At 35.7% G+C, this 144,179-nt stretch overlaps 8 protein-coding genes and 1 pseudogene across 8 annotated transcripts; 4 read left to right on the plus strand and 5 right to left on the minus strand.

Moving 5' to 3' along the window:
* Nucleotides 1-25,201: 25,201 nt before the first annotated feature.
* LOC116105767 (transcription repressor OFP13) lies at nt 25,202-26,314 on the plus strand. Its single transcript, XM_031392184.1, has one exon. The coding sequence runs from the start codon at nt 25,312-25,314 to the stop codon at nt 26,041-26,043; it is 732 nt and encodes a 243-aa protein (XP_031248044.1). The 5' UTR covers nt 25,202-25,311; the 3' UTR covers nt 26,044-26,314.
* Nucleotides 26,315-26,853: 539 nt separating this feature from the next.
* On the minus strand, nt 26,854-29,763 carry LOC116105766 (annotated as a pseudogene).
* A 7,374-nt stretch (nt 29,764-37,137) lies between these two features.
* On the plus strand, nt 37,138-41,434 carry LOC116105703 (protein SMAX1-LIKE 3-like). The gene is given in 5 exon segments (XM_031392114.1): nt 37,138-38,075; nt 38,422-39,671; nt 39,778-39,997; nt 40,087-40,669; nt 40,672-41,434. Coding segments are annotated over 5 exon segments (3,144 nt in total). The 5' UTR covers nt 37,138-37,199; the 3' UTR covers nt 40,887-41,434.
* A 4,459-nt stretch (nt 41,435-45,893) lies between these two features.
* LOC116105737 lies at nt 45,894-49,056 on the minus strand. Its single transcript, XM_031392149.1, has 7 exons — nt 48,885-49,056; nt 48,686-48,794; nt 48,328-48,411; nt 47,823-47,862; nt 46,972-47,040; nt 46,765-46,874; nt 45,894-46,366 (listed from the first exon to the last, which is right to left on the minus strand). Exons 1-7 carry the CDS (start codon nt 49,006-49,008, stop codon nt 46,231-46,233), a joined length of 672 nt encoding a protein of 223 aa, XP_031248009.1. The 5' UTR covers nt 49,009-49,056; the 3' UTR covers nt 45,894-46,230.
* Nucleotides 49,057-50,558: 1,502 nt separating this feature from the next.
* On the minus strand, nt 50,559-74,894 carry LOC116105743 (exocyst complex component EXO70A1-like). Its single transcript, XM_031392156.1, has 12 exons — nt 74,534-74,894; nt 74,188-74,283; nt 57,973-58,178; nt 57,078-57,329; nt 55,935-56,073; nt 55,650-55,862; nt 54,297-54,502; nt 53,173-53,373; nt 52,978-53,077; nt 52,146-52,258; nt 51,114-51,260; nt 50,559-50,715 (listed from the first exon to the last, which is right to left on the minus strand). The coding sequence occupies exons 1-12, from the start codon at nt 74,702-74,704 to the stop codon at nt 50,598-50,600; spliced, it is 1,962 nt and encodes a 653-aa protein (XP_031248016.1). The 5' UTR covers nt 74,705-74,894; the 3' UTR covers nt 50,559-50,597.
* Nucleotides 74,895-84,772: 9,878 nt separating this feature from the next.
* Nucleotides 84,773-86,905, plus strand: LOC116105704 (nudix hydrolase 26, chloroplastic-like). Its single transcript, XM_031392115.1, has 6 exons — nt 84,773-85,053; nt 85,167-85,217; nt 85,651-85,743; nt 85,866-85,957; nt 86,526-86,640; nt 86,840-86,905. Exons 1-6 carry the CDS (start codon nt 84,838-84,840, stop codon nt 86,903-86,905), a joined length of 633 nt encoding a protein of 210 aa, XP_031247975.1. The 5' UTR covers nt 84,773-84,837.
* A 4,135-nt stretch (nt 86,906-91,040) lies between these two features.
* Nucleotides 91,041-95,413, plus strand: LOC116105738 (nudix hydrolase 26, chloroplastic-like). The gene is made up of 6 exons (XM_031392150.1): nt 91,041-91,277; nt 91,383-91,433; nt 92,543-92,635; nt 93,980-94,074; nt 94,995-95,109; nt 95,200-95,413. Exons 1-6 carry the CDS (start codon nt 91,059-91,061, stop codon nt 95,263-95,265), a joined length of 639 nt encoding a protein of 212 aa, XP_031248010.1. The 5' UTR covers nt 91,041-91,058; the 3' UTR covers nt 95,266-95,413.
* An 844-nt stretch (nt 95,414-96,257) lies between these two features.
* LOC116105740 lies at nt 96,258-98,177 on the minus strand. The gene has a single exon (XM_031392153.1). It carries the CDS (start codon nt 97,962-97,964, stop codon nt 96,483-96,485), a length of 1,482 nt encoding a protein of 493 aa, XP_031248013.1. The 5' UTR covers nt 97,965-98,177; the 3' UTR covers nt 96,258-96,482.
* Nucleotides 98,178-109,893: 11,716 nt separating this feature from the next.
* Nucleotides 109,894-112,720, minus strand: LOC116105727 (uricase-2 isozyme 2-like). The gene is made up of 8 exons (XM_031392138.1): nt 112,415-112,720; nt 111,935-112,027; nt 111,587-111,662; nt 111,330-111,439; nt 111,006-111,097; nt 110,671-110,844; nt 110,427-110,520; nt 109,894-110,233 (listed from the first exon to the last, which is right to left on the minus strand). Exons 1-8 carry the CDS (start codon nt 112,622-112,624, stop codon nt 110,150-110,152), a joined length of 933 nt encoding a protein of 310 aa, XP_031247998.1. The 5' UTR covers nt 112,625-112,720; the 3' UTR covers nt 109,894-110,149.
* Nucleotides 112,721-144,179: the final 31,459 nt, after the last annotated feature.

Here is a 144,179-nt window from a genome sequence, read left to right on the forward strand (position 1 = left end):
TCGATCTTCTACCGAATTGTCGATCAATATGTCCGGAACTTGTCATCACAAACTTACTTTTGTATGACTAATAATAGACTCTGGCCAGAGATTCAGTTTTCCGACATTTATCGATGTTCGTCTAGGAACTCGAATCCGGATGGAGTCAGCGGTACTCCCGATCCTATATTTTCGAGTCAATGGATCCCCTCTTGACCATCGTTCGTTTCCGCATATGAACAACGCATGACCAAATAGGCTTTATTGTACGAAACATGATTAGTCTCGTACTTATACACCGTATGAACCATACGCATCCATATCGGATCCGACTACAATGTCTCAGGTCAAAGGACTACATCGTGCACTGATATAACCAAACGATAAATCATTGACTACATGCTTTTCCAAGTGATTTGTCGTTATTCGGTCACATTCGAAAAACAGTTCACCAACCGTTAATCCATACCAATGCCCCAGTGACATGACTATCATCGTCATCCGTACTTATATCAACTCATGATATCTTTCGGAAGCATCCGGTATGCCTACTGTGCAATATAGTTGCCCAAATTTATATTGCTTCCGTAGGGAACCCTTTTCGATAATTCATTTACCTATTAAATGAATCATCTGGACAATTCATATACATACTTTATTTTAAATGCATGACTGAATAAATGAAGCAATTTACATATATAAATTGAAGAACTCTTTCTTCTATTATTTATGATATATATAGATACAAGACAAAATGCTTTGAAACCAACAACACGAATGGTTTCTAGGGCATACACTAATATACACTAACATATATGTGTGCCTATCTTGACACTTGTGTGTGTAATCAACCATGTTATTTGTATTAATTTGTGCTAATGATGAATGAGACTTTATTTACTGTAATTCCACCTTGATCAAGTATTTGGGAGACTTGGTACCAGACCTACTACTATTGCACAAACCAAACGTCCCAATTGATTATGTTAATTTCATGATGGTAGTGGCGGTGTAATAATTTGGTTCTTCTCCTACCAATTACATCATTGATGTCACTGGGAAACAGCCAGTCCATTTATCTTATTGTTAATACTCCACATTCTTATTAAAATCAACAGGTCCTGCCATCTTCGCAAGGCCAACAAAATTGCCCACTTGTATTGACCAATGTTATGCCTGGGAACTTAGGGCTGACGTGGCGCCCTGGTAAGTGCACAAGGTCAGGCCTCGGGAAGAGCCTACTGCCATCCTGACGTAGCTGCTTCGTGTGATCACGGTGGCACCCACAGCTTCCTTCTGTCAGAGTAATGGGTGCACGTCAGGCCAGTAAAGAGATGTGGTGATCCCGCGTGTCCAACCCCTGCGGCAAATAACGTGAATTACTCTAAATAAAGGATTTGCACAGATCATCTCACCAACTTGCAGATTCAGTGATGATTGCCTCAAGACATCCCACAATAAAATGGGAGTTCCTCTTTCATTAAGGGGATTCGCACATTTTACTCTTGAAAAAAAAACATCTCTCTCTAGAAAAGACAATCTTCGATACCTTGTATCATCAGTGTAAAGTCAGCCGTCTGAAGCGACCTGACCATCATCATAAATAAAAATATCAGTGGACGTAGGATTTGCTTCCTTAGCATCCGAACCACTTTAAAACTCTTTTCTCACTGCATTTACTTTCATTTTTCTAAAAACCTTTCACGTGTGTCTTTTGGGGCCAACTCAATATTTCACGCGTGCTTTAGTTGGTGTCAAAATCGTGCATCAACAGTTTGGCGCTAGAAGGAGAGCTGATTTAGTGTTCATCCTTCATCAGGAGAATCTCCAACCTATTGGTCCTACAGCAACAAATGGCCCGCCAACCAAAACCTGAGCTGACCAACAGGGCGCTGAGGGGCTCCCCCAAGTTCAGGGGGACACCTCTTCCAGGAAACCTCGAGCCCCGCAAAATGCTGTAGGAGATATCCCGTCAAGTTCACAGCTTGACCCTGCTATTAGAAGCTACCTAGAGAGGTTTGACAATACTCTCCAGACAGTCAACCGAAGGCTAGACCGTTTGGACCGTTTGGACCGTTTGGACCAAGGCTTGCTATCCACGTTAGCTATGGCGGTGCAACCGCAAAAACGTCTGCAGGTCACACGAAAGCACGGCAAAGGGAAATAGCCCGTGCCGTGAGCACTGCAGCGCATAGATGAAAGGGAAAACAAGCGGTAAAAAGCAAGCCCACGGGCTCCAAAGGGCCAGCAAACTCTGACTGCGTCCCAAGCAGAATACCAGTCTCGCTAAGACTCAGTGAAAGGACGTAGCCTGAGCTGTCCCATGCCATATCGCAAGAGCACGCCCCTAAAAATGCTGGTTGGGGTGATTCCTATCAGCACCAGTAAAACGATCCTAATCGTCACCGTGCGAGAGGGTCCCACACTTCGCTGGGCGGTTCTTACCACCACGAAGGTCATGAAAATACCCCGCACCCCTCATCACCATCACACACCTCTAGCTGACATGTGTCAAGAGTGGCCGGAACAGCTGGACGAGGCGAAGAAGAACCCAACCTCTGAACATTCCTCAACTGTAATCGCGAGGGTTGAACTTGCATGGGTGAAAGCAATCCCCAAGCGGCTCAATTGTTGCAAATTGAGGAGCTACAGCGAGCTCTAGATAGACTACGAGCTCAGCAAAACGAGCAGGGTCAAGTCGCATCTGCGTCCCCCTTCTTTACCGAAGTGTTAGCAGCTTCACTCCCACCAGGATTTAGGATGCCCGATATGCGGGCGTTTGATGGGAACTCCGACCCACAGGATCATTTGTATGAATTTAACGACCTGATAGAGCTTCACCAGGTCTCAGATCCAGCCAAATGCCGTTGTTTGGCAGTGACCTTGACCTCTCATGTCAAACAGTGGTTCAGGTCGCTCCTAGTAGGGTTGATCAGTTCGTAGCCTCAAATGAGCGCGATGTTCCTGAGGCATTTTTAGGCAAATCGGAAGTTCTCGATGCCTTTGAGCTACCTTAGCAATATAAGGCAAGAAAGGGATGAATCCCTTCAGTCCTACATTGATCGTTTCCACAGAGAGCTCAATAAGGTGGCTCATACTCCTGAAGAGTCTGTTCGGACTCTTATCATAGCTGGAGTCCGTCCACAGACCGACCTGTGGAAAGAATTGTAGGTTGAGGACGAGGTCTCCCTCACTGGATTCTATAATCTTGCGGAGAAGTACCTCCGAATAGAAAATTCAATGGCAGCACTCCGCTGCCGCTACCACGGCGCTTCGGGCAGTGCACCTAGTCAATGAGATAATAGAAGAGCTGATCGCAGGGGGGACGTAGACGATCAGCGAAGAGGGAAGAAGCCTCGTTACGAGCCCAAAAAGTCTTACGCCCCCGTCCCTTGTCGCGATCGCGCAGAGACCAATATACTCCACTGAACGCATTTGTATAGGCTATTCTCGATAAATCCGAGGAGGCTAGCCTGCTCGGAGAGCCTGAGCCCATGAAAACTCCAACGACAGCCAAAAATAATAAAAAATATTGTTGCTATCATCGGGAAAATGGGCACCATATCGATGAATGCCAAGCTCTCAAGCAGGCGATTGAAAACCTAATCAAGCAGGGACATTTCAAGGAGTATATTGATGACTCTGCTCCCTCGCAAGAGAAGAATCAGGGGGAGTCAAGTAAGAAGCGCCACTATCAGAAAGGTGTGTGCACACTCAATTTAATTTTCGGGGGACCGCACTTTGCGGGAAACTCGCGAGGCACCCAAGAAAGGTACACTTGCGAGGCATACCACGAGCCCATAAGAGCGATGAGCATGGCGCAGTGACCACAGAAGGTTCGCCAGGAAGAAGAAATTTCCTTCTCCGAAAAAGATGCGGCCTGGCTGCATCATCCTTACGAAGACGCCTTTGTGATAACGCCCCTCATAGGACGCTATAATGTTCAGAGAATGTTAGTGGACAACGGGAGTGCTGTAAACATCCTGTTCGCTTTGACTTTCAAGAGAATGAATTTGGATGACTTTCAAGACCTGAAGCCTGCCTCGTTCCCCCTATATGGGTTCACAGGGGACCACTTGCTCCCAAGGGCACGATCTCGCTCCCGATCACGTTGAGTGACTTCGACGAAGTGACTAGAGTAATCGAGTTCTTGGTGGTAGATTACCCATCTGCCTTTAATGGAATTCTGGGGCGACCTCTGCTGAGACACTTCAAGACAGTCACTTCAGTATACCATTTGAAAATGAAGTTCCCCACCCCGACGGGGATCGGGGAAGTTAGTGGGTCTCAGCGCGCGGCCCGGGCCTGCTGTATGAAAGCAGTTCAAATGGCGTGCAAAGGCAAAGGTACTTCATGCAGCGATCACAACCAGACAATGGCGATCAGCCGGATAGAGCCACAGCCTGGCCCAACCGAGGATAATATAGATCCTCACATTCAGGACTGCCCTTCCAGTAGGCCGGTTGAGGACTTGGTGGAAGTACTGGTCGACCACACAGAACCGAGCAGGGTGCTAAGGATCGATAAAAATCTCAATGCCCAGCTCGCTACCGAATTGACCAGCTTCCTCAAGGAGAACATCGATGTGTTTGCATGGTCACACGCAGACATGGTCGAGATCAGCCCGAATGTTATTTGCCATGCCTTAAACATCGACAGTGAAGCCAAGCCAGTTCGCCAAAAGAGCAGAGCGATGGACCCGGAACGATATGTTGCCTTAAAGCTTGAGGTAAATAACCTCCTTCGAAATGGGTCCATCCGAAAAGCACTCTACCCGGCCTGGGTTGCTAACCCAGTTCTAGTAAAGAAGCCCAACGGCAAATGGCAGACCTGCATCGATTTCACCGACCTCAACAAGGCGTGTCTAAAGGATAGTTTCCCACTGCCAAGAATTGACCAGCTCGTGGACACCACCTCGGGGCACGAGCTGCTCAATTTTATGGATGTATACTTGGGATATAATCAAATTCTGATGTACGGGCCAGATGAAGGGCATACATCATTTATTACAGATCGGGGACTGTACTACTACAAAGTTATGCCCTTCAGCCTCAGGAACGCTGGTGCAACTTACCAGCGACTGGTTAACCGAATGTTCTCCAAATAGATAGGCAGATCGATGGAGGTCTACGTAGACGATATGCTGGTAAAATCCCACGTCGCCTCAGATCATGTAGCGCATCTTGCTGAGATGTTCGGCATCCTCCGGTAGTACCGAATGAAGTTGAACCCCCTCAAATGTTTATTCGGAGTATCCTCAGACAAGTTTCTAGGGTACATGGTTAACCAACGGGGTATTGAGATCAACCCCGAAAAAATCCAAGCTCTCCTCGATATGAAGAGCCTGACCAACAAAAAACAAGTTATGAGCTTGAACAGGCGTATAGCGGCGCTAAGTCGCTTCATATCAAGGCTAACAGATCGCTGCTTGCCATTTTTCAATGTACTCAGGGCCAATAAGAAGTTTGAATGGACTCCTAAGTGTGAACAGGCCTCCAGAGAATAAAGGAACACCTCGAGAAGCCACCACTCTTATCCAAACCTCTCCCACAAGAGATCCTCCTTTGTACCTGTCCATCTCGCAGTTCGCGGTCAGTGCAGCTCTTGTTCGGGAAGAGAGAGGAACGCAATAGCCGGTGTATTATACGAGCAAGGGTCTGTTGGATGCCAAGATGCGGTATCCAGAGATGGAGTGATTAGTCTATGCCTTGCTGATCGCATCCAGAAAGCTACAACCTTACTTTCATGCCCATACAGTCCATGTATTGACTAATTACCCACTCGGGCAGGTCCTCCAAAAACCAGAAGTGTCGAGAAAATTGCTCAAATGGGCCATGGAACTCAGCCAGTTCGATCTCCATTACAAACCAAGAGCAGCTATTAAAAGGTAAGTTGTTGCCGACTTCATCTCAGAGTTCTCGTATCATCCTACGAACAAGTCGGTAAAAGATAGATGCATGGAGAATCAAGCATATCATACTATAACAAGTATAGTCATAGTTTAAAAAATAAATTTCAATCAAATTGAAATAAGTAAGGTAGAACATGTTACCTTAAGCCCTTAGCAACCTTGGAGCCTCTTAATTTCAAGAGAAATTAAGCAAAAGAGTATCCACACCAAGGGAAGAAGAAATTTGGCCAAGAGAGAGATTTAGGGTTCTTAGAGATTTGATCTCTACTCAAAAATTGATATCATTTTCTTATATAGGAATCCTTGTAAAAAATTCAATAATTGTTTTGGACTTCCTTAAACAATTTTATATTATATGAAGTTGTTAAACTTCTTTAAATTATAACATTGGATTAACATTTAATCGCAATTAACAATTTAACTCTTAAATTGTTTACATAAAATACAATATTTAGAGTTAATTGTTATATGTTTACAATAAACCCCTTGTAAAATCCAATTTAATTAAAGAAAATGATTAATATAAGTAACTTCATTACCCTCGGTAGGTGCTAGCCAACCTTGGATAATCAACTCCTTGGCTATTTCCCATTCTCCTTAGTTTTTATATGTGACCTCTTAGGTTCACTGTGGCCTAGCCGTGGGCCTAATATCACAGACTATTTTGATATATTTTGTCATAACTCTTTATGAACAAAACTCCCACTGATTATGATAGGCATCTAGCAATGCTCCATAACCCCTAAGTCACAATGAGATAAACTCCAACGAACTTTTACAATCATACACATTGTATAATCAAATCCTTCCGTTATCTAATCCCAATTAAGAATGAATTCATGGTATGTCAAAATCCTTATCTTAATTTTAATTCAATACATATGGAACGTGTCACTATGAAACAACCTTTCATGTAACATTTTATATACCCGGCCGGAGATTTCCCTTTTCCAATGATCTAAACATTGTCTAGAAACTTGCTATCAATCTATACCAGTCAACGGATCCCATCTTGACTATCACTTGCCTCCACACATAAACAACACATGGCCAAATCGGCTTATTACAACATGACTTGATTAGCCTCATGTTTATAACACCATATGAACCATATGCGTTTATGCAGAATCCAACTGTGATATCTCAGGTCTAAGGATATAATACACTAGCACGATCTTATGATAATCATTGACTACATTTTAAATGTCCATATGATTCATCATAAATGGCATATTCGATAAACAGTTCACTAACTGCATATCCATGCTAATGCCCGTGATATGACTTTTATAATCACCCACACTAATACCATCACATGATATTCACGGAGGCCATAGCATGCCTACTATGTAATATTATTGCCCAATTAATATTACCTATGTAGGGAATACTTTGATGATTTTGATCTTCTAAAGATTTGTATCATCCGGACATTTCACACGTAATACATATATATAAATGAAGCAATAAACCACATGTGAAATAAGAACACTTTCTTCTATTGATAAGATAAAATGTATATACAAACTATATACATTCACATATATATACAAAACATAATGCCTCGGAACCGATGACACGATTGGTTCCTAGGGCATACACTAACAGTCGGAACACCCAACGAAGTCATCCAAGAAACTGTTTAAAATCTCTCGACATGGACCCTCTACGTCGATGGATCATCAAACAGAAAGAGGGCTGGAGCAGGCCTTCTCTTGTTGAGTCCCGAAGGGACCCGTATTCACGGCATTCTCCGGTTCGGTTTCAAAGCAACTAATAATGAGGCCGAGTACGAAGTTCTTCTCACTGATCTTAGGTTGGCCAGGGAAATGGGCGCAACCGCGATTAGCGTCCACAGTGACTCCATGCTGGTCGTAAACCAGATTTTGGGAGAGTACCAAGCCAAGGAAGATAACATGATCAATTATCTGAAGAAAGCAAAGGCCACACTCGAGCCGTTTGAGCACTTCGCAATCACTCAGATCCCCAGAGAAAACAATTCTATGGCAGACGCCTTGGCAAGAATAGCCTCATCATTAGACTTAGATGCACCGGAGAGCAATCCAGTTCGATTCATCGAAATCCCAAGTACCAGCTCGAACGAACAAGCCGTGAATGTAACGGGTTCAGACTCATGGATGACCCCCATTTTCAATATCTCAAAGATGGAATCTTGCCTGATGATAAGGTCGAAGCAAGGGTTCTACGAACGAGATCTACTTGCTACACCCTCATCGAAGACCAGCTGTACATGCGAGGATTTAGTGCCCCTCTCCTCCAATGTGTGACCAACGAAGAAGTAAATTATATCATGCGAGAGATACATGAAGGGATCTACGGTAACCACACCGTTGCGCGATCTCTTGGAAACAAGGTTGTTCGTCAGGGGTACTATTGGCCCCGAATCTAAGATGACGCTTACAACTTTGTCAAAAGGCGTGGTAAGTGCCAGCGGTTTGCGAATATACCGCGAGCTCCATCCCACGAGCTGGTAACCATGACTAGCCCTTGGCCTTTCTCTATGTGGGGGATCGATCTCATCGGTCCCATGCCAGTCGGTAAAGGGGGAGTCAAATATGTCATGGTCGCAGTAGATTACTTTACCAAATGGGTTGAAGCTGAACCACTAGCCGCGATCATGACCAGAAAGCTAAAGGACTTCGTTTTCAAGAATATTGTGTGTCACTACGGAATTCTTCATACCCTCATCTCGGATAACGGGAAACAGTTCGACAACGAGGAATTCAAACAGTTTTGTGACAAGTTGGGCATCCATAAAAAATTTGCCTCAGTAGCAAGGCCACAGGCAAATGACCAAGTTGAAGCTGTCAACAAAACCATCAAGCACACTCTGAAAGCCAAACTTGGTGCAGACAAAGGAAATTGGGCCGAGGACCTCCTTGAAGTCCTATGGGCGTACAAAACTACTCCAAGAACCTCTACCTCAGAAACACATTTTTCGCTAGCATACGGATGCGAAGTGATGATCCTTGTAGAAGTGGGAACTAGTTCACTTCGGAGGGACTTGTATAATGAAGCCGACAATGAAGCACTTATGAGAGCAAGCCTAGACCTTGTTGAAGAACATTGCGGCAAGGCATCACTAAGGATAGCAGCCTAACAGCAACGCGCGAAGAGGTTATTCGATTCAAAGGTTAGGTGAAGAGACTTCAAAGTCGGCGACCTTGTGCTAAAGGAAGTTCTTCTCGGTACCAGAGAACCGAGTGCAGGAGTGTTAGGACCAACTGGGAAGGTCCATACCGCATCGACAAAGTGATAAGACCGGGGACTTATCATCTCAAAAGGCTGAACGGTTCCAAGGTACCCCGAGCTTGGAATGCTGAGCACCTTCGACCATACTATCAGTAATTCCGAACTCACCTTTCCTTGTAAAGTTAACTTGCGATTTTTGTAAATAATTTTCTTATAAAGTGTCATTTTGTTCGCGTGTAATCTTGTTCGTGTGAATGTATTATGCCATCACACTTGTTTCAATAAATGTAAGCAATCAGGGAGTACACATGTATAATAAAACGAACAGAAAATTAACTATCAGTAATTCTGAACTCACCTTTCCTTGTAAAGTTAAGTTGCGATTTTTGTAAATAATTTTCTTATAAAGTTTCATTTTGTTCGCGTGTAATCTTGTTCATGTGAATGTATTATGCCATCACACTTGTTTCAATAAATGTAAGCAATCAGGGAGTACACATGTATAATAAAACAAACAGAAAATTGTAAAGGCAAAAAATGTATTTCATTACTGTAGAGTACAGCAGGCAAAAAGACATGATTACAAGACCTAATCCGACCCCTAGGGGGCCAACCTCCTTGCCATAAGGCTGGTCGGATGAGGGTTTGTCCGTGGCATGTCGTGAATCTTCTGCTCAGGAGGCCGCTGCTTCATCATCCTCCCGCGCCATGGACATAAGCGTGTCTTGCTAGTCTTCTGGGAGGTCGAACATGTCAAATCATGGATTCTTCGGTCACAAGGCATAAATAGAATTAATTGCCCATTCGACAGCCTTCTCCTCGACCTTTGCCGCCTGATCTTGCATCTCTTGCGTCAAGGAGACAACTCTTTCCTGACTTTCCTGAAGTTTAACTTCAAGAGCTTGCCTTTCCTTCTCGGAAGCCTCCCTCTCTTGCTCTGTTCGTAAGACCTGCAGAGAGGTCGCTCTGAGCTCCTGGTCATTCTCACCGACCTCCTTGGAGAGTCTAGCTATGGTCCTTTGCAGCTCTTTTACTTCCTCTCCTTGCTTCTCGAGCTACGCTTTCTGGAAGTCCACTGTGCGAAGAGCCGCATCTCTTTCGTTCAGATACCTGTTCGCCGACTCAGAAGACAGGTTTCTCTCTGTTTCGGCAGCTTCTAAGCTTCGCTTGAGCACTGTGTTCTCTTCCTTCAGAGCAACACCTCCCTTCACGGCTCCCAATTGGATCTTTTCCATGGACATTCGCATGGAAAGAAGAGCCTGCGAACAAAGAAAGAAAAAGTTAGCTAATAAAAAAAAGCTAAAGGAAATCCTCGCCGAGGACAGTTCGCTCACCTTGCTTAAGTGTTGGACCGATATGGACATTAAGTCCACATCGCTGGAACTTGCAAACTGCTCGAAAGATTCCGAGAGTCTGCATTCCAGCAGGGCGTATACCACCGGCTGCAGATACTCCGGCAGGTTCCCCAGCGAGTCCAACATTGGGGTACCCTTCTTCGCGGCCTCAGCAGCCGTTGTGTCATCCATAGGCGCCTTGCCTGACTTACTTGAATCCGGCCGCGACCTCTTTGATTGGTCACCCTCAGACTCGGTGTCTGATTCTTCGACCTGAATCTGCTCTTCTTTCGCTGGGTCGTTGTCTTCAGCCTCGGTCGAGCAGGAGACTGCTCGGAAGCCTTTGTTTTTTCGTGTTGGTACGTCCTCTAACGATTGCACGTGAGGAGTCTTGAAAGGTCGCATCGGCAGGCTCGACGTCGCGCCTTCAACCAGTGGGACTGTTGAAGCAGCTTCTGCTGCTTTGGCTTTATTTGTCCGAGGGAAATTGACCTGCCTTCTTCGCGGTTGCTCTGACTCCTTCGGAGGCATGGTCGCTGTATGCAAAACATTATTAGCAAAAATATCTCATTTCACGACCAGAAAGGGGTCAGTTAGCAAGACTTACTCAATGGGGGCTCTAGCGACGCGTTTGCGTTAAAGAAACCATATTTCTGGAAGCTCGCGGTCGTCACGAATTTCTTCGTGTCGCGCTGATCCTCTGGTAGGGAGCCGAAATGCACGATCCTACGTCTATCGAAGAGCAGCCCTAGGTCGGTCGTCTTGTTAACTGTCAGAAGGAAACCAGGTCGTTAGAAAAAGCACATTACAATGGTAATGAATTTGTCAAAAAAGAAGAAAAGGGACCTACTCGGATCCTGGAAGCGGCAATGGCCATCATAACGAAAGAAGAAAAACTTCGTTTTGTAGGCACCCGCATTACTCATATAGTTATGTATCCCATCGGCGATAGTGGGTCGCCTGGACAAGTAGTAGGAATCCTTGTCCTTACTCTTCCTCAAATAATAAGAGCAGCCGACCTCCATCGCAGTCAGCTCGCCCAATTCGTTCTCTTGGCACACGATATACATTGCAACAGCAATGAAGTACGCATTCAGGGTCAACTGCATCGGCACAACCCCGAAGTGGTCCAAAAGCGACCTGATAAAAGGGTGGAAAGGGATCAGTCCCCCACTCTTGATAATCTCCTCGGAAACCGCAGCCAGACCACTTAGTGAGTACCATGATGAGTGCGTCACATCGAGGAAAACATCCACCTCGATAGCGTACTGCTTTACTACCCTCTCGAGCTCCTCCCTGGTGAGCACCGAGAAGACCTCGACAAGGATGTTTGGAGCATCCTGTGGGGACGAACTGATTCCCTGTTCAGATCTGGTTGTTGAGGGGTTCATCTTGCCGGTCTGTAAAAGCGACAAGCAGAAGGGTCATTTACCCATCGTACGTTATTTCATACGATGATGTGGGAGGAAACAAACTCCCAAAATCTCAAAGGAAACCCTAACGGCATGATTCGAGCCGCCATTCATGGCTCGAACTAGGCCTAAGCATCTCGGCTCTGATAGGCTACCGGAAGACAGACGCCACTCAACCATGGAAAATAACAAAACAGAAACAGGGAGAAGCTCTTACCGTACGGAGTGTGAGAGTGACTTCCGCTTCGAATGCTTGAAAACGCTGGTTTGAAAGACAGAAATTCCAAGTTTCCGCAAATCCTTTACTCTCTAAGAAAAAAAAAGGGGGCTCTGGTAACATTGCCTGAGAACAATTCGAGGTTTTTATAGCATATGAATCGGTGCTTGGGTTTCTCAGAATCGAAACGATGTTTGGGCGACAAAGGTTTCCCACCATTGATCGCAGCCACATGTCGTGCATCAGCGGAGATGAGTGAGGGTCACGACTGGTTAAAGTCAGACCTTCATCTCTTCCGTTGAAAAGCCCAAACGACGAACATTCTCTCTTTCTCAAAGCATTAATTGCGTTTCAAATCCACATTTAATGCTCTGGTAAAGGGCGTCGTTCCAACATACTGCGCATTTAATGTCCTGATTAGGTGTACTGTGTCAACGTACAACGCATTTAATACATCTGGCAGGCACTTATCACGCCTAGGGCACGTCTGCCAGCACAAGGACAACTTCATTAAATGCACCCATGGCAAAAGGACAACAAGTGACGTTTGATGAAACCAGGTCACTCGTCCCCTACAAACAATGGACATGTGAGGTCGTTCCCAAAAAAGTTCCATCCCGACCTACTTTCAGGCAGGTCGGGGTTTCCAGAATTTTCGGAATTTCCAGAATCTCCAAGAATCATCTAATTGCGGCATGACTAGTAGTTTCCAAGGTTCGGTTCTCGAACCTTAAAAACTATGGGACTTCTGTTATGCCTGGAAACTTAAGGCTGACGTGGTGCCCGGTAAGTGTGCAAGGTCAGGCCTCGGGAAGAACCTACTGCCATCCTGATGCAGCTGCTTCATGTGATCACGGTGGCACCCACAGCTTCCTTTCGTCATAGTAATGGGTGCACGTCAGGCCAGCAAAGAGATGTGGTGATCCCGCGTGTCCAACCCCTGCGGTAAATCACGTGAATTACTCTAAACAAAGGATTTGCACAGATCATCTCACCAACTTGCAGATTCAGTGATGATTGCCTCAAGACATATCACTATAAAATGGGAGTTCTTCTCTCATTAAGGGGATTCGCACATTTTACTCTTGAAAAAAAAAACATCTCTCTCTAGAAAAGACAATCTTCGATACCTTGTATCATCAGTGTAAAGTCAACCGTCTAAAGCGACCTGACCATTGTCATAAATAAAAATATCAATGGACGTAGGATTTGCTTCCTTAGCATCCGAGCCACTTTAAAACTCTTTTCTCACTGCATTTACTTTCATTTTTCTAAAAACCTTTCACGTGTGTCTTTTGGGGCCAACTCAACATTTCATACGTGCTTTTAGTTGGTGTCAAAATCGTGCATCAACAACCAAGAATAAAGAAACACAGGGCAGCCACCTGACTTTTGCTAAACCTCCTGGCTCCAAACACCCACTTTCTTCTCCAAAATCCACCAAACAACCAAGCAAAGAAATTAGAAAGTTTACCTTGGAAAAAGCGGCTGTAAAACTTCGTCAGAAAAACAGAAGAGAGGATGAATTTTTTTCACAAAATACGAAATCAGAAAGAAGATGGAATAGAAGAGGTAAGGAATTGCTTATTGCTCCATAAATGTTTGACATTTCAAAATGACATGTGTCAACTTCATGTTGCATCTTGAGAAAGAAAATATCATTTTTTCCGTCTATTGGATATTGAGTTTTTTTATTGAGACATTACCACCATGTGGGGGACCACGTGTAATGGGAAGTAAAACCATTTTAAGTGTGGTCCATGTGAATCCATTCTCGAGTAGAGGAGCAGAGCCGAGTCAGTTGCACTAATACATCGACCATTGCCATTTGCATCTGCATTAATTAAAATGCACAATATTTAATCAGCTCGGCTCTTTTGCCTTATTCTGTTACAATCAGTCGTTCGGCACAGCTCAATCAAACCACTCTGGCACATTTAGCGTGCACACCATTTTTCTCTGATTGACTCTCCAATCGGCTCTTTGCATAAAACATGCATACCATGCATGTCATTGCTCCAGCTTCAATCAAATATTTTCAGCTACAAAGTCGGTCATGTCGACTAGGCCACATAGCCCTTAAAGGTTTCAACTACTAGTCGGTCACGTCAACTCAACTGCAATCTCCACTTGGCATACACTTTCGGATCGACCCTGCTCAATCCACGGATTTACACCTTCGGATCAGCCCTGCCTGATCCACAGACTTACACCTTCGGATCGACCCTGCTCGATCCATGGATTTACACATTCGGATTGACCCTACTCGATCCATAGATTTACACCTTCAGATCGGCCCTACCTGATCCACGGATTCACACCTTTGGATCGACCATACTCGATCCACGGATTTACACCTTCGGATTTGCCCTACCCGATCCACGGATTTGCACCTTCAAATCGACCCTGCCCGATCCACGGATTTGCATCTTCAGATCGACCCTGCCCGATCCATGGATTCACACCTTCAGATCGACCCTACTCGATCCACGGATTTACACCTTCAGATCGGCCTTATCCGATCTACGGATTTACACCTTCGGATCGACCCTGCTCGATCCACAAATTCACACCTTCGGATCGGCCCTGCTCGATCCACGGATTTACACCTTCGAATCGGCCCTGCTCGATCCATGGATTTACACCTTCGGATCGGCCCTGCTCGATCCACGGATTTACACCTTCGAATCGGCCCTGCTCGATCCATGGATTTACATCTTCGGATCGGCCCTACTCGATCCACGGATTTACACCTTCAAATCGGCCCTGCTCGATCCACGGATTCACACCTTCACATCGACCCTACCCGATCCACGGATTCACACCTTCGGATCAACCCTGCTTGATCCACAAATTCACACCTTCGAATCAGCACATAGATTCACACTTTTGGATCGACCCTGCCCGATCCACGGATTCATACCTTCGAATTGACCCTGCTCGATCCATGGATTTACACCTTCGGATCGGCCTTGCTCGATCCACGGATTTACACCTTCGCATCAGCCTTTCCCGATCCACAGATTCACACCTTCGGATCAACCCTGCTCGATCCACAGATTCACACCTTCGAATCGGCCCTGCTCGATCCACAGATTCACACCTTCGGATCGGCCCTGATCGATCCACGGATTCACACCTTTAAATCGGCCCTGCCCGATCTCAGCCCTGCCTGATCCATGAATTTACACCTTCAGATCGACCCTGATCGATTCACGGATTTACACCTTCGGATCGACCTTGCTCGATCCACGGATTTACACCTTCGGATCGACCCTGCTCGATCCACAGATTTACACATTCGGATCGGCCATGCTTGATCCACGGATTTACACCTTCGGATCGACCCTGCTCGATCCAGGGATTTACACCTTCATATGGCCCTACTCAATCCACAAATTTACACCTTCGGATTGGCTCTACCCGATCCACGAGTTTACACCTTCGATCGTCCCAACCTGATTCATAAGTTTACACATTCGATTAAATCTACTCTCAAAGCTAAATACTCTTTAACTTAGGGAGTGGGGGGCTAACTGTTAAGGCCAAAAATCGTCTTGGGCTTGACGAGGCCCAATAACGAAATAAGCATGTCACGACCCAAGGCCTCAACCTAATCTCGATTGGGTATACGCTTAAAATCACCTTGTGAACTATCCACTCTATGAGTTGGGCTATCCTATAAGTTAAGCTAAACTGGGTTTCAGCCCATTAGCTTGCAACAGTCTATAAATAGGAAATCAAAATCCCATTCAATTTCCTCTTCTACTAAGATTCCAAATCTTACTCAAACTATTAAACTTGATCTGATAAGGTCAAGAAATCATATCTCTTTCGGGATAGAGATTATCTCCCAAAATAGGACTTAGTGTCCTAGTAAGATTCCAAATCTTATTTAAACTATTAAACTTAATCTAATAAGGTCAAGAAATCATATATCTTTCAGGATAGGGATTATCTCCCAAAATAGGACTTAATGTCCTACTAAGATTCCAAATCTTATTTAAACTATTAAACTTAATCTGATAAAGTCAAGAAATCATATCTGTTTTATGATAGGGATTATCTCCCAAAATAGGACTTAGTGTCCTACTAAGGTTCCAACTTCTTGGGTTCACTATAAAAACAGAGGTTTGCCCTCTTATTAGGCATGCAATCTCCCATAATCAATCAACACTACTCAAAACCATCTATTTGCTCCTAAAGTTCTTGCTCCCAAGAACCCGACACCTCCGCCGTAGTCCTAACCTCCGACAAGACTCCTGGTCTAGCGGATTGTCAGTAGCCTCAACTTCACTGGATCAGATCCTATTTTCATGACGATAGATTTTTTGCATCTACAAATTTCTATCATAAACTTCTCTTAAAATTATTAAAAAAAAAAAAATCTCCCTTAAAAAGACGAAATTCCCCTTAAATTTAAATTTTTTTTATGAAATATCTCTCCCGCACGGGAAACGTCTCTATACATTTTCCAAATCAAACCGAAAGTTACACCAATAATTAGGCTAATTAATTAAATCTTACAGAAAGTGAATGAAACTTATCATATCCCTCACATGAATGACTGTGGAGATTGTATTACTTCCGCTTTTGGCCCAAACAAAATACAAAACAGGTTTTACATAAATATAACTAGTGACAATCATCAAAATTATTTTTTCCTCAAACAAGGTAATTAATAATACATAATCATTATTTATTGAGATAATTATTCCAGCTTATCTATATAATAAATTTTACTCAAAATTGAAAAGGGATTCTATAATGTTGCCCAAACTCTGACCCTCATTGGCTTCACCTCTTATTGAATACTTATAATGAAATGTTCCAACAAACTTCTAAATCTATTGAAAGATTGCACATGTTTTTTGTCTTAACTAGAAATTTACATTACCTATTTATTTGCTAACACCCAACTTCCTGATTCTCCAAAATTGTTACTAAATTTTCTATTATATATTATGGGGATCCACCATGTTTCCTTTGGCACCAGGCTTCTATTTTTTTTTTTTTTTTTTTTTTATGATTAATTTCATAATTAGTTACTACCCTTAGGAGTTAGGACCACATATATTGTCTTTAATTTCCATTGAACAAATTAAAAAAAAAAAAAATTAATGATTTACCTGACAAAAATTGTGTTTCATAATGGAGTGGGTAAATCTAACTCTTCACAATAATTTTTCAATATTTCGGGGTAAATTTAAGAAATTACTCCTGGATTTAGAAAATTTATTGAGTGGGTACTAAACTTAGATGTATTCATCAAACACCACCCTTAAAGTTTGAGAATGTTGCTGAAAAGCACCCTTAAGAAATAAGACTTAACCACCCCTGGGTAGTCGAGTGATGCAATAGGGACTTTTGGGTATATTACTAAAAAAGTCTTGAATTCAATTCCCCTCAATTGCTAATAAGGATGGACACTGAAGGTTTACTCGGTCGTTAACTTCAAGGTCCCGGAGGACTAGTTAAGATGTATACAAGTTAGCTCGGACACCATCGGTTACCAAAAAAAAAAAATAATAATAAATAAGACTTACGGTGTTTTATTTCTCTAACAAAATTGTCTGAAAATACTATTTTGTCCTTACTTTTGTAAATGTGATAAGTCATTTTTAACAAAGAAACCGAAATTAATTATCTAAATACCCTTAACTGTTTGTTTATAAACACTATCAAAACACACAGATTTTTACAAGTATGTTAATTGTAGTCTATAAGCATTATCATTGTTGAGTGTAATTCATCACGTTTACAAAAATAGGGACAAAAGAGTCATTTCAAACAAATATGTAATGCCAAATGAAACGGTGTTAGCCACAAAAATGTTATTTTTACCCCTAATTTCAAAACCCCAAGGATGGTTTTAATGAACACCCCAAACCTAGCATTTGCTTGTAATTTATGGAAACTTAAGGGGTAATTTATGGAAACTTACCCATATTAAACCATATATTTAACAGAAGTAGACAATATTGTATTTATCCAAGAGGTCCCATTCACATGCATAATGTAAGAAGTGATCAGAAAAAAATAAACATCTTCGTTTACTCTCAATACCAATAAAACTGTAGGGCACCCAAAGTATACCAAGACAAACTGAGCTCAATCTCAAATAAATAATTGAATCATAGTCAACTGATTAGATTAACCTCGGCCGTCCATACATCACCTAATTGAAACCCGTAAAATGAATTGTGCCAGAAAATTAAAAAAACAAAACAAAAGTTAACGCTCAGGAACAGCTGAATCACACAGTTAAACAGTTTTATATCAACTTCGGTCGGTTTACTCAAGAAATTTGGTTATTAGTTTATGAAATCAATTTAATTTGATTAATTAATTTGGTTTTTATCATATACATATAGGCAAATATATGCTTAATTATAATTAAATGTTATAAATTAGAAATAAGAGATAAATTTATCGATTATATATCGAAACAAATACAAGATAAAAAGCTAGCAAGTATGAGGGTAATATATTCAACATATCTCTAAATTATAAATTAATATGGATTTTTTGTTTCATTTGTTTTTATTTTGACCCTAAAATTAATTAATGGGTTTTAAATTAGTGATTAGGAACTTGGCCGACTTGCAACTTAAAAGGATAGTGAAGTCATGGCATTTGACTTGTGCTATTAATTCATTAACATAAAATATTATGAAATTGTTAATTTAAGTATTGAGTGTAGCTTAAACCTCTACCTCAAGTGACGGGTAGGACATTATAAATTTTAATCCTTTTTATATTCTACGCATGTTTTATTTATATATTATGAAAGGTTGGTTTNTGAAATATCTCTCCCGCACGGGAAACGTCTCTTTACATTTTCCAAATCAAACCGACAGTTACACCAATAATTAGGCTAATTAATTAAATCTTACAGAAAGTGAATGAAACTTATCATATCCCTCACATGAATGACTGTGGAGATTGTATTACTTCCGCTTTTGGCCCAAACAAAATACAAAACGGGTTTTACATAAATATAACTAGTGACAATCATCAAAATTATTTTTTCCTCAAACAAGGTAATTAATAATACATAATCATTATTTATTGAGATAATTATTCCAGCTTATCTATATAATAAATTTTACTCAAAATTGAAAAGGGATTCTATAATGTTGCCCAAACCCTGACCCTCTTTGGCTTCACCTCTTATTGAATACTTATAATGAAATGTTCCAACAAACTTCTAAATCTATTGAAAGATTGCACATGTTTTTTGTCTTAACTAGAAATTTACATTACCTATTTATTTGCTAACACCCAACTTCCTGATTCTCCAAAATTGTTACTAAATTTTCTATTATATATTATGGGGATCCACCATGTTTCCTTTGGCACCAGGCTTCTATTTTTTTTTTTTTTTTTTTTTTATGATTAATTTCATAATTAGTTACTACCCTTAGGAGTTAGGACCACATATATTGTCTTTAATTTCCATTGAACAAATTAAAAAAAAAAAAAATTAATGATTTACCTGACAAAAATTGTGTTTCATAATGGAGTGGGTAAATCTAACTCTTCACAATAATTTTTCAATATTTCGGGGTAAATTTAAGAAATTACTCCTGGATTTAGAAAATTTATTGAGTGGGTACTAAACTTAGATGTATTCATCAAACACCACCCTTAAAGTTTGAGAATGTTGCTGAAAAGCACCCTTAAGAAATAAGACTTAACCACCCCTGGGTAGTCGAGTGATGCAATAGGGACTTTTGGGTATATTACTAAAAAAGTCTTGAATTCAATTCCCCTCAATTGCTAATAAGGATGGACACTGAAGGTTTACTCGGTCGTTAACTTCAAGGTCCCGGAGGACTAGTTAAGATGTATACAAGTTAGCTCGGACACCATCGGTTACCAAAAAAAAAAAATAATAATAAATAAGACTTACGGTGTTTTATTTCTCTAACAAAATTGTCTGAAAATACTATTTTGTCCTTACTTTTGTAAATGTGATAAGTCATTTTTAACAAAGAAACCGAAATTAATTATCTAAATACCCTTAACTGTTTGTTTATAAACACTATCAAAACACACAGATTTTTACAAGTATGTTAATTGTAGTCTATAAGCATTATCATTGTTGAGTGTAATTCATCACGTTTACAAAAATAGGGACAAAAGAGTCATTTCAAACAAATATGTAATGCCAAATGAAACGGTGTTAGCCACAAAAATGTTATTTTTACCCCTAATTTCAAAACCCCAAGGATGGTTTTAATGAACACCCCAAACCTAGCATTTGCTTGTAATTTATGGAAACTTAAGGGGTAATTTATGGAAACTTACCCATATTAAACCATATATTTAACAGAAGTAGACAATATTGTATTTATCCAAGAGGTCCCATTCACATGCATAATGTAAGAAGTGATCAGAAAAAAATAAACATCTTCGTTTACTCTCAATACCAATAAAACTGTAGGGCACCCAAAGTATACCAAGACAAACTGAGCTCAATCTCAAATAAATAATTGAATCATAGTCAACTGATTAGATTAACCTCGGCCGTCCATACATCACCTAATTGAAACCCGTAAAATGAATTGTGCCAGAAAATTAAAAAAACAAAACAAAAGTTAACGCTCAGGAACAGCTGAATCACACAGTTAAACAGTTTTATATCAACTTCGGTCGGTTTACTCAAGAAATTTGGTTATTAGTTTATGAAATCAATTTAATTTGATTAATTAATTTGGTTTTTATCATATACATATAGGCAAATATATGCTTAATTATAATTAAATGTTATAAATTAGAAATAAGAGATAAATTTATCGATTATATATCGAAACAAATACAAGATAAAAAGCTAGCAAGTATGAGGGTAATATATTCAACATATCTCTAAATTATAAATTAATATGGATTTTTTGTTTCATTTGTTTTTATTTTGACCCTAAAATTAATTAATGGGTTTTAAATTAGTGATTAGGAACTTGGCCGACTTGCAACTTAAAAGGATAGTGAAGTCATGGCATTTGACTTGTGCTATTAATTCATTAACATAAAATATTATGAAATTGTTAATTTAAGTATTGAGTGTAGCTTAAACCTCTACCTCAAGTGACGGGTAGGACATTATAAATTTTAATCCTTTTTATATTCTACGCATGTTTTATTTATATATTATGAAAGGTTGGAGGACAAACCATAGTTTAGAAAATTACTATCTCTTCAAGATTTTAAGAGACATGGGTGATCGAGCCAACTTACACGCACTTAAACTAATCTCTCGAGACCTAAAACTATTGATCATGTAAGAGTCTTAATAGCCATTTTTATTAGTGCCTAAAAATATTTGAGCTCAAGAGTTTATGAAATCTTTTTTTGCTCTTTTAGCATCAGACCACCCAATGATGGTTTACTTGAAGTGTTTTCTTACGTTATAAATCTTGATTCATGTTTAAAAAAAAAAAAAAAAAAAAATCAATACATTCATAAAAGAGATGTGATGAATCCACTAGAAAAAAAGATTTCAATCTTAATATTTTGATATATCCTTTATTTTTATTTTTTCAAAAAATAAGAGTGCCGCAACCGTCTAGAGGTCCATAAGGTTGTAATTTGAAAGAGAGAGGATCATTGTGGAATGTTAATGTCCTATTATAGATTTTCAAATATTAATTAAATTTAGTTGATGTAGAGGGAGAGTAGCCAAATATATAAAGAAAAAAAAAAAAAGGTAGCCCTATTAAATGTTAAGTCACCGTCTTCACTCTTTGCTTCATGGGCTAAGACAAGTCTATGCAACAACAACTCTTCCTTTCATTGAACATTCACATGAATTCTGCCTCTTTCATTATTCTTTTTCCTTTAAATATTTATTTTTCTTCTTTTGTTCTCATCATTTTTTTTCTTAAACAATTTAATGGTTCATTTTCAATTACTATAAGTATCCCAAACATGCCCCTAGGGCTGTCAATCGAGCCAAGCCGCTTGCGAGTCGACTCGGCTCAGCTTGTTAAATACTCAAACTCAGCTCGAATTCGACTCGAGTAAGTTATCGAGCCGAGTTCGAGTCTACCCTGACTCGGCTTGATTCAACTCGCGAGCCAATAGTGGCTCATTTAGGGTTTTTCTGCGCATAATACAAGTTTTTGGGTTTTCTTGTAATTTGACATGTAAAAGACTAAAAGGTTTAAAAAAATCACAAATTAACCCTTAACCAAATAACCCCAATTAACTCAAAATCAAATCGCGTAAATTCATTCTCCCCCAAATCAAAAACCCTAAAACAAGAAACCCCAAAAACAATTTTCCGATTATCACACCAAGCCACCCACAAACACAAGAACCATTGGAGATTCAACTTCCGAAAGTTTGAGTTATATGCCGTTTTGATCATAATTTTGATGTATTTTGATGGACATTTGTGTTTTTTTTTTTGTCTTAGATTGCATAATTTGTTGTGTAATACGTTGTTTATGTTGATTTGGATGTGATTTATGTTAATTTAGATGCAAATTTATCAAAAATTAGATATGATTTGTGTAAAACAAGATATGCAGGTTATATTAAAAAATGGTTAAACGAGCCATAATCGAGCCAATTCGAGCTCGCGTTAAACGAGTCGAATTTTCCTGACTCGGTCGACTCATGACTTGACTCGAACTTGTCTAATGCTTAACCGAGCCGGGCTCGTTTAGGGTGATACTCGGCTCGTTTACACCCCTACATGCCCCCCCACCACCAAAAGCCTTTTTTTATAGGCACAAAAATAATTTTTTAAATTGTTGTGACACTCGAGGCTCCTCTAGTTTTCACATTTTGAATTAATACATGTAAAAAAAAATTACCATTCTCTTTAACCCTCTTTTCGGCTTGACGGTAATAGAGATTGTTTTCAAAATTAGTCAAAAACCCTTTTCATAAATAAGTGATGTGAAGAAAAAAAAGTTTTTATATATAATTTATAGATACAAAAAATTCAATGATAAAGGGTAAGCTATAAATATTAGAAGAGGGTTATTATTTGTGTACTTTGAGTATATTCCTTATAAAAATTTTAAATCAGATTTTGATTTCAAATGTTTAAATTATATTAATATAAGATTAATTCTTAATTGAATAGAAAAAAATGAAAGAACAAAAAAACAATAGTTGAAAATTGATAAAATATTATGTCTAAGATTTTAATAATGTGTATTGTTAGCAAAATGGGAGTATAGAGTATTTTTATGAGTGCAAATAGTCCTACCCATATTAAAATTAATTTATATAATGCTAGGTATTGGGTCTATCTAAAAGTTTAATGAAAAGTTATGAGTCAATAAGGAATTATGATAAATTTTTTGGTAAATTTAAGAAATAAGGAATAATAAAGGTAGTGTTACACTGTTACATAAAAATCTGTAATTTCATGTGACCTTTCAATAGAATCACGAGTTACAACAGTAAGGTAGCTGCTGCAACAAAGGGTTCACTTATATAAATTATATTTTTCTTTTCTTTTATTTAATAAAAAATGAGATTACATTTCTACCACCGCCCCTGTAACATTACCTCATAAAAATGATTTTCTTATAAAGTAAGAATCAACAATTATAATAATAATATACCTCTTATACAACATACATATAAATTACACATTGATATGTACATATTATTACTTAATATGAAACTTGTAACATTTTAATTTGATTATTTATTTAATAGTTGTCAACTCATATTATTCCAAGTCTATCGATAGTATCATAAAATGCTATTTGTCTTTAAATAAAATTAACGTATGGGTTTATTTCATTTACTTTTCTTGAAGTCGTTTAATATGAAATACATAATATAATTCCGATGATGTGTTTTGATATCATTGAGGCAAATGAAATAAACCTTTAATCTAATAATCTTAGTATTACCTTTTTATTAATTTTTATATCATGATTTAAGAATTTAATCACTTTAAAAAACCCTAAGTCCGAAATCATAAGATTATTAGAACCAAAAGAGGGTATAACCAAGGATACCAAAAGAAATCAAATCATTTCTCAAAGTGTTGAGAAACATGTTGCATTTATATTTGAATACTTAAGTTGAAACTTTTAGTATTTGAATTTGAATATTTATTTTGCAATTGTCAACTCATATTATTCCAACTCCCATAGTTAGCAACGAACATTTTATTATTATTATTATTAGTATTAAATATAAAATAATCCTAAAAATGTGTTTTGATATCACAAAAGCAAACAATTATATAAAAAAATTCACTAATCTGATCGTTCATGTTGTTGGGGTTGGCAACCACTTCAACAATTGAGGTCGTAGCTAGATGTCAAAGCTCATCAACATGAGCTAGTCAGCTAAAGGTCACAACTCAATTGCCAAAAGCAAATGGGGAACAAAAAAAGAAAAAAAAAAGATTAGAACAAAAACAAAAAAAAACCGTTGGATCATTTTTCTAAATAATTAAATTCTTAATAGGGTTTAGGCTTAGGAATAAGGATCTAAGTAATATTAGGTTTTTCTCATTACACCTGGTATATAAGCATATAACTCTTTTGAATGAGTGGTAGAGCAAGTCATTAACAAATATATTCATTGTAACGAAAGAATTGAGAAGATATTTCAATAATATTGACTCTCTTGGACGTAACCATTTTTTTAGGTGAACTTGAGTAAATCGCGCGTATGCTTTTTCTTTACTGATTACATTATTTGCATATGATTGTTTATTTGTTTGGTTTCGGTTGCTCTATAGATTGTTTCACATGTTTCATTGTTACAGCAGAAATTGGCATAATTGTATCAGAAGAACAATGCAAAAAATTGCGCCAGCATCTTATCCCTCCATGCTCATTGTAACTCAAATTTTCCAACACTACAGACCGGCATCGTCATTCTACACTAATGAAATAAACCTTTAACCTAATAATCTTACTGTTACCTTATTATTAATCAACTTGAAAAACCCTAACCTAACATTATTAGAACCAAAAGAAGCTATAATAGAGGATGAAAAAAGAAAATAATGTCTCAAAAGTGTTGAGAAAACAACAAAAACAGTTGAATAAAATATGATTCCACTGTTGGAAGGGATCCCATTTAATAAGACATTGAATTTCATTTTCCCACTATTTAATACACGCCTCACAGGTGACAGGCCCTACCATTCCCATTTCTTTTCCATCTTCCTATCCCTTCTCCTCCTTTAAATATCTCTCTTTCTTCCTCAACTCTCACCTTCTCACATTTATAACTACCAATCCCCTCTTAACTCTCATGAAGATCTCTTCTTTCTTCAAGAATCACCACCACCAAGAAACCACCAGCACCAGGCTTCAATGGCCTTCATGCAAGCATCCCAAGACTCTTTCTTTCCGAGCTGCCGGAGACGACGACATTATCAAGACTGTCAACTCTATCTTCTTTGATCCTTTGGCTAATAACAATGAAGGAGTTGAAACTCCTGAAACATGGTTCACAAACTCATCCACTGCCGAGTCTGCCAGAAGCTTCTCTTCTGAATCCGCTCTCGTTGAAGAGTTTGATGGCGAGTCGTTGGAGATGGTGGTGCGAGGGGCGAGATCAGAACGGCTGTTCTTTGAGCCCGGCGACACTAGTTCGATCCTCGAGGAGGCGAAGACTGAAGGGTTTCCTTTTAAAGAGAGTGTACTTTTGGCTATGGAGTCTGAGGATCCTTACGTTGACTTCAGGAGATCAATGGAGGAGATGGTGGAGACTCATGGGTTGAAAGATTGGGAGTGTTTGGAAGAGTTGTTGGGATGGTATTTGAGAGTGAATGGGAAGAAGAACCATGGATTTATAGTTGATGCTTTTGTTGATCTCCTTGTTGCTCTTGCCTCTAATAATTCTTCTTCTTCAGCTCCTGTTGATTCAACTTCTTATTCTTCTGCTGTTTCTTCTTTTTCTTCATCTTCTTTAACTCCTTTGTGTCATGAGATTGAGATTAATGAGATTGATGAGGAAGAAAAAATGGTGGTATTGTCTTAGTTAGCTTTAGCTTCAATGTATCACGAATTTTTGTGTATATTAGTAGGTTAAAAATATAATATATAAACAAGAAATGAAGAGATTCTAGTGCATTATATATATTTTCTCTATCTTTTTTTAACAATAAGTTTTATTTTTTATTTAGTATTTTGATCCAAGTCTAGAAACCTGAGTCAGGCTGACGCAGATTTCTTGTTTAGGAAATTATATGGCTGAATATTTGAGATTTTATGCATGGCATATAATAGAGAGGGAGTTCTTTTTTGTTTTTTGTTTTTTGTTTTTGTGTTTTCGTGTTTTTTTCCCTGTGAAAGCCAGCTCATGTATTGGAACAGTTGCTCTCCTTCATTATACAGACTGGATTTCGGTGATAATTGTACTGCACCATATTGTGAATGCCTGTGTTGAATGGTTGACACATGTTCGGGCTTTATAATTTCCATTTGTCAACTTTCGGTGGTGGGTTCACATTTTACTTACCCAAACCCATATATAATTATTGTGAACATATGTTTACATTATTCAAGTACTGCAATTTTACTTAAGAAATTTACATGTTCAAATCAGCATTTTTTCCAATCCAATCTCGTGAGCGTAGCACAGAAAATTTGGCATCCATTGTGCATCGAAAAAGAAAAGTAGTGAAAGATCAGTTGGTCAGAAAATAAATCACATAAGTGAAGAATTTCTGGGTAGTTGTCAAATGGGTAAACATTGATTTGGTCATGAACTGAGTGCTTGGTGAAAGAAAAATCTTTTACTGTGTTTATGTGGAATGGCCATGAAAATTCTCTACTGATGCTCTGTCAAGTGAAACCTGAGGCTAATATCTCTGCAATTCACAAAATCATCTTTGAAATTTAGTTTCCGAAACGTAATAGCTATCATATAAGTCACCAAATATAAACGGCTCAAGTAGTTGAAATGCGTGATTGATATGAATTCATTTGATGAAGATGTTCCCAGCAATCTACTAAAACAAGTCAACAGGAATTTCATGGCTAAGATGCTATGACTTGTATGATGCACCCAATGACTTGATTTTTATACCAGAAGAACCGTCGATTGTATCAATAATTGTTCATCAAAATGGAACATCCACACAACAGAGCGAAAGGAACATCCACATCCATTCCTATTACCAGGCATATTTGAAGAGATCATCGAACTAGCCTAAAATATCAATATGAAGCATATATGGTTGAAATGGAAATTCAAAATACTACTTTAAAGCAAAGAACTTTAAACATTTGACACAGATTATAGTGTCTCACAAAGCAAATATCACAACTATTTACCTTCCACTATCAATCTTCTAGATCAGTTTGTCACCTACTAGTAGCAAATTTATCAACTTAACATAAACAAAAGAGCGAAATAAGCATTGGTTCCATGTAAGCAGGTAGCATATTGCAGCAGCACATTACAGTGAGGCACTTGACTGTAGCGGCTGCAGTAGTTCATCCCACAAAGGCACTATGCAGCAAGTCTTAGTTCTTACTCATTATCCTGAGCAGCTTCTCCATCATCAAAAGCTTCATCAAACGATCTTATATTTAACTGGTAGCGAAGGATTCCCCCAATGCCACCATATCCCCTGCAGAATTGAGATCCTTCTTGTGATTTGTTGGTGACAAACTCAAGTGAGCAGCTGAACTACTTATACTGATCAGCAAACCAATCTACAAGTGCCAATTTTTCCTGAACCTTCAATTCGGAACCAGTAGCTGAATCCTGGAATTTGGTGTCGTCGGTCTCTTGTTCCTTATTCAAGTACTTTATGACAATTTCATTAGTCACACTGTTTTTCAAGGCGTAACGACTTATATCCAGATCTTCCCAGATAATAAGTGTCTGGATGCTGCCCATTTCTAGAGCCATTATAGTGTCATCCACACCAAACAAATACTTTCCTGTATCCTGGCTGATTTCTTCAAAGAACTTACCGATCAAACGCTTCTCCTTTACAACATTAACATTAGATAGAACATCAAAGGACAGCTCTATGGCCTGATCGAAACCCTTTTTTCCGCCATATGAAATGTCTACCACTTTCAGTATTTTTGCCCTGAGGCATGAATCAAACATGTCAGACTGACTCAATTCTGTTTTAAATTCAGCAGATCCAGCAAGTATCAACCCATCAACATTAACCTTAACTGTTGCAGGATCTATAAAATACTTCGCAGCAAGCTCTGCAGCCTTCCTTAGGTAGTTGTGGCGTTTCTCTGCTCGAAGGCGTGAGAACCTCAATACTGATTGACCACCTCTTCCATGCTTCTTTGGAAGATCAACTGTAAATTTATGAAGTATCTCACGACTTCTGCCACTTGATGTTCCAATGAAAGTTCCATTCCCATCTATAACAATAAATCCGAACTTCTCATCAGACTGAAGGAGTCAATTCAAAGCTTCAGTATGGAATTTATTGTCACAAATGTATAGAGATACATTTATGGGCTTAAAAGGCACAAGATCATAAACAAACTTCTGTTGCTTCCCATCTTTGGTAACTCCTGTTCCGTATAAACAAAAGTCCGTTGCAGGGAACATTTCTGTAAAGCTTGAGCCTTGACTGTGCAGAAGTAATTGCACTCAACACAGATTGACGGTTTACTCTGTTTTTAATGTTTGAAGCAGTTCTATATTCCTCTGCCAGCATCTTCACAACTCTAGATATCTGATCGCGAGGATTGATGATCAGAGACACCATACTAGTGCCATTGCCTCTTACACCATCCAGTGTTTTGATCATCTTTTTCATTTTCCAAATCTCAATATTCACGTTAGAGTCTTGAGTGCCTGTCATTGCAATACACAAAGACTGCATATACAAGATGAGAGATGATTCAGAATATGATTAATGAAAAATCAACTTAAGCTTCAAACAACAAAAGGAGTATAAAGCACTGAAAATTAACCAAAAAACAAATTAGGAATAAGAAAATCGTACTAGAGAAAGAATTAAGAACAACCAACTCATACCCATTTGCAAACATGAACATATTACAAATATTGCATGGTGTAAATCAGCAGAAGCAATATTTTAATGCAATTACATAAAGTTTACATATTGTTCACAATTATTTAACCTAATAACCGCTATTATATTGGTGATTTGCAGAAAACCATTCAAGTTAGAGGGCTCTGCTCATTGTAGCATTTGTTGTAAGAAACTATTTTGGTGTTAAAAAAAAAAAAAAAGACAAAAACAAAAACATAACTAAAAATTGTAAGTTTCAGTGTACTTTCACAAAAAAACACTTTTACTCAAAAGACTTTGACATAAAAGGATCTAAATTTTAAACATTTTTCTTATTGAAATGGTTTTGTAGAATTTGATATCAGAAAGTATTTTGACTATTTCAACCAAACATATATTTCAAAAATGGAGATAAAATTATAAAAAGAGTTTTGATAGTACCAAAAGCACTCTCATAAACATCATAAACATAACAGGCACAGTCCTATACTACAGCAAATTCCACTCGTTATACAACTTAAAACACAACTATTCTATTTTAAACACAAATATGCATTAAAACCTGGCAACCCAAAATCATATTTTTAGTAAAGAAGATAATGTCACAACATTGACTTTTAAGATTAGTTATAGAATACATTAAAGTTACAACCTCAGTAATATTGTTAAATAATAAATAAATATCCAAAATGACTATAAGAATAAGAAGAAAACGCACCTGGCGAAATCTTGAGAAATAAATTTTGGCCAGAAAAGTAGGTGTTTCTGAGAAATATTTATAGCTAGGGTAAGGTGACCTTCATGCTTGGGCAGCACGCTTTATGTTCATATTTGTAAAAAATGAGTTTCACCAAAATTTGTACAATTTCTTGGGGCTCAAACTGGGATCAGGCCCAATTGGGCTTGGGCCAACCTCAAATTTTTATCATAGATCCCCAAGAAATTGAGTTACCCACCTAATCTTTTTTAACACCATTCAAATATAATGGGAAAGAAAAAACTTATATGAAAAACTGGATTTTTTAATCCTAATAACTAGAAAACCTTCTTTGTTTCTCAATGTTAGAATTTTTGTGTGTTCAAAACTTAATACTTAATAGTTGAAAGCGAAACATTTAATTAAGAAAAAATAATCTTGATCCTTTAATACCAAAACTTTCATGTGTCATTGGATTATTAAAATCTTAAGAAAAATTAGGAGCAGAGGGCATACAAATCCAAATAATATAACACTTACAAACTCATATTCTTGTTTATTGTCACATTATTCATCTATTAGGTTGTACAAAGAACTCTTATGATTGCGAATCCTCACTCATATTCTGTAATGAGAGGTTCAATCTAAGTTTAAAAGTTTGAAAATATATAAAATTAATAAAACTATCTCGTCATTCTTCCTAAACGATAATATACAATTTAATGTATTAATTATATAAATATGTTGCTAATTATGCTTGCATATTTTCTAACTGTAAACATGTTCTAAACAAAATATAATTTTACTAATATAAGCTATAAGTATTTTTGTCAACTTATGAAGATGTATGTGCACATTAAAACTGATGTTTGCACATTTATTTAGTTAAACACAATCATGTCTGTAGTTTACACATGTCACAACATCTTACATAAATGTGTGCACATTTTCTTAGTTTGAACTTATTGCAAATCATTTAAGTTAGTTGTGTAAACATTTTTCCAGTGAGACCTTTAGTATAGGTGTCGAGTTTTCATTGCTTGTTAGGATATTTTTTTCCAATTCTGAAATCTACGTGAAAGGTCTGTATACAAGGCCTAACATTTCAGAAGTGGTATTGGAAAGTTTGTTTTGCCTTTTTTAGATGTGATCCAACAAAGTTGTTGAGAACTTTCCTAAATTAGCCAAACATGTGTAAGCCTATTTCAGCTGGCGGTCTAAAGATTTGTTGAGCAAGGATTATATAATATCTTCTTCATCCTTGCATTTTCTCTTGAACCTGAATATTCCATTTTGCTCTCTAAAAGTTATAAAGAGTTTATTCTTTGGTCAGGTTCCTTATATGGTTTTATACCCAAAATACTTTGCTTATGTATTGTTGTTATTGAGTGTTTGTTAGAACATGGTTTATTTGATGCAAGCTTGAAGGGAGTTCAAGCCGTGGAGTTGAAAGTTGACTTCGACCTTGAAGCTTGAGTGAAGCTCGAGCTATCCAAGCAGGTTGTAGAAGAACATTGGAGCAACCAGAGGGTGGAGTTAGAGTGTTGTAAAACATGGAGTGTTTTACATTTGTTTACTTAACTTCAACTTTGTAATTGACTTGCAAGTGTTTGCTATAGTAGATTTGCTTCGTCTAGACTTGGTCCCACGGATGTAGGTTGTTAGCCGAACCATGTAAAAATTATTATATGCTTTAGTTAATGTCTTTGATAATTTGTATTATGTTGATGATGAATGGCTATTCCCACAAGCACTAATGAACTCAATCAACTTATTTCGCAAGAGTTTAATGAACCAGATTAGTTATAAACTCTCACATGCACTCTACATAAAATAAATGCTTTAACATTACAAAGATCAACTCTTTATCTGCCTAATTTTTTTATAATCTCTCTTGACATATAATAAGTTGTATTTATGTTAGTGAATGTGTTTGGAGTGAGAGTGTTTAAGTTAATGAAAGGTTTTTAGTGCATAGGGTGTGTTTGGTTCGGGGTCATATAAGATTACTTCGATAATCTTCGTTTAATTTTTAGGATTCCCTTGTTTGGTTTGCAAGTAATAAAATATTACAGTAATCTTTTGTTGTAAATAGTGTTTACTGTAGAAAATATAGAGAGTAATCATATTACCTTGCCAATGGATGTTATTAAAAAATTACCGAGGTAATGTGATTTTTATATCTATTTTACCCTTAATTAAATATCATTTCCGACACAATTGTCCTTAAATGTCTACCAAATAATCATTAGCCCAGACCCCTACATTTGAGAATTTAGCTAAAACAGCCCAGCCACAAAAAAATTTAAAAGTTAACAAAATATCTCGAGCCACCCAAGATCACCATCAACCGTCGACGGTAGTAGCCATTTTGGCATACGGTTGGCCAGACACGACTGGCAAGATCTGGCTAGTCGTGCACAGATCTAGCTGTTTTCGACCAAATCGAAGGCCGGAAATGATCAGATCCCCTGCCGTGATTTGGCTATTTTTGCCTTCGATCTGGTCGAAAACAGCTAGATTACTACTAGATCTGGCAGTTTTTTGCCATGGATCCGACCATGGAAACGACCTTATCGACGCACAACTAGTCAGATCTGACCGATCGTGTGCCATTTTGACGACTGTCGACAGTGTCAGCGGTGGCGGCTGACTACTAGCAGTGGCTTGGGGTGGGTGGGGGTGATTTTGCTATAAATTAAAGTTTTATATGGCTTGAGTATTTTAGCAAAATTTCAAATGTAGAGGTTTAAAAGAAATGATTAAAAAAATAATAATAATATTATTATATTAATATTTAAAAATGAGAGTAATTTAATAATATATATAACATACACATTCATTTATCTCCCAACCAAACATATCAATATAATATATCCATCAATTTATTCCAACCTAACCAAACACATTTTCCTAAACATTCTTAGTAATCTTCAAAGTAATCTATATTTCAATTAATATAATATTCCCAATAATACAATATTCTCTGAATCAAACGCACCTATAAGGGTAAGATTTTAAAACAATTCTCATTGAACTAAAAAAACTAGATAAAGATGATATTAGTGTGGGTTCTCCAAATTTTCTTTTGATCGTTNAGGGTGGAGTTAGAGTGTTGTAAAACATGGAGTGTTTTACATTTGTTTACTTAAATTCAACTTTGTAATTGACTTGCAAGTGTTTGATATAGTAGATTTGCTTCGTCTAGACTTGGTCCCACGGATGTAGGCTGTTAGCCGAACCATGTAAAAATTATTTTATGCTTTAGTTTATGTCTTTGATGATTTGTATTATGTTGATGATGAATGGCTATTCCCACAAGCACTAATGAACTCAATCAACTTATTTCACAAGAGTTTAATGAACCAGATTAGTTGTAAACTTTCACATGCACTCTACATAAAATAAATGCTTTAACATTACAAAGATCAACTCTTTATCTGCCTAAATTTTCTATAATCTCTCTTGACATATAATAAGTTTTATATATGTTAGTGAATGTGTTTGGACTGGGAGTGTTCAAGTTAATGAAAGGTTTTTAGTGCATAGGGTGCGTTTGGTTCGGGGTCATATAAGATTACTCTGGTAATCTTCATTTAATTTTTAGGATTCTCTTGTTTGGTTTGCAAGTAATAAAATATTACAATAATCTTTTGTTGTAAATAGTGTTTACTGTCGGAAATATAGAGAGTAATCATATTACCTTGCCAATGGATGTTATTAAAAGATTACTGAGGTAATGTGAATTTTATATCTATTTTGCCCTTACTTAAATATTATTTTCAACACAATTGTCCTTAAATGTCTACCAAATAACCATTAGCCCAGATCCCCTATATTTGAGAATTTAGCTAAAACACCCCAATTACAAAAAAATTTAAAAGTTAACAAAATATCCCCATCCACCCAAGATCACCGTCGACGGTAGTAGCCATTTTGGCATACGGCCGGCTTTTAGACACGATTAGCGAGATCTGGCTGATCGTACATAGATCTGGCTGTTTCCGGCCAAATCGAAGGCCGAAAAGGATCAGATCCTCTGCCTTGATTTGACTATTTTTGGCCTTCGATCTGGTCGAAAACAGCTAGATCACAACTAGATCTGGCCGTTTTTTGCCATGGATCCGACCATGGAAACAACCTTATCGACACACAACTAGCCAGATTCGACCAGTCGTGTGCTATTCTGATGACTGTCGATAGTGCCAACAGTGGTGGCTGGCTACTAATAGTGGTTTGGGGTGGGTGGGGGTGATTTTACTATAAATTAAAGTTTTATATGGCTTTAGTGTTTTAGCAAAATTTCAAATGTAGAAGTTTAAAAGAAATGATTATATATATATATATATATATTTAAAAAAGAGAGTAATTTAATAATCTATATAACATACACACTCATTTACCTCCCACCAAATATATTAATATAGCATACTCATCAATTTATTCTAACCTAACCAAACACATTTCCCTAAACATTCTTAGTAATCTTCAAGGTAATCTATCTTTCCATTAATATAATATTACCAGTAATACAATATTCTCTGAACCAAACGCACCCATAAGAGTAAGATTTTAAAACAATTCTCATTGAACTAAAAAAACTAGATAAAGATGATACTAGTGTGGGTTCTTCAAATTTTCTTTTGATCATTCCTCCAAAGAGGTTTTGCTACAAAAAGATAAAAGCATCAAGAGTGCTAATAGGAATTCGAAAATGATAGAGCCACCGAAGATTGTACACCGAATCTGTGCACCAAATGACGTGACAAAATCCTGACCGTTGATTAATATTAACTGATAATGAATCAACGGTCATGATTTTGTCACGTCATTCGGTGCACAGATTCAGTGCACAACCTTCGGTGGCTGTAGCATTACTCATATGAATTATTGATTACCGACAAAAATCTTCAAGTCAGTTTCTTGAACAAAATATATAATCAGAGAAGCTCTCGAACTAGGGAAAACACTTTAGTGAGAGAAGTTAAAGGTAATTTATGTCTTTAAAATATCAATTCATCGATATTGAACGGGTTATGAATTAATGCTGTAAAATTTAACTCAAAAACTAAAATTGATATAGTTTTACCCCATTAATTTTTGTTTGATCAAAATTTTTAATAAATCTGAAAACTTTTGCACAACTTGAGAATAAATCAAACTTGTTATGAAAGAAAAACAAAAATAGATGTGAATCATATTAAAAGTAGTTCACATGTTGCGTAAAGTCATTCAAAATTCACATCAAAATAGAGCACGAGACAGTGAAATTGGTAGAATGGGGCCAAAATATAGAAGAAAAAGAAGTAAATGATGATAGAAAAATAAAAAAGGCAAAAATAGAAAGAAATTTGAAGTAGAGGGAAGGGCTAGATAAAGCCAACTTTGGGGGCAAGAGAGACAGAATGATTTTATGATTTATAAATTTCATGCAACAGTGCTTCTCATTCTTATTTTTTCTGAATTACATGATTCACAGCCAATCATCAAAAGCATTATTATTCCTCTTCTTCGGTAAGAGAGAAATATATATATATATTTTTTTTTTTAAAAGAAAAAGCAAAACTACAGTTCCCAATTCCCTTCAAACAGACAGCCAGTCTTCTCTCTTTTCAGCTCTTTGTAACTTTATCTTTTTCATTTTTTTTTTTTTCTCTTTTCATCATCTGGTTTTTATCTTCTTTTTTCTCTCAAAACTCTATCCTACGGATTTGAGCTCTAAATTAACTCACTACTCACTACTTTCTTCAGTGTTATTAAAACCTAAGTATACATTTTATACGTGAAACTATTGAACAAAGAAGGAATTCACGACGCAACACAGTTATCACCTTATTTGTATATCTAACTAATAAATTTAATTATATTATATGTACATCGGGAGACTATGTTTTTTTTTTTTTGGATGATCCGAAGTGTTTGGACCAATTTACGCATACCTCAATTAATCTCTCGGGATCCTGAAGTGAATGATCGGGTAAATCTCCTCAATGGCCAATCTTACTAGCTAGTGCTTAGGAGGACTCGAACTCAAGAATTCATGTTGAACCCCTTCACTTTTGTACCATCAAGTTACCTAGTGATGGTTAGACCATGTTAAATTCTCATCTCTCTAAAGGACTCCTTATAAGACTCAAACTCTTTATTATAAAGAGTTTGTCTATAAAAACAAGAATCCAACAGACTTTTTATTCTTTAAATATAAATTAAAGATTGAATTTAACTCTCTACATCTAGAAAGTCAAATTTCACTCTCTATCCCAATTTTATTTAATAAATTACAAGTTTCTATACATTTTATTATTAATTCTCTCTCATATTAAGTCTCTCTTCTATTTATTACGTCTAATTTAAAGAGTCCATTAGATTTGAATACAAATTTTTATATTTACAAATTAATGAAGATGCTCTTTATTTATGTGAAATATGCTCATTAAAATAAAAGGTACCATTGGAGATGCTCTTACTCTTTTATCATAAAGGACTCGAATTTGAAAAAGCATGTTAGATCCTCCTCTATTCTTTCACCATCAAGTCACCCAATGGTGGTTTACAGTAATTTTTTTACTTGTTCATCCATTTTACCTTTCCAACTAATAGAATAGAGAGTACATTATCTTATTAACCAATAAAAAATTTATCATATTTACACATTAAAAGATGTATATATATATATATCTTTTTATGAATGAAATAATTTTTTTTTATGGTTTTTAGGATACATGTTAAGATAACTTTATAAATAGTTATTTTAAAAGTAAATTAACTTTAAAATTTGAAATAACTGTAGTCAAATAATTTAAGAGTTTTTGATGTGACAACACTCTCACACTATTGAATTGCCGTATATAAATGATCAATATTTAAGTTGAAATTTTAAGTTATTGTATCAAACCCATATCTATTATACAGATTGTTATATGGGTAACACAAATATCCCATTATATAATATAGTTTTTTTTTTTTTTCTCAATACAGAAAGACACTAACAATTTCTTGGATTATCTTTTGCGAGTGTGTACAATTCACGTTACCAATACGTACATAAAATACTATAGAGAAAAAAAGAAAGAAAAAGAAAAGTGATTATTCCGTTCATAGTGCTTAATGCTTGGAAGTGCTTTTGAAAATAAGTAATTTAAAAACTTCAAATATTGAGAGACACCAACTTTTAATCATCCACACACCTTTATATCAGATGATGCAAGAGACAGAATAGAAAGAAAAGAAAGAGAAAGCCAAAGCCAAAGCCAAAGTTAAAGCACATGCAAATCACTTTCTCTTTGCCATCACCCAACAATTTTTTTCTTCAATTCCTCTCTTAACAAGAAAAGCACAATTCCCCCACTTACATAAATCTCTCTTCACTCTTCACTCTTCTTCCTCACCAACTATTTCTTCATCTTCAGATGAAACCCTTCCACCTAAATTTCTAAGTATTTTCTACCAAGAAAAGAAAAAATTTTCCCTTCAATCATGAGAGCAGGGCTTTGCGCTGTGCCTCAGGCTCTAACCGCAGAGGCTGGTGGCATTGTGAAGCAAGCTGTGAGTCTCGCCAGGCGGCGAGGCCACGCTCAAGTCACGCCTCTTCATGTTGCTAGCGCGATGCTCGCTTCTCCTGCTGGTCTTCTTCGAAAAGCGTGTCTACAATCTCACTCTCACCCTCTTCAGTGCAAGGCATTAGAGCTTTGCTTTAATGTTGCACTCAATCGCCTCCCCGCCTCGACTTCCAGCCCTCTTTTGGGTCCTCACTCTCCTCGCCCTTCGCTTTCCAACGCCCTTGTGGCCGCCTTCAAGCGCGCACAGGCTCACCAGCGCCGGGGCTCTATCGAGAACCAGCAACAACCAATTTTAGCTTTGAAAATTGAGATAGAACAGCTCATTATCTCCATTTTAGACGATCCAAGTGTCAGTAGAGTCATGAGAGAAGCTGGTTTTTCCAGCAGTCAAGTCAAAACCAAGGTAGAAGAAGATGTTTCTTTAGATATTTGTTCTCCAAGTCCACCAGTCAGTAGCCTGCAGTCTAAGGAAAACACTAAACTTCCTCAAATTCTTGGTCCTAGCGTGTCTCAATCCTTATCTTTTTCTCAGTTTGGAGTCATGAAAACCATCAAAACTCTTCCGGATGAAGCTAGAAATGATGATGTGATGAGTGTTTTGTACACATTAGTTAACAAAAAAAGAAATACTCTGATTGTGGGGGGTTGTTTAGCTACTACCGAGGGAATAATTAGAGGGATTGTTGAGAAATTTGAGAGAGGACAAGTTCCTGGGGATTTGAGATATGCACAGTTTATTAGTCTTCCAGTTTTCTCTTTGAGGAATTCCTCNAAAAAAGAAAGAAAAAGAAAAGTGATTATTCCGTTCATAGTGCTTAATGCTTGGAAGTGCTTTTGAAAATAAGTAATTTAAAAACTTCAAATATTGAGAGACACCAACTTTTAATCATCCACACACCTTTATATCAGATGATGCAAGAGACAGAATAGAAAGAAAAGAAAGAGAAAGCCAAAGCCAAAGCCAAAGTTAAAGCACATGCAAATCACTTTCTCTTTGCCATCACCCAACAATTTTTTTCTTCAATTCCTCTCTTAACAAGAAAAGCACAATTCCCCCACTTACATAAATCTCTCTTCACTCTTCACTCTTCTTCCTCACCAACTATTTCTTCATCTTCTGATGAAACCCTTCCACCTAAATTTCTAAGTATTTTCTACCAAGAAAAGAAAAAATTTTCCCTTCAATCATGAGAGCAGGGCTTTGCGCTGTGCCTCAGGCTCTAACCGCAGAGGCTGGTGGCATTGTGAAGCAAGCTGTGAGTCTCGCCAGGCGGCGAGGCCACGCTCAAGTCACGCCTCTTCATGTTGCTAGCGCGATGCTCGCTTCTCCTGCTGGTCTTCTTCGAAAAGCGTGTCTACAATCTCACTCTCACCCTCTTCAGTGCAAGGCATTAGAGCTTTGCTTTAATGTTGCACTCAATCGCCTCCCCGCCTCGACTTCCAGCCCTCTTTTGGGTCCTCACTCTCCTCGCCCTTCGCTTTCCAACGCCCTTGTGGCCGCCTTCAAGCGCGCACAGGCTCACCAGCGCCGGGGCTCTATCGAGAACCAGCAACAACCAATTTTAGCTTTGAAAATTGAGATAGAACAGCTCATTATCTCCATTTTAGACGATCCAAGTGTCAGTAGAGTCATGAGAGAAGCTGGTTTTTCCAGCAGTCAAGTCAAAACCAAGGTAGAAGAAGATGTTTCTTTAGATATTTGTTCTCCAAGTCCACCAGTCAGTAGCCTGCAGTCTAAGGAAAACACTAAACTTCCTCAAATTCTTGGTCCTAGCATGTCTCAATCCTTATCTTTTTCTCAGTTTGGAGTCATGAAAACCATCAAAACTCTTCCGGATGAAGCTAGAAATGATGATGTGATGAGTGTTTTGTACACATTAGTTAACAAAAAAAGAAAAACTCTGATTGTGGGGGGTTGTTTAGCTACTAGCGAGGGAATAATTAGAGGGATTGTTGAGAAATTTGAGAGAGGGCAAGTTCCTGGGGACTTGAGATATGCACAGTTTATTAGTCTTCCAGTTTTCTCTTTGAGGAATTCCTCAAAGGAAGAGGTGGAACAGAAGCTGGTGGAGCTTAGGTGTCTTGTGAAAAGCTATATAGGTAGAGGGGTTGTTTTGTATTTAGGTGATCTCAAATGGGTGGCTGAGTTTTGGTCAACTTATGGTGAACAAAGAAGAAACTGCTATTCTTCTGTGGAGTTCATAATCATGGAGCTCAAAAGATTGGCGTGTGAAACCAGAGAAAGTGAAAGAGTTTGGCTTTTGGGGATAGCAACTTTTCAGACTTACATGAGATGCAAAACAGGCCATCCTTCTCTTGAAACCATGTGGGAATTTCATCCTTTAACTATTCCTGGTGGAAGCTTGAGTTTAAGCCTCAACCTTGAAAGGTAATTAAGATCAAAAGTACAATCATTTATATACTTTAGATGTTGATTTTTTTATTTTTTATTTTTTTGGCTTTTTATCTGATTACTTCTTTACTTAATTTCTCAGTGATTCGCCAAGAACAAAAGCACAGAGAGATGGATTTGCTTGGCCACTTTTTGAAGGTGGAGTTGATAATCATTTCTATTCAGGTTGCTCGCTCAGTTTCAACAGGGAAGCTCAAAAGAAAGACTCCGGCAACACCATCACTGTTGCCACTAACTCAACCTTGCCTTCATGGCTCCGGCAATACAAAGAAGAAAGCAGAAAAAACGCCATTACTGATCAGGTTTCTATCTCATCTCAACTATGCTAAACTAATAACTTCATCTCGTTTCTTTTCAAGCTGAAAACTAACTTTCTGTTCTTTTTTTTCAGGAATGTGTCGATAGTCCAGTCCAGAAACGCGCCAAGTATCCTGAGAAAGTCCTTGACTTTTCTTCCTCATCGCCTTCCTCCGTTTCAATCTCTTCGTGGCCACTCATTTCGGAGCCCAAACGGGTACCGAAAGAGCACCAGTTCTGGGTATCCGAAACCAGTGAAGAAGCGTACGAAAGTAGCTTGAGAAACCACCCCAAACCAGACCTTTTATCCAATCCCAACTCCAGCCCAAACTCAGCTTCTTCAAGCGAGCTTGCAGTAGAGGAAGACAACGATGGCCTCAACAGGTTCAAGGTTCTCAACGACGAGAACTTGAAGATCCTTTGTGACGCATTGGAGAGAAAAGTTCCATGGCAGATAGAAATAGTTCAAGAAATTGCAACTACCATTCTTCAATGCAGGTCGAAACAAAACAACTCGAAAGAGTGCTGCAGAGAGGGTAAAGAAGACACTTGGTTGTTGTTTTCAGGAGCTGATTCTCAGGCCAAAGAAAAGGTCGCCAGGGAGATAGCTAAAGTTGTTTTCGGCTCTCAAAATAACTTCACTTCAATCGGGCTGAGAAATTTCTCCTCTTCCAGGACCCAAACCAAAGGGCGAGAGATGATGGTGGCACGTATTTGGAGAGATTTGGGTTGGCGTTGAATGAGAATCCATCGCGTATTCTTCATGGAGATATCGAACAAGTAGATGATTTCTCTCAAAAGGGTCTTAAGCAAGCAATTGAAAGCGGGAACATAATTCTTCCTGGTTGTGAAATCGTTCCATTGAAAGACTCCAATCGTTTTCAGTTGCGATAACTTGAAGATCATGAGTACTTCAGTGTCGAAAGCAAGTTCCTCTCCAAGTAAAAAGCCAAAGGATGATCACCAAATTATGAGGACAGTGATAATAATAAGTTGAAGGAGAAAATCTCAAGTGTCTCACTGGACTTAAACATTGCCATTAACGTCGAAGATCATGATCACACTATGAAGAAACTGGTGACTAGTTAGACTTCTGAGTCTCTGATAGACTAATCGTTTCAAAATTCAAGAATTGTGATAGGGAGATCGACCAGCTCATGACATGAACTGCTTCATCATTTTCCATGGTCTTTTTTTTTTTTTTTTTTTTTTTTTGTGGGGATTTTTTGTTTTTGGATTAGAACAGTAGAAGTGTGGGGGAGGGGGTAAAGGAATTAATGCAAAACTAACAGGGGGCGGAAAAAAATTTGGTATACTTTAAAAAAAAAAAAATGCATGATTCATGGTGGGGGGTTACAGTAAATTTAGGTTTTTAGATGGATGTTCAGCAATGTGTATATTTAATCAGTGTAATCTTTGATGTTGCTGTTGCATTTGTAATATTAATTAATATTAGTTCTTTGCTTCTAATTATATTATTTATGCCTTATAATTAATTTCTTTCAGGTTTTTTAATTTATGATTTTGAAGAAAAGGTAACTGTACTCAACTAATTATTGCATGAAAATTAAGCAAAAATCTGTCATGTTCATCAGATCTTCTCCTTTTAAGACACAATCTTTCCTTTTCATTGCCTCAGTCTCAGTGATATTAATTCGAGAAAGATGAAGAAAAAGAATAAATTAAAGGGTTTATTTAGACCTTATTTACCATTTTGCATGTGCAAATATATGCTTTCCCATATAATTTTCAAGTTTAAAATCACATTCCTTATTTTTCTTATTTCATTTTAAATTCTAGAATATGAATATGAAGATAATTTTAATTAATAAATAACATATAATATCAACTTATGGTGACATACATATATTACACCGAAGATTTTCTCTTTGATTAGCATGAACATAATAGAGTTTCGGAGAAAAGTCTTTAATGGATGAGTATGTCACGTCATTTCGATCTATATTCAATTTAAAAAGTAGAATAATTAAAAAATAAAGAAGAAAAAATGATTTTCTTTTATTAGATAAAGTATGTAGAAGAAGATTTATATAGAGAGACATAATGATAATGTAATACGTCAATTTAATTGAAAAAAACTTTCTCAGATTTCAATGAAGGAATGGTAGCTCTTAGTTTCAACAAATTGGCCCACAAATGAATTCCACAATATAAACATCTTTTGTGAAAAATCAGTTTAAAACACTTAGAAAAACTTAGTGGACATCTAAAAAGTTGATGACGCTGAGGAGGTGAGTGTGAGATTCATAACGTAAGAGTTTTGCAAAGGAATAGATATTGGAATAATTAAAAACAAAAAAAAAACCCTTTGCTTTTGATGAATGAATACGTAAGTATAAAATTACTTAATTTTGGTATATATATTTATAATTTACAGCCTAACATTCTCATTCATCTTTGAAAAGTGCCGGCGGGGAAATGATGAAGAAGAATAAAAAAGAAAACAAGAAGAATATAATCTTTAGACTATATAAAGATGTTTGTTACTTTAGAATCACAAAAGGAACATCTTTAAAGCTTTAATATGGAACCATAACAATAATTAATTCAGATTATAGAATTTTTTAATGTGTTTACTTATCACCAATCTTAATCAGAGATCTTATGATTCTTCATCGAAATTCTCTTCTCAACTGACATATATTGTTCCATTACTTACTAAAATTATATAGATATGGGTCTTCAAACTAAAGAATTAATATAAATAAAAATTGTCTGAAGTAATACAATATTTTGCTATAGATCAATGTTATATTGTCATAGAGTTTTTCTTATGAGTGATTATCATTTTCTTTTATTTATTTATGGTTAGATATAGAGGTATACAAATGCTAAATAGGAGATGATGTGAGTGGTTCTAAAGACTCCAATACGAAAATATAAAAACTATTCATCTGCCGACCTAATTTTATTTAGAATTCAAGTCTTTACGTATAAAATAAAAGAATTGCTAAAATCAACAAACATGAGAGGAAGTTTTGTGCACAAAAAGTTTAGTAAATTTTTGTATTTTAGTAATTCTTTGTATAGAAAGTTTCAACTTCCAATATTTATATATAACAAGTGAACTAAAATTTCATTTTCAATTTAATCTAACATATAAAATATGTTCATTGCAATTTTCGGTTAACCAACCAATCCAACTAGAATATTCTTAGACCTAACTCATATTCTGCTCTTATTATAAAAAAAACAAATATAAAACAATCAAATTAAGCTAAAATTATATATATATATAATTCCCAAGAGATGAAAATGTTTGGGTTCGTCCTGTATATATTTTCAAATAATATATTGAAGTATTAACCATATATATTTTTGTGGGTTATATTTACTTACTGGCTTCATGCTATTTTTTATCAATCCGATTATTCATTTAATTTTTAGGTATCAATACTCTAGAATATGCTATAAAAACAATGAACTTGTAACATTCAAAAGTAACATTAAATAAAAAAATTTAATCATTATTACATGGCTATAATGTTGTATGTTACACGTAATTAATATTTTATTTTATAAGTCTATTAAATATTAAAAATAATTAATCAGTATAAGTATATTTTATTAATACTAGCCCTAACTATAGCCAAGTCCTAATTAAGAAGAGAAGGCCTCGAGCTTCGTTCCCATTAGAGAATGAAAAATGATTAGAAGAAAAATATTATAAACAGATAAATGTATGCATGGCTAATTAAGTTCTACTTTCCTTTTGCCAATTTTAAAAATAAAATATTCCAAAATGCTAAACTTAGTTGGTTTCGACTCCTAAAGCTAAGTTGCCTTTAATTTGATTAGGTTAATATTCTATAATCAAATAAATAATATTATGTTAATAATTAATTAGATGGATAAGCACAAACCCACCATTCGTTTTTGCTTTAGCCTCCGTCCGCCGCAAGTTATACAATAATTCCTGTTTAATAGCCTACAAGCATATTAGTTTCCTCATTCCAAGACACAAACTTTTCGTTCATTCCAACCTTAATTCATTTTTTTTTTCTTTAATTTATCCTAATCAACCACAATTAGGTGGCACTTATCATTGCTTTTATATTTTTATTTATCAATCTTAAAAGATAAAACATAGGACGAAATAAAATAATATTGGTAGCAACTTTTTTTTTTTTTTTTTTTTTTTTTTTTTTTTTTTTGTGGCCAGGGATATCCAGACCAGATTGTGCACACCTATTAGTGTTTAGGGAAACTTAAACTCAGAAACTTATGTTAGACCCTTTTACTCTTTTACCATCGAGTCATTTAGTGATGGTTAATGAAAACAACCTGAGTAACCGAAAACAAAAAATATTATAGTAGCATGTAATATAATACGGTAATATTTAATACTTTTACGATCTTACCTGTGAAATTATTGTTGCAACAATCAATCATTAGTTCTTTGTATGAGTTTTTGTAAGGATAGTATTTTTCAAAGAATAATGGGTATTTTTTTTTTCAAATTTAAATATTATAAATGAATGTCACACTAGCCGTTTTCCATGTGTGATCTTTGAATGAGATCTATAATTCATAAATAAATTTAAAAAAAGAAGAAAAGGGAAAGAGAGAAAGAGAAATACAAGTCCATAAATAAAAGTAGTAGTTGTATTCTTTTAAGGGGGGTGTGATTTATGCACTAAAGTATTCAAAATGTAGTAGTGACTTTACAAAGGCATTACAGCTTTTCTCTTTTAATGCAATGTAGACAGACAAGTTTCCATAACACAAAGCCTTTTCTAATAAAAGCCGATTGGCATGGAGACAAAGTTTCTATGAGATCACTTTCTCCTTTAACCCTCTCTTTTCTTTTCTTATCATTTCTCAATTTTTTTCCCATCAAAGTAAGGGACTTCTCGGATCTCTAACTCTCAATTATCACTCTATAATTGAATCCCTTCTAAAACATCGCCTTTGGATCCTTCAAAAACATCCCTTTCAATTTTCCCATTTAACTTTTCTGGGAATCGAAAACTTCATATCAACCATTGGATTAATACTTGTAAATGGTATCTACCAATTTGATAATATTATCAGATTGATATTACATAACATAATATGTGTTTGAAACAAAGAGAATAATTTGACATGATACAAACAATAAGACCAATACTTATAAATGTTGGTATAAGAAAGGACATCAAATAGTTTGGTAATATTATCATATTGATATTATATAACATAGTATGCGTTTGAAACAGAGAGAGAAAGGGAGATATGGTTTAAAGTTTAGGGTTTTTTTTTTTTTTTTTTTTTGGTTAACCCTCAATGATTTGATATGAACTGTTGGATTAATAATGGTAAATATCGATATCAACTGTTAAATTGTATATGAAACAACAATCGACAAGTTTAATAAGATTATCATATTAATATTATTTAGCGTTAATGTAATATAATATGGGTGTGAAAGAGAGAGAAAAGAGAGTAGGTATAGGTGTGAAATTGTATTTAAGAAAATAGAGAATTGGAAAGAGCAGTCAAAAAAGTGGAGCTGGGCATGAGAATAAATAAACTAGAATGTTTGGATGAGATTTTCTAAGTGATATGATGTTGCTTTCAATGATTGTTTGGTCATTGTCTTCAAGCATTTTGGTGATAACTTTATAATTTCAAGTGCCCACACCACTTTAAACCTTAAAACTCAGTGACTTGGTCAAGTTTTGTTAGAAACAATAACAGAATATACTTCTATTCTTTTAAATGGAATATGTATTAGTTTCCATTCTCAAGTTATTGAACTATAACCTATCAGTTAAATCTAGTTGTTTTGTATTAGTTTCTTTTCAAAAATAACGTCGTTGCTTTCTTTCTTCAAGAATAGTGTAGTTTTTCTGCAGCACCCACGCCGTTTGTTTCTTCAAGAATAATGAACATTTCAAATAACAAATCAAAAAGCTTCACGCTGCAATTGCAGTCATTATATTATCTCAGTCTGAAAGTATTTGCACAATTTAGAAGAAGGGAAAGCAGGTTCATTCTGCAAAATGGCCACCATGACATATTGCCCCAAAAAGAAAAAGTTAATTCATTTGGGAAGATTACAAACATATACACATGTAAAAACGAAGACTTGGCACTAAATGATTACACACCATATTGTATACTACCTTGAAATGCTAATTATTGTCCAAATTTCTGATACCAAGAGAATCCAGAGCCGAGCTCGATGGAAATCTGGAGGATATATAATATTTCTGTCTTAGTTTTTGAGAAGAACTTAGCTGGATGGATCTTTTCCGAACCCCATCATAGCATGAGTTGCTAGCATTGAACCTCTGCGAATCATTTCCAATATATGGCCAACCAACGGCAGCTTAAACGTTTCTCTATTTCGGAGAGGCTTCTTGTCCCACCTACAAAGATTTTATGCATAATGTTAATAAAGAAAGCAAGCCAATGATGTATGCAATGTAGGCCAATCAGTATAAAATAAATTTCTATAAATTGAACAGTTTCTAATCATGGGCAACTTGGCTTCATTGTTTCATGATTTATTTGAGTCCATCAGTAGATTAATGATTTAATATAGAGCTTCCAGAAACATAATATTTTATATTCATTCTGCACAGAACACAGGGGAAGTGAATTGAACTAAGATACCTGTTCCTTCACTAAATAAGATCACAGATGTATATTTAATTTGTAGTTAAAGAGATATTATAAGAAAATTGTGGTCCAGTCTTTTATCAAATCAATATATATTGAGGATCGAATGAAACAGAAAAAGCATTTGACAGCTTTGAGTGCATACCAATCTTCATGTCGAACGATTTTTCCATCCTCTACATGCAGCTTAATAAGTGAGATCATATCTATGTTTCTCCCCAAAAACTTGTAATGTTGCTTATTGTCGATTAGTATCTGAATAAAACATATAGCATTTCAAATTTCTACGTCAAGGACCGATGGAAACAGGAAAGAAGGAAAGTAAAATAATAGCAAAGCAAACATTTCAAACCTCTAGCTTCTGAGGTGAAATAACGTTTTCTTTGACACTGTATTCAGTAATTTTTGACTCACTAAAAACCTGAAAATGTTGCACAAAAGAAAGGTTAAAAAAAGGTTGTCATTACGTGGATTAGCAAAACTGTTAAAACATCACCAACTAATTTCCCAAATAAAGTGTTTCCACTGAAGATATATTTGTATTTTAACAAGTTAAGGAATTTAGACAAAAAAACATGGAATTATGCTCAGAAGTAAAGAGAAAACTAAGCTGGACAACTACAAGAAAATTATATAATTTAAGATCATTGAGATGTCATGTTGTGAATATTAATTTATTAAATAAATGGTGACAAAGCAACAGACCACATTGATTTTCACACTATTAGATGAATGATGACAGAGATACAGAGTCATAGACATGGACGCAATGTGAATTTCTTCCAAGAACCAATCTAAAACATACTTGGACTTCCAGAACCTATTTCAAGCAACCTATTATTCTAGCACCATATAAAAAAAAAAAAAGACACTGTGAAACACCATTGATGCTTTTTATCTGTTGTCAATAAATTACATGGAAATTTTAAGAAAAGCATAAAATCACCGATCACGTTGCATCTATGTCCTGGACTTGAGTACAAAATATGGAAAATTGGGGGGAAAAATTAGAAAGAAGCAATTGAGCCTGTTCCAAACCAAATTAGAGTAATCTTAACACGATTTCATTTCTTTCCAAGCTTTTTATAGATACAGAAAAAATTATTCCAGCCATTAGCATTGTTTCACAAGACTGATAGTGCCCTTAAAGTTTTAAATAAGGGCATCAAGCAATTGATTTATAAGATGAAAGAAAATTATAACCTTGGAAAGCGAATAGAATGCTGATTTGATCTGGGGCACCCTGCAGAGTTAATAAAAAAACTTGCATGAGACAAAACGAAAAAAAAAAAAAATCCGTTCTGACATTGATAAGGTAAAACAACATAACAGAGAAGAAGGAATGATCCTGGATTTTTTATGATCACATCCATGATTGTTGAGACCGCGCCCAAGGGTTTATTTATTGCTTAAAACTATTACAATGATCCTCTAAAAAATAACATAAAGCCTCTATCCAGAAAATGAATTGCATATTCCAACATATTTATCCCAAATTTTACAATCAATAGCTTCCCAAAATCTCCAGCAGAATGGGATGCAGCCTCATCAATTACCAAAGACTCATCTTCTTGATTTCAATTGCAAATGTAAAAACGATGTAATATATAAAAAAAAAAAAGAAGTAATATTTGAAACTGAGAATAAAAGGTATTAAATCATCCAGATTGAACAACAATGTAAAGTTTCTACTTCAGTACATACATACCCCTGAGCACACATAAGCGGGTCCTCAAAGGAAGCACCCGGAGCATAGATTTCAAAGTCACGAGCGGTGGCACAAGATCCATATCTGATTACAAAACAATCAACACAAAAATTGAACTATTCAAATGAAAAACAATATGACATGAAATCCTAACACTTCTAATCCCGCCTCTCCTTTTAAAACAACTGATTGTATTTACTCTATTTCTCCCGTTGTCACATTGCAGAACAACATATCCGCCATCATATTAGCTTGGTTCATTATCTATCAGAAGGATCAATGATCGAATATACAAATTATCCTGGAAAAACTCATATAGTTTATAAATTTGTTAAGTAAGAATAAGCAAGAAACTCACAACTTAAGAAGGTGAGGGATAATATGAGAAGCGTGCTTCACTGAAGTATAATCGCACGCTCCTTTGGCGCAACTTTCCCTCGTCTCATCCACTGTACTCTCCTTACTATCTACAATCACAAACACTCGCCACCATTACTTTTCAACGAACAACAATCAAATTATAACACAAACAAAAATTATACGCACGCATTGCAAACCTTGGGAATGGTTCCGTGAGTCCATGGCGAAGTTTCTTGTTGGGATGATTTGTTGGTAGAAGGCCTGATGAAGAAGAAGTCGACGAGAAGGAAATAAAGAACGAAGCTGGAGAGGGAAACTCATGGCTTCATGGCAAGCCACTTGGCATTTCGCTGTCCATTTGGTTTTGTTTTGTCTACGAGCCGCCTGCCAGCAGTTGAAAATTTCTTAAGCGTCCATTTCAGAGAAAGTTTAGGCTGCTGGAATTCAAACGGGCTTAACAGGCCCGATCCAGCATGGTTTCAAGGAGGATGTGTTTGGTTGTCCGTAATTGTGTGCACGGAAATTGGGCCAAACATGGGATTAAAAGAAATTATTCTATACACTTCATTTGTCCAACGAAACAAACGCGTCAGTATAACACATTTTAAGTGGCGAGGTTTGATCGTACTCACAGTATATTGAGAAATTGCATAAAATTGATAACCAAAATAAGAAATATTGAGATTTAATATTCAAATAGGTTGAAGGGAAAAATGCTGGAGAAAATTTGATGGAAATAAGGACTTCATCTATGGAGCAAGTGATTAGCTATAAAAGAAATGGTGTAACTACTATTAATATGAACAATATGAACTGCCCTCATATTGAAAAACCAGGCAGCTCATACAATTGTTTTCTCTACATACAGTAAAAATGGATGATGATGATGATGATGGTAAAGTTTGTACCAAAGTAAAAAACTATCTAAACCAAGGTATACAACGAATGTCACTTCTTGTTTCATCCAAAATTAGGGGAAACGAAGTAATCGGATCAATGAGACAAAGTAGTCAGCGAAGCAGTCAAATCGGTAGAGAGAATTAGGATCTAGGGTTTTTTTCTATTCGATTTTAGTGAAATGGGAATATGGGATGTGTTTGTCACTTTTACATGTTTTAGAATACAAAATGGTAAATTCATAGACCCTAATAGTTGCAAAACTTGTATATATCCCCTAACAAGTTCGAGTTATTGTGGGGCTCAAACTCGCCTCGACTCAACACGCGAGCCGCTCAAGCCAAGTCTGAGTAGGTCACGAGCCGCTCGACTCAACTAGCAGCCCTAAGTGAAACTAAGACCTAATTAAGTTTAAATTAGAGAAAAATAAACCTAATTAAGCTTAAAGGGCTACTTTCGGTATTAAATACGGTTTATAGAGAATTGTTTTTAATTATAGAAGTGTATACAAAAATAGGAAATACTACTTTGTAAATTGCATTATGGTTAACTTCTGGAATGACACTGAATTAAACATTAGTATTTTTTTTCTTTATTTTTTTGTAACGCAAATAAAACTCCTTTACACCTCTCCCAGTAATCAATCAATTGAAGTTCAATTATCAATAAATCTGATCAAATATTTACTACTAAAAATTATTCACACCATCAGAATAACCTTAAAAAAATACATGAATGAAACTGTAAAAACTCTACAAGGAAAAGCATTGATGTTCTTTCTTGTAAACCAACAACACACTGCAACTAAAATAAGATAATTGTGCAATTCTGTGGATGAGCAAAAATGACTCTTATTCATCATTCACCATAATATCCAATATACACCATCATATATTTTCTTTCCATTTTCCGTCTTTTTTATTTTCTTTCCATCGCCTTGCAAACTCAATGCCACCTAAGATTTGATATTGTACCGTTGTTTTCATCATCGAAAAATGAAAGGGCGGCCGAATCTACCTCCGGGGTTCATTCAAGGTCTTCCCTTCAAAAAATTCACCCAACATTCGTTCCAAATCCTCCGCCGAGTACCTAATGTACTTCTGTGGGTTCTTCCCATTCTCAACTAGAGTCCTGTACAAATGGAAATCCCAGATATAAGATTATCACATGTAGATGCTAGATTAGAAGATTTTGTTCATGCAGCCGCTAAAGTGAGTTTTCTATGAAATTCATATTTTCTCAGCCCAATGTTGGATCTTGTTTTTACTCTATAAAACCAAGCGCAAAACTTTTCGTGGATTGAATGACATGAGCTATCCAATCAATAAAACTCACTCTCTGTATATAAAAAAAGTTTTTAAGCTTGACTTGAAACAATACAATGAAATAACTCCAAAATCCCCAATTAATTTGAATTTTGGCATGCACAATGGGTGATGTATTTTTTTTTTTTTTGGATATGTTTGTGTGCCATCTGTTCATTTATGAGTTGTAAGAGAGCAAGTTACGAATAGGAAAAGGAAACACACCCAAAACGCTTAACAAAAGATCTGTAGGCAGGTAATAAGACTTCAGCAACTGCAAGCCGCAGAGATTCCCGCAACTCTGTGTCAGGAACAGTCCACTGAGATTGTTTTTGATGAAGCTCCTCGAATTGTATATTAAACGTCCTGAGCCTGTCAATCATTATCAGAAGAGTTATGACAAGTGTAATTGATGTAGGAAGAGTAGGATTAGTTCAAGTTTATTTTAGTTCTTCTGCTCCTCTATTAATCTATTTTACATCTATCTGATTCTCTTTCTCCTCCTCTATCAATTGGTATCAGAGCAAGTTCTGATGCAAATTCTGATCTAATTATAATTTGCTAAAAAATTCCGCTTCCGCATCAAAACCCGATACATAAAGAAATCCTGATCGTCATACAAAAAAAAACTTTTTCCATGAACCCAAATTGCCAGAAAAATCAGAAGATTAGGGTTTACGACAATTTGATTTTTTATGGATGAAAATTACAATTTCTTTTATGTGTTTAAGATTTAGATGTGGAAGCAGAAATTTGAAGCAAATTAAAAACATATCAAAACTTGCTTTGAGACCAATTCATAGAAGAAGCAGATAAGAATCAGATAGATTATAGAAAATTAGGGAGAAACTAGACGCACAGATTAGGAAGAATAGCAAGAATCTAGAAAAAATCAAACAATAAGAAAAACAAAAGACAATCCCTAGAGAGAAAAATCCTAAAATCTTATTGCATAAAAATGGACCACAGAACCCCTGATTTATAAGCTTAAGAAATAGAATACTAACCCCTTATTTATAAGCTTAAGAAATAGAATACTAAGCCTAATCAAACAAGAAATTGTAACTAAAACAACACATAAACGAAATAAAACTCTAAAAATACGTTGATAAATAAACCCTAAGAAAATTAAAATAAAGACTGAAATAAACTTAAAAGTAATCCGCCTATTCCTACATCAGTAATGAATGGATAAAAGACAGAATTATTATTAGAATTTAGAAGAAAAAGTGTTTCAAGAAGGATGCAGATATCAACCTGTCTTTAACCAATTGTCTTGAAACTCCACTACTATTTCCTGATACATCACCAGCCACTGAACTACCACCACCAGATGACGTCAACCCTTGAACAGAAAGACATTGCAGAATCTGCAGAGGAGAAAAGAATCCATATCTAATTAGAAAAAATGGGCTTCTTAGCAGGCTATTTATTCACTTTAAAGGGAAAGAACCGATAATGTCATTAAATAAACAGGAGGTTATCTCCACAAGGCTATTAACAGTTCTTGATATCATAATTTCCAAATGGTAAACTCAAATAGCCTGTTAGAAGAAAAGGAGGGAAATGGGAGAGGCTGAGCTGACAGCAACCAGTCAACAGAGTATCAGAATATGTCATAAGAGGATATTGCATGATAAACACAGTTTCTATATCATTACAAGCAATTCAGCACCATAGAGTAATTATTCAGTTCAGCTTTTCTTTTCCTCAAGTGTACCAATCTTTTCCTGGTTTTTAGTTACCATCTAGCTGGGTTAACAAAATGAATCACAAATAAAAACTTACATCTACAAATTCTGCTAATAATATCCTTGACCACCAATAATATTTGCTCAAGACTTTCCAACAAAAAAAATTAATTTTAATGCATATCCTCTTCTGATTATCACACCAAAACTTCCACTTAATGCATGTTTGCACAAGTAAATGCAGAGTGCAAGTCCTTTCATATAAAATTGATCATGCAACTCAAGAAAGAATCTCGTAAGACAGCACGAAACTAACCCATTCAACTACCCAAAGTAACAAAATAAGATTTTCCAGGATTCTCTACAGGAGGTGTCATTCAATTGGGTCAATAAATTACCTTTTGCCAAGCATTTCTTTTGTATTGATTTGCATGCTGCTGCACAATCCTCCTGTGTCTTTGCACCCAATCATCACCCAACAGATCCTTGGCTTCAGACCTTAAAATAGAATGTTCACACATTAAGCTACAGTACTCATGCAAGACAAACATTTTAAAGCTTAATAAAAGTAGAGAAAAATGAACATGACAAACCTGCGGACAGATCTGACCATATAGTGAATATTGTTCATCAGAAATAAGTGTGTCAAAGCAGGATCTCTATACTGCTTTGATTTCCCATCCAAATTAGTTTGAAGAGCCTGCATTATTCGCATTGTTACAGTAGCTAATTGTGAACCTGTCCCGTCGCCATTTTCAAATTCTTGGAAAAGTTGCTTCAAAGTCGATTGGTAGCTGTTAAAGTATAATGCAGAATTGCCAGTTCAATCAATGACAAATATGGAAAAAAAAATAAAAATAAAGCTACAAAACTGAAATATTTCACTTTTGTGTATAGAATTCTAGTGTAGGTGGAATCTCACAAACTTGTCCCTAAGGGAATACTAACCTGGTTGCTTATATTTCTTATAGTGGAACAAGAAGCATATGGATCAAATTCCAAATACTCCTCATAACAAGGAGAGGGATCCACTTAATTTGTATTGTGCATACGGAAGGGTGGGTAGTTAAAAATGTAAAAAGAAATCTCACTAACTTAAGTAATGACTTCATATGTGAATTCATAGATAAAACTCTTTTACCCCTTAACTGGCTATTTTTTTTTTTTAAAAAAAAAAAAAGGATTAACAGAAAGAAATCACACAAACTTAAATGAAGATTTAATATGTGAATTTTTGAATAATCATAGATAAAAGTCTTTTTCCCCTTAATTGGCTGCCTTTAAAAAACAAACAAAAAAGGGATTAAAACAAGATACATAGACTTGTACTAATGACAGTAGAAACAAGTAATCCCAAAGAGGGTTTGGTAAATTCAACTGACGCAATAAAGAAATTTTTGATATTGCAGTGTGAAACAGGCCAAGTTGACCCAAAATGTTTGTGACAAGTCCATTGATCAAAATTCGGCCTTTTATATGAGGCGCCTGTTAGAATTTAAATATTATGAAGTAGGGCCTTTCTTATAATCTTTTAGGATTTACTCAACATTTACTTTAGAACAGAAATTGGGTCACTGACATGTGCCACATATCATGAAGCAAAAGTCCATATTAGGATACTAAAAACTAATTAATATAATGTTTATATCGGTAAGCATTTGATAGCAGATTATGACTAAATAATAAAAAGAAAAAAAAAAAGTACAGTTGCACTTACTCAAACAAAAACTTCACATAGTTAATGACGTAGCTTGTCAAAGGATGTACAGTTCCATCCAACACAGCAGTTTTTGTCGCATCCTTTTCAACAGCTTCTTCAAAATCACCGAAGGTCTCTTGAGCTGTCTGGGCAAGCCGTTTTGTCAAACTAAATGCAGATTCTCTAATTTCAGTGCAAGCTTTACCTTTGAAAACCAACTCAATCTGGCAACAGAAAGACCATCTTTCAAGTTAATTACAAAAAAGTAGCACCATTTAATTATGATAACTATTTTCCAGAACATGCAGAACGAACCAATAGACTTGATGGTAACTCAGGCATCAGCCTAAGCATCTAAAAAGAAACCTAGGTCAAATGTCAGATACATTGTATTGCTTGTTACACATAATCTTGTAATGAAAATTTATAAGTATTGTCATCAGGCACGGATTAAATGACAGAAGACCCAAAAATAGTAAAAATTTAAAACTTAGTACAATTTTTTTTCTGAAATCGTCTGAAGAAACAATACTTTAGCACACAATTTGAAAGCTCATGAGTGAATAAAATTATGACCATAACAAATTTATATCAAAATCAATATTGCCATTAAAGGATCACTTAGCATCCTTGAACCATCACGAATGTCACCAAATGGTTTGTACCATAAACTCAATAATAGACTGAGTGATTTCATGAGCAATAGATTAGTTGTTTTATCTGATATTTAATTTCAATAAGAGCAAGAGAGAGAAAGAGAGAAATTTATAAACATTTAATTCCTATGTTAGCTAAAATACAGATTGATATGGTAAAAGGTGGGAACAGGAATGTGGTATGATGGGGTAAGGCTTTCTCATTTTAGAAAACTTAAAAACAAAAATCGCTTACAAATGTTTACACAGCACACACATTCCTTTCAGTTTCAAATTATGAGATTATAACATATCTAATTTGAAGTGTCATTATATTATGATAACCCAAACACAAGATCTCTAGTCAAATGGGCTATGCTACATGTTGAGAAACCATTGATCCAAATATATTTAAGCTAATATAAAATGATGTCACTATAACATTTAAACTTCTATGATAGTGGAATGTAAAAACAAGTTTTTCTAATGTTTTAAATCAGTAATTTGTCACAACAAACCAAAAAATCATAGACTATCAACCTGACATCTATCCATATATGCAAATAATAATACCATTATTAATATAAACATATAATAAGTGAAAAAAAGAAAAAAAAAAAATCAAAGATCTCAGCTGCTACTGATACCAAGATACCTAATTTTGGCATCTCCAAAGAAACCATTGTGTCAATAAGGTTTTCAGCTATTGCATGTCAAATAAACATGTTAGCCATACCTCTGAGTGAAGCTCTCGCATTATCTCATACATATCCAAAAGTACAAATAACTTTTCAGGTGATCTCTTGCTTTTGGCAATTGCCTCCCCAAAGCTAAGAAGAACTAACACACTACTTGTGGTAACTTCAGCAAAACATTGATCACTGACAGAATCAAAGCCTTCAAATATCTGATCACAAACTTTACGTTCTCCAGCAAACAGTAATTTGACCTGTTCAAACATGATTAGTTACTGGGACTAACAGACATACAAGTATTTGAGAATCTTCCATAAAGATCTTACAGCAATACGCATGTAATGGATCCAGTTCCCAATCTTTGCCTCCAGCACTTCCCATTGCATCTTCTGAACATCTTCTTTGCCAAGTCTTTCAACTCCTAACTTGCGGAGACTTTCTTCCAAAACTGAAGAACGGGTATCCCTGAAATATGTGTATGTATATATATGAATGATAAACTTGTTGAAATACATAATATACATGTGTGAGGGATATGGATGTATAAGAATATATCAAGTAGGTTGATGGTACACAGACAACTATAAAATAAAAGATCACCTAACATAACTCTTTCTTTTAACAATTAAGTCTCATAAATGATAGGTTAATCCTCTAAATGATCCAAAGAGAACAGAAAAATGCTGAAATTGGAAGTCGAGAGCAGATTTAATCCAAAAGATAACTACACTTCCAAATTCCATGAATGAAAATTTAATTCACCCGCATAAAAGTTTTTAGGAGAGCTTTATGGAACTACTAATAATTATAGAGCAAGAAATATCCCAATCTTTGCAATCACATCCTTGAACAGAACGACTGGTTTCCTTTCTAGATATTGGTTGTCTTTATTCTTTTTTAGGTATCATGCATCATTAACAGATGCTTCAATTTTTGGCATTGTAGTCTCTCCAGGAACACAAGGGGCAGCACATAATTGGTTCGGAAAAGGACAACAGCAAGGCAAGCTCTCCAGCTTGAACCCAACTCACAGCTGAATCCAGATGGCAAAACTTACTTTTCAGGCTCAATTCATTACTCTCTCCAGAAAATATTTTTGAATGCATTACCAAATAGATCAGAAAGCATCATCAGTAATACTTATCATGGAATAGTGCCTTTCCTGTCCAATAGGCCACATGGCACAATGATAGTTTGGCAGGTGATATTAGATGTTTGAGACCTTCAGGAATAGGTGGCCCTAAATTCAGAGGCCAATCAATATACAGACACAACACAACTCAGTACACCGAATACAATTCAATATTACAATTTTCTGCAGTTTGTAAACCTAAATTTATTGATAATTGCATGTAAGAAAAATAGCTAGTGTGTGTGTGTGTGTTGATTTGGGGGGGGAGATTGGGTGTTCCATTTGTTTCTTTAGAAACAGTCAAAGGGGTCTAAGGACTACGGATGAAGCCTCTTACCTGTAAATTTTGAGTAATTGCTGCTGATGGCCAGCTTGAACCATTTGCAGGGCTAAATCATGCAGTAGCGGCAGAATCCTCGGTGGTATGAGAGCGGGTGGTGTAAAAGTAGCAGTTTCTAAGTCACTGTTGTCAGAGTGATTATGTGAAGGACTCTTGTGATGAGCTTCACCATGGTGTCCAGGGGAACCTGATGAGGGTCGCATTGAATTTGGAAGGCATTCAAAAAGACGATCAGGCTCCAAAGGTTTGCTGAAATGCCAAAAGGAGAAAAGGAAAAGGGATTACAACGAAAGCATCTTTGAATATGGAAACAAGCTGCAGTATCAGTTCATTAGAAAACCTAAATATCTAATCCATCAAGATCACTGACTGAGACTATTTGACACACAATCATAATGCTTATGGAATGCAAATAAAATAGAAAAAAATCTATTCTCCAAATAACCAAGAAAAAGATTTCAGGAAACTGCTCTAGAAAAAGCTCGGTTTTATCCCAATTGTGGGAGAAAAGGTGAAACCTTATAATAATTACAAGGCATATTAAGCAATTAACAGGTAACACCTCCAAACAACTGTTAAGCAGAAGAAAGGCAGAAAAACTCAGTACTAAAACTACTAATTAGTGCTTTAAAAATAAAAAAATAAAAAACTCAACTGATTGCATTTTCTAATCATTGTTGGGGATATAACTAAATAAATGGTCTGCATATATTATAGAAATGGACATGTAAAACATAAGGATACTGTAAACCAAGGAAGCTTTTTCCCCATATGCATATTATAGTCTAGCAACTACTAATGACATATCTTGCAACTGCAATCAGCTCATTTCCAAACTTAAGAGCATAGGAGCATTAGATAGTTGTAAAGGATTGGTCCTACAGCCACAAACCTGTATGAAGCTAATAACTGTTTAAACTCATCTTCTAGCTTTGAAATGGCCTTAACAAGTAAAGTATTTGCATTGTTGACCACCCCTTCGCTACTTTTAAAGCTCTTTTTGCCACTAAAAAAACTAATGTTGCTTCTTAGCTGATCAATTGCTGCTAGATAACTTTCCAGGTCCTCATGTGGCCCCCTAAGTATTTTAGCTTCTGCCTATAAACCAGAACAACAAATTGTTAACAGCCATGAAAAAATCATACACATAGATAATGAGGATAAAAGACATAACATCAGGTAAAGGTCTTGATACCTTGAAACCTGAATGGAAAAGAACAGAGTTAAATAATTTTTGAGGAAATTTATGGATGCTGAATAATTAAGGAAACTGCAACTTAAAATAAGGTCATTTTTCATATTAACCCTTCTGGATAGAATTCTAAATAAAACCATAAGGGTCTTCAGGATTAAATAATTGTACCAACTATAGTATCTCTATAACTTTATAGAATTGTATTATAAATCTTACTTTGAAAAACTATATAATGACATGAAAGCTCCTGCTCCCCCTAAAATTGAAGTCTACAGTTTGAATTCTAGTTTTGGAAAGTTCAGTGGAGTAGAAGTTACTCAAATAAGGTAATCAGCAACAAATTTGTCCCATTCATAAGATTGACAGAAAGGATGAAGAGAAAGAAGGTCATCTCTCCCTCCAATGCACAATGACTTCATTCTTCTGGTTAAGAAGCTTGCAAAGAAGCCAACTTCCGGTGACTATTCCAAGATCTGATATTCCCTCTACCACAACATTTTTTGAGTGTTGGTAAAGGAAAGAAGGCCAAGAACCTTCAATGTAAGTCCTAGCTTTCTCGGCTCATTGGCATGAAAAAATATGCGATTCTTGAAGATGCAAAGCAAAATTCTAGAGTGATGAGGGACAAAGTGCCTTTTTTTTGCTTCAATGTGGGCCTTGGCTTCAAAGACCCCAAAGGCAATTCACTTTTCTTTATTCATCTCAACTAGAATGGGGTCTTGACCAATTTAGACTTAGTTTTGTTCAAGTTCATGAAATTATTTTCATTGTAATCTTCTGCCACACAATTTTTTTATAACTTTTTCTATTGTTTTTGTTCCTTCTCAAGAGATGATCTAACCATCTACTCGTTTTAGGGTTGTATGAACTCCAGTTCTCTTTATTCCTCCTCTCATATATTGTCAACCCCTCACATCTTCTATCAAACAGAGGTTTCTTTCATATTCCTTTTGAGATTTTTAATTTTTAAGGAATTGGAATAATATGGCGATTGCCAAATTTCCTTCCTATTATCTTTTGCTTTAAATATCTCACTGAATAGGGCACGGATTGTAGATTGTGAACTAGACTGTTCAGGGAGGTTTTCTTGTTTAAATAACTCGCATTCTCTTAATTTGCCAGCATGGGTGATATCGCAGGCCAAAGTCTTGATTATGTTCAGTTTTCTGCTGGGCAGTTATGGACACCATAACACTGGATATGGTAAAACTGACCTCAATCTAAAAGCCAAATTAACAACCATATAACTAATGTTCAGCCAAACATCAAACTACCATTATAAACAATCTAAGAGATCTAAGTTGAAATTAAAAATCACAGTAAGTTGAAACCAACCTGACGAGAAAGATCAAATTGAGCCAAAATAACCTCTGCAGCCTTCAAAGTCTTTCAATATTCATGAGCCTTTCTGATTGCATGTGTTCTAATCTGAAAATCAAAATAAAATAAAAAAAAAAGATCTAAACAACAAATCTTGTTCTACAAAATCAAGAAACCAAAAAACACTTCAACAAAACAAATCTCCCAAATGGACCTGACCCGATCCGATCCAAAAGTTAACTAAACCACATCAATAACAATTTTCCTTACTGGCAAACAACTCTAAACTTCAAAAACAAAAATAGATCGTTCATTTCCTCAAAACTTTCCCGTGAACCAAACACAAAAAAAAAATAATAATAATAATATAAAATAACTGAGTGGGACGCATGGCGGTTTCAAGAGGGAGAGGCGGTGGTCAAAAGAGCCAAGAATGGAGACAACGTTATCAGTAATCATTTGGGATTTCTGCAAAGACTCTCTCATTCTGGCGGCTTTTTCATCAAGAAAGAGACTCCATGCGGTAACTCACCCACCACCATTTTCTTCGTTGTTTCTGCTTCTGCGATGGGAAATGGGTGGTTTGATTATTGGATTATTTGAAAAGGAAGAGGATTGGTGAAGATGGGGGTAAGTGAAAGAGTTTTGACAATTTGCAGAGATATAGGGGGTGTCTTTTGAATTGATTTGACAATGCTTCGTTGAGTTAGGAGTCCTCCAAACTGTTTCTCTTTTGGTCAATTCAATTTTTTTTTTCTTTTCTTTTCTTTCTACTTTACCTTTTAGGAAATGTTATGTAATTGTAATTAATTAAAGTTTTAACTAATTTTAGAATTTAGATTAATATGTTTCTATTATTAAGATATATTTTAATTTGGTCATATTTAAGTGTTAACATATATAACTTATAAATATTATTATTCTTGATAATAGCATCAGAAATGCTAACACTGACATCAAAACTCTGTTATATAAGATTTACAACTAAACACAATAAAAATATTTAAGAGTAAAGACGTATTCCCACCGAGGTTAGCGGAATCCTACGTGAAACCTGGTTTCAAAAATTCTAATTCCACCTATAAATGGACACCGTTACTTTTCTTTTTAACAATTAAAGACTAAAATGTCATTTTGCCAATCTGCATTTTTGCGAACTTCATTTTCTCGACCAGTTTTGGACGTTTTTGTCATTAGAAATCAAGCGCCACCACCATTCGATCCTCATATCTCCTCTTTAAAACCATATCAATCGCTGCCTGATCATCACTGTTGTCAAAAAAGCCCATTTTTTTCCGCAAACAACCACTTTACAACCACTTTTCCAACCGTTTGTCAACCAAAATCTTCACACCACCACCATTAAACCCCTTCTATCTGCTTAAATGGTCTTTTTGCCAACCTACATTTTTGCTGACTTCCATCTTCTCGACCAGTTTCGAGCATTTATGTCATCAGAAATCTAAGCCGCCCCCACCATTCAACCCTCATCATCTCCTCTAAAACCCATACATCTGTCACCTGATCAGCACCGTTTGTCGGAAAGCCCATTGCTTTTTCTCGCAAACAACCACTTTGCAACACTTTTTCGACCGTTTTGTCAACCGAGAATCTTCATCGCCACCACCATTTAAACCCCTTCTATTACTTTATAAAACCTTGCCTTTGCCCACTTGCTCATCTATTGTCAATTACGACTGCCCTTTCTGCTAAGGACGGTTGCTTTTTGCGACTTTTTGATCGATTTTTTCGCAACCACGGTTCAACCAGTTTGGCATTCCAGCACCGTTGTTTTGATTAGTTGTTTTGGTGAGGACGGTCGCGGTTACAAAGGTGATCTTAGTAATTGGGTGTTCGTTGAGGCAAAATTTCAAAACACCTGGTGTGCACAGAAAGAGGGATGGTAAGTTACCGCAGGGAAATCGCAGAAAAAAACATCTAAACATAAACACTCAAAACAATCACCAACTCCAAAGACAAACAATACACCCAATCAACTCTATAAAAACCTCCAATTTAAACCCAAATTCACAAAAAAAAAAATAACAAAAAAAAACCCGCAAGAAACCCTAGAGGAGGTTACCGGTGATCGAGAGCTAACACTATCTGGGTTATTCGGGCTTTTGAAGAGGACAAGCTAGTGAGTCTACGGGTGGTGAGAGGGTAGATTTTGGAGTAAAAAAACTACTAGAATTAGGCCTGATAGTTTGTGACTACGCAAACAAAAAAATTGCGGTGGTCAATGAACGGTAGCAGTATGCGGTTGGAGATGAGAGGGGTTTTGGAGAGGTAAATGAGAGGATCCTGATGCTAGTGTTGGATTGGCAATTGGTGTCGAAATCAGGCCAATCCGGGCCTTAATGGCAGTCGAGTGGGCTTGGTGGGTGGTGTTTGGATGGTAATGGCGATGGTGATGATGGTTGGGTGGGGTGAATTCAGAAGTCAAGGGCAGTGTGGTAATAGCACAAGTCAAAATTCGTTAACAGTGTTAGTTTAAAGGTGGCAATTTGTAATAAATGCAACCAAGGGTATGAACTTTGGATTTCGCTAAACCTAGGATGGGAACATGTCGTTTGCCCTTTATTTAATTTTGTGGAAGCCACTTGGTCTCGGTTATGATATTCAATAATATGAATATATTTATACGAAGGTCCATAATTAATTATATTATTATCGTTTGGAGAAGAACTTAATTTGACTTTAGCAAATTATTTTTATTAAATCATTTCCTACTTAGAGCATCTCCAAATGACTCTTTATATGACTTAAACTCTTTATTATAAAGAGTTTATCCATAGAAACAAGAGTCCAATAAACTCTTTATTCTTTAAATATAAATTAAAGAGTGAGATTGACTCTCTCATTTAGAGAGTTAAATTTCACTCTCTATCCTAATTTTAAATAATAAATTGTAAGTTTCTATGCATTTTATTTATGATTTATCTTTCCTATTAAGTTTCTTTTTTTTAAAAACATATTTTCCTCCTAAAATTTAAAGAGTCTATTGGATTTGAATAAAAAATTTGTTTTTTATATTTAAAAATCAATGAAGATGCTATTTATTTATATAAAATATGCTTTTTAAAATAAAGAACACCATTGGAGATGCTCTTAGTCCAACAAATCATTTCCCTACAATTCCTACAGGTTTCTCTTATTGAAAACTTATTATGGGTTATGTTGCTCTACTTTGTAAATAAATAAATAAATAAATGAATTAAATTGAAAAAGTCGACTTGATTTCTAATTCAAGTATATTAGTTCGGTTCTAGATCCATGTCATCAAACCTATTACAATTCTACAAATGCAATATTCAAAATGATCGTGGTTCAATAAAAACTCCTGGGAGTATTACTCGAGAGGTTTTGAGTTCGAGTATTTCTTTTGGTCTTAATAGAGATAGTTATTGGAGCTTTTACTCAGCTGATAGTTTCAAGGTTCAAAGGGATTAGTTGAGTTGCGTATAAATTGACTTGAAACTCCGTTGTAAACAAAAAAAAAAAAATTTATTTATTAATTTATTTCATATTCTCCTATAACGGAGAAGTTAATTCAGGAACAAGGGTCTGGTTTTTTAGTAAGTCCAATCCTGAGGCAAACAAATCCCAGGAGGAAGTGGAGAGTACTGCTCTTTCTTTTCCAGACTTTCCTTCTTCATGCTGCTCCATTTCATCTCCTCATTACTTCCTCCTTCCTTCTTCCCACCTATATATTTCAAATATTCGATCATCAATAATAAATAATCTAATAATAACAATAAAACAAAATATTATGTGCAAAAAATAGATAAATATTCAACAACATTAATAATGGTTTTATTAGCGGAAGTTCAAATTCAGCGATAATCACAAGAAAAACGGATTTTACATCAAACGGTGATTAAGTATGTGGTCTTGATATAAACATATTAAGACGGTCTTGGCATTGAAATTAATGATAATGAGAACTACAACTAATGTAGAAATTTACAAATGTTCCAACTCTGATATAACAACAAAACCCTTGATTATCAAATGCATCATGAACATGTGACATAAAAGGAATAACCAAATTACATAAATGCAAACCCTACCATAAAATGATGAACAGCCAGTTTCACCTTCATTTTTCAACTAAACAACAAATTTTCATAATTGATTTAACCCAAATTAGGGAACAATAAGACACACTCAAAACCCACTTTCAAATAACTCAATTTTATTTATATTAATATTATCATCGAACTAATAAAAAATAACAATTTCCATATATGCAACGTTAAATTAACTTACCCTTTTTCTTCTTTTGAGTGGCAACTCCAGGATTTGATCCAGTCTCTTCAGGTTTTTTCTTAGAAACTGCAGGAGTATTCACTGAACGAGGAAGAGGAAGAAAGACACCTGTTCCTCCATTTTTTTCAACACAAACCATGCTTCCTTTCTCCTCAAAACCCTACACAAATTAATTAAATGTTTATGAAACCTTGTATAATAAAAGATATTTTTCTCCTTTTAAAAATATTTCAACTGTATTCTGATTCACCTGTACAACGGGTGTAATTGGGTTGTAAACGTAAAAGGGTGGAGGATTCACTGCAAGTTCCGGGCGAACACCATTTTGGTTAACACCATGAGAACCAAAGCAAATCTACAATTTTGTGAGCCAAAAAGTAATGAGATCGCCATAAAAATACAGTAAAAGAAACTGTGAAAGTAGGAAAATTAAATATTTAACCTTAAAGTTTGGGTGAACAGGAGGATGATGATGATGGTGAGGCAAAAGGGTGTGTCTTGGGGGTGAAACTGTGACATTTGCAGAAGTAATTTCATGGATGATTTCAGAAGGGAGCCAGAGCTCTCCGTCCTCTGGGGTTGGAGGAAAGTCCGCCATTGTTGTCGCCATGAAAAGACAAAGAAGAAAGGGAGAGTTATGAAATATATTTATATTAACACTTTGGTGCTACGTGGAGACTGAGAATGAGAGATTGTTTATAAAAAGTTCAGCTGTAACTGCCAATTGCATGTAACGAGAGGGAGAAAAAAGCAGAATTTTTTCTAACACTTGGAGCTTCCTTTTGGCTTTGTGGCCCCACTTTTGCTTCTAGCAAATTTGATTTTGACTTTCCCTTTTTTATTCTGTCTTGCTCATTTTTATCTCTAATTTTAATTCACATTTGGATATGTTAATATATATGATTAATTCTATGGAATGCTTCCTTTCATCTGCAAGAATAAACACAGATAGAATCACATTGATTCCATTAATATCATCTTCTGTATATTCTTCAATGTCCCACTTATTCTTATTGTTTTTCAGAGAAATGGAAAGAATTTTTGTTTTGATAATATAAAATTCGTTCTTTTTTCTCTTACAGATGTTAAGAACGTCATTTAAATTCTAATTCTTCTAAGAGGTACTCAGGGTTTAAATTATACCAAAAGGTATATCTGGATTCAAAATCCATTAAAAAGTTTATCTATATTCTGATTATACACAAAGATACGTAAAAGACACATGAATAAACATTACTTCCCGAATAGATTGAAGGATACATTCGTTCTTTTTTCTTTTACAAATGGTTAGAAGGTCATTTGTGTTCCAATTCTACTAAGAAATACATCTAGGTTCAAATTCTCTTAGGGTCCATTTGAATTTAGATTCTACATAGAGGTACACAAAAATGTTTAAATCCTACTAAGAAGTACATCTAAGACTCAAGGTCAAATTCTACTGAGCAGTGCAACTGGTTTCGCATTCCATATAGAAATACATTAAAGATCAGTTCTGTGTCAAAATTTCATCTTGATTGGAGTACTAGTAAAAGGTATACTAGAGATGAGGTATTTGATTAAAATGACGATAAATTGATTTCATTTATTTTAGTTTTTTCTATTTATAACGCTATTAGGAGGTTCTTGGTAAAATTATTGGAACTCGATAAATTTATTCCAATTTTAAGAAATTAAAGCTAGACTATATTTAAATTGGTTTAAAGCTTTATGGCTTCGTTTTTTTTCCCTATTTTAACACTATCCTATTCCACTATCTTATCTTAAAAAATATGTTTGTTTTAATGTTCTTCAAAATCCAATCATATTTTATTCAACTTTAAACATTAATAATTATTTTTATCAATAAAAGTTTTAAAATTAATAAAAACACCCCCATCCACCCAAGCCACTATGACCTGCCAACAGTCGCCGTCGCCAGCCGCCGACGTTGTAACGACACACGACCGACTGGATTTGACAAATCATGTGTCGATCTATCCATTTTCGGCTAGATCCACCATGGATCTTGCTGGAATGGCCAAATCTACGGACAAAAATCTGGCTGTCAACGACAATCAAGATATGGTCATTGTTAACGACCAAATCTTTGGTCGTAGATCTGGCTATTTCCGGGCAAATCTATGGTGGATCTGGCTGAAATGTCAGATCGGCATACGACCGATCAGATCCAGTTGGTCGTGCGCCATTCCGACGACTTTTGGCCACCGTCTGACGATGGTGGTCGACTGTCGACAATTATTAGGTGGATGGGAGTGTTTTTGTTAATTTATAAACTTTTATTATAGGGGGTGTTTAGATAAATTAACAAATATAAGGGGTTAAAATAATCTAAATATTTTTATAAATTATTTTCCAAATGTACCAAACAGATTCTAAGAATCCTATCATGTTTGATTAAATCTTATTCAGAATAGAATACTATTCTAAAAGACTAAACAAAAGGAGCCTATAACTTTGATCTTCTAATTATAACAAATTTTGGCTTAAATCACTTATCCCTCCCTACGGTTTGCAAGGAAACTGCCACCCATCAAGTTTGAAAACATGCAAAATTCTCCCCTATTTTTTGTTAACTAAAATAATTAGTATCATGAAATTCTATTAACAGAGTTATTTATTTAAAAAATAAATTTATTTAACTGTTTAAGGGTATTAATGAGATTTGCGCACCTCTAACTATTTGGTCCTATACACAAATAAATAAAAGTAGGGAAGTCAAAGATATTTCTCAAACTCAAGGGGGGTAAATGATTTTTCATGAACCTCAATGGGGATAAAATATATTTCAAACCTAATGTTTAGTAGTGAGTGACGAGTCTAGTGACTATCTAGATTCTATAATAGATATCATAATTTCTTTCTTATGAATGTTTCTTTAACAAAAAAATTTGTTGTTTTTATCTTTTTTTGTTAAATAAATAATCGAAAGTTTGACATATTATATTCTATGAATCTTAAACAATATTTCAAATTTGTTATTTGAAGTGATATGATATTTTATGTGATATTAACGTGTAAGTGATGAAATAATATAGTAAATTATATGTTAATGTCACATATGATTCTAATCAAAATCATTTTAAATAATATTTATTTATTTATTTATTATTTTTATTTTTTTGGGAATTCTAGCTTAATATTTGCCATTAACTTTTGTATTAAAAAATTTTTAGAGAGGTCTTGACAAACTTTAAAGGAGGTTTGTGACTATTCGAGAATTTCAAGTCATTAGACTTAGATTTTAATTAAAGAGTAAAACACTTTTTCCCACCCAAGGTTTCCTTAATGACACTTTTCCACCCAAAAAGTTTCAAAATACCACATTCCCACCCAAAGTTTATATTCTATTAATACTCAAAATACACTTAACTTTCTTAGTCAGCGTTCGGTGAGTTATCAGGAGCCCTGGTAAGAGGGGTTTTATAGAGTAGAGGTCGATGGATCAAATGGTGGTGATCGATTGAATATTCGCCGTTGGAATCAGTTGAAAATCAACTAAGAACAAGAAACCCTAACTTTGCAGTGGTTAGTAATCGACGAGAAATCAGATACCGAAGTAAGAAGGGTTTTGTAGAGAAGAAATCGGAGATTCTAATGGTGGTGACAAAGAGAATTTTCGCCTCCAGAATCATTTGGAATTGGCTTTGGGTATTAATATAATATAAACTTTGGGTGGAAAGTGATATTTTGAAAATTTTTAGGCGAAAAATTGTGAAGGCAAACCTTCGGTGGGAAAGAGTCGTTTACTCTTTAATTAAATTATGTTTATGTTTGGACCTAGGCCGTTTGGTGGGCTCAATGATTATTATTTACGCTTAAAGCATGGTTTATTTTGTTAAGAGAGGTGTTATTTTAACCCCACTAAAACTCTGAATAAAACCTCATTTTGAATAAAATTCACTACCCTTATTACTAAATAGATTTTAAGTCTCATAAACTCAAGGTTTTGTCTTCTTAATTGTTAAATGGATTTTTTATATTTTCTATACTTCTTCAATCAACCAACAAATATCAAAACTCGTTATATAAGATTTACAACTAAACACAATAATAAAAATTTAAGAGTAAAGGACGTATTCCCACCGAGGGTTAGCGGAATCCTACGTTTGAAACCTGGTTTCAAAAATTCTAAATTCTCACCTATAAATGGACACCGTTACTTTTCTTTAACAATTAAAGACTAAAATAGTCATTTTGCCAATCTGCATTTTGCGTAACTTTCATTCTTCTCGACCAGTTTTTGGACGTTTGTCATTAGAAATCTAAGCCGCCCACCCACATTCGTCCCTCATCATCTCCTCTTTAAACCCATATCAACTTCGCTGCCTGATCACTCATGTTGTCAAAAAGCCCATTGTTTTTTCACGCAAACAACCATTTACAACCACTTTTCCAACCGTTTTGTCAACCAGAATCTTCACCACCACCACCATTTAAACCCCTTCTATCTGCTCTATAAATGGTTTTTTGCCACCTACATTTTTGCGTGACTTCCATTCTTTCGACCAGTTTTCGAGCATTTATGTCATCAGAAATCTAAGCCGCCCCCACATTCAACCCCTCATCATCTCCCCTCTAAAACCCATATCACTCTGTCACCTGATCACGCACGTTTGTCGGAAAGCCCATTGCTTTTTCTCGCAAACAACCACTTTGCAACAGCTTTTCGACGTTTTGTCAACCGAGAATCTTCATCGCCACCACCATTTAAACCCCTTTATCTACTTTATAAAACCTTGCCTCCTTTTGCCTCACTTGCTCATCTATTGTCAATTACGACTGCCTCTTTTGCTAAGGGACGTTGCTTTTTTGCGACTTTTTTGATCGTTTTTTCGCCACCACGGTTCAAGCCAGTTTGGCCTAATTCCAGCACCGTTGTTTTGTTAGTTGTTTTGGTGAGGACTGGTCGACGGTTACAAAGGTGATCTTAGTAATTGGGTGTTCGTTGAGGCAAAATTTCAAACACCTGGTGTGCACAGAAAATGAGGGGATGGTAAGTTACCGACAGGGGGAAATCGACCAGAAAAAAACATCTACAAACATAGACACTTCAAAACAATCACCAACTCCAAAGACACAACCAATACACCCAATCAACTCTATAAACCTCCAATTTAAACCACCAATTCCCAAAAAAATAAAAAAAAAAAACCCGCAGAAACCCTAGAGGAGGTTACCGGTGATCGAGAGCTAACACTACTGGGTTATTGGGCTTTTGAAGAGGACAAGCTAGTGAGTCTAGGGGGTGAGAGGGTAGATTTTGGAGTAAAAAACTACTAGAATTAGGCCTGATAGTTTGTGACTACGCAAACAAAAAATTGCGGTGGTCAAGAACGGTAGCAGTATGCGGTGGAGATGAGAGGGTTTTGGAGAGGTAAATGAGAGGATCTGATGCTAGTGTTGGATTGGCAATTGGTGTCGAAATAGGCCAATGGGCCTTAATGGCAGTCGAGTGGGCTTGGTGGGTGGTGTTTGGATGGTAAGGCGATGTGTGATGGTTGGGTGGGGTGAATTCAGAAGTCAGGGCGTGTGGTATAGCACAAGTCAAAATTCGTTAACAGTGTTAGTTTAAAGGTGGCAATTTGTAATAAATGCAACCAAGGGTATGAACTTTGGATTTCGCTAAACCTAGGATGGGAACATGTCGTTTGCCCTTTATTAATTTGTGGAAGCCACTTGGTTCGGTTATGATATTCAAAATATGAATATATTTATACGAAGGTCCATAATTAATTATATTATTATCGTTTGGAGAAGAACTTAATTTGACTTAGCAAATTATTTTATTAAATCATTTCTACTTAGAGCATCTCCAAATGACTCTTTATATGACTTAAACTCTTTATTATAAAGAGTTTATCCATGAAACAAGAGTCCAATAAATCTTTATTCTTTAAATATAATTAAAGAGTGAGATTGACTCTCTCATTTAGAGAGTTAAATTTCACTCTCTATCTATTTTAAATAATAAATTTGTAAGTTTCTATGCATTTTATTTATGATTTATCTTCATTAAGTTTCTTTTTTTTAAAAACATATTTTCCTCCTAAAATTTAAGAGTCTATGGATTTGAATAAAAAATTGTTTTTATATAAAAATCAATGAAGAGCTATTTATTATATAAAATATGCTTTTTAAATAAAGAACACCATGGGAGTGCTCTTAGTCAACAACTATTTCCTACATCCTACAGGTTTCTCTTATTGAAAACTTATTAGGGTTATGTTGCTCTACTTTGTAATAAATAAATAAATAAATGAATTAAATTGAAAAAGTCGACTTGATTTCTATTCAAGTTATTAGTTGGTTCTAGATCCTGTCATCAAACCTATTACAATTCCAAATGGAATATTCAAAATGAGAGGTTCAATAAAAACTCCGGGAGTATTACTCGAGAGGTTTTGAGTTCGAGTATTTCTTTTGGTCTTAATAGAGATAGTTATTTGGAGCTTTTACTCAGCTGATAGTTTCAAGGTTCAAAGGGATAGTTGAGTTGCGTATAAATTGACTTGAAACTCCGTTGTAAACAAAAAAAAAAAATATTTTTAATTTATTCATATTCTCCTATAACGGAGAAGTTAATCAGGAACAAGGGTCTGGTTTTTTAGTAAGTCCAATCCTGAGGCAAACAAATCCCAGGAGGAAGTGGAGAGTACTGTCTTCTTTTCCAGACTTTCCTTCTTCATGCTGCTCATTTCATTCCCATTACTTCCTCCTTCCTTCTTCCCACCTATATATTTCAAAATTTCGATCATCATAATAAATAATCTAATATAACAATAAAACAAAATATTATGTGCAAAAAATAGATAATATTCAACAACATAATAATGGTTTTATTAGCGGAAGTTCAAATTCAGCGATAATCACAGAAAAACGGATACATAACACGGTGATTAGTATGTGGTCTTGATATAAACTATTAAGACGGTCTTGGCATTGAAATTAATGATAATGAGAACTACAATAATGTAGAAATTTACAAATGTTCCAACTTGATATAACAACAAAACCCTTGATTATCAATGCATCATGACATGTGACATAAAAGGAATAACCAAATTACATAAATGCAAACCCTACCATAAAATGATGAACAGCCAGTTTCACCCTTCATTTTCAACTAAACAACAAATTTCATAATTGGTTTAACCCAATTAGGGAACAATAAGACACAATCAAAACCCACTTTCAATAACTCAATTTTATTTATATTAATTATCATCGAACTATAAAAAATAACAATTTCCATATATGCAACGTTAAATTAACCTACCCTTTTTCTTCTTTGAGTGGCAACTCCAGGATTGATCCAATCTCTTCAGGTTTTTTCTAGAAAATGCAGGAGTATTACTGAACGAGGAAGAGGAAGAAAGACACCTGTTCTCCATTTTTTTCAACACAAACCATGCTTCCTTTCTCCTCAAAACCCTACACAATTAATTAAATGTTTATGAAACCTTGTATAATAAAAGATATTTTTCTCCTTTTAAATATATTTCAACTGTATTCTGTTCACCTGTACAACGGGTGTAATTGGGTTGTAAACGTAAAAGGGTGGAGGATTCACTGCAAGTTCCGGCGAACACCATTTTGGTTAACACCATGAGAACCAAAGCAAATCTGCAATTTGTGAGCCAAAAAGTAATGAGATCGCCATAAAAAATACAGTAAAAGAAAGTGGGAAAGTGGGAAATTAAATATTTAACCTTAAAGTTTGGGGAACAGGAGGATGATGATGATGGTGAGGCAAAAGGGTGTGTCTTGGGGGTGAAACTGTGACATTTGCAGAAGTAATTTCATGGATGATTTCAGAAGGGAGCCAGAGCTCTCCGTCCTCTGGGGTTGGAGGAAAGTCCGCCATTGTTGTCGCCATGAAAAGACGAAGAAAGGGAGAGTTAAGAAATATATTTATTAACACTTCGGTGCTACGTGGAGACTGAGATGAGAGATGTTTATAAAAAGTTCAGCTGTAACTGCCAATTGCATGTAACGAGAGGGAGAAAAAAGCAGAATTTTTCTAACACTTGGAGCTCCTTTTGGCTTTGTGGCCCCACTTTTGCTTCTAGCCAAATTTGATTTTGACTTTCCCTTTTTATTCTGTCTTGCTCTTTTTATCTCTAATTTTAATTCACATTTGGATATGTTAATATATATGATTAATTCTATGGAATGCTTCCTTTCATCTGCAAGAATAAACACAGATAGAATCACATTGATCATTAATATCATCTTCTGTATATCTTCAATGTCCCACTTATTCTTATTGTTTTTCAGAGAAATGGAAAGAATTTTGTTTGAAATATAAAATTCGTTCTTTTTTCTTTACAGATGTTAGAAACGTCATTTAATTAATTAATTCTCTAAGAGGTACTCAGGGTTTAAATTACCAAAAGGTATATCTGGATCAAAATCCATTAAAAGTTATCTATATTCGATTATACACAAAGATACGTAAAAGACACATGAATAACATACTTCCCGAATAGATTGAAGGATACATTCGTTCTTTTTTCTTTTACAAATGGTTAGAAGGTCATTTGTGTTCCAATTCTACTAAGAATACATCTAGGTTCAATTCTCTTAGGGTCCATTTGAATTTAGATTCTACATAGAGTACACAAAAATGTTTAAATCCTACTAAGAAGTACATCTAAGACTCAGGTCAAATCTACTGAGCAGTGCAACTGGTTTCGCATTCCATATAGAAATACATTAAAGATCAGTTCTGTGTCAAAATTTCATCTTGATTGGAGTACTAGTAAAAGGTATACTAGAGATGAGGGATTTCCTCATGTGGCCCCCTAAGTATTTTAGCTTCTGCCTATAAACCAGAACAACAAATTGTTAACAGCCATGAAAAAATCATACACATAGATAATAAGGATAAAAGACATAACATCAGGTAAAGGTCTTGATACCTTGAAACCTGAATGGAAAAGAACAGAGTTATGTATATATATATAAGCATTATAAATAATTTTTGAGGAAATTTATGGATGCTGAATAATTAAGGAAACTGCAACTTAAAATAAGGTCATTTTTCATATTAACCCTTCTGGATAGAATTCTAAATAAAACCATAAGGGTCTTCAGGATTAAATAATTGTACCAACTATAGTATCTCTATAACTTTATAGAATTGTATTATAAATCTTACTTTGAAAAACTATATAATGACATGAAAGCTCCTGCTCCCCCTAAAATTGAAGTCTACAGTTTGAATTCTAGTTTTGGAAAGTACAGTGGAGTAGAAGTTACTCAAATAAGGTAATCAGCAACAAATTTGTCCCATTCATAAGATTGACAGAAAGGATGAAGAGAAAGAAGGTCATCTCTCCCTCCAATGCACAATGACTTCATTCTTCTGGTTAAAAGCTTGCAAAGAAGCCAACTTCCGGTGAGCTATTCCAAGATCCTGATATTCCCTTCCACCACAACATTTTTTGAGTGTTTGGTAAAGGAAAGAAGGCCAAGACACCTTCAAATGTTAAGTCCTAGCTCTTCTCGGCTCATTTGGCATGAAAAAATATGCGATTCTTGAAGATGCAAAAGCAAAATATTCTAGAGTGATGAGGGACAAAGTGCCTTTTTTTTTGCTTCAATGTGAGTCTTGGCTTCGAAAGACCTCAAAGGCAATTCACTTTTCTTTATTCATCTCAACTAGAATGGGGTCTTGACCAATTTAGACTTAGTTTTGTTCAAGTTCATGAAATTATTTTCATTGTATATCTTCTGCCACACAATTTTTTTATGAACTTTTTCTATTGTTTTTGTTCCTTTCTCAAGAGATGATCTAACCATCTACTCGTTTTAGGGTTGTATGAAGCTCCAGTTTACTCTTTATTTCCTTATCTCTATATATTGTCAACCACTCACAATCTTCTATCAAAAAGAAGATTTCTTCTTCATATTCCTTTTGGTAGATTTTTAATTTTTAAGGAATTGGAATAATATGGCGATTGCCAAATTTCCTTCCCTATTATCTTTTGCTTTAAATATCTCACTGAATAGGGCAACGGATTGTAGATTGTTGAAACTAGACTGTTCAGGGAGGTGTTCTTGTTTAAATAATCTCGCATTCTCTTAATTTAAGCCAGCATGGATGATATCGCAGGCCAAAGTCTTGATTATGTTCAGTTTTCTGCTGGGCAGTTATGGACACCATAACACTGGTAATATGGTAAAACTGACCTCAATCTAAAAGCCCAAAATTAAACCATATAACTAATGTTCAGCCAAACATCAAACTACCATTATAAACAATTCTAAGAGATCTAATTGGTAAAATTAAAAATCACAGTAAGCTTTGAAACCAACCTGACGAGAAAGATCAAATTGAGCCAAAATAACCTCTGCAGCCTTCAAAGTCTTATCAATATTCTCATGAGCCTTTCTGATTGCATGTGTTCTAATCTGAAAAATCAAAATAAAATAAAAAAAAAAGATCTAAACAACAAATCTTGTTCTACAAAATCAAGAAACCAAACAAAACACTTCAACAAAACAAATCTCCCAAATGGACCTGACCCGATCCGATCCAAAAGTTAACTAAACCACATCAAGCAACAATTTTTCCTTACTGGAACTAGATTCGTTTCATTTCCTCAAAACTTTCCCGTGAACCAAACACAAAAAAAAAAAAAAATAATAATAATAAAATAACCTGAGTGGGACGCATGGCGGTTTCAAGAGCGGAGAGGCGGTGGTCAAAAGAGCCAAGAATGGAGACAACGTTATCAGTAATCATTTGGGATTTCTGCAAAGACTCTCTCATTCTGGCGGCTTTTTCACTCAAAGAAAGAGACTCCATGCCGGTAACTCCCACCACCACCATTTTTCTTCGTTGTTTCTGCTTCTTGGATGGGAAATGGGTGGTTTGATTATTGGATTATTTGAAAAGGAAGAGGATTTGGTGAAGATGTGGGGTAAGTGAAAGAAGTTTTGACATATTTGCAGAGATATAGGGGGTGTCTTTTGAATTGATTTTGACAATGCTTCGTTGAGTTAGGAGTCCTCCAAACTGTTTCTCTTTTGGTCAATTCAATTTTTTTCTTTTCTTTTCTTTTCTTTTCTTTTACTTTACCTTTTATGGAAATGTTATTGTAATTGTAATTAATTAAAGTTTTAACATAATTTTAGAATTTAGATTAATATGTTTTCCTAATTATTAAGATTATATTTTTTTAATTTGGTCATATTTTTAAGGGTGTTAATTACATATTTATAACTTATAAATATATATTATTCTTGATAATAGCATCAGAAATGCTAACATCTGACATATCAAAACTCTGTTATATAAGATTTACAACTAAACACAAATAAAAATATTTAAGAGTAAAGGACGTATTCCCACCGAGGGTTAGCGGAATCCTACGTTGAAACCTGGTTTCAAAAATTCTAAATTCTCACCTATAAATGGACACCGTTACTTTTCTTTTTAACAATTAAAGACTAAAATAGTCATTTTGCCAATCTGCATTTTTGCGTAACTTTCATTCTTCTCGACCAGTTTTTGGACGTTTTTGTCATTAGAAATCTAAGCCGCCACCACCATTCGATCCCTCATCATCTCCTCTTTAAAACCCATATCACTTCGCTGCCTGATCACTCACTGTTTGTCAAAAAAGCCCATTGTTTTTTCACGCAAACAACCACTTTACAACCACTTTTCCAACCGTTTTGTCAACCAGAAATCTTCACCACCACCACCATTTAAACCCCTTCTATCTGCTCTATAAATGGTCTTTTTGCCAACCTACATTTTTGCGTGACTTCCATTCTTCTCGACCAGTTTTCGAGCATTTATGTCATCAGAAATCTAAGCCGCCCCCACCATTCAACCCCTCATCATCTCCCCTCTAAAACCCATATCACTCTGTCACCTGATCACGCACCGTTTGTCGGAAAGCCCATTGCTTTTTCTCGCAAACAACCACTTTGCAACAGCTTTTTCGACCGTTTTGTCAACCGAGAATCTTCATCGCCANTTTTGCCAACCTACATTTTTGCGCGACTTCCATTCTTCTCGACCAGTTTCTGAGCATTTATGTCATCAGAAATCTAAGCCGCCACCACCATTCAATCCCTCATCATCTCCTTTTTAAAACCCATATCACTTTGTCACCTGATCACGCACCATTTGTTGGAAAAGCCCACTGCTTTTTCTCACAAACAACCACTTTGCAACAACTTTTCCTACCATTTTGTCAACCGAGAATCTTCACCGCCACCACCATTTAAACCCCCTCTATCTTCTTTATGAAACCCTTGCCTCCTTTTGCCTCACTTGCTCATCTATTGTCAATTACAACCGCCTCTTTTCGCTAAAGGACGGTTGCTTTTTGCGACTTTTTTGATCGATTTTTTCGCAACCACCGGTTCAAGCCAGTTTGGCCTAATTCCAGCACCGTTGTTTTGATTAGTTGTTTTGGTGAGGACTGGTCGACGGTTACAAAGGTGATCTTAGTAATTGGGTGTTCGTTGAGGCAAAATTTCAAACACCTGGTGTGCACAAAAAAGGAGGGGATGGTAAGTTGCCGGCAGGGGGAAATTGGCCAGAAAAAAACACCTAAAAACATAAAACACTTCAAAACAATCACCAACTCCAAAGACACAACCAATACACCCAATCAACTCTATAAAAAACTCCAATTTAAACCCAAATTCACAAAAAAAAACCCGCAAGAAACCCTAGAGGAGGTTGCCAGTGATCGGAGAGCTAACACGATTTGGGTTATTGGGGCTTTTGAAGAGGACAGGCCAGTGAGTCTACGGGTGGTGAGAGGGTGGATTTTGGAGTCGAAAAACTGCTAGAATTAGGCCTGATAGTTTGCAACTACGCGAACAAAAAAATTGCGGTGGTCAACGAATGGCAGCAGTACGCAGTTGGAGATGAGAAGGGTTTTGGAGAGGTAGATGAGAGGATCCTAATAGTGGTGTTGGATTGGCAATTGGTGTCGAAATCAGGCTAGATCGAGCCTTAACGGCAGTCAAGTGGGCTTGGTGGGTGGTGGTGGTGGCTGGATGGTGATGGTGATGATGGTTGGGTGGGGTGAATTCAAAAGTCAAGGACAATGTGGTAATAGCACAAGTCAAAATTCATTAACAGTGTTAGTTTAAATATGACAATTTGTAATAAATGCAATCAAGGGTATGAACTTTGGATTTCGCTAAACACGGGATGGGAACATGTCGTTTGCTATTTCTTTAATTTTGTGGAAGCCACCTAGTCTCAGTTATGATATTCAATAATATGAATATAATTATACGAAGGTCCATAATTAATTATATTATTATCGTTTGGAGAAGAACTTAATTTGACTTTAGCAAATTATTTTTATTAAATCATTTCCGACTTAGAGCGCTCCAATGACTCGTTATATGACTTAAACTCTTTTATAAAGAGTTTATCCATAGAAACAAGATCCAATAACTCTTATTCTTTAAATATATAAAAAGAGGGGATTGACTCTCTCATTTAGAGAGTTAAATTTCACTCTCTATCCTAATTTTAAATAAAAATTGTAAGTTTCTATGCTTTTATTTATGATTTATCTTTCCTATTAAGTTTCTTTTTTTTAAAAACATTTTTCCTCCTAAAATTTAAAGAGTCTATTGGATTGTGAATAAATTTGTTTTTTATATTTAAAAATCAATGAGAGGCATTATTTAATAAAATATGCTTTTTAAATAAAGAACACCATTGGAGATGCTCTTAGTCAACAAATCATTTCCCTACAATTCCTACAGGTTTCTCTTATTGAAAACTTATTATGTTATGTTGCTCTACTTTGTAAATAATATAAATAATTAAATTGAAAAAGTCGACTTGATTTCTAATTCAAGTATATTAGTTTGTCTAGATCCATGTCATCAAACCTATTACAATTCTACAAATGCAATATTCAAAATGATCGTGGTTCAATAAAAACCCTGGGAGTATTACTCGAGAGGTTTTGATTTCGAGTATTTCTTTTGGTCTTAATAGAGATAGTTATTGGAGCTTTTACTCAGCTGATAGTTTCAAGGTTCAAAGGGATTATTTGAGTTGCGTATAAATTGACTTGAAACTCCGTTGTAACAAAAAAAAAAAAATTATTTATTAATTTATTTCATATTCTCCTATAACGGAGAAGTTAATTCAGGAACAAGGTTCTGGTTTTTAGTAAGTCCAATCTGAGGCAAACAAATCCCAGGAGGATGGAGAGTACTGCTCTTTCTTTTCCAGACTTTCCTTCTTCATGCTGCTCCATTTCATCTCCTCATTACTTCCTCCTTCCTTCTTCCCACCTATATATTTCAAATATTCGATCATCAATAATAAATAATCTAATATAACAAAAAACAAAATATTATGTGCAAAAAATAGATAATATTCAACAACATTAATAATGGTTTTATTAGCGGAAGTTCAAATTCAGCGACACACAGAAAAACGGATTATCATAACACGGTGATTAGTATGTGGTCTTGATAAAACATATGATACGGGTCTTGGCATTGAAATTAATGATAGGAGAACTACAACAAATGTAGAAATTTACAATTTCCAACTCTGATATAACCAAAACCCTTGATTATCAATGCATCATGAACATGTACATAAAAGGAATAACCAAATTACTAAATGCAAACCCATCAAAAATGATGAACAGCCAGTTTCACCTTCATTTTTCAACTAAACAACAAATTTTCATATGGTTTAACCCAAATTAGGGAACAAAAGACACACTCAAACACCTTTCAAATAACTCAATTTTTTTATATTAATATTATCATCGAACTAAAAATAACATTTTCCAATATGCAACGTTAAATTAACCTACCCTTTCTTCTTTTGAGTGGCAACTCCAGGATTTGATCCAATCTCTTCAGGTTTTTTCTTAGAAACTGCAGGAGTATTCACTGAACGAGGAGGAAGAAAGACCACTGTTCCTCCTTTTTTTCAACACAAACCATGCTTCCTTTCTCCTAAAACCCTACACAAATTAATTAAATGTTTATGAAACCTTGTATAATAAGATATTTTTCTCCTTTAAATATATTTCACTGTATTCTGATTCACCTGTACAACGGGTGTAATTGGTGGTAAACGTAAAAGGTTGGAGGATTCACTGCAAGTTCCGGCGAACACCATTTTGGTTAACACCATGAGAACCAAAGCAAATCTGCAATTTGTGAGCCAAAAGTAATGAGACGCCTAAAAATACAGTAAAGAAAGTGGGAAAGTGGGAAAATTAATATTACCTTAAGTTTGGGTGAACAGGAGGATGTGATGATGGTGGAGCAAAGGGTGTGTCTTGGGGGTGAAACTGTGACATTTGCAGAAGTAATTTCATGGATGTTTCAGAAGGAGCCAGAGCTCTCCGTCCTCTGGGGTTGGAGGAAAGTCCGCCATTGTTGTCGCCATGAAAAGACGAAGAAAGGGAGAGTTAAAAATATATTTATATTAACACTTCGGTGCTACGTGGAGACTGAGAATGAGAGATTTTTTTATAAAAGTTCAGCTGTAACTGCCAATTGATGTAACGAGAGGGAGAAAAAAGCAGAATTTTTTCTAACACTTGGAGCTTCCTTTTGGCTTTGTGGCCCCACTTTTGCTTCTAGCAAATTTGATTTTGACTTTCCCTTTTTATTTCTGTCTTGCTCATTTTTATCTCTAATTTTAATTCACATTTGGATATGTTATATATATGATTAATTCTATGAATGCTTCCTTTCATCTGCAAGAATAAACACAGATAGAATCCACATTGATTCCATTAATATCATCTTCTGATATTCTTCAATTCCCACTTATTCTTATTGTTTTTCAGAGAAATGGAAAGAATTTTTGTTTGATAATATAAAATTCGTTCTTTTTCTCTTACAGATGTTAAGAACTTCATTTAAATTCTAATTTTCTAAGAGGTACTCAGGGTTTAAATTATACCAAAAGGTATATCTGGATCAAAATCCATTAAAAGTTTATCTATATTCTGATTATACACAAGATACGTAAAAGACACATGAATAAACATTACTTCCCGAATAGATTGAAGGAACTCGTTCTTTTTTCTTTTACAAATGGTTAGAAGGTCATTTGTGTTCCATTTATCTCTAAGAAATACATCTAGGTTCAATTCTCTTAGGGTCCATTTGAATTTAGATTCTACATAGAGGTACACAAAAATGTTTAAATCCTACTAAGAAGTACATCTAAGACCTCAAGGTCAAATTCTACTGAGCAGTCAACTGGTTTCGCATTCCATATAGAAATACATTAAAGTTCAGTTCTGTGTCAAAATTTCATCTTGATTGGAGTACTAGTAAAGGTATACTAGAGATGAGGTATTTGATTAAAATGACGATAATGATTTCTTTATTTTAGTTTTTTTCTATTTATAACGCTATTAGGAGGTTCTTGGTAAAATTATTGGACCGATAAATTTATTCCAATTTTAAGAAATTAAGCTAACTATATTTAAATTGGTTTAAAGCTTTATGGCTTCGTTTTTTTTTCCCTATTTTACCACTATCCTATTCCACTATCTTATCTTAAAAAATATTTTTGTTTTATGTTCTCAAAATCCAATCATATTTTATTCAACTTTAAACATTAATAATTATTTTTATCAATAAAAGTTTTAAAATTATAAAAACACCCCCATCCACCCAAGCCCTTATGACCTGCCAACAGTCCCGTCGCCAGCCGCCGACGTTGTAACGACACACGACCGACTGGATTTGACAATCATGTGTCGATCTATCCATTTTCGGCTAGATCCACCATGGATCTGCTGGAATGGCCAAATCTACGGACAAAAATCTGGCTGTCAACGACAATCAAGATATGTCATTTTTAACGACCAAATCTTTGTCGTAGATCTGGCTATTTCCGGGCAATCTATGTGGTCTGGCTGAAAGGTCAGATCGGCATACGACCATCAGATCCAGTTTGGTCGTGCGCCATTCCGACGACTTTTGGCCACCGTCTGACGATGGTGGTCGACTGTCGACAATTATTAGTGATGGGGAGTGTTTTGTTATTTATAAACTTTTATTATAGGGGTGTTTAATAAATTAAATATAAGGGTTTAAAATAATCTAAATATTTTTATAAATTATTTTCCAAATGTACCAAACAGATTCAAGATCCTATCATGTTTGATTAAATCTTATTCAGAATAGAATACTATTCTAAAAGAAAACAAAGGAGCCTATAACTTTGATCTTCTAATTATACAAATTTGGCTTAAATCACTTATCCCCTACGGTTTGCAAGGAAACTGCCACCCATCAAGTTTGAAAACATGCAAAATTCTCCCCTATTTTTTGTAACAAAATAATTAGTATCATGAAATTCTATTAAACAGAGTTATTATTTAAAAAATAAATTATTTACTGTTTAAGGGTATTAATGAGATTTGCGCACCTCTAACTATTTGGTCCTATACACAAATAATAAAAGTAGGGAAGTCAAAGATATTTCTCAAACTCAAGGAGGGTAAATGATTTTTCATGAACCTCAATGGGGAAATACATTTGAAACCTAATGTTTGGTAGTGAGTGACGAGTGTAGTGACTATCTAGATTCTATAAAGGATATCATAATTTCTTTCTATGAATGTTTCTTTATCAAAAAATTATTGTTTTATCTTTTTTTGTTAAATAAATAATCGAAAGTTTGACTATATTTATCATGAATCTAAATAATATTTCAAATTTATATTTGAAGTGATATGATATTTTTATGTATTAACTGTAAGTGATAAATAATTAGTAAATTATAAGTTAATGTCACATATGATGCTAATCAAAATCATTTTAAATTTTTTTTTTTTTTTTTTTTGGAATTCTAGCTTAATATTTGCCATTAACTTTTGTATTAAAAAATTTTAGAGAGGTCTTGACAAACTTTAAAGGAGGTTTGTGACTATTCGAGAATTTCAAGTCATTAGCTTAGATTTTAATAAAGTAAAACACTTTTTCCCCCCCCAGGTTTCCTTAATGACACTTTTCCACCCAAAAAGTTTCAAAATACCACATTCCCACCCAAAGTTTATATTCTATTAATACTCAAAATACACTTACTTTCTTAGTCAGCGTTCGGTGAGTTATCAGAGCCCTGGTAAGAGGGTTTTATAGAGTAAGGTCGTGGATCAAATGGTGGTGATCGATTGAATATCGCCGTTGGAATCAGTTTGAAATCAACTAAGAACAAGAAACCCTAACTTTGCAGTGGTTAGTAATCGACGAGAAATCAGATACCGAAGTAAGAGGTTTTGTAGAAAGAAATCGGAGATTCAAGGGTGGTGACAAGAGAATTTCGCCTCCGAATCATTTGGAATTGGCTTTGGGTATTAATATATTAAACTTTGGGTGGAAAGTGATATTTTGAAATTTTTAGGCGAAAAATTGTGAGCAAACCTTCGGTGGGAAGAGTCGTTTACTCTTTAATTAATTATGTTATGTTTGGACCTAGCCGTTTGGTGGGCTCAATGATTATTATTTACGCTTAAAGCATGGTTTATTTTGTTAAGAGAGTGTTATTTTAACCCCACTAAACTCTGAATAAAACCTCATTTGAATAAAATTCACTACCCTTATTACTAAATAGATTTTAAGTCTCATAAACTCAAGGTTTTGTCTTCTTAATTGTTAATGGATTTTATATTTTCTATACTCTTCAATCAACCAACAAGTTGTGTGTGTAAAGTTCCGTGTTCCTAAAATAACTTCAATCATTCTAAAAAACCCACCAATAAGTGAGATAATCTGTTAAATGAAAGTTCTACTTTTGTGTTTTTTTTAATGTTTAAAACGGATTATTTTATACCTCTAAGGTTTAAGAAAACAACATAGACATGAAAAAAAAAAAAAAGAATGAGGATATGAAAATTCAAATTAGCCGAAAAAGTAAATTAGATGAAGAAGTGAAAATTGACTATTTTTTATGTTTTTTTTTTTTAAATCAATTTAAAAGATAAAACTATCAGTTTTAAATGTTATAAAAAATAAAAGAAAATAAAATAAGTAAAGAGTGTACTTAGAATTCAGAGCGTCCTTTATAATAATTTTATTTAAGGTTAACTTGTTATAATAAAAAGAAAAATGGGGGCTATTATAAAAAAGTGAAGGCTAAAAATCACTAGCCTCGTATGAGCACCAATCACTATTATGACCAAAATAGGAGTCCTTCGTTTAGATTACCAAAACCTTTTCATTTGACCAAAATATGTAATTTTAAAGTAAGTGCTCCAAATTTGGCACCTTTGAAATTGTTGGCAGCAATTTTAAATAGTTGAAGTTTTAAGTCAAAATTTTAATGTAAACTAGTTAATTATTAATGCCAGAATGCAAGGTTCTAAAAACTGCATCGAGCCTTGACGGCTTGACCCAATCAAGGGTCCAGTTCCCGAGTTGATTAATCCAGTCGATAGGACCGATGACGTTAGCAATAAAAATATTTTTCAAAAATTTATTAGTCCTTAAAATTTTAATTTATTACAAAAACACCCCTAAAACTTGAATTTAGTCCCTAAAATTAAGATATTTAAAAATGCCCCAAAAGTATGAAGTAGTCTTTAAGGGTCCGTTTGGTTTAATATTTCATACCCTATTCTCAATCCTATTCTTAAAATAACCGTTTGTTTCATTATTTAGGAAATACTATTATATTTTACTCAATTACTTTTAGACCCCTTAAGTTTATTAATTTAATTAAACACCCCAGAAAAAAGTTTAAAAATTAACAAAAACACCCCCACCTACCCATAGTTGTCAGATTCCAGCAACCACCGTCGTTGGTAGCCAAAATCTGTCACAACGGCGTACAAACGATCGGAACTGACCGGTAATTCGTCGATCTGGCCTTTTCCGGCGAGGTCCACAGTGGATTTGGCCAGAAAAGGCCAGATCTGGTCGTCAACAATGGCCAAAGAAATGGTCGTCGCTGACGGCCAGATCTGGCATTTTGCGGCCATTGACTACTAGATCTGGCCATCGATTTGGCATTTTTCTGCCAGATCCGTGGCAGATCTGACCGAAAAAGGTCAGATCGATGCACGACCGGCCAGATCCGACCAGTTTACGTTGTAACACCAGATTCCGACCAGATTCTGACAGTGGTGACCGGAATCTGACACTCTAGGTAGGTGGAGGTGTTTTTGTCATTTCACAAAATTTTTATATATTGGGGTGTTTAGTTAAATTAGCAAACCTATGGGGTTTTTTATTAATTTTTAAATTTTACCTCATAATAATCACCCTATTCAACTATCCAATACTATATCTAAAATTCTATCCAAAATAACAAACGAACAGACCCTAAAGTTTTGAAAATTTGAAAAACACCCCTATAAAATTACAAATTAGTCTCTATAAGTTTGAAATGTAACAAAAACCCCTTGGAACCTGAACCGAATCAGAAAGGCTATCGATCCTCGATCCGATCAACCGGTTCGGTCTGGGTTTCAGAACACTGCCAGAATGTTCATAATTTTTCACGTGAAATTAATAAAAAAGTTATTTCCTCCAATATACCAAACTCAAATATATAATAAATTATCGAAAACTTTGACTTAACATATGAAATAATGGTTTTTAATTTCCTCCAATATACCAAACTCAAATATAATCAAGACAAAATTCACATTCATACAAAAACAACAGTGGAATTTAAACCTATTTATATTTGCACACCAATTGTGGAATTCTCTAACTAAGCAAGGCTACCAATGGCAATGAGATGTTCAGACTATCTTATCACCTTTTATATATATATATATATTTTTTTTTTTTTTTTTTTTTTCTGTTGAGAAAAGCATTTAGTTTACTGTTAACCATAAATGGAAAATGTGATTTTGGAGTTATTTATTTTTTTCGCAAATTTCATAAAACCTCACCATAGCAATGGCTTTGGAATTTACGTTACTCCATAGTTGAAGGAATAACACACAGAGAGCAAAAGCTATTTGAAAAACAATGGCCATGGCTTCAACCCCCTTCATCTCCTTAAATTTCCCGCTTCGTCCTTCTTCCTCTCTTCTTAATCCCTCCAACACTTGCTTTGCATTCCCAAAATACCCTCCTAAACGAGCCAAAATCTCCACCCAACCACTTGCGTGTTCATCCCTTGACTGGCCTCCTGAAGGCTATCGGAAAAACGTTGGTATCTGTCTCATCAATTCTTCCAAAAAGGTTTAATTTAATAACCTTTCACGCTCTTAATTCTAAATTTTTGTCTGTGTTTTTTATTTTTATTGGTTTATATTAATTAATAAAATGATCATGGATTTGCATAAATATTTCAGATTTTTGCAGCTTCAAGACTCACTGTAATCGAAGCTTGGCAAATGCCCCAGGTAACTGTACCGTCAGGTACAAATCCCGGTAAAGCGATTTTTGTAAAGTGGTGTTTCATGTAAATTTCAATAAAATGGAGACTGATCGATGAGGTGTTAGCCGAACATTAACATGGCCAAAGGCCATTGTCTTTCGCTTCGCAAAGATTATTGGGTTCATAGGATTTTTGAATTGTGATTTCTAGATTATCAAATAAAGAAAAATAAAATGGAGATTGAACATTTGTGGATTATTAGTAATAGCTATGTTTTGGGGAATTTTTACATGTAATTAAAGATACCCAGATTCTGACTATTAACAGAGCTAGAAACTTGCAGTATATTATTATAGTTCAAGTGAAGCCGGTAGCATTTCCTTGAGTTATCCTTCTAAAATATGTACTACTTTTATGTGGCATATCTTGTGTCATCTAAATATTAACTTGTTGAACAGGGTGGTATTGATGAGGGTGAAGATCCGAAAGTTGCAGCCATAAGAGAATTAAGAGAAGAAACTGGAATTTGCACAGCACAAGTTATTGCCGAGGTTTCGCTTTTACTCATTGTTCTTTGATTCTTTCATTCATGTATAACTCTCTTCTTTCTGTGTTCGAGTATAGGAGTGTCTAATAATACTCTAATCTATTGCGAATTCAAATATGAATGCAGGTTCCTCATTGGGTGACATACGATTTCTCTCCCGAAGTCAGGGAAAGAATTAAACATATGGGATACTTCTTGAAAGGCCAAGTTCAGAAATGGTAACTAACTTGCACTACTAGAAATGACCTCTACCGATGCATTCTATCCGTTGGAACATAGCCAAATTGCGTCGGTGTACATCTCCATCGACGTGCCAAAAAACTTTTATATGTATGAAATGACTAGAATATTTGCTACTTCAACCAGTCACCAATCTAGCCCCAGCTTAGAATTGGTAGAAAATATTAGAAGTATAATACATATAGGGAAGAAGAGAGGATGATTTGGTTATTATTAATTATGAAGAAAGACTACAATATTGTGCATATGTCTAGAGGTCTGTATATGACCAGTAATTGTAGAGATTACAAAGCCCTGTATACAGTGATAGCAAACACCAACTCAGCACTGAGTCTCCTTGATTTCCTTCTCTCTACCAACAATTATGAAGTAGACACACAAGATTTACGCCAATAGTTTTTGTGTGCTTTTTCTTCAAAGACTTTACCCTGCATATTAGCTCTGCACTTGCTGCTTTACAATTGATACTATTTACTTTAGTTTTCATGTCAATTCCAATCTGCATTTGTTTTATTGTCTTTCTGATGTAAGAATGCAACAATCCAGGTATCTTTTTAAGTTTACTGGGAAGGACGAAGAGGTCAATCTTCGGGGCGATGGGACTGAGAAACCTGAGTTCGGCGAGTGGTCATGGATGACAGCGGAACAAATAATTGACCATGTAAGTAGACCTTACTTCTTTAATTAGTTCATATCAGAATTAGTTTTATATCATACAAAAATTCTTAAATATATATATATATATTTGAATTTGGATTTTAATTTATGGACGTTCGCATTAGAAAATGACTCCGACTCTATTACAGTATATCCTAGTGTTTCTTCTCTAAATTTTGGGTTTGCTTTTGGTGGCTTTGAAGGCGGTGGATTTCAAGAAGTCTGTTTACAAGGAAGTTTTGACAGTTTTCACTCCTTATCTTCAGTAATTTTATGTTAAATTACAACTCTGTGTAAATTGTAATACAACCATTTTCTTGTAATGAATGATGATATTATATCTTTTGTGTTGTGATAATTAAATTAAAAAAAAAATTATTATCAAATGAACAACCCTAGTTTTGTATATCTTACCATCACATGAAAAATGTCTTTTTGGGTATTATTCAAAAGAATAGGACTACTTTACAGAATTATTTATAGATTATGCAAATGACAGAGTGATGCAATTTGGTTGAGTCAAGGACACTTGAATTTTTTTTTTTTTTCTTTTCTGATAACGGGTGTTCGGGTCAGTTTGTGCGTACTTCAACTAATCTTTAAGCCCATTGAATACCCCATAAGTCTAATGTTTCAAGTAACACAGAAATGTGGTAGGTGACTCTAAGGTGGTTTGAACCAAAAAAATCAACAAAGGGAGTAAACCTTTTGACCACCAGGTCAACCCCTTGCGGTTATGACACTTGAATTCCTTATAGCCAAACATGAAACAATAAAGATTTGCTCATAACTCAATCTTATAAATTTATTCTCACAACTTTGTCATGTCAGCTCAGAATTGGTTACCTCGCAATTGAGTAAGTGTGACCCATAGCGAGTAGACCAAACTCATTTACGAACTAACTAATTGTGAGTTATCACGTCAAGGTTGTGAGAGAAAGTTAGTGAGATTTGGTTGTAAGTGTAGTATCACCTCAACATGAAAATAAAAAACCACTTTGTTTTAATTTGATTTTTTTATTATTAAAGATATTAATAAAGCATTTTATTAATTGTATATTGAAAATCTACTTTTATTATTTTTGAAAAATCTAATGGGGGCTTCCTCATCTTTATTTTCATAATAATATCTTCATGAAATGACTAAAACCTGAAAAATATAATATTAATAATAATAATATAGTCAATTTAATAAAATACAAAATATTAAAAATTGAAAAAATAAATTTATAACATAATTAGATTCGAATAAAGGTGGAAAATTAACCCGCCCGGTTCGACTCGGCTCAACTTGTGGCGGGTTAATACAAATTGCAGGCTAGGCCTAACCCGACCAGCCAACAAGGCCTGCCTCTTTAGCTAGAAGGGTTAGCCCAACCTGGCCCGCCAACCATAACTCGATGGGTTTTTGTGCGGGCTAGCCTGAAATTTAAAAAAAAAATTAAATTTTTTCTTTTGTGCAATTTTTTAGCTAATTTTTAAAATATCAATAATTCAATTAAATTAATTTTTTTATTAACATTTCAAATATTAATTCAATTTTAATACAATTAAATTGTAATATAAGAAAAATTAGATTTATTCATTTATCAAAAAATAAGAAATTATAATAATTATTGCTCGTTAAAAACCTTACCTAGAAAAACGCAATTGGGACAAAAACTTGGTAAGGAAAAAAGAGTGCAAATTACAAAGTTACAATTTACAAAACAACTAATTTTTCATCTGTATCATCTAAATTACAAAATTAAAATTATTATATTAAAGTATCGTCGACAACCTCATATTGATCCTGATGGCGTGACTGTTCCCAATCTCGAAGACATGTGAGGACTTCAATTAATTTTGGTGAAAGTTTAGTCCTTTTGTCATTTAAAATTCTTCCACTTACACTAAATGTTTGTTCGGATGAGACAAGAATAAAGAAAACATCTAAGGCAAGTCTTGATAATATCGGAAAAATACATTTTCTGGTTTTCTAATATTATAAGACATCGAAATTGGCTTTTTGTTGTGGATCTGCTAGTAGCACGTCGGGGGTTTCCAAATATTGGTGAAACTCATTACTCTATAGCTGCATAAAGGACAGTATATTCGTTCTTGATGCTTCTGAAGAGGAGGCTATGTTCCAGGTTCAGGTCCTCTTCGGCCTATTAAGTACACTCCAAGAGTCGAAGTTTTCATTTGTGTTTTCTGATGCTACTTCCTTAGGTATTTCACCTCTTTGCTGGTTACCATATCTGCTTTCATATTGCAAATATACCTTTGCAAGACACTGGCTTATCTCTCCTAGTTGATTGACATATGCTTTGTCTCGTAAATTTTCACTTAACGTGTTTAAACCATTTTCTAAATCTGCTAATTTAATTATAGGATCAAATATGGCAGCTAAACAAAAAAGAAAAGGAATGAGTTTCCAATATTTTTAAATTTTTATTTCATTGCCTCCATTGGTCCCGCTAATCTTTCATTGTTTTTTTTTTTTTTAATAAATCTAAATTTTTTATAATTGTATGTATTATCAATGGACTAGTAGGATAATATACATCAAAAAGTTTTAAAGTGGATTGATAAAAAAAATTTAGAAAAAAATGAAATTTTTGAGTTATATGTCAATCACTGTCTATCAAATAATGAGGGCCCTTATTATTTGCTACAAATTAAGTAATGAAATTTGCATAAGGTAAACATGAATCAAGCATTAAATAAGTACTATTCCATCTAACATGCATGTCTAATGCAAAAGTTTTAGGAGACACATTTGATTTTATATAAGCATCTTGAAATTCAATATTTCTGCTATTACTACTAGTAATCCAAGCTAAACAATCCCTAATTCTATCAATATTATTTCTAATTTTTTTCAAATTACTTTTCACAATTAAATTAATAATGTGACATGCACAACGTTGATGAAAAAACTTCAAAATGTCATAAAAAGGAAAATTTGTATTAAAAAAAATCTATAGCTCTACTGTTAGCACTTGCATTATCTAAAGTCAAACTTATCACTTTGTGAACAATATAACAATTTTATGATCCATATCCATTAATCTAAATCTCAATAAAAATTTATTTAATTTACATTCGTTATCAAAAAAATAATTAGTCACATAAATATAGTTTGTTTAGCTCTACCGCTCCAAATATTGGCGGTTAGAACCACACTAATATGACAACTATGTATTTTATTTTTTAATTTTAATTTCATTTTCCCAAATAATTTTATTAAATCATTTCTAGTTGCAGTTTTAAAATAATTTTTAAATCATAGAAAAATGAATTTTTAATAAATCTTTCAAAATATTTATCTTAAGTCATATTAATAGGTTAATAAGTTGTAGCAATATATAAAACTAATTATTCTCTATATATATCGGAATTATAACGCCAAGTAGTACCCATATTAGTTATTTGAGTTTAATTAATTTCTCTATTTCCAAGTTGATTCATATGTTTAGTAGCATGCCTTTTTAAAGTACTAATACCATTACCTGCGTCAGTTTTATAAATATTTTCACAATACTTGCATCTTGCTTTCTTCACTTGTACTCTATTTTTTGTATTGTAAAACTTTTCGAAATGTACCAAAACGTCTAATGTGTGCTTGTCGTCAGTTTTGACTGTAGTTAATGAACTCGCTTCTACTTGAGATGGAGTTGGACGAGGAAGACGATTACGAGGATAACTTTTAGAACCACCGAGAGTTGTAGCAACATGGGGAGGAAGGGGGGAATATTATGAGGTGTATCGGATTTTGAGAATAGGAAAGTGAGACTATTTGAATTTACTACATTTACGTTAGTAAATTTAGGGGGACTAGAATAATTTTCTTCATCATCGAAATTGATGAGATGAAAATATCTATTCATTCTAGTTAAAAAAAATGGATATAAAAGAAATAAATAATTAAAGAAGGAGGATTGGAATTTAGAAATATGAATTAAAAATTACAAAAACTAATAAAAATTAAAATGAGAGTAAATTGACAACAAAGAGATTGAGAGATTTCAATAGAGAAAATGAGAGAATTTGGGATGTGAGGAAATACGAGAGTTTAGGGCTTATTTATAGAAAAAAAAGGGGGAAAGAAAATGACAAAAAAGACCCCTCTAACTGCTATAAAATGACTATATTTAAAAGGTAAAATGAGTTTTTGTCTAAAAAAATATTTAATTTTTTTTTGTCCAACCCAAGTTGGACGGGTTTTAAAAAAAAAACTGTCGGGTCGCTGGGTTGGCCTATAAAGGCCCAACCCACTGGTGGGGAATACTCGGCCCACCTTTTATACCGCCGGGTTGAAGCGGGCCGGATTACGCCTAAGCCGGCCCATTTGGTCCACCATTCGAAATATAAATTATTTAAACAAATGTTTAATATTTTCGTATAAACTATCAGTGTCAAAGAAAATGGAAAGAAAGCATGGCAAGGACTTTAAGCCGGTCCATCTTCTTAAATTCCCCAGTTAATCGTTCCTCTATTTCTCTTCTGAATCGCTCCAATCCTAATCTTACATTCCCAAAATACCCTTCTAATCTCTCCAAAATTTCCAACTTCCCGCTCGCTCATTCATCAATGGACGCCCCTCCTGAAGGTTATCGAAGAAATGTCGGAATCTGTCTCATTAATTCTTCCAAAAAGGTTTAATAATCATCTCTATGGCGGAATTCTCAATTATGTGTGTTTATTTTCTCTCTCTATTTATTTAATAATAATATGATGTTCATTTGGTGTAAAAAATTTCAGATTTTTGCTGCTTCAAGACTCGATATACCCGATTCCTGGCAAATGCCCCAGGTAAGTTTTCACTAGACGGTCATTTTATGATACTGAAATTAAAACTATTGGATAAGTATGAAGTTGTTTGGGTTTAGGTACGCATACTTGAGTTTTCCTGGAAAACATATAGATTTTTAGCTACCTTGGAAGAAATGTGGCTGTGGGTTCAAGTCCAAATCATCAGTTATTACTTTTGAGAAATTGTAAAATATCTGGGTATGTGTCTTTAGCAACTCTTGGATTGACATAAGAGGGCAGTGCCAATTCAACTGCTGCCAAGGATCGGATAAAGCGGTGGTGTATCGATACTGAATGTTATTACTTGTTACTAGGGTATAAATTTTGAGTGTTAATACAATCTTGCCTAATACTGGAAAGGCACTAAGTGAAATCTCGGTGACGGTTTTGGAACCAGGTTTCTGGAAACATTGAAAGTTTTAATTGTAGAATAATGCTAGCTTTACTGCCCCTTCCTACTCCTTTCTCTTACTCACTCATGTGGTAGGTGGGTGTAAGAAGAGAGAGAAGGGAGTAAGAAGGGAGATTAACATGAGTGAGTAAGAGAAAGGAGTAAGAAGGGGGAGTAAGGCTAGCATTACTCTTAATTGTAATGTTATATTCCACGTAATGTGGCATTCCAAATTACAAGTGTAATGTTTGATATTTCCAAACTAGGTTTCCAGTGACATTACTGAAATTTGGTGATGTTTTTGATTTGGTATGAACATATTAAAAAAACATTTTTAACAGCAAGTTATAAGAAATTTTGGACTGTGTGTAGTGAATTACTCCAATTATTTGGTAAATGTGTAATTGTATCAAGTCATAGTTACGTTACCAACATATGTTCCTTAATTCATTTTACAATTTATGGATCATGGATGTTTTTATGTTGATAAAATGGAGAGTGAACCTTTGAGGGTCATTACTTATAGCTGTATTTTTTAGCAGTTTCATACACACTTAAACAGATCCTGATCTTGGATTTATTGTAAGAGAGCTAGATTTTGCTGTATATTAAAGTTGAATTCAAGCTGGTAACGGTGTCTTCAGTTTTCCTTTTGGACAATGCACTGCTTTTATATTACATCTGGTGGCATCTCAATACTACTTAACTTGTTGAACAGGGTGGCATTGATGAGGGTGAAGATCCAAAAGTTGCAGCCATTCGAGAATTAAGAGAAGAAACTGGAATCAGCTCAGCAGAAGTTCTTGCTGAGGTTTGGCTTTACTTATTGTTCTTTCTCGTTCATTATAGCTTTCAGGGCAGCTTGATTAAATATTTGCAAAGATTTTCAATATTATTTCATAAACATTCTTATGTTTAGTGTAAATATGCTCACCTAACAAGATTGTCAAATTCCTTGAATGCTGCCCTCTCTTAATAATTATCTGACTTAAAATTTACTATTGAAATTTTCGTTTTGTCCTTATTTTCTTGAAGTGATCAAAGTTGACTATTTAGTCTTCATGTTTTGTTGCAATTATGGACTAAAAAAACATGTGAAAAAACAATGTTTAGACAATTTTTCTATTAAGAGATAAATATAAATAGAATGTTTTAAGAAATAAATGACAGGTCAATGTTATTAAGAGAAAACCATTGAACAAAAGCAACTCCTTATTCTTTTCAATCTGTAATTCTTGTGATGATGTTTGGTCAAAGCTGTCTTGCTGTTGTTTTTCTGTTACTTTATTTCATAAATGTGCATTTAATGGTCAAGCTATGTCAAATAGTAACTTAAATGATTTGAGAGAATTTGTAGGGAAGTGTTTTAACGGATTTCAGAACCTCAGGGTGGTCTAACAGAATTTTGAAACATGTTGTAGTGGACTGTATTTAAGAACTGGAGGGCTGTTTGCAAATAGATAGATGTTTACCATTCAATCCCTAATTGAAATTTTGGTTTTGACTCTATTGACTATAATTTTGTGGTTTTTACGATAGATCATGCAATTGCTCTATTGCCATGGATGCAGGTTTACTGCTGTGTTACTTAAGTATGTCTATCTGTTTGCTTCTTTTATCACTGTTTTTATGCAGTTTAATAATGGTGCAAGTTTTAATGTTGTCAATTTTCTGATTTAGGTGCATATTACATCATTTGTTGTTTCATTTTCTTCGTCTACACAATATCTGGAATTCAACCAACCATTCTACTTTATCATTGGCAGTTTGTTTATGTGCTTTGATTGTGATACCTTCAGATCCTGATATCTTTCATTTTATTTTAATTCCTCCTGGATTTCCTGAATTTAACTTTCGTTCTTTATCAATGCATTTTTTTTTTTTTTTTTTTTTTTTTTTTTTTTTTTGTTTTGGCCAAAATTAAATATGTGATCCTCTAACGTGTTCAATTCTAAAGATCATAGTAAACCCTTCTGCCCCAAAGTTATACATATGGCTCTCTATGTTCTATGCGTGTTTGTGTGCCTGGAAAATTAGTGCCACCTATGTTAGTTGAGGCTTGTGACAATTGTGTATTTGTTAGTGGTCTTGCATATTGTATTAAGTTAATAATTTTTGCCAATTGCTAATTCAAATATTTCAAATATGAATGCAGACACCTCATTGGTTGACTTATGATTTCCCTCCTGACGTCAGGGAAAAACTTAAACATCAATGGGGATCTGACTGGAAAGGTCAAGCACAGAAGTGGTAGGTAACTTGGTTTGGCCCTTAGTGTGTTATAATACTGGTTGGACCAGAAACATGGCCATATTGGAAGGTAGACTTAAAAAGACGAAATTACTACCTACTTTTCAAGTGCCTTTCATTTACTAGAAGAAAGATTGAGGAAGTGACATATAACATTGTACTGCTTCATATTCGCTGCCTAGCCCAGCTTTTAATTGGCAGACTCATTTAACATGGTGCTGTTTTTTTATCGGTAACATATGCAAACTAGGCTCTGTTCATTAGTTTAGGTTGGGAATATTAGAAAGTAGAAATAAGTGGATTTGTGCCTATACTTTTCATGATTATTTTTGGCAGAGGTTAATATGCAGCTTATTGATGAGACCAACAACACATTAGTGTATGGGGGGAAAATAAAGGCGTAAAAAGGGATGAGGGACTAATTGTCAGGCTGTATGCGTGAGTGTGTAGGCGGTATTAGGTTTATGAGAAGTGACGTGCAAGTGATGAATTGTAGTTGTAGATGAACTGTTATGCTTTTCTTCTGTTATGCTGAATTGTAGTTGTAGATGAACTGTTATGTTTTCTTCTGTTATGCTGAATTGTAGTTGTAGATAACTGTTATTGGAGTAGTGTTGTCACAGAGTTGCTATTCTATATATAAATTGAGGTTATTCAGTATTGCTTGTGTTCTTTAATTGTTTTGAAGTGATTAAACTGTTCTGGTGTGACTGGAATTTCTGGGTTATTGACTATTGAGTTTCAGAGTGGTTTGGTGGTTGTTTGTGAGTGATCTTTTGCAGGTGAGTTTTGGCTCTTTTCTAACACTTACCTATTTCTGCCTTAGCTTCCTTGAATCGATGATGTTTTTTAATTTTAACGTGCCATCCAGTCTACATTTCTTTTATTTTCATTTTATATGTACAAATGCAAAAATACAGGTTTCTTCTTAAGTTCACTGGGAAGGAGGAAGAGATCAATCTTCTGGGTGATGGGAATGAAAAACCCGAGTTCGGGCAGTGGTCATGGATGTCACCTGAACAAGTAATTGAGCAAGTCAGTATACCTTTCCCCGCATTAGTTTTTACAAGAACAAGTTTTAATTTTTTCCTTGTGTTGATCTCTAAAGCTTCGGTTTCTTTGCAGGCCGTTGATTTCAAGAAGCCTGTTTACAAGGAAGTTTTTACAGTTTTCACTCCTTATCTTCAATAATATTATGTGTAAAGTTTTTTGCAATGCTATTATCATTTCATACATGGTCATAATAATTTACAGAACCATGACTTTTTGCCGTGTAATGTGTATATTGGATATCACCCGCATTTTACAACTTGTAACGAATAATGATATGATATCCTTGTGATTCACCGAACGAATAAAACAACGAAAAAAATTAACTTTGTAATGATTTTTTATCTTTTCATGCTTGTCATCCAAAGATGTAGAGAATGCAGGATTTTTTTACTCCAAATTTCAATTGCTTGTTTAACTTAATCGAAAGATGTTTACAGTTTTCTCTTTTCTTTTTTCTGCATGATATGTTTTATTAAAATAATTGGCAAGCAAAGAATTTTAATTGAGTATTTTGTTCGCATTCTATGTCACAATTAAAATTGAGTAAACCGAAAGTGACATTTTTAACCTACAGACTTTAAAAATATTACTTTTTCATCTAAATTACACATTTTAATGAGACTTTTCCACCTCTCGCCCATAGTGATAGATTCTGGTATCTTTGCGATCCTAAACCATCTTCATTCTTTTCCCCGATCATCACTCATCAAAACCTCTCAAACCTTACTTCTGTTGACCTCATTAATCGTCGGCAATCGAGCAATTACAGTTTCGCAGCCACTTGGTAACTTTCTATCACCAAAAAATTCACCGGCCTCTCCTCTTCAAAAGCTCTAACAGTATATAACAAGTTTGCTTTTCGTTTGCTGTCGAATTGGAAAGTGTGTTTTTTTAGATAAAAAAGTGGTATTTTAAAAGTCTGTAGGTAAGAAAGTGTTACTAAACCATTATTTGGGTGGGAAAAAGTTAATATTTGATATTACAATTATAATGTTCTTTGCTAAAAATCTCATGTTCTATGTTACAAATCAAGTGATTTTTCAACATAAAACATAAAGAATGAGCACGAAGTGCTATATAAATATAAGCACTCAAACTGTTCTCAAATTAAGTCATTTTTTTTTCACCGATGTAATTCATCTGATTCATGTTGTCTTAACATAATCTATGATAATATACCTGACAAAAATGCTAGAATCTACATGATACAATCAATATATCAACCAAATCACATTTGCAAGCAGCTTGGGAAGCAACTCTACCAACCTAATATACAAGCCACATATAGTCTTGAGTTTTGTACAAGTTGCTAAACAAAAAGTTTTAAGTAACAAAATTGATTAAAAATTTACTCTCTATGCTTCCTCGTCAAGGAAATTGTATATATGATCTCTGACAATCCCCGCAACAATCTCAGGAGAAAACCTTCTGATCATGTCCTCTCTCGCCTTTCTCCCTTTGGCATTGGCTTCACCAACATTACTCGTCACTTGTCTCATAAGAGTTTTCAGCTTATCAACAGACGGTTCTGCCCAAAGATGCCCTTTAAATGGCCCTTCCGTTACTTCACTCATTCTATCAACTTGCAACGGATAGCTGTTCTCCTCCGTCAAATACTCAGTCGGTCCAGACCAGTTCGTTGCAATGACCGGCAAAGACATTGCCATTGCTTCGACAAGAGGCCTTCCCCACCCTTCTCCTCTTGATGATAGAACAAACGCATCAGCTGCCTTATAAACACGTGGCAAAACAAGCTGAGCAATGTGGTTATCAATCACATATATTGGAGCCCAACCCTCAACTGGTTTTGCCATATCAGAATCCCTTACAAACTTATCAATCTTGCTACCAAAATTTTTATCAGAATGATATGCATTTGTTAGCAAATACAAAGCAACCCCATCAGCGTTAGAAAATTCTTCCAAGTATGCTTTCAACAACACATCCCATCCTTTCCTATACTCCCACTTAAACACACTTAAGAACACAAACTCCTTAGCACTCGAATCCGTTTCTCTTGTACCTAAAACCAATTTTCCTTTTGAGGCAAGATCTAATGGCTCATACTTAAGGGGATCAAAGAAATTAACATCAATAGGCTGCACAATTTTTACAACCTTAGAAGGATCAACCCCACTTTGTACAAAAGTAGAAACATGAAAATCAGTAGGAACCCAAACAAAATCCATCCGATTACACCGCTTTACATGCTCAAGATTCACCCTATCAGTTTCAAACATTGTTCTACCAATTACCAACTTGAAATCTTTGTAACCAGTTGGTGGACAAGGAAGGGTTTGAAACAATGGTGGGTACCAAGCACCAGGCTCACTATGACAAACAACAATAGTTTCATTCATCAGACATTCTGTATTATAAAGCTCAAACGCCAATTTCTTGACATCTTGAGGCAAGCCCTCCCAGAATTCTAAAGATTCTAAATCACCATGTTGGTCAATAGCCAATCTAAACCTAGGGTTCTTCACATGTTCCTTAAGGGCTAATATATAAGACCAAGATTCTGAACTATACCCACCACCTGAAAGAAATGGAGCCATCCATAGAACACAATGAGATGGCTTGGAAATGAGATTTGGATCATTTGGCTTCTGGGTTCGGTGAAAAAACCCTAAAAGTGATTGAAAAAAAGGGGGGTGTAGAATGAAGTGTGATTTAAAGGGGGGGATTTTGTAAAAGCTAGTTTTGGTGAAAGTGAAAGAGATTGCAAGCAAGAGAATGAGAATGGATGATGAATATAAGATGAATAACGGTTTGAACTTTGAGGTAAAAGAGTGAAATTGATTGGTTTGTTGTGGTGGGTTTTCATGGCTGGTCATTATAATGAATGAATCTAAGAGACAGCAGGTTTAAAATGTATAACGAAGACAAATAAATAGTAAGTCTTTGAAAAAACTGAAAAATGAAGATAAAACTTTGATGAAGAAGAAGGGAGGAGGAAGAGGGAGAACCAGAAATGCAAATTTTGTTGGAGGTGACAGTTGAAGATTGAAGGAGCCCGATGCTAGGTGTCTTGGTCTTGAACTCTTGATATAAGTCCGTAGAGTTGTTTTCAAGTGGAACTGGAAAGAGAAATATATAGAAAAAAATAATAATAAGGAAATTAGTTTAGCATATACAATAAAACCTCTCAACATGATACTCCATATATCGATAAACTTTACGTGATTATTAAAAAATTATATTCCTAATTTATGATAGTTATAAATAAGAATAAACTTTATAGTGTAATAAATTATAATATTTTTAATTCTCATCTTAAGAAAAGTTGCCTCCACATAATATTAATTATCTGTATATTGTAAAAAAATATATGTTATTTTACATTAAAGTTTTAAGATGAAATAAAAATATTTATCTAAAGTTGTTTAGGACAATGATTTGTTTTTTAGGTGTTATCACATCTTTTAACTTGCAGGTACATTACTCCCTAGCATTGACATTTTTTTGTTGAAATTAAAATATTTCTAACTTCTCAAACATGTTTAGAGCTTCTTAGTAAGAAACTTTTTGTATTTCCATACTATCAACCTTATTATTATTTCATTTCTCTTCTTGTCTAATTGTAGCAATGATTTATTCTTTAGTTAAAGCATATATGACTTGTTACTTATATGGATGATTAAGGAAGATATTAATATCTATTCAATTAGTATAGTGAAGTTGCCGAATCTGATCACTCAATTCTACACTGACTCTTTGATTCTCCTCATCCACTTCATTCATAATTTGTAATTTATCAACATCGGAGGTCCTAATTTTGCAATGCTTAAAACAATTGGCAATTGTCTGTGGCTTCACATTAATTGACCATGCAGTAACTGCATTTACAATTCCATCAAGGATATTTATCTTTGTTGATTCCAAGACACGATCTTCTATTCGTTTCAAAAGTAGGTAATTGAAAGGCTGAATTGAAACCCTAATACTATTAAAACATAAATTGAAATCCTAATATTGTATTATTAAAACATGAATTATGAAATAAGAAATTTTTGTAACTACACCTCTATTAAGTTGTAACCTCCTTATAGTATTAAAATTAGTTAGTCCCACCATTATGACTATAGAGAGGTTTTACTGTATATATATATATATATAAAGGTGAATACCATATAAGTTTATCGATACGTGTCATATTTTAAAAGCTTTAAAATTATTCCATTTTGACACATTGGATTAACAAACCAATCAAATTGCTCTATTTTGACACGTTAGGTTGATATTTATTACTCCATCTATAATTATTAATTAATTAAAAAAATAGGATCTGTATTAATAATTAATAATAATAATAATACAAGTGAATTATATTAGCATTCTAAAGGTCTAACCATAATGACACATTGGATTTGTGATTGTTATGTGGTTAAATTTTATTAGTGATGATGTAGACAATATTAATTGCTGCATTGGTATTCCAAAGTCTAAATAAATAGACATAAAGATTGAATTACATAGGTGCATTGCACTGTTAGTAAAAGCATACATGTTTATTAATAATTATATAGGTGCATTGTATTGACATTGCAAACTTTTATTCGTATTCAATTTGTATTTAATTGTGTTGGAATTCAAAAAGTCTAAATAAGAGGTTATAAAAAGGGCGTATGTTCAATTATATATTATTGCAATATGTTAGTTGGTGTCAACAATACGTCTAGTATTTTGTTAATTGTTTATAGGTCATGTTAGTTTGTGTCAATAATATGTTTGATCTTCATGATTTTGTTAATCGATGATTTTTTATTTATTTATGTTTTTGTTGTTGTTTATAGGTCAAAGATTCATGAATTGGCATAGAATAAAGGAAGGATGTCTGATTGACATTGTCAAATGAGTTCTTATTTTGATTTGTTCTTCTGAACTGTAAGTATATCTTCTAACTATTTTAATACGAAATTGTAAGTATATCTCCTAACTATTTTAACGATTATTATTTGGTTGAATGATTGTTTTTGTTCGGTCAATCTATTTGAATGATTAATTATGTTAGTCCTGCCGAACGGTAAGTGTATTCCTTAACAATTTTAATATGAAGATTAATTAACTTTTATTGATTTCGTTTTCAGGTAATAGTTGTTATACGAATGATGTAACGCCCCACTTGAGGTACGTAGTTAAGATTTGCTGTATTGTTTGAATGTTTATTGTTCTACCCTCAATTGAGTTTGTATGTTGTTATTTTTTGTTGGTTGGCCCTTGGTTGAATGTATGAGTTGAGTTGATGGAGTGTTTGCCTTGAAATTGGTTGAAACTTGGAGAATTTCTAAATTACAGTCTTCCCCGTGGCGACGCCAACTCTGTAATTTTTCGCTGGGGCAACGGAACTTTCTTCGCCGCAGCGACGAGACGGCAGAAAAGTTTATTGAGGTTTCTAGAGAATTCTCCATAGGGGTAAAATGACCTTTCTACCCCTAATTAGCAGGAAAAGTGGGGAGTAAAATGTAAGGAAATTTCATGGAGAATGTGTTGTAGTCGGGGGTGTGATTGTAAGGAATAAAAAGAGAATGATGGAATTTCCAAGAAAGAGTAAGGGCAGAATGGGAATGATGGTATGTAAGTTGAGTTAAAAAGCGTAAGCCCTTCATTCTTCATCATCTCCACCGCCATTTTCATTGCCTAATTTCTCTCAATTCTCCACCCAATCTTCCAAGATTTTCTAAGGACTTTTGGGGTAGTTTTTAGTAGAGATTTAATCTAAAGCATCCTAAGGTAAGGATTCTTGCTTTAGATGAGAATTTTGCTTATAATTTGTGGAAGTCTTATGTTGTTATTGTTTAAAGTTGTAGAGAGAAGACAAGACAACAAGGGGAAGGAAAAGTGCTAGAGAAGTTATTTACCCACAAGGTAAGTAAATCCAACCTAAGTTGAGATTTAAGAATTCATTTGAGATTTAAGAATTCATTTGAGTAGAGATTTGTGTATGTATGTGTATGAATTATACTTGTTGAGAAATTGAGATGAGATGAGATGAGTAGTTATTTATGATTATTGAATATGTTTGAGTATGAGAAGTGTTGAGCTTCTATGATGTTGAGTTGGGTTGATAGAAGTTGGAGAGAGTTTTGAACAAACCCTATGGGAGTAAGTTTATTTAACAGGAATTTAGAGAGTATGAGGGAGTTTCTCCCATTTGTGGGTGATTAAAGAGAGGAGAAGAGTTATAGTTAAAGTAGAGTTTTATATGCACATGAGTTGTATGATGAAATGCTTGAGAAAGGCATGAGTAAGAGTAGAGAACCTTAATTATTGCTACATGGCATAATTGCATTTCATGAGTGCATTAATGAGAATGAATCATCCATATGCATTAATTATGCATTAGAGAAAGAGTAGAGTACTTTGAGTGTGAGCTTCTCTAAAAGAAAAGAGAAAAAAGAGTAGAGTAGGTTATGCGATGGGGAACCCGTGAGTAATGGGTAGAGTATTCTCGCATGTACGCCGCAAAGAGAAAGAGCGGCTTGAGTATGAGAGAGAAAAATGGTGTAGCCCATGAGAGTGCATGCGGATGAGGGCTATACTGAGAGTACCCGAGAGAGAGATTATACACTCACATGGCCAAGGGTTCCGAATCCATGCATAACCGAGTCCGATCGGCTGGGAATGACTAAAAGTCACGGAGAGCGGGAGCGAGTCCCGGCCGTGCCTCCAGTAAGATGGGGCCGTGACTTACAGAAGAGAGTTAGTAGAAAGAGAAAACAGAGAGAAACATAGAAGAGAGAGTAAATGAGAGTTGTAAGGAAAGAATTAGAGTGATAGAGTTACGGGGATAAATGAGTAGAGGGTTTACTTACTGAGCATTATTTGTGCTCACTCTGTTATCTTTCTATATTTTTACAGGATCTAGGTGAGGACATGGTCGGATGGATGTTGGCACACGAGGAGGAATGGCTACACTGTCCACATAGTTTTTGATAGTTTTTGTACATGACACTAACTTTTTGTAAAGAATGTATATGTTTAATAAAATAAAAATTATGGGCCCAACTATTTATGTTAATATACATGTATTTTATTATGTATATTTTACGAGCATATGAATAGAAAGCAGTTATTACAAAGAAATGATTTTCTCTTAACAATCTTAACATAAAGATCAATTAAATTTTGTTATGTTTATTTTCAAGGAAGCATTCATGTACTTTACTAATATCAAATTGAGGATGATCCTATTGTCAGCCAAATTATGAGTATGTGTCATATCTACATTAGTAGAAACAGTTCATTTGTGTTGAATATGTTTTCTGTATAAACATTCGTGTATTTAAAATTGTTATATGAATGATTAACTGTTTATGTCCTGCTGATGTGCGAGTCTATATGTTAAATGAATTAATTTTGGCTAATTCCGTTTTTAAACTTAATAAGTATTATTTGAAATATTTCTTATCAGTTTTAATATGATAATCCCTTAAATTTGGGTCAAGTAAACCATTCATTTTATCATCACACGCATTTTGGTTTCCACTGAACAATAAGTAGTAAATTGACTATAACTTACTCAAAAAAAATCTAATTGATGAAAGGATTGAATCTTTAGAAACTAGACATACAGTGCTTTAATTTGATATATTATATGCTTAATTTGGATAATTATAGCCTCACTACTGAACCATTCCTTTCATCATCACACACATTTTGGCTTCCACTGAACAGTCAGTAGTAAATTGACTGTAACTTGTCCAATAAAAATCCAATTGATGAGATATTTAAAAACTAGACATACAAGGCTTTAAATTGATATATTATATACTTAATTTGGATAATTGTAACCCCACTGCCGAACCATTCATTTTATAGTCACATACATTTTGGTTTCCATTGAACAGTCAGTAGTAAATTGATCATAACTTGCTCAATAAAACTCCAATTGATGAGAGGTTTAAATGTTTAGAAACTAGACAGATAGGGATTTAATTTGATATATTATATACTTAATCTGGATAATTGTAGCCCTACTGCCAAACTATTCATTTTATCATCACACACATTTCAATTTCCACTGAACAATGAGTAGTAAATTGACCATAACTTGCTCAATAAAACTCCAATTAATGAGAGGTTTGAATATTTAAAAACTAAACAGATAGGGCTTTAATTCAGTATATTATACACTTAATTTGGATAACTGTATCCCTATTTCTGAACCATTCATTTTATCATCACACACATTTCTGTTTCTACTGAACAATGAGTAATAAATTGACCATAACTTACTCAATAAAACTCCAATGGGTGAGAGGTTTGAATCTTTAAAAACTAGATATACAAGATTTAATTTGGTATATTATACACTTAATTTGGATAACTGTAGCCCTACTTTTGAACTATCCTTTTATCATTACACATATTTCGGTTTCCCCTATTTTTCGATTTCCACTAAACAATTAATAGTAAATTGGCCATAACTTACTCAATAAAAATTCAATTGATGAGCAGTTTGAATCTTTGGAAACTAGAAAGATGGAGCTTTAATTTGATATATTATGTGATAAATTTGGATAGCTATAAAGTTGCAGCCGAACCATTCATTTTTATCATCACACACATAAAACCAATTCAATTTTATGATGATAAAGGAAAACAAATATTGATATGCAATTTTAATTGTATTTGTTCTATCTCTTTTTGTTAATATTTTTTTATGTTACATACATATATCGAAAACAAGTTGTTGCTGGATATAACAAATTTTATTTGTATCACAAATATTATTTGGTGTTTGTTGCTGAACCATGTAACCTTAGTAAACCATTTGTAATATGTCAAACCATTATTATTATCCTCAAAGGGAAACAAATATTGATATGTAGTTTTAATTGTAATTATTCTATCTCTTTTTGTTGATATCTTTTTATCTTACATACATATATCATGAAAAGAGGTTGTTGCCGAATATAACTAATTTCATTTATTTAACAAACACATTTTGGTTTCCACTGAACAAGTAGTAGTAAATTGACCATAACTTGCTCAATAAAACTCCAATTGATAAGAGATTTGAATATTTAGAAACTAGATAGATAAGGCTTTAATTGGATATATTATATGCTTTATTTAGATAACTGACTACCAAACCATTCCTTTTATCATCACATACATTTCGGTTTCCATTGAACAGTCAGTAGTAAATTGACCATAACTTGCTTAATAAAACTCTAATTGATGAGAGGTTTGAATATTTAAAAACTAGACAGACAGAAATTTAATTTGGTATATTATACTATTAATTTGGATAACTGTAGCCCCACTACTAAACCATTCCTTTTATCATCACACACATTTCGGTTTCCACTAAACAGTCAATAGTAAATTGACCATAACTTGCTCAATAAAACTCCATTTGATGGGAGATTTAAATATTTAAAAACTAGACAGACAAGGCTTTAATTTGGTATATTATATGCTTAATTTGGATAACTGTATCTCCATCGCCAAACCATTCATTTTATCATTCCACACATTTCGGTTTCCACTGAATAGTCAGTAGTAAATTAACCATAACTTGCTTAATAAAACTCCAATTGATGAGAGGTTTGAATTTTTAAAAACTAGATATACAGGATTTAATTTGGTATATTATACGCTTAATTTAGATAACTATAGCCCCACTTCTGAATCATCCTTTTATCATCACACATATTTCGGTTTCTCCTGTTTCTCGATTTCCATAGAACAATAAGTAGTAAATTTACCATAACTTATTCAATAAAAATTCAATTAATGAGCAGTTTGAATCTCTAAAAACTATAAATATAGAGCTTTAATTTGATATATTATATGATGAATTTGGATAACTATAAACCTGTGGCCGAACCATTCATTTTATGATCACACACATAAAACCAATTAAATTTTAGTGATGACAAAGGAAAACAAATATTTATATGTAGTTTTACTTGTATTTGTTCTATCTCTTTTTGTTAATATTTTTTTATGTTACATACATATATCAAAAACAGGTTGTTGCTGGATATAACAAATTTTATTTGTATCACAAATATCATTTGATGTTTGTTGCCGAACCATGTAGCTTTAGTAAACTATTTATAATATGCCGACCCATTATTATTATCCTCAAAGGAAAACAAATATTGATATGTAGTTTTAATTGCAATTGTTCTATCTCTTTTTGTTGATATCTTTTGATGTTACATACATATATCATGCAAAGAGGTTGTTACCGAATATAACTAATTTCATTTATTTAACAAACACATTTCGGTTTCCACTAAACAATTAATAGTAAATTGACCATAACTTGCTCAATTAAATTCCAATTAATGAGGGGATTAAATATTTAGAAACCAGACAAACATTGCTTTAATTTGATATATTATACTCCTAATTTGGATAACTGTAGCCCCACTTTCAAACCATTCTTTTTATTATCACACACATTTCAGTTTCCACTGAACAGTTAGTAGTAAATTGACCACAACTTGCTCAATAAAACTCCAATTGATGAGAGGTTTGAATTTTTAGAAAATAGATATACAAGGCTTTAATTTGGAATATTATACACTTAAATGGATGAATGTAACCCCGGTGCTAAACCATTCATTTTATCATCACATATTTTGGTTTCTACTAAACAGTCAGTAGTAAATTGATCATAACTTGTACAATAAAACTCCAATTAATGAGAGGTTTGAATATTTAGAAATTAGACAGGTAGATCTTTAATTTGATATATTATACACTTAATTTGGAATAATGTAGCCCCACTTCTGAATCATTCCTTTTATCATTATACACATTTCGGTTTCCTCTGTTTCTCGATTTCCATTGAATAATCAATAGTAAATTGGCCATAACTTGCTCAATAAAAATTCAATTGATGAGCGGTTTGAATCTTTGGAAACTAGAAAGATAGAGCTTTAATTTGATATATTATACTATGAATTTGGATAACTATAGAACTACGGCCGAACCATTCATTTTATCATCACACTCATAAAACCAATTCAATTTTAGTGATGACAAATGAAAACAAATGTTGATATGCAGTTTTAATTGTATTTGTTCTATCTCTTTTTGTTAATATTTTTTTATGTTACATACATATATCAAAACAGGTTGTTGCTGAATATAAAAAAATTTATTTGTATCACAAATGTCATCTGATGTTTGTTGCTGAACCATGTAGCTTTAGTAAACCATTTATAATATGCCGAACCATTATTATTATCCTTAAAGGAAAACAAATATTGATATGTAGTTTTAATTGTATTTGTTCAATCTCCATTTGTTGATATCGTTTTATGTTACATACATATATCATGAAAAGAGGTTGTTGTTGAATATAACTAATTTCATTTATTTAACAAATATTAACTGATGTTTGATGCTAAACCATGTAGCTTTAGTAAACCATTCATTTTATCATCATATACATTTAGGTTTCTATTGAACAATCAGTAATAAATTGACCATAGCTTGCTCAATAAAACTCCAATTGATGAGAGGTTTGAATATTTAGAAACTAGACAGATAGGGTTTTAATTTGATATATTATACGCTTAATTTGGATAACAATACCCCCATTGTCAAACAATTTTTTTTATATCACACACATTTCAGTTTCTACTAAACAATCAATAGTAAATTAACCATAACTTTCTAAATAAAAATCTAATTGATGAGAGGTTTGAATATCTAGAAACTAGACAGATAAGGCTTTAATTTTATATATTATATGCTTAATTTTGATAACTGTAGCCCCACTTTTGAACCATTTATTCTATCATCACACATATTTTTGTTTCCACTAAACAGTCAGTAGTAAATTGACTATAACTTGCTCAATAAAAATCCAATTGATAAGAGGTTTAAATCTTGCGAAACTAGACAAACAGAGTTTTAATTTGATATACTATACACTTAATTTGGATAACTGTAGTCCCACTATCGAACCATTCCTTTTATTATTACACACATTTCGGTTTCCCCTGTTTCTCGATTTCCACTGAACAGTTAGTAGTAAATTACTCATAATTTGCTCAATAAAAATCCAATTGATGAGCGGTTTGAATCTTTGAAAACTAGAAAGATAGAGCTTTAATTTGATATATTGTACAATGAATTAGGATAATTATAGACCTGCTGCCGAACCATTTATTTTATCATTATACACATAAAACAAATTCAATTTTAGTGATGACAAAAGAAAACAAATATTGATATGTAGTTCTAATTTTATTTATTCAATCTCTTTTTATTAATTTTTGGATTGATTTTGTTGTTTGATTTGTGGGTTTTGTGGGTTTTACAATTATTGTCTTTCTTTAGGATGCTTTTATCAAATGCCTTTTTTGTTATAGGTGGTGGTCAATTCTAATTGCAGCAAATAGATTTGTGTCACAAGACCTTTATCTTCATGGCTTCTTCAATGTTTCAATTAAGTTGTCTTCAGATTATACTGTTAGAGTTGTTGTTGCTTTCTATGTGAGTTCTCCTCTCAACATTCTTAATTTTTTTTTTTTAATTTCTAAAGTAATAATAATAAAAATAATTCATTTTCTCTTCTCAACAATCAAAATCAGTTTTTTTTTTCCTTTGGCTCTGCAAGTCTCTTGCTTAAAAGTTCACATTTTTTAACAGAGTTTTTCTTTCTCTGATTGATTTATAGACTTATCAATAATACCCGGTTTATATCTTGCAATTTTTTTGCTTTTCTTGACAAAGTTTTAAGCTTTGGTTGTGGATTTCAAATGGTGACATATTTGAAAAGAACCATGATGATATGGACTTTGAGTTCAATTTGTGCATATTTTATTTATTGATTTTTTAATTATCAATTCAATATAAAATGAACTTCAATATAGAAAATATATATTTAAAACACAAAAAAACCAATAATAATGTAAAAAAAAAAAAATAATAAACATACCTGCGCAACGCAACTTGAAAATGAATATAAGTTACATAAATTGCGGAAGATCAGTATAAATTTTAAGTTTAAATAATTGATCTTGATAATATTCAGGTGATCTTAAATATCATACACGATTCACTACAAAATAATGGCATCGAATATCAAAGACATGTCTGCAAAAATAATATCAATTGTACAAGGTGATGATCTTGAAAATATAATTAGACCATATAATATTCAGGTGATCTTCTTAAGTTAGATGAATGATTTACATCTACCTATAATTGATATTAATAATTATACAGGTACAATTTTTAATTTTATCTTAACACAACTTTCTATATATATAAAAGTTGTATTTACTTTAAAATTATTATAATTTAACAATTATTATGTCATAATCTAATTAGCTTATTTTGTTAGAATAAATTTGTTTACAATCTATTTCCAAAACATTGAATAAACATACCCGCGTAACGCTCAGGCCCATGTCTAATTTAATTTATATTATGAAATCTGTCTCTAGTTTGTTTTACTATTAGTTTCATGTTAATTTTTTATATTATTTAAGATGCAAAAATTATGTTGGAACCTTTATAAATGCAATAATGGGAAAAAAGCCCATAGTTTGTTTTACTATTAGTTTCATGTTAATTTTTTATTATTAGATGCAAAAATTATGTCGAAACTTTATAAATGCATAATGGGAAAAAAGCCCAGACCCTTCAAAACTTGGCCCCAAAGGGTCCAGGTTCAAATCTCGATCCCAAACCGGTCTGGACCATGCTCATTTTAAACCCTCACCAAATTACATAAATCCCCTGACAAATATACAAAACCTCGTATAATATAAGAAATACTATTAAATTTAAGAGTTAAAATACTTTTACAAAAAAATTAAAAAATTAAATTTTTTTTTTTCAAACCCATAAGATCGGTCTTGAGACCGGTCTGGGCTCTAAAAAACTCATGGGCCCAGGATGGTCTTGAGGTTTGGCCCAATCTCTAAAAGACTTGTCCCAATTTGGGACCGGACCTTCAGGGCCTAGGCCTGGATCGCCCAGGCCTTGCCCACTTTATGCAATATTAGTCTACACAATTAAATCTGTGTTTACGTGTAACCTTTTAAGAAAATACGATAATATACGCTTAATCCTTGCATCTGCGGTTCTGCCAAGTATTAAAAACGAAAATGAAAAAATTATTTGAGTAAAAGAAACGAACAAAATAACAAAATTCTTAAGTCATCAAGTTTTAATATCAAACAAATAAATCGTATGAGTAGAAATTATAACACTTGTTATCGATCCAATTTTTTATTAAATCAAATCTCGGGTCAACTGACTCTTAAGAATTTTCTAAAATACATTCTCAATTGGGGAAAAAAAAAAAAAAAATCCCACATTATCAACTACATTTTTAACTAAAACGTCTAAACTACAAATTAAATTTTTAATTAAATCTTTAGGGAGTATTAGTTTCTAAATTAGGATTAGATTTCAAGAGTATAGTTTAAAAAAACAATTTCGGGTTCATAATTTAGGAGTGTTTATCTAAGCTTATAAACTGGTCAAACTAGCTTATAAATCTAAAATTAAACTGACATATTTGTTTATAACTTTTTTAAACTTATAAATTGAGTTTATAAGGAAAAAAAAAAAAAAAAAAAAAAAACTTCACTTATAAACTAGTTTAACTAATTATATTATCACATTTCTTTGTTTAATTTTTAATTTTATAACGTAATGTAGTACTCTTTTTAGTCATTATAATAAAATTTACTTATATTTATAAACCACATTTTAAAAGACAAACACTCCCCTAATCTAGCAACCTAAAAAAAAAAAAAAAAAAAAAGCACTAAATCATGTCATGAAAAACCCCTTTAGATAATGGCCTTTATTTCAATCTCCGTTCGTTGTTACCGAACAACATCTTTGTTATACATCATTTAGCATAAGCAACACAAGCAACTTCTGGGGAAACTGAATAAAATGGCATGATATATGAGAAACATTCAACATTTCCATGAGACTCGTACATTGCCCATTTTGTCTTCTGAGAATGATCAAGCAGACTATGAGCTAGAAAGCCTTCCACTGCAAACTATGCCTGTAACATCTTCTACATCCTTGATGGGATACGGCTCAAGCTTGCTTCAATCGATCCATGTGGTTCATCTGTTGGTAAATACACATCATCTTTGAACTGCAGAATTCGACAAAAACGTTAATGTTATCATGAGTCGATTAATCCGTTTTCAGTCAATACATTTATTTAGCAAGAGTTACCCATAGATGCAATAATGAAACTTAATCTTCATGGTTTGTAAATATCTGCAATTAGAGTATGATTTCTAATGTACCATAGGGGTAATGAATCACCAAAAAAAGAAAATTACCTTCACAATTGTGCTCTTATCTCTGTTTGATAAATTAACCGGCAAGAAATGGATATTTGGCATTTCTAGTTCAACCGAAGATATGTCGGAGAAGCTGAAACCATGGAAATCAAGAATCAGTCAGAATAACGCCACTTACAAAAACCAAAGCATGAGGTTAAGTGTCAAAAATGTGAATGAGCGTGTGCATTCATGAGTCTGCACACACAAGCAAGATCAAGAGAGCAAAGGCATTGAAGGTCACCTGGAGAGGACAGCCTTTGCCATGTCATAGAGAGTGCTTTGAACAGATGGGCTGTATACTCCCGCTTTTGGATGACCGAAGAACGTATCCATCAAAACTTTTTTTACATCCAGGTATCTCTCAGTGAAATAAAGTGGATTCTCAGGGAGTTTGAAGGCAGATGGATACCAATACCTGCATCCACATTTAAATTAGGATCACACCTCTGCATCCTCCTAACTTGGGAGGTGGGAAAATTAAGCTAGGAATCAAATACAAATGGTTCAAAATTTTAGAACAAAAAAACCTAGATGCATGTGAAAATCATTGTCAACTTATATGTATAAATTCTGTACCTCCATGTACCAGTGACCTCTGTCGCCAGCATCCTCTCTCGAGTATCGGGAAGAGCCGTGTATTTGTCCCTAATAAACCCTTCAAAGCCAGACTTTTCATAACGTAGCATCCAAAGTCAGCAATCAGCAAAAGAATTATAAAAGCATGCTAGATCAACACTACCCCAACCACTGAATTACCATAATCCTAACTTCAAGCAGTTTCTACCATCGAGCATCAGATAAACATAAAAAATTACGAAGATGTACAACCTTCTTCTGTCCTACATCAACACCTCAGAGCTGATTTAGGCTATATAAAAAGGTAAAGATAAATGACTTTACCTTGGTGGTCTTCAGCAAAGCTAGTCCTTGAACACCAGAATTAATCTTCAAAGCACCATTCTCGTGTAGTATAACCTCTGTGGTATGCTTCTCAGATCCGAGTTTGAAACCTTCAAACCAAAGGATCAAAAGCAACTTAGAAGAAGATTGGAAATGATGATCCACGGAATTTCGTATCCATACAACATTCTAATCATCACTAACAAGTATAATAACAATAATCTTATATTCCAAACTGATGGATTAAAGGGACTAACCATGTTCATGTGGTTGCCCAGCTACATGTAAACGTTCCCATGGCTTCTCCACTATATTTATTATGGCACCAGTAACCTGAAGAAAAGAAAACAGCACTGTTCAATCCTCCAAATAATTCATAAATAAAAGTACCAACAGGGCTCATTAACGCTCTAAATAAGTCACTTCACTAATTAGATTGCCCGGAGATCTACCCAACAATGCCGGCAGGGTCACTGGCCAGATTCAAATGTCTTTAATTTTCAATTATTTTCAAATACGCTGTGTAATAAGGTTCTTCCAATCAGAAATCCTTCAATTTTCATTGCAAAAAAAAAAAAAATGCGTTTGCATAAAAATAAATCTACCTGACGATAAAAAGATACGAAGTGTTTGGCAAGTAGCACAGCAAAGTCCTCCACTGAAAGTTGCTCTGAACATTCCTTCGCTTTAGCATATACCTATAAAAATTAAAGTTTTTAATTAACAACTTCAATTTTTAATTAGATACTTTCTAATTTTTTTAAAAATGAATATTCACCTCACAATTCCTAGCACAGACTTTTCTCAGTACATCCATTTTTGAATTTTTATTAAATCAAAATTTTATGCTGATTAATATTTAATTAAATAAAAAAATACAATAAAATTAAATAATACTTAAATCGCACAGAAAAATAAGAAAAACTAAAACAAGCTTGACTAAAATTTAAAAAAAAAAAAAAAAAATCGTTTGTAAGATTTTAATAAAGCGAGTGTACGTAGAAACGCGATCGTTTAGGCATGAAAAAATGTACGGACAGCGTGTCAGTCAAAAGAAAGTAAAACTAACAAAATAACAAACGTACGGTGTTTTTCATGGTGTCAGTGGCGACAATATCCGAGTTGTCGCCGTCAAGATAAGCGTTGATGCATTTGGAGAGCAAGCTGATGCTGACGTTCCATTCCACCATGGAGTCGCGGCCGTCTTTGCCTTTCCAAACCCTGGCCACTCTCACTCGAGCTTTGCCGTGTCGCTGCTTCAAATTGAAGCCTTCCACCTCCAATCCTCTCGCCATCGCCGTGAATCTGATTGGTTCGCGATAAGATGCAGAGGAGAAGGGACGAGAAGAGGAGGAGCCGAGGGTTAATGTGATCAGATCAAATGGAGGAATGAATTAATCTGCTTATAAAAGGAATAAAAAATAGTTTTTTTTTTTTTTTTTTTTTTTTAAAAGGAACCCGGAGAAAATGGGTAAAAGTAGATAATTTGTCATACCGCATGATTATTCTTTTTTACTTTCACTCTCTACTACGGCGCGTGCGTTGACAAAGTGAACTAACTTCCTTTTTTTTTTTTCCGCCAAATGTTTTTAAACTCGAAATATTTCTTCGATATCATTTTATAACGGATAATGTATTACAAGAATAATCTTTAATATTCACAAACAAAACATTATTAATTTTTTAAATATGAAAGTTCTATTTTTTAAAAGTAATTATATTGATAACACTATTTTTAAAACTTTTACGTGAAGAAATTGTAACAAATTGATGGAAAGAAAATAAAATAGTATGTAAATAACTTTATCTAATAAACTACTAGACAATGATTCTTTCTTTATTTAACTTTATTTAAGCTTTTTAAGATCTCAAGACACAATTTTAATATTTAATGGTTAAGATCTTTTTTTGATTATATAATTTCTTTTTAAGATTCTAAAAATATTATTTTTCTTTTTCTTTTTCTGTTTTTTGACTAAGAAATTTTTTATTAAATAACAAAAAGGTAAAGGATTATCTCTATCATTTTCCTTAATTACATTCTACACTTTGATTTTGATTTTGATTTTTTTTTCACTTTTTCTCTCTTATTATAATGGAGTTGATCGCAAGATATAAATCTTTCATTACTTAGTTTTAATTTGATAGTCTTACATCCTTTAAATTTATATTTAATTTCTTACTTACAATGCTTTTAAAATTAATAACAATCATTGATCCATACACAATAATAAAATAGGAAAAAAATGGAAGGTTTGCCATAAATTGTTAGAATTGAGTTTTATTTGGTAAAGAAGAAACAATTAAGGCATTAATAAAAAAAAAAAATTAAATGAAAAATAAATTTTGACCTCCCACTTATACCCTTGTCATGGGTTATTAGATTTATTCAAAGTTGAGGTAAAATTAAATTTCTTAATATGCCATTACATTTCTAAATCAAATAATTTGATAATAATTTTTGTTCTTTAAATAAAAGTTTCATATTTTGGAATTTTGGGATTATTATTTATTGAAATACCCAGATGAATGAAATATCAATAATACGGAAGAAAGTTATCGTTCCCATTAGACCTAACAAAGTGGTATCCATCCCAAAATTTTTAATCGTACTCATTTTACTGGTTACCCGCATCTACTCGACCGCATTCGCCTAGGTCCGGTTTGCCAGGTCTACTTCTCATCTCTAGGCTGTGAGGTCCACTCGCTCATTATTGAGCGTGGAGTGTTATACTTGGTAACAGGTTTAATAATTAAGGAAAAATGTCTTTTAAAGACAGTACTTTGAAGTTTGAACATGAGATTTCGTAGCCCATAGATATACTGATTCCTGTGGGCTCCTGACATACTTTTCTATGTATACGGGTATACGTGTACCATATCCTTACCATATCGACAAACCTCCTGAGAAATTGCTCACTACCCCCACCGTTACCAATATTGTATGGGCAATCTGTTTTATATGGGTGAAATGGCAAATAGCTTATTTTGAAAAATCTTAGGGTTTGTTTAATAGATTATTTGAAAAATGTTATTTCGAAAAAGTGTTTTAAGTTGAACTGAGTTAGATTAAATCGAATATGACCAAATTTTAAAAATATGTTTGCTAAAATATCTAAAAATTATATTAGAGTTTGATACAATGCTAGAATAATTGTTTGATATATTTTTTTAAAAAGGTTTTTAAGACAGAATAGTTGTTTGATACATTTTTTAAAAATATTTATTATTATTTTTTAACCTCATACATTTGTTAATTTAGCTAAACACTTCCACAATAAAAGTTTAAAAATTAACTAAAGCACCTTAGCCACCCAAGAGGATAGCTGGCAACCAACCACCACCGCCAGACGACATTTGACAGTCGCCAAAACGGTGCACAACTGGCTAGATCTGGTCGATCGTGCGTCGATATAGCCGTTTTCGGTCAGATCTATGGCCATCAATGACGGCTAAATAGCTAGAATCTGGCCGTCAACGACGACCACTAGGGGTGCCAAAAACCGGTCAATCGAATTGGTTTGCCATTTTTATGAACCGAACTGGATTTTGATTCAAGTGGAAAACCTAACTGAAATCGAACCGGTTTTCCACTTGAACCGGTTAACCGAAAAATCGGTTCGGTTAACCAGTTTTTCTTTTTTCTTTTTAAAGTTGTTTAAGTTTTCCGTGATTTGATTCGGAGAGATCAAGATATGACAAAACATGGTAATCACTAGTGAGTTCGATTGAGGGCATGAAAGTACCAGTGAAAAGATCTCTCTTTTCAACTTTCGTCACATAAAAAAGAATCGGAAAGCTCTTACCATCTAGCAAAGCGACGACGATTGGGTGATGAGAGATGAAAGGGCCATGTGGCACGTTGGTTCGAAACACAGTTGACTGGTACTTTTGCATTTTTGACTTGAAAAACTCTTCTTTACCAAGGTTGTAGAAATATTCAAGACGGTCTTTGATCAGACCAATAAAAGGGAGACCATAGTTTCTGGGATTTTTCGGATCGGAGGTTGAGTGGTAGGTTGAGATGGTGAAACCGTGGTTGGTGGTGCTTGTACAGATGGCTTCTCGAAAACTGAGGCGGTGATGGGAGTTGACGCGAGCATGGTTTTGATGATGATGTTTTTTGTGGAGTATGGAACTAAAGTTGTACAGAAGGAAAAGATAGAGAAGTGGATGCCATTTGAATCGCAATTTGTATTTGCAGAGAGAGAGAGATAGGTATTTAATAAAAGAAAAAGATGGAGAAACTGAGAAAGAGAGAGAGAGTTATCTATTAAAAAAAAAAAACGGTTTAGCAATCCAGTTCCGGTTAACTGGTTTGTTTTTTTTTTTTTTTCCAAAAACTGAAACCGAACAGAATATTCGGTTTACCCATTATCCTGAACAAAAACTGAATTTTTGGTCTGGTTTCTTCCGATTTTTGGTTCAGTTTGGTTTTGGTTTTTTTTTTTCACCCCTAACAGCCGTATCTTGGCCATATATTTGGCTGCAGAGCTAGCCATTTTCGACCAGATCGACGCACAACTGACCAGATCCAATCGATTGTGCGTTTTTTTGACCACGTCGATCGACGGTGGTCATTGCGCTGGCAGTGGTGGTCTTGGGTGATTAATTTTCAGATTGGAAAGAGAGAAAAATGAGGAGAGAAAGAAAAAAAAATATATTTTGAGTTGAATAGAGTTGGATAGAAAAATGTTTTGAATTGAATAGAGCTGAATAATCTGAAAACAAGTCTCTCCCTCTTTTCATTTTTAGAGAAAAAATGCTTTTTGATTTGGATTAATTTTCTGAATAATGATCACAATAATTAAACAAATACATATCCTAATTTTTTAATCCAAATAGGATAACAAAATAATGATCCGGAATAGTGTAACAAACAAGGGCTTATACTCTATAACTCTTTTCATTCCATTGACAATTTTACCCTTATATATAAAGCCCAATCTCTTCACCTCTTATTCATGTATCTAAACCCACATCAAAATTAAATCAATCAATTATCACCTATTTATCACTAAATTAAAGATATTTATCTTATTTTTTTCATCTATTATAAGTTATAAAATATAGGTTTTTCAGATATGAGATAGTTTAGGTAGGAGGTTATACATTAAATATTGTAATTTAGCCTTGAATAGCTTTTAATTATAGTTGGATGTCACATTTCTAGATTTAGTAACAAACTGAGGGTTTAAAGCAGTGTTTTAAAACTCAGCCTAGCCTGACTGGTTGAACCGGGACCTAGGCCCTTCATTGGGCCGAGTTACCAATTTTCCTATTCACTAAAAACCCTATAAATTAGGACGCTGATCGGCAAACAATTAAAGGCTGTGATGTTAGGGGTTTTGAAGAGGAAGGGTTGGTGAGTGCAATGGTGGTGACAGAGGTGATTTTCGATGAGTGAATCGACCAGTAATCAAAAACTAAATCCCTGCTATTGCCGGTGATTAGTGAGGCAATTGAGGGAAAGGTGAGATGGGTTTTGATCAAGAGGCTAAGGGGAGTGTTGTCATCACCGAAAACATGCCCTATTTGTTGACACTGGTGGTGGTGTTGGGGTGTTTTTACAAGATTTTAAACATGTAGGGACTTACATGTAATTTTTAAGGGTGTTTTTGTTGGTTCAAACTTTTTGACATTGGGTAAAACAAATTAAACCGGTCAACTTGGGACTCAGCCACTTTGCTAGATTTCACCCCGGGTTGGTTATTAAAACATTGGTTTAAAGTTTATGTTTTTGCATTTGTAATTGCGTGTTTGTGCAATCATTCAAGTATGTCAGGCAATTTGAGACTGGTGGTTGAAGACGATAATGCCCAAATCCTTATATTCGGGCAATCTTTGGGGATGTTGAGTATTATCTAGCTTTCATGATGGTACTTTGTATGGGCCCAAATTCGTATTGGGCCTGACGAGGTCCAATCGCAACAATGATATGTGACGACCCAAAACCTTGGCCCAATCTCGATTGGGCCCACGTTTAGAATACCTTGGGAATTGCCTACTTTATGAGTTGGGCCACCTCCCGAGTTAAGCTGAATTGGGTGTGGCCCATTCATCTGCAACAGTCCATAACAAGGATTAGAATCCTAACCAAATTCCTCTTTTGACAAGATCTCGTATCTCACCCAAAGAGGAAAGCCTTGACGGATAAAGGCAAAGAATCTGATCTCTTCCCGAAAAGAGAGTTCCCCTATCAAGTTACTAGGATTTGAGCCCCTGAGGTTCACTATATAAACTAAAGCCGGTCCTCGGTGCTAGGAGAGGATAAGAGACATCACCCTTAAGCTATAGTTCTCATATTGTCAAGCCCATCATCCACTTTAACTCTCTCACATCGCTTGAGGCCCCCAGAGAAATACAAGGAGGCTCCCCGTAGGTCCATCAAGGTTGTCAGTGGCTCTCTTCACAAGATTATCTTCGATTGTAAATTCTAGCATTTACAATTTGGCGCCCACCGTGGGGCTCTGTCAATCAAACGATCTAGTATAACCTGCTGATTCAACCTCTCCCTCCTGTTAGGCCCTCATGACCAACCACACAGAAAGCAATGCGCTAGACATTGCGGCTCGGATCGAAGCACTCACTGCATTGGTGCTAAAAAGCGACAACAAGTACCAAGCCTTGGAAAGGCAGAATGCCACGATCCGCGCCAAAAATCAAGCTCTCCGGGATAAGGTAAACCAATTATACTCTTTAGATTGGTCATTCGACTAGCATCATGCATCCACCTCCCGACCCCAATTCAACCCATGCAATTGTTCCTAAGCCAAGATAGCGGCACCTTTACTGGTACCTACACCAACAGAGACCCATACACCACAACAGCCGTGGCTGAGCCGACCTAAGAAGATAATGTCCACCCCTCTACCAACCCCATTGTCGAAACAGACACCCGAACTATGCCATCCCATCAATTGAGAACCCCTCTTACACACCAACAAACACACCGTATGCAATTACTAACTAGGACAACTCCCCAGACCATACCGTTCAGCACAACCATTCACATCAACCCAAAGGTGTTCTTTTAATTCCTCCAAAACCTCAATACCCCTACACCAACCACCCTTGAACAAACATTGACCAAACGACTAGCCAAAATAGAAGCCATGATCCAATGCATCCCAAGGATGCCAGCACCCGAAAAAAAAAAGTCAACCCCAGAGCTATGCTGAGTCGCCGTTCGTGGATGCCATTGCTCTTGCAGATATGCCCTGCAAATTCACCTTCCCCAACATGAAGCCGTGCGATGGTACCACCGACCTGGATGACCATATAGCCTCCTACAAACAAAGAATGTTTGCCGCCGCCATACTAAGAGATCTCCGGGAGGCATGCATGTGCAAAAGCCTTGGCTCTAGCCTAATAGGACCTGTACTCTAGTGGTACACCAACCTCCCCAATCACTCCATTGCCTCATTCGCCCAGCTCACAGACACCTTCATGAAGCAATTTGCTAGCACCAAAAAACTAGAAAAGTTATCCAACGACCTTTAATGGATTCGATAGCATCGCAATGAGCCCCTTCGTGACTATGTGGGATGTTTCAACCGTGAAAAAGTCTTAATCTCACACTGCAACTAAGAGACCGCGGTCGATGCCTTCAGGAAAGGCCTACTCCTAGATGGAGAGTTGTACAAGGAACTTATCAAACGTAATTGCAACACCATGGATGACGTATTGGCTAGTGCTTGGGTTGAGATTAGGTGGAAGGAAGATGAAGCTCATACAGCCAAGCAAAGCACCTACGATGATCGCCGTTCTCGATGCATCGATAAGCATCATGACACCAAGCCAACAGAGCCCTATTCAGTAAGGAGAGTTCTTGTACGAGACAACGGGCGTTGACTAGATCGCTTCTCGGCCGACAACCATTACACACCACCCAAGTACAAGCTGTCTGACTACAACCTCAATATAAAGCCAATGGAAGTGGTAGCCGTGATGAAGGAGATGGGGAATGTGGTAAGATGGCCAGCCAAATTGAAACATCCTAGAGCAAAGCGAGACACCACCAAATGGTGTGAATTCCATGGAGACCACGGCCACAACACCGTTGAGTGCATTACACTCTACCTTGAAGTAGCTGAGCTGTTGAAAAGGGGACATCTCCACAAGTTCTTGATAGACAAGAGGAGGAGCACAATGATGAATAAAGATCGCCAAATTACCCTGCCACCAAAAGCCCTTCCAACAGATGGAATGTGTGGAGTTATCTCAGGTGGATCAGAAGTTAGTGGGGTAAGCTACTCATCGGCGAAACATCATGCCCGAGCCGCAGCTAACCCATAGTTCCAACACTTAAAGTCGACACAACAGAGAACCACCAACCTGACCATAGAATTCATGGATAACGAGGCAGTAACATTCTTGAATCCCTATCATGATGCACCCGTAATCACCTTTCAGATTGCCAACATCATTGTCAGAAAAGTCCTGGTAGACCCCGGATCCTCAACAAACATCATGTTCCTGGAAGCATTCAAGGTGACGGGGTTGGATGAGTCTAGCATCAACCACTACCCAACTTTCCCCGTAGGGTTCAGCTCAGAACAAAAATACACCATTGGGGAGATTGCTTTGTCGGTCTATGCCGAAGGGATTAATCAGCAAACCACTTTCATAATACTAGACACACCCTCCCTTTATAACGTGATCTTCGGTCGACCTTGGATCCATAGCATTCGAGCCATTCCCTTAACTTTCCACTAGACAATAAGGTTCCCCACCAAGTGGGGTATCAAAGAGATTAAGAGAGATCAGAAGGCCTCCAAAGATTGTTATCAAAATGCCTTCAAGCTGAACCACGACACCATGTAGCAACTATAGACACCTCTAGTTGGAAGAGTAGAGCCGGACAAACCAGCAATGGAGGAGTTGGATGAGGTCCAAATTCACCTAGAGTTTTTGGACTGAGGGACACAAGTGGGAGCTCAGCTCTCACTCGATATTTGAAGAAAGCTCATCGACTTCCTAAAGGAGAATCAAGATTGCTTCGCTTGGTCCTACTCTGACATGACCGAGATCAATGCCAAAGCTATAATGCACCAACTAAATGTCGATCTGGACTTCCCTCCCGTGAGACAGAAGATGAGAAGATTTGCCCCAGAGAGAAACAAGGTGATCAACGAGGAGGTGGAGAAACTACTTAGCAACGGCTTGGTTCGAGAGGTCCAATACTCAGATTGGTTGGCGAACGTGGTGGTAGTGAAGATAAAGAACAACAAGTGGAGAATTTGTATTGATTTCACCGACCTGAACAAAGCCTGTCCCAAGGACTCCTTCCCGCTCCCTCATATAGACATGCTAGTGGATGTCATTACCGGGCATGAACTACTCAGCTTTATGGACACCTTCTCTGACTACAACCAGATACTGATGCACCCAGACGACCAAGAAAAGACCGCATTCATCACTGAACAAGGCACCTACTGTTACAAAGTGATGTCATTCAGCCTGAGGAATGTTGGAGCCACCTACCAGCAATTTGTGAACAAAATGTTCTCTAACCTGTTAGGAGACTCTATGGAAGTCTACATTGACGATATGCTGGTAAAGTCACTAATAGCTGAGCAGCACCTCGACCACCTGCGGCAAGCCTTCGAGGTGCTGCGAAAATATAATATGAAGCTAAATTCGGCTAAGTGCTCATTTGGTGTGTCCTCAGGAAAGTTTCTAGGATATATGGTGACGTAACGCGGCATTGAGGCTAATCCAGGTAAGATTAGGGCGGTCCTGGGCATCCCATCTCCAACCAGCATAAAAGATGTGCAGCGTCTCACAGGAAGGATAGTCGCTTTGGGTCGGTTCATCTCCAAGTCAGTGGAGAAATGCCACCTCTTCTTCGCCGCCCCCAGGAAATCAAAGAAATTTGAATGGACTCCAGCATGCGAAGAGGCATTGATTCAATTGAAATGATACTTAACGTTGCCTCCATTACTATCCAAGCCAAAGATGGGGGAGCGACTCTTCACATACCTAACGGTATTCGAATTTGCCACATCTGTCATGTTGATCCGAGAGGAAGAAGGAAAGCAACTGCCAGTCTACTACACCAACAAGTCCTTGCTCGACGCCGAGAATCGGTACAACCAACTTGAGAAACTGGCACTTGCCCTGATCATAACCACACGGAAGCTACAACTGTACTTTCAATGCCACCCGATCATAGTCCTGACCTCTTACCCCCTGAAAAAGGTACTCCACAAGCCGTATCTCTCGAGTCAGCTGTCTAATAGGCAGTAGAACTGAGCGAGTTCGATATCTCTTTCCAATCCCGCACCGTGATCAAATCTCAAGTGCTAGCTGACTTCATTGCCGACTTCACACCTAACACTTATGTTCATGCAGAGAAGGAGTTCCTATGTCTAATAGATCATGCATCCACCAAGTGGACCCTATATATGGATGGCTCAAGCAATATCAATGGCAGCAAACTTGGACTGATGCTCATCTATCCAGAAGGGGATACTTTATAACAAGCCATACGGTGCGACTTCAAAGCAACCAACAACAAATTCGAATACGAGACATTGATTGCTGGGCTCTCACTCGCCAAAGGAATGGGGATAAAAAAGATAGAAGTGAAATCCGACTCACAGCTAGTGGTAAATCAAAGCCAAGGCTCCTATCAAGCACGGGACGCCAAAATGACTTCGTATCTAAACTTGGCTAAAGAACTCTAATCATCATTTGAAGAGATCATAATCACCAAGGTCCCGAGGACCAAAAACTCCCATGCAGATGCTCTTGCAAATCTTGGCTTAGCCCTGAAAACCTAGCACCCAACAACTATCCCCTTGGTACACCTACATGCATTAGCCATTGCCTCTGGCCTAGTTGAAGTTGCTCTAATCGGCTTAAACAACTAGTGGATGACACCCATCCTACACTACTTGAAGAAAGATGAACTCCCCAAAGATAAGAATGAAGCAAGGCGGCTCAGAGCCAAAGCGGCATGGTTCACCATGTATGAGGGTCGCATACTAAGAAGATCGTTCTCGAGACCATACCTCAAGTACATCACTCCTGAGAAGCAAAACACGTACTCGCAGAGCTCCACGAAGGAGAGTGCGACAATCACGCCGGAGGACGGAGTCTTGCCAACAGAGCATTGACAGTCAGCTACTACTGGCCCACCATACGCGCCAACACAGCTAAATACACCAAAAAGTATGACACTTGCCAACGCTTCTCCAAAGTCTCACATCTTCCTCGGAGTGGCTCACCTCTATACTCACACCGTGGCCATTCATGAAGTGGGAAATAGATATCGTTGGAAAGCTACCAACCGTGTCGGGCCAAAGAGTGTATATGCTTACGGTCACCAATTACTTCACTAAATAAATAGAAGTAGAAGCCTTCGCCCAAATCAGAGATCGCGAAGTTAAGAGCTTCATATGGAAGAACGTTATTTGTCAGTTCGACCTACCCAAGGAGATAGTAATAGACAACAGCTCCTAGTTTATCAGTTCAGGCTTCCAAGACTTCTATAAGACATGGAACATCAAGTTAAGCTTTTCCACTCCCCAATACCCCTAAGCGAATGGGCAGGCCGAATCCTCGAACAAAACCATCCTCCAGACATTGAAGAAGAGACTACAAAAAGCAAAGGGCGCTTGGGCAGACGAGCTCCCCGAGGTACTATGGTCTTACTGCATTATCGCGCGGTTGTCAACGGGAGAAACACTTTTTTCGTTGGCCTATTGTAATAGCCACTACTACTCAAAAGATTATAATGAAATACATATAAAATATCATAAAAAAATTGGGCCCAAGTTTTTCTTTTATTAAACATATATACATACTCTTTACAAACATATGCATTTTTACACAAAATATATATAACGTATACAAAAAGTCATCAAAGCATCAGGGACAGTGTAACCACTCCTCCTCGCGCGCCGACATCCATCCGACAGTGTCCTCACCTAGGTCCTGCAAAACATGGGAAAACAACGGGGTGAGCACTAAAATAATGCTCAGTAAGTAAATCCTCTACTCATACTAGCCCCGTAACTCTCTTTCTCTAATTCTTTCCTTACAACTCCCCGTTCAATAACTCTTTGGGTACGTCTTTCTTTTCCTCTTTCTCTTTCTCTTAGAAACTCTTTTCTCATAACTCTTTCATAAATCACGACCCCATCTCACCGGGGGCACGGCCGGGACTCACTCCCGCTCTACGTGACCTCTATTCACTCTAGCCGATCGGACTCGGTTATGCATGGATTCGGAACCCTTGGCCATGTGAGTCTATAATCTCTCTCTCTCGGGTACTCGGGTATAGCCCTCATCCGCATGCACTCTCACGGGCTACACCACTTCTCTATCTGATACTCATGCCGCTCTCTCAATGCGGCGTACATGCGGGAATACTCTACCCATTACTCACGGGTTCCCCATCGCACAACCTACTCTATTCTCTTAACTCTTAAAGAACTTATACTCACATTCTATACTAAATCTCAAGCTACTTCTCAAGTGTATAAACAAAGGTGTAGAGCTATCTCATGCTCCCTAATGCACTAATGAAATGCCAACTACAAGATTTCCTCAAAACAGTCATTCTGCACCAGTCACACTAAAACGGCCATAACTTATGCTATACACCTCGGATTACTACGGTTCTGGTCTCGTTTCAAAGCTTAGAAACAGGGCTACAACTTCTCTGTTTTGGTCTCAGCCCAGTTCGAACCGTAAGATACTCAAAAATTACTCAGAAAGTTACGGCAGTGACAGGGCAGATTTCACTTAGGCATTTCCTCAAACATCTCATGTGCATATAAACACCCTACGAAAATTACTACTAAACTTCATTTTTCTAGCCATCCAAATTGGGGAAAAACTCCCTCAATTACTCATAATCCCTGTCAAGAAAAGCACTCCCAAAAAGGATTACACAACATCTCTCAAACTTCATCTCAAACTCCATTCTCAATACACATATCAACAACACTTCTCATATTTAATCAATCCCAACTACTAAGACTAAGCACACATCTCATCTCAATTTTCAGTAGGTATACCATGTACATACATAATTAAAATAAGTCTCTACTCAAAGCTTAGTCATAACTCAACTTGGTTGGATTTACTTACCTTGTGCAAAGATGGGTTCCTTAGCACTTTTCCTTCCCTTTGTTGGCTTGTCTCTTCTCTACAACTCAAAACAACCACAAGGACAGCAACAACACAATAAGACCTCACTATAAATACAAGAAAACTCACATCTAAAGCATGAATTCTTACCTTAGGAAGCTTTAGATGAAATCTCTACTCAAAACCCCTCTTAAATCCCTTAGAACTCTTGGAAAATTGGGTGGAGAAATTGAGAGAATATGGGCAATGGAAGAGGCGGTGGAATGAAGATGAATAAGGGCTTTCTCTACACTTTACTCTTTTTAGTTCATATTATAAGCTTCATTTCCCATTTTGCCCTTGTCCTTTCTTGAAAATTCCATCTATATCCTTTGATTCTTTACAACTACACCCCCATACAAACACAATCTCTACTAAATTTCCTTTCATTTTACTCCCCACTTTTCCTACTAATTAGGGGTAGAATGGTCATTGTGTCCCAAAAGAAGAATTCTCTAGAAAACTCAAGAATCTTTGTTTTAGGCTCTTCGCCGCGGCGAAGCATTTTTCGTCGCCTCGGCGAAATAGGGCAGAACCTACCCGTAATGCCACTTCTCCTCCTCGCCGTGGCGAAGCTTCTTCTTCGCCCCGGCGAAGATTGGATTTCCAACTTCACCAAAACTCAACCAATTTCAAGGCAACAATTCAACATACAAACTCAATTTAAGTTAAAACAATAAACTTTTAACTAATACAACAAATCTTAAATACGTACCTCAAGTGGGATATTACACCTATGGCTCGGAAGCTGTTATCCCAGCAGAAGTAACGAATCCATCGGTATGTCTCCAGTGGATAGATGAAGACGCCAATAAACAACAACTTTGCCACAACCTCGACCTCACCGACGAGTTACGGGACCAAGCATTAATCTGCAACGTCGTATACCAATAGAAGGTAGCCCAGCACTACAACAAGAATGTCCGAGCAAGAATCTTCAAAGTTGACGATTGGGTTTTGCACTAGGTCTTCCAAAACACAAAGGTGCTAGGAGCTAGCAAGCTCGGTCCCATTTGGGAGGGACCTTATAGAATCACCAAAGTTGTCGGCAAAGGGGCATACCAACTACAAACAACAAAAGACAAGAATGTCACCAACAGTTGGAATGCCATGCATCTAAAAATCTATCATTTCTGAGAATCAGTCGGCTCGGCCCCACCTTCTCATTTTTCTTATCTACTACGGCGGACAGAGCGGGTCTGTCCACTCCCTCTATCTCCATTAAACGTTCTTTGTTTTCTCCCACTTAGATTTCATTATTAATAAAAGTATTATTCAAGCCTCATGAGTGTGAAGGAGTTGTGGATTTGCTAAACTAAAGTGATGTCGAGACATAGACACACTAGCAACCCTTCGAGGCACTTGCCATCAACAAAGCTCAAACAACCATCATAAGATAGAAAATAAACAGAAGGAGCTAGACTCTCATAAAAACGTTCGACAGGCCAAAAGGTGCGCTGGACACTTAAAAAAAAAAAAAAAAGCAAGCAAGTCTAAATGTCTTCAGTGGCCGAACCACTAAGCCTGGACGCATTCCCAGTCTGATGGCCTCTCGGCACCACTTTATCACCAGTCGTTTCCTGCAATCCATCAGCTGACCCACTCGCATCAGTTTTCGGTGCTTCGATTTCATCCTCACGGATATCCGGCTCGGGTCCAAGATCCCGTTTCGCTAGGAATGCTTTGTACTCCGCTATGTCCTCGTCCGGCTCCCATTCGCCCTGTTTCCCCGCTTTGTACTCTTCCATGAGCTCTGAGCAAGTTTTTTAAACCACCTCTATAGAGACGGTCTCCAACCTGCAAAGAAGCGAGGCCCTTTCAGCCTCCCACTCGGCTTGAGTATTTTGCAATTGCCGAGCGAGATCAACCCGTTCCTTCTCTAGTCGCTTTTCTCTTTCCTATCCCACATGAATCTTGTCCTCCAGCTCAGAGGCAGCATCAGTGAGCTCCTTGTTACACCATTCTAATTCCTTATTCATTCGATCTTGTGTACTAACTAACTTTTGAAGATGAGCACTTCCAGAAAAGGCCTGCAAACGTGAAATGGTAAACGAATTAAACCAAGTAAAAAAGGGGTAAGCGGCACAAAAGAATAGGATCAATCACTTGAAAAAGCCGAGCCATTGTCCACTCAGCCGCTTGCGCTGCACCGAGCCACCTGTTGCGTTGTAACTACAACATGCAATATAGCAAGTGCACTAATTGCAGAAGGTAATAAAATGATAAGAAAAGTATCGTTCCCATGAGGATTGGTTGTTAAGCATTGATTTTCCTAATTGTTATCAAGTTGGAGAAATCGAAATTTGTTTGGATTAACGGGAGGAATTTAAACTAAAAAGAAAACAAAATTTACCAAGTATTTAAAAGGCTAATTAATGAAAGCAAGATTAAAGCAAGAGTAATATCAAGTAAAGCAAACGGTTAGGGTTTTGACTTCATTAGGATTCTATGAATTAATCTACGAATTATGCTACTTCTACTCTCATATGCACGGATTGTAAATCGAACTCCCTAATGTGTAAAACATACCTTCTTAGGCCATGAATTCCTACTTTTCCCTATTAAGCTTCCGCACCCAACAATTTGAAGATTAATAGATCTAAGTTCATTAAGCTAATGGAATCCTAGATTGATTTCATTGATTCTCAAACCTATCTCTAGCATTCAATACAACAATGGTGATTTCCCTAAGAAGCTCATACATGATTCATTTCTCAATCTCATCATGTTTAACAAATACTTTCAAGAAAAACAAGAGAAATCACAAAATCCATGCAATAGAATGTAGAAACAACACTAATTCATTGATTAAACATAGAAATCCCAAATTACATCAAAACCCTAACCCAAGATGAGTTAGTTCATACTGAAATTAACACAAATTGAAGTAAAAACAGTGAGCAATGTATTCAACATATTGAAACTAAAAAAAAAAAAAAAAAAATTACCTATTTGACGAATCCACAAGGTTCAATCTCAATCTTCTCTCCTTCTTTCCCAAAATGTTAAACTTACTCTAAAAGTGACGAACCTACTCTAAAAATGGCTAAGTTTTTCTTATATAGTCGGTCCAAAAACCTAAAAACTTTCCTAAAATAAAACTGTGCGTTTTGAATAAAACTGGAAATCGTAGACTTCACCGTGGCGAAGAATATTCTTCGTCGCAGCTACGAGTTAAGTTAAAATAAATCTCATGCCGAGCATTTATTGCCGCGGCGAAGAAAGAGCTTCGTTGCGGCAAACCTTCCTGAACAATTCTGAATTTATGGAATTGCCCTCCGCTTGCTTCCTTGCTTGAATCTTCAATCTTTGATGCTCTCCAATGGGAACAAGTTTCATAGTGCTTCAAATTCGCTTTAGAACTTCCCCGAATTCTGAGATTCGCTTGCTTCTGGGTCCAAAAACTTGATTCCGCTCATTATTTGCTCAAAGTGCACGTTTTGGCCTGAAACATAAAATATGTGAAATTAAATTGCAATTCAGGCATAAACGAAATAAGAAGTATCCAAAATCCAGCCAAAAAGCCTAAATAAAACAGTATAATTCTCGAATTATCACCACCCAAGTTGGCACTCATCCTCGGGAAAAGGGAATGAATCCACCACGACCCCCACGAAAGACGTATCGGAGTAAGCCGAGGTGTCAGACAGGATGACGATCTTCACGTTATCATCATCCAGCACCAACATGGTAGCCCTCGGTAACACCTTTTGCATGGGCTGAAGGACTTGGCTCGGAGTCATTTCCCGTGGAGCTGACAAGCTCCCGCCTGATTCTATCCTTTTTCCCTTCTGCACCAATCTCATCCGTCGCTTCTCTTTTATCTCCTTCATTGAAGGCACTCTGAACTCGCTCGACATCCTCTCTTCTGCAAGACACAATTCTTTAATGGTTAGTGGGTGGCGAACAGATCTACTAAAGAGGATGAGGTTGCTGTACCGAGCCAACAAGACATATAGCAACAGATGTTCGAGCGCAACAAATGTACCTTCTTGCACCTTTGGGACCTGACTCCACAAAGAGCTTCTTCACAAATTCACCTCCCTTTGGCAGTAGTTCCTCTCCTCCTTCGACAAAGCGAGAATCGCTCGACTCTTCTCCTCAACGCGAAGACCCAGTAAGTGTCTATTATAGTTCAAATTTGCAAAAAAAGAAACAAGGAGATTCAATACTCCAACACTTACAACTAAAACCAAGCCTCTCACCTATCGTCTGCCAGAAGAAGGGAATGCCCTTGGCTCCGCCTGCCTCGAAGATCAACTCGCCCCTGACAAAAAAGTACCCGTCCTTCCACTTTTTGTCGTAAGTCTTCAGCCCAGTTACCAAATGCCTCCGGCCGTGCCGAAACATGAAGAGGTACCAACCCCTTTCCTTATCAGGCTCTTTCAAATAATACGAATAAAGCAGATCCATAGCCTTGAACTCTACCTCGAGCCGAGCACTTAAGCATTTGATCGACATTGGCAATCGCCAGACGTTTGGCATCAACTGGCTCAGGGCGATACCATAGTGGCTTAGCACTTCATGCACCAACTGAGGAATAGAGAAACACGTCCCCTCCACCAAAGTCTGCTCATAGATACTAATCCAACTTGGCACGGACCAGTAAACTCTCTCATGTCAACTCGGCACCCTCATCTCAATGAAAACAAGTATCTTGTATAGATACTAAGCTTCCTAAGCTCCAACTGTTTAATATGGGATGGAGGATTATCAGCTAACATCCCTACTCTGGGATGACTTTGCTCATCCCTATCAGAGCCACTGGTCGATGGGATCTCACTACCATTGGCATGACCCGCATCGGTGGTATCTTCCCACTCAGACTCACCATTAGACCCTTCATCAGTCGACTCATTGTCACTCTGCTCTGCATCGTGACCGCTTGGCCTATCGCCGAGATGAAAGGTGACACTTACCCCCTCCCTCCCGACGGGACTGCTTGGTCACCTTCCAGGATCACCACCATGGTTAGTGCTTCCTCATACTCATTCCCTCTAGGCATCACTACTTCGTTTCAATGTCTTCAATCTCCACCCACCTTGGCATTACCCGTTTGCTCAAAGATCAACTTCACTCGGCTCAGACCCTGTCCGATTTGGCTCTTTCTTGACCCAAGCTGAAGAAAACCTCTTATCTTCGTCTTCCCCCCCAGAAAAAACTAGAAAACCACTCCGCTTTTAGAATACCAGCCCAAAATTTCCAGAAACCACCTTCTCTCCAAAAGAAGTAGGAGATGAAGCCAAAAACAAGCTAAAACCCCTTGAAACAAGCCTCCAAACATTCTTCTCCCTGCCTTTTTGATACAAAAACAGTAAAAAACCAAGAAAGGGGAACAAAGGAAGCAAAAATTTACTGGATTGTATGGCTAAAAACAAAAAACTTCCAAACAAAAGAAACGAAATCGACGTTCTCTCTCTCCTAAACGAGCCCGAACTCAAAAAATGGGGTGAATGAAGAGTCACCACCTTTAAAAACCCAAATTTGACAAGTGATAGGTGGCGTAATCCTATTGGCTACCAGAGGGCAGAAACTTTTTGTTTCTCGCCTCTCTTATTCCGCATGTGACTTACAAGAGGCAAGAACAAGAAGCACGAGCGCCCTAACCGCATTGACCTGGGATCCTTCTAGCTTGTCGAGCCGAGACGGCTAAGACGATCTTAGTGAAATGCCTCCATCGTGCATTGAGAATTCATACCTTTATGCCTACACCCCTTCGAGAGCTCGGTAATTATCTCGGCCAGCACCACAAGGTCGCCAACCCACACCTAGCTGGTCGAACCAAAGTCGAAACGATACGGGCTAAGTTGGCATTGGATAAACGCATGGAAAGGATCCCAACAACGAATACGTCGTCCCATTCAGATATTGTTCCTCGAGTTGAACTGTGCCGAACCGGACAAGTACAAGCTTTATAACCGTATAGTACTCATGTTTTCTTGTTGTTTGGCTCAACCATTTGACTTGAGCCGACTTATACGCGTCCCTTTGACGCCTTTGATGACCTAGCTATCCACCTAGGAATCCTGGCCTATTTGCATCCTGAACGTAGGCAATTGAATCTACTCTCTTAAGCTAAATACCTTTTAACTTAAGAGAGTGGGGGACAAACTGTATGGACCAAAATTCGTATTGGGCCTGATGAAGTCCAATCGCAACAATGATATGTGACAGCCTAGAGCCTTGGCCCAATCCCGATTGGGCCCACACTTAGAATACCTTGGGAACTGCCTGTTCTATGAGTTGGGCCACCTCTCGAGTTAAGCTAAACTGGGTCCAGCCCATTCGCCGCAACAGTCCATAACAAGGATCAGAATCCTAACCAAATTCCTCTTCTGACAAGATCTTGTATCTCACCCAAAGAGGAAAGCCTTGACGGATAAAGGCAAAGAATCCGATCTCTTCCTGAAAAGAGAGTTCCCCTACCAAGTAGGACTCAGAGTCTTACTAGGATTCGAGCCCTTGAGGTTTACTATGTAAACTGAGGTCAGTCCTTAGCGCCAGGAGAGGACAAGAGACATCACCCTTAAACTATAGTTCTCATATTGTCAAGCCTATTATCCACTTCAACTCCCTCGCATCGCCAGAGGCCTCCAGAGAGACGCAAGGAGGCTCCCCACAGGTCCATCAAGGTTGTCAATGACTCTCTTCACAAGATTATCTTCGATTATAAATTCTAGGGTTTACATACTCAAATCCTAATATTTGGGTGTAATCACACAATTTAAGGCTAGAGGTTGAAGACGATAGTGTCCGAATCTCAATATTTGGGTATTGTTTATTGTGTTATATTTAAGCTTACACATATAAGGGCAATTTTTTCAAGAAAATTAGCAGAGATCTATACGGTGCCAGACTTTTAAAAGAGACAATTTTTCAATTCAAGAGAAAAATGGAGGCTATTTAATATAATTTAACGTATTTTTATTCACAATTACATGAAAATCATTGAAATCTTTGATCTTTTATTATGAGTGAAACTAGTTGAAAGCCTGCGCGTTGTGCGGGTTGCTTTTGAAATTGGTTTTCGACATGTTGTTTATTTTTTGGATCATGTTTATTTGGTTATGAATTTGATTTTGACATTATGTTTTTTTTTTTTTTTTGAAATTTTGATTTATTGCTATTTGTATTTTGTTTTATACATTGTCTTGGTAATGATTTTGATCGACATAATATATTATGACATATTTTTTGTAGTATTTAATACATTGTTCAATTAATAAACGATAATTATTTTAATGGCATATAAATTTTATCTGAAAAAGCAATATGTTATTGTAAGTTTTTTTGATATAGTGAATAAAAAAAATTAATAGTAGTAATTGTTTTTCATTATTACACATTTATATATACTCATTTAATTGAATTTGCTAATATTAATTATAGTGGATATATTTGGATAATATTAATTTTTTTTAACCTAATTATGTCATCTCTTCGTGTGGATACCTCGATCGTGCATTTCTACGTTGGATTTGCTTACGAATTTGATTTTGACATTATGTTTCAAATTATATAGTATCAAACATTTGTTGAAATACTTAAGGAAATGTTCAATTAATAAGTAATACTTTATTTTAATTATATTTAAATTTTATCTGAAAAAGCAATATTTTATTGTTTTTTTTTTTTTTTTGATATTTTGAATTGAACAATTAATAATAGTAATTTTTTTACATTTATATATACTCATTTAATCCAAAATGTTAATATTAATTGTAGTATTTTTTAAATTGGACAATTTTGGATTAATGTTAAATTGTAATTTTTTTGGACCGGATAGTTAATGCTTCATCAATTATTCAGCCGGGTTTTATTTTAAATTGGTTCACTATTTAATTAGGGTATTTTTCTTTACTGTGCCATTTTTATGTATCTTATTGTCTCGCCTCTGATTTCTTGGACTACTATTTTTTGTTTGTTTAAAGCTTCTGCACTATCTAAACAACATTTGGCTAAGAATGTAAGTAATATTTATTTCGTTTCTTTTTCTTGTTTTGTTTTGTTGTAATTTGATTGTGAATACCTCTCCGTTGTGTTTTTGTTTTGATAATGTTGATAGTATGGCCTGAAATTAAGCGTTGAAGAAAGAGAAGCTTTATTTGGTTTTTCCTTACTGTTTTGAGTTATTAAACTGTTTTTATATTATATTGTGGAGATATATATGGTTGTGAACTTATTAATTTCAAAATGTTAACCTCTATATATCCCTTATAGTCAGGATCTAGCTTTTTCATGATTAAAGTTGGTGTGCTGTAGCGTTATCTTTAAGATTTGAGTTTAACATATAACATGGAAACAAAAGTTTCCATTTTTAACACTAACCACACTCAAAATTTTCAAACTTTCCAATACTCTTTACGGTACCTTCAATGTATTCTAAAATTTGATCAACAAAGCTGATCTTTTTCTTGCCGGAGCATCGAAAAAGAAGCCTTTTTTCAATGTTTAACACGAAAGGTGAACTGGGGTTACATGGATTTCCGTGAGAAGGAGAAGAAATGAGTGAAGTTTTGAAGAAGGGAGTTGAAAAAGGAGAAGTACCCTTCCTTGATAATAGCTTTTCAGCTTCACTACCCGTCTACTAGCATTGCATTGTATCAGCCAACCGTTGGTTTTTATTCCCGCTAAAGTGGATAATTCTACAGATAAACGAACATGAGCAATTCCTTATTATACACCCCTATTTAGTGTAGGATGATGAAAGCTGATGGGCTGGTTGCAATGAGCACGGTTGCAGCGTATATTTTCTCCTAGTTTAACGATCCACAATCCATCTCATTGATGATGATGATGATGAGTTCTAATGGGTCAGCCTCAAACATTAGCCTTATCTTTTCTGGACACTTTTGATTTATTTCACCATCAAGGAACTTTCAGAATCCCTCACCCCACCTGGCCACCTCCATTTATTCTCAATTCCTCTGCTTTTTTCTCAGCAGATCGTTTCTCAGTTTCCAAGATGGCTACCCCTGCTCCGGCTTTGAAGTCAAGGTGAGAATCTCTTTTAGCCTTTATGCAATTATGTCTTGATGATATGCTTCAATTAAAATAAATCCAAACGCTGAACAACTGAGGAAGCTTTAATTTAAACACTTCTATGTAGCATCTGCAATATCTATGATACAGTACATGGTTAAAGCCTACCATTTCCATAATCAATTAACCAGTTTCTTTAGAGGGAATATGGTGGTGCTGTAAATATTGCCGTAGATAGGGACGAAAGGAGAGAACATGGATTAGGAACAAAATCCGGACCTCTTCCGTATGCAGCTGCTTACTGTGTTTCTTCCTGCAGCATGATTCTTCTAAATAAAGTTGTTCTGTCAAGTTATAATTTTAATGCTGGAATATCATTGATGTTTTATCAAGTATGTTACTTATCTCAATCCGAATGTCGCATGTTGAGTGATCAGTTTTCTTCCCTGAAAGGTTACAAATTTATTCAACAATGAACTTTGTTTAGGATTTGAACTGCACATAAATCATCAAATTTTTACTCTAAAAAAAAAAAAAAAAAAAAAATTATCTTTTTGAATATGGTCTCTGCTTTCCATCATGTTATCTGCTGGGTTTGAGAACAAATCATGTTCATTTATGAAAAAAAAAAAATTAAAAGGATGTTACTCATTTATCCCATCACATCAAGAAATTCTTCACTCTCTCTCTCTCTCAGTCACACACACATAAACACATATTGTATACGCATTAAATGCGACAAAGTAAGAGAAAGTTGTGCAATTCTTGAAAACTAAAACATATCATATCCAATTTGATGGAGATCTATGGACAGAACCATACCATAATTTTGTGTACCATAATCAATCTATAACTTCACATGGAAAATATATTTAATGTATAAAAGAAATAATATCAGACACTGATGGAGTTAGAATGTCATCACCAATAACTATGTTGGTTGCAAGAAGCACGATCAGTAGCAATAGAAGTTACTCACTCCTTAATTGATCATACATTTCATCTAATTTTCTAGCACAACTCTTGTGTTATACAAAGGGATGCAATCTCACAATACAAACATATTATAAGAAAATAATGAGAAGGAAACAAAAAAGAAACCAAACCTGTTAGAATCATTCATAATGCCTTCAAAAACAATCTCATCAGCCTACAGGAAATCAACTCCACCACCGTTAAAAATCAATTAAAGAAAGACGGAAAATATTGAAAAAAAAAAACCCAAAATCTATCATATCTACCCGATTAGATGGGCTCCTTAGCTGTGTGCTATGGCGGTTTTGATGGGTCCGAATTTGTAGGGCGTGGAGCGTCACCGCAACGAGGAGCTGATCATTAGAAAGCAAACAAAACAACGCACACACTTTTGGTTCCTTAATTTCCACAAAATAAGATAATCAAATCATCAAAGTTACCAAATTTATGAAACAAACAAAAAAATGAATTCATTTATCATTATACTTGATGAATAAAGCATAAACCTCAAGGAATTAAACAAAAAAATGAATTCATTTATCATTATACTTTCTGGTGTGAGTGACAATGAAAAGATGGAGCTCTTAAGTTTGATAGGATTTGCCAAGGGTAGTTTTCCTATCAAATACTTAGGTGTACCCCTTATTACCTCTAAGCTTACCTTTGGAGATTGTCGACCTCTCTTGGATAAAATCTTGGCTCGGGTTGCCTCTTGGAGAAGTAGGTTTCTATCCTATGCGGGGAGGATTATTTTGATTAAATCCATTCTTTGGAGTGTGCAAATTTATTGGTTGTCCCTCTTTACCCTTCCTTCCAAAATTCATAAGGAAATTGATGCTAGTTTGAGAGCTTTTCTTTGGTCCGGAGTTGATATGAATAGACACAAAGCTAGAATAGCTTGGGAGGAGGTATGTGTACCCAAAAATGAGGGTGGGCTTGGGTTTATGAAATCTAAGGAATGGAACCTCGCAGCTTCTTTAAGACATATTTGGAACCTGTGCAATCACAGAAACCATACTTTATGGGTCTCTTGGGTCCGAATTTATCTTTTGAGAAATAGAAGCATTTGGGACATATGCATTCCCCAAAATTGTACATGGTCATGGAGACATATCCTCAAAAATAGGGAAAGGGCTAGAAAGAAAATCAAATATAACATTGGCAATGGTAACACCACCTCTCTTTGGTTTGATAACTGGCACCCGAACGGCCCCCTTGTTTGCACCTATGGGGAAAGGATTATTTATGATGCGGGGATTGGTAAGGATGCTAAAGTGAGTTCTGTGGTTGATGGATGCAACTGGAAGTGGCCAACTGCCAATTCTTGGGCTCTTATTAACATGGGGAATTCTGTGAATTTCACTCCTTCTAATGTTGATGACAAGATTTGTTGGATACCCTCACCTTCGGGGGATTTCTCTACCAAATCGGCTTGGGAGGCAATTAGAGGAAGGAGAGCAAAAGTTGAGTGGTGTGACTTGGTGTGGTTCTCAAAGGCTATTCCAAGATACTCTATGATCTTATGGATGGCTATAAAGGAGAGATTACCTACAAAGGACAGGTTGATGAGGTATGGGGCTGCTACTAATGCTCATTGTTGCTTTTGTAACTCATCCATGGAATCTCTTGACCACTTATTTTTTGCATGCCCTTTTTCTAAGTCTATTTGGAGCAAGATCCTTAGGCTTGCTGACCTTGGTTATGTGGTTAGACCCTGGCATGATTACATCCCCCATTTGGCAAGGATATGGAAAGGTAAGAGTCTAAAATTCACTTTGGGTAGGCTTTGTTTAGGGGCTACGGTTTATTGGATTTGGAGGGAACGAAATTCGCGAAGTTTTAGGGGTGACCATAAGGATTCTTTCACCATAATCGATGCTATCAAAAGTGTTGTGAGAGATAAAGCTTTGGACCTTAGGAATGTCACTGCATCCTATAGCAATAGGAAGTTGGCGAATGATTGGGGCCTCCCTAGATCTATTTTCAAAGACGTTCCTCAAGTTCTCAACACCATTTGAAGATTGGATTACAGAGGGTTAAGCAGAAGGGTTTTTTGCTTGGTTGTTTTGTCTCATTGGTAGAGCGTTTGTTTTTTGTATTTCTTTTAATGATACTAACCTAGGGAGGTGTCCTATGGTAGGTGGGATTTTTGGTGTTCTCTTTTCTTTCTTCTTGGTGTTTATCTCCCTTTGTGGTTTTAGATAAACCCCTAGAGCGGATGGCTGTTTGTAGGCTTGTTTCTTTTATTTCCTATTTTCAGGGCATGTCCCAAAATAGGTTGGTCGCCTTTTATTAGCCCTTTGTACATTCTTCTATTTTTTTTTTTAATATGATTACTTACTTATCAAAAAAAAAAAAAAATCTTGAGGGCAATGCCGTGAGGTAGTGAACTTTGAATAACACTGCGATTGCTTCATTGTTGCCTGAGATTTTTTTGTTAAAGTGAATGTTTCTCAGCTCATCTTCTCTTCTTCTTCAGTCTGGGATGAAAATGAAACGAAATGAAATGATTCCATCTATTAATTGTATGCATTTTATAGATGAAGATGAAACTTTAAGAAGCTAAAAACTCTTTATGAAGCATTTGTATTTAGGAGCTAAATATGAAGGGATTAAACCTTTGGGATGCCCAAAAAGTATAACTACTAATTTATTACCAAACCATTCATATTCACAAACTTTTTAAATTCATATCACATTCTCATAAATATCTCTAACCATTTATATTAAACAGCAACACATAACAAATACAATGTAACAAAACAAAAACTTATCAAACCAATCATATTCACAAACATTTTAAATTTACATAAATGTATTGTGAATGACATATAACGTATAAGACCTTTTACATTCACATAAATTTATTTGTATGTAAATGACAATATTTATTGTCAATGTGAAACAAATAACAATCAATATTAATAACAAACAATATCAAACACCAATTATATTAAGCCACATATACCATCAAATCCAACTTTTCAGTCTATGCCACATCATCACCAATAACATCCAGCCAAATGTAAACAATCCACATCATCACCAATCAAATGTAGCCATGTGTCAAGCAATCTGTAGACTTGTCAAAATGAAATAATTCTACCTCCTCAAAATGGCTATCATGTAGCCTATGCCTCATGATTATATATATATATATATATTGATTAACCTAAATTTATAATAGAGACATTTACAGAAAACTACAATTATAAATTACTATTTGTAACTATAATATTAGTATTTTATTTAGATTAACAAATTTTATAAATAATTGATAATCTTAAAAAAGTTACTCTATTGGAATTTGAGTTTTAACTTCGTATCTAAAGACTCATATGAACAATGGGTAGGATTGGGCTGGTATTGTCTCTATAATATTCTACTTGTATGTTATACCTAAAAAATTAGGGCTGACGTAAGCTTACAGCAGCAAGCACCAATAAGAGTTCGGAATGCTTTGTGCCACGTTGCCCCAAGATAGAAAGAATACAGCTGTCATCAACTTAGCAGATTCATGTTTTGTCTCTGAGTGACTAAAGACCGCACACCTGTCCAAGCCCAGATAATTTAACAATATTTCCTAAGTTATCAGCCAATGAGAGGCAAAGAAGGACTTATACGGCACCTACCCACTTGTAGATTTATAATCATTACCTTGAATTTGTCTACAATAAATAGAGGATTCCCCCTCTCATTTTCGGGATTCTGATCCTAAACCCTCATTCTGATTGTAATATTTATTTTTCAGAGCAAAGATAACCTACGAGAAAGAGGTTGACTTGATATTCTCTATGAATACTCAATTATTGTACCTCTGCTCGTTGTTTGCTATACGCGAGCTTTTGCAATCTTATATAAAAGAAACAGTGGACGTAAGAATTGCTTTAAGCATCCAAACCACTTTAAAAATTATTTCTCATTTATTATTCAGTCTTTGCATTCAATTAGATTGATTTTCTCTTGAATCAATCATATCAAGTGTAATTTCTAAGAAAAGCTTAGCACTTTGCACGTGTGGGTCGTTGGTGTCAAAATCATGCATCAACAGTTTAGTGTTAAAAAGAGAGTCTGATTTTATATCTGCTTTTCATCTAGAATTTCTAATAAATTAGTTCTTCTTGCAAACAAATGGCTCGTGGTCTAGAAACTGAGCGAACTAGCACCAACAACAAGGAGATCCTCTAGGTACAGGATGTTACTTCTCCCGAAGTACCTCCAGTTCCCCAAGGTACCACGCCGGACATCCCCTCGACCTCTCAACTCGATCCAACTGTGATATTACCTGGAGAGGTTCAACAATACTCTTCAAACGGTTAACCGAAGGTTAGATCGTTTGGATAAGGTCATACCGCACAATTTTGTAAAGGCGGTACCACCTCCAAAAACGTCTGTAGGTCACTAAATCATGGAAACGGGCGAAAGCTCATACCACGTGCATTATAGCGCATCAGAACAAGGGAAAACAGATGGCTGACAATGGGCCATCAGGCTCAAAGGGGCCAGTGAACATCGGTTGTGAAGCAGGTAGACTACCTGTAGCATTGCGACTTGGTGGTATGTCATATCATGAGCCATCTCATGCCACATTGCATAGGCATCCCTATAAGAGTGCACGATATGGAGATTCCCATTATTGCAGGAATGATGGTTCTGACCATCACCGCGAGGGAAATACCTACCATCCGTGGGTCAATTCTGACCACTGCAGAGGTCAGGATAACTCCCCAAGCCATTTAGTACCTTCACATGGCTCTAGCTAGCATGTGCCAAGGTATGCTAGAGGCTCCGACCGAGGGGTAGAAGAGTCCGATATGTGGTCTTTCCTTAATCGCAATCATGGAGAGCGAACCCACATTGTAGAAAGTGATCACCAGGTGGTTTCACTTCCTCAGATTGAAAAGTTACCGCAAGCTCTGGATCAGCTTAGAGCTTAATAGAATGAGAGAGGACAGGTTATTGAGGAGTCTCCCTTTTCTCCAGTAGTTTTAATTGCTCATCTCCCGTCAAGATTTAGAATGCCCGATATGCGAGCATTCGATGAAAATTCTAATCCCCAAGATCATCTCTATAAGTTTAACGACCTCATGGAACTTCACCAAGTTTCTAACTTGGCAAAATGTCACTGCTTAGCAGTGACTATGACTGCCCATGCTAAGCGTTGGTTTAGATCGCTTGCACCAGGATCTATCAACTCGTGGCAGTAGATGAGTTCATTATTTTTGAGACACTTCCAGGCTAATAGGAAGTTTTCAATGTCGTTGAGCTATCTTAGCTATATACGACAGGAGATGAATGAATCCCTCCAGTCCTATATTAGCAGGTCCTACAGGGAATGAATAAGGTGGCTAATACACTCGAAGATTTAGTTTGAACTCTTATTATTGCAAGAGTTCACTCACAAATCGACCTATGCGAAACTGCAATCTGATGACGATATTTTCCTTACTCGTTTTTACAACCTCATTAAGAAATATCTCAAGATTGAAAATTCAGTGGCTGCTTTGAATCGCCACAACCTTGGTCCTTCGACTAGCGCTCCCAGTTAGAGGGAGGAAAACTGAGGAGAGAGTAGTTGAAGACCTGATCTCAAATGGGCTAATGACGATCAGAGAAAGGGAAAGAAATAGCGGTTCGAGCCCAAAAAATCTTATGCCCAGGTCCCTCGTCGCGATCGCGACAAGAATTTGTTCACACCATTGAATGCATCAATATAAGCTATTTTAGATAAATCAGAAGAAGCTAATTTGCTCGGAGAGCCAGAGCCTGTGAGAAATCCCCCTTCTATAAGAAATAGTAAGAAGTATTACCATTATCATCGGGATAATGGACACCATACCAATGAATGTCAAGCTCTTAAGCAAAGTATTGAAGAACTCATTAAAAATGGGCACTTCATAGAGTATGTTGATGGTCCAACTCCCACTCGGGAGAAGGATCAAGAGGACGATGGGAAGAAGCGTCGTGGTCACAAATGTCTCCATTTCGTTGGAATTATATTTGGAGGAATACACCTCACGGGGAATTCTTGAGGTGCTCAAGAGAAGTACACTTGAGAAGCTCGTCATGACCTCGTGAGTGTATTAAACAAGACACTGTAACTTGCTAAGGTGCGCAAAGAGGAGGAGATTACCTTCTCAGAGAAAGACACGGTACGATTGCATCACCTTCAGGAGGATGCACTCGTCATCACGGCTGAAATAGGTTGGTGTGAAGTTCATAGAATGTTGGTGGATAATGGGAGCACCGTGAACATCATATTTCAGCGAGCATTCAAGGAAATGCAATTGGAAGAGGCATGTCTGAAGCCTGCCTCTATCTTCTTCTATGGCTTTACTGTGGATCATCTGATACCCAAGGGAATGATTGCACTTCCTATCACTTTGGGTGAGACTTACCAAGTGACCAAGATGATAGAATTTCTAGTGGTAGATTGTCCGTTCACTTTTAATGGCATATTGGGATGACCTCTACTCCAGAACTTCAAAGCTGTCACCTTCATCTATCATCTAAAGATGAAATTTCCCACTCCGACTGAGTGTGGGGAAGTCAAGGGGTCTAAGCGTGAATCTCATGACTGTTATGGAATAGTAGTGCAAATGACATACAAAGGGAAAGGAAAGCTAGTGGGTGTTCTTGAACAGGTTATGGCGATCAGTAGGATTGATCCATAGCTAGGTCTAGTGGAAGACAACATAGATCCTCGTGTTCAGGAGGAGTATTCCCATTGTGGGCCTGTTGAGACTATATCTGAGGTATCAATCGACCAAAATGAGCCGACTCATGTGTTGAGAATCGGAATAAATCTCAGCCCTCAACTCATTAATGATTTAACGAGCTTTCTTAGGCAGTATATATATGTTTTTGCATGAACTCATGCTAACATGGTCAGGATCAGCCCGAATATAATATGTCATGCACTTAACATCGAAGGTTGAGGTGGATAAGCTCCTCTCAATCAGGTTCATTCGGAGGCTCATTACCCGAGTTGGGTTGCCAATCCTGTTTGGTGAAGAAACCCAACGGGAAGTGGCGAACCTGTGTTGATTTCACGGATCTCAACAAAGTTTGTCCGAAGGACAATTTCCCTTTGCCTAGAATTGATCAGCTTGTTGATGCCACTTCCGAGCACGACCTGTTAAGCTTCATGGATGCTTACTCAGGATATAATCAGATCCTGGTGTACACATTTGACGAGGAGCATAGCTCATTTATCATAGATCGAGCACTATACTGCTACAAAGTCATGCCCTTTGGTCTGAAGAACGCTGGGTTGACCTACTAGCGTTTTGTTAACCGTATGTTTTCCAAGTAGATCAGAAAATCAATGGAGATCTATGTCAATGACATGCTGGTCAAATTGCATGTCGCTTCAGATCACATAGCTAACCTCGTGGAAATGTTTGATATACTCTGAAGATATAGAATGAAACTTAATCATCTTAAGTGTTCATTCGGAGTATTCTTAAGGAAATTCCTAGGGTATATGGTTAACCATCGGGGAATTGAAGTCAACCCCGAGAAGATCCAAGTTCTCCTAGATATGAAAAATCTCACTAATCGAAAGCAAGTTCAGAGCTTGAATGGGAGAATAGTGGCTCTCAATCATTTCATATCAAGAGCAACATATCGTTGTTTGCCATTTTTTAATATACGCAAGGCCAACAAAAGATTTGAATGGGCTCTAGAGTGTGAGTGAGCCTTCTAGAGCATAAAAGAGCATCTCGGAAAGCACTTCTTCTATCCAAGCCTCTTCCCAAGGAAATCTTATTTCTCTATCTGTCCGTCTCCTAATATGCAGTCAGTGCAGCTCTCATTCGGGAAGAGAGCATAATTTAGTGGCTAGTGTATTACATAAGCAAACGACTACTGGACTTCGAAACACAGTATCTAGAGATGAAACGATTAGCTTATGTCTTGTTGATCGCTTCCAAGAAGCTGCGACCTTACTTCCATGCCCACACCATTTTATATATTAACCAACTACCCACTTAGGCAAGTCCTTCAGAAGCCAAAGGCTTCGAGTAAGTTACTCAAGTAGGCTATGGAACTAAGTCAGTTTGATTTACATTATAGACCGAAAGCAGCAATTAAAGGGCATGTTGTTGCTAACTTTATTTCAGAGTTCTCTCATCAACCAGATTAGGAATTCGAACAGCTAGCTAGCGAAGTTATCTAGGAAACTGTTCGAAACTTGTCAACCTGGAGTCTCTACATTGATGGGTCTTTGAATAGGAGAAGAGCTGGAACTAGTTTTCTACTCATTATCCTTGAAGGGACTCGCATTTATGGAACCCTTGGGTTTGGATTCAAAGCTACGAATAATGAGGCCGAATATGAGACTTTGTTCGTTGGTCTGCGACTAGCAAAAGAAATATGGTCAGATATGATTGACATCGATAGCGACTCTCAGTTGGTTGTCAACCAAATTATTGGAGAATATCAAGCCAAAGAAGAGAATATGATCAGTTACTTAAAGAAAGCCAATGCCACATTTGAGCCTTTTAAACATTATACAATCAAGCAGATCTCAAGAGATAGTAATTCTATCATGGATGTTTTGGCAAAGATAGCCTCTTCGCTAGACTCCGACAAGTCAGACTATATTCAGGTTAAGTACATCGAAGTTCCCAGCATCAGCTCACTTGATCAAGTCGTAGCCGCAACTGAATATATTTCCTATATGACCTCGATTATTCAGTATCTCAGAGATGTGGTTCTTCCTAATAGCAAGAGTGAGGCAAGACTCCTGCGAACTAGAACTGCTCATGACACTCTCATCGGATATCAGTTGTATAAACGAGGGTTTAGCACTTCCCTTCTCCGATGTGTAACAGATGATGAATCAGACTATATCATGAAAGAGATACATGAAGGTATCTGTGGTAATCACATTGTTGCATGATCTCTCGCTAATAAGATTATCCGCTAGGGATATTATTGGCCGCTACTTCATTAAGATACCTTTAACTTTGTGAAGAAGTGTGATAAGAGCCAGAGATTTGTGAACATCTTGCGAGCTCCTTCCCACTAGTTAACAACGATGACCAGTCTTTGACCATTCTCTATGTGGGGAATTGATCTCATCGGACCCATGCCAACTAGTAAAGGTGACATCAAATATGTAGTGATCGTAGTGGATTATTTCACTAAATGGGTCGAAGCAAAGCCTTTGGCTGTGATTACTATGAAGAAGCTCAAAGATTTCGTCCTCAAGAATATAATGTGTCACTATGAGATTCCTCATGCACTCATCTGTGATAATGGGAAATATTTCGATAATGAGGAATTCAAGTAGTTTTGCGAAGAGCTAGGGATTCATAAGAAATTTGCCTCAGTAGCAAGACTGCAAGCTAATGGTCAAGTTGAAGCTGTCAACAAGACTATCAAGCACACATTGAAGGCCAAGCTTGGCGCAGCTAAGAGCAATTGAGCCGATGATCTCCCAAAAGTTCTATGGGCATACAGAACAACTCTGAGAACCTCTACTTCAGAAACACCCTTCTCGTTGGCATATGGCTGCAAGGCAATGGTTCCAGTGGAAGTAGGAGCTGGTTCACTTTGGAGAGAATTTTACAATGAAACAAACAATGAAGCATTCTCGCGTGCAAGTCTGGACTTAGTTGAAGAACACCGTTACAAAGCTCAGTTAAGGATAGCTTTTTACCAGCAGCAGGCAAAAAGATTTTTCGACTCTAAAGTCAAAAGAAGAGACTTCTAGATGGGCGACCTGGTGTTAAAAGAAATCCT

Source organism: Pistacia vera, unplaced genomic scaffold, assembly GCF_008641045.1.
Source record: "Pistacia vera cultivar Batoury unplaced genomic scaffold, PisVer_v2 Contig503, whole genome shotgun sequence".
Taxonomy (NCBI): Eukaryota; Viridiplantae; Streptophyta; class Magnoliopsida; order Sapindales; family Anacardiaceae; genus Pistacia; species Pistacia vera.

Excerpts from the sequence above, each read along its gene's own strand:
- LOC116105767 (XM_031392184.1), top strand. The coding sequence starts at position 25,312 with ATGAAGATCTCTTCTTTCTTCAAGAATCACCACCACCAAGAAACCACC.
- LOC116105737 (XM_031392149.1), bottom strand. The coding sequence starts at position 49,008 with ATGAGTTTCCCTCTCCAGCTTCGTTCTTTATTTCCTTCTCGTCGACTT. Across the intron at positions 48,795-48,884 it reads CTCACGGAACCATTCCCAAG|ATAGTAAGGAGAGTACAGTG; the intron begins GTTTGCAATGCG and ends TTGTGATTGTAG. Across the intron at positions 47,041-47,822 it reads CATTCTATTCGCTTTCCAAG|GTTTTTAGTGAGTCAAAAAT; the intron begins GTTATAATTTTC and ends CAACATTTTCAG.
- LOC116105743 (XM_031392156.1), bottom strand. The coding sequence starts at position 74,704 with ATGGTGGTGGTGGGAGTTACCGGCATGGAGTCTCTTTCTTTGAGTGAA. Across the intron at positions 55,863-55,934 it reads TCCATTACATGCGTATTGCT|GTCAAATTACTGTTTGCTGG; the intron begins GTAAGATCTTTA and ends ATGTTTGAACAG. Across the intron at positions 51,261-52,145 it reads AGACAATTGGTTAAAGACAG|GCTCAGGACGTTTAATATAC; the intron begins GTTGATATCTGC and ends AATGATTGACAG.
- LOC116105704 (XM_031392115.1), top strand. The coding sequence starts at position 84,838 with ATGGCCATGGCTTCAACCCCCTTCATCTCCTTAAATTTCCCGCTTCGT. Across the intron at positions 85,054-85,166 it reads TCATCAATTCTTCCAAAAAG|ATTTTTGCAGCTTCAAGACT; the intron begins GTTTAATTTAAT and ends TAAATATTTCAG. Across the intron at positions 85,744-85,865 it reads CAGCACAAGTTATTGCCGAG|GTTCCTCATTGGGTGACATA; the intron begins GTTTCGCTTTTA and ends ATATGAATGCAG.
- LOC116105738 (XM_031392150.1), top strand. The coding sequence starts at position 91,059 with ATGGCAAGGACTTTAAGCCGGTCCATCTTCTTAAATTCCCCAGTTAAT. Across the intron at positions 91,278-91,382 it reads TCATTAATTCTTCCAAAAAG|ATTTTTGCTGCTTCAAGACT; the intron begins GTTTAATAATCA and ends AAAAAATTTCAG. Across the intron at positions 91,434-92,542 it reads ATTCCTGGCAAATGCCCCAG|GGTGGCATTGATGAGGGTGA; the intron begins GTAAGTTTTCAC and ends CTTGTTGAACAG.
- LOC116105740 (XM_031392153.1), bottom strand. The coding sequence starts at position 97,964 with ATGACCAGCCATGAAAACCCACCACAACAAACCAATCAATTTCACTCT.
- LOC116105727 (XM_031392138.1), bottom strand. The coding sequence starts at position 112,624 with ATGGCGAGAGGATTGGAGGTGGAAGGCTTCAATTTGAAGCAGCGACAC. Across the intron at positions 110,845-111,005 it reads GAGGTCACTGGTACATGGAG|GTATTGGTATCCATCTGCCT; the intron begins GTACAGAATTTA and ends ATGTGGATGCAG. Across the intron at positions 110,234-110,426 it reads ATAAGAGCACAATTGTGAAG|TTCAAAGATGATGTGTATTT; the intron begins GTAATTTTCTTT and ends CGAATTCTGCAG.